The sequence below is a fragment of the Cyprinodon tularosa genome, unplaced genomic scaffold (assembly GCF_016077235.1).
Source record: "Cyprinodon tularosa strain WSP-4 unplaced genomic scaffold, ASM1607723v1 ctg539, whole genome shotgun sequence".
Taxonomy (NCBI): domain Eukaryota; kingdom Metazoa; phylum Chordata; class Actinopteri; order Cyprinodontiformes; family Cyprinodontidae; genus Cyprinodon; species Cyprinodon tularosa.
The window spans coordinates 1,746,717-1,850,000 of NW_024039273.1; the positions used below are offsets into that span (position 1 = coordinate 1,746,717).

The 103,284-nt window shown below is 41.2% G+C and overlaps 3 protein-coding genes across 3 annotated transcripts; all 3 read right to left on the reverse strand.

Moving 5' to 3' along the window:
* Positions 1-3,438: 3,438 nt before the first annotated feature.
* On the reverse strand, positions 3,439-4,756 carry LOC119796199. The gene is made up of 2 exons (XM_038304633.1): positions 4,562-4,756; positions 3,439-4,477 (listed from the first exon to the last, which is right to left on the reverse strand). Exons 1-2 carry the CDS (start codon positions 4,711-4,713, stop codon positions 3,568-3,570), a joined length of 1,062 nt encoding a protein of 353 aa, XP_038160561.1. The 5' UTR covers positions 4,714-4,756; the 3' UTR covers positions 3,439-3,567.
* Positions 4,757-8,375: 3,619 nt separating this feature from the next.
* slc18a2 (solute carrier family 18 member 2) lies at positions 8,376-71,527 on the reverse strand. The gene is made up of 15 exons (XM_038304582.1): positions 71,248-71,527; positions 65,362-65,695; positions 44,800-44,858; positions 44,617-44,700; positions 42,113-42,205; positions 38,153-38,242; positions 37,971-38,014; positions 32,819-32,879; positions 26,504-26,599; positions 25,145-25,223; positions 17,709-17,760; positions 17,537-17,600; positions 17,328-17,447; positions 10,272-10,405; positions 8,376-8,586 (listed from the first exon to the last, which is right to left on the reverse strand). Exons 1-15 carry the CDS (start codon positions 71,378-71,380, stop codon positions 8,479-8,481), a joined length of 1,551 nt encoding a protein of 516 aa, XP_038160510.1. The 5' UTR covers positions 71,381-71,527; the 3' UTR covers positions 8,376-8,478.
* Positions 71,528-78,078: 6,551 nt separating this feature from the next.
* On the reverse strand, positions 78,079-97,927 carry kcnk18 (potassium channel, subfamily K, member 18). The gene is made up of 3 exons (XM_038304584.1): positions 97,645-97,927; positions 97,363-97,506; positions 78,079-80,167 (listed from the first exon to the last, which is right to left on the reverse strand). Exons 1-3 carry the CDS (start codon positions 97,868-97,870, stop codon positions 79,332-79,334), a joined length of 1,206 nt encoding a protein of 401 aa, XP_038160512.1. The 5' UTR covers positions 97,871-97,927; the 3' UTR covers positions 78,079-79,331.
* Between the last annotated feature and the right edge of the window lie 5,357 nt (positions 97,928-103,284).

Below are 103,284 nucleotides of genomic sequence, written 5' to 3' on the forward strand. Positions count from 1 at the left end.
GTAAAATTACGACAGTAAATTACTCTGTGAAAGGACCAAGCTCAGCAACAGGGTTGTTTGGAAAAACCCAGAGTATTTCCTCCTTTTTAGCAGAGATCTGAACAAGGAAGTTTTGGAGATGGAAGAACCTGTTGAGGTGGGAGGCAAGTATTCTGAAGATATCTCCATCTGTAGAGATGTTTTATGTTTGGATAAGCTTTGATATGGATTAGTTTTATTAAAGATACTATAGACTTACACTTCTGGAGGACATAGGGACCCCTTTTTCATCATTCTGCTTCATTCTATCTCTATTCTCCCACTGCAGAATCATTTAGTTTAATCTCTAACGTTCTGCTCTCTCTGCTTTTTCTCATAGTAGCTTCATCTGGTCTGTTCCTGTTTGGCTGTGACTCCATCCTGGAGAGAAATGTCAGCTGTGCTGCTGCCATCAACACCGTTGTTTACAGATGTTGGACATCAGCCTGTTTTTCAGTGTAGTCCTGTTTCTCTGACTGTAACTAACTGGGTGTGCTCTCTTCGTCCTCTGACATGGGAGCTGGCTCGGAGCTCGTCTGCCTGGCTGTGGGTTTCTTAGACGGGGGCCGCCTTTTACAGTTACGGCTTATTTCTGTATCTCTGCTTCTGTCTCCTTGAACCCCAGTCGGCCTCAGCAGATGGCCGCTCACACTGAGCCTGGCTCTGGTGGAGGTTTCTTCCTGTTAAAAGGGAGTTTTTCATCTCCACTGTTGCTACAAGCATGCTTAGGAAAGCATTAGAGTCAATGCAATCAGCTGGTTTTTCTTAGATAGAAAACTTTTAATCAAATTGACTGTATGATCTGGTGAACTATAAAGTGCCTTGAGATGATGTGTTGTGAATTGGCGCCATAGAAATAAAGTGAATTGAAATTAATTGAAAGACATCAGATTTTAATGATTTCAGAGCCAAATATGATTCATGTGGAGTATTTCCATGAATTAGATATGATTGCGGGTACAGGCCACCACCTGGAGTTTAAAACATAACGTCAAACTTTTACATGTTTGGGATTTTAAAATGTAGAGCTTCAGCTTCATGTTTGGGAAACTGCTTTTTTTTTAAATCATTCTACTGATTAGATGAAATAGAACTTTATTGATCTCACAATGGAGAAATTCATTTGTGACATCGACTCTCGTAAACAACAGAAGGTGCACAAAAGAGGAAAGGTGCTTGAAGTATAAATATTGCATCCAGATATATAGAGAGGATGGTAAAAAAAACAAAAATAAAGGAGAGATTTCGAGAGATTTCTTGTATTTCCAGTTTGACCAGCATAATTCTTGTGTGTCCTTCGTGTAATAATGACGACTGAAGGCTATTTTCATTCAGCACTGCTGAAGCCCTTTTCCTACCTTGGATAGTGTTCTTACCGGACAGGAGGTAGGAGCTTTAATTTGACGTATTTGGAGAGTCAGCCTCAGAGTTAATTAGATGTTATATTAGTGAGCCGACTGATCTCACCTGTTGTGAAACCAAAAACTCTCAATATGTAAGAAAGTGGCAGAACCTTTGGGTCGGGGAGGCCATTCTTTCTGAAAAGAAGCCCTGCTGTTCCAACAAAGCTGCACTTTTGGCAGAGGTGCATCTTTAAAAACCAGACAGAGACCAACATAAGCTGAGCCATGGCGGCAAACCAGTTCAGGGTCAATCTACACTGATCAAAATGTATAGTGAAGGATGCTCTTTTTACGGGTGGAGCATCTGAGAACTTCTGGAGATAGTACCTGTCCTTGTTGTAGTTGAAGTCCGAGGTGCAAAGGAACGAAGAGGAACGGAGACGGTACGGTGCCCTGGGGCCCCGGTAATGCAGACTGCCACCCCTGACTGCCGCACGTACTGAGGGTGGTTGATGTCCACTCCAGCGTCCTCCAGCTTCCCCCTCATTAGCTCTGGTCTGATTGTGTTGAAAGCGCTGAAAAAGTCACAGAACATGACTCTCACTGCGCTCCCGCTGGTCTCCAGGTGGGTGAGCGCCTGCTTCAACAGGTAAATGATGGCATCCTCCACTCCGATGTCAAATAAGGAAGCTGCAGCAAACCGAAGCGGGTCCAGGGTGGGGTTCACTACGGTGTGCAGGTGGACTAGGATGAGGCCCTCCATGGTCCTCATCAGGTGGGGGGTCAGGGTGACTGGGCCAGTTCCTTAGCGTGCAGCATTTTGGGAACCTGTACCACACAGGAGGTCTCCCAGAGAGTTGGGACCACCCCCAGGCTGAGGCTCAGGTTGTAGATGTAGCTGAGGACCTCGCAGAAGGTCCACAGTGCCTCAGCAGCCTTGGGGGGATGCCGTTCGGTCCAGAGGCTTTTCTGTTTCAGTTTCTTCAGCTGGTCTCTCACCTGCGTTGTAGTGACTGTGAGGGGGGAGGGAGACATGACAGAGGGTGTGAGTGGGTCGGGGGTTGGTGAGAGTGGCGGTGAGGAAGAGGGTAGATCTCTGGTGGCCTTGGTGTTAGAGACAGTTGAGGAGAGGGCGGGGGCTGGTGTGAGAGGGGTAAAACCGTGCAACCATGGTTACCCCCAGAGCAGTTCCATAAAGGATCCGAGGATTCATTTAGAAATTAACTATGGACTCCTGCGCCATATTTTAATGTGGGCTGTTTGTCCTGTTCCTGGAGGAATGTAGACCACGTCTGAGTTTGAGATGGTTTCCTTTTCAGGATCTCATAATAATTCCACATGATTTCTGCACCTTTTCATAGAACAAAAAAGCAAATTTTCTCTGTGGTTCAAGAAAAAGAAAAAACTTTCCTGTTTTTGTGGATAAGAAAACCGAGGTATTGTGTGAGCATCTGCAAAGTAATTGAAGGCCAGCCTTTAGACGGACAGGCTGATTACAGAGTGCCGGCTCCCACATCTCCCTGTCACGGCAGCTCATTGTGCTGTCTTCCAGCAAGCATTTCAGGCAATCAACGCAAGGATTTCCTGGAGCATACTGAAAAGCTTCCATGTTACTTGACTCATTCTGAGCTGCTGGAATATGAAATTACATGTAAAACAACACATTTCTAAATGTTCAAAGCATTTTAAATGCAGCAAAAGTTAATGGTGCTGAAAATCCAACTGTCACCACATTTGATCTCAGGTGTCTTCATTTCTATTCAGACTTCAGTTAGCGTAGGATTGTATATCCCACAAATAAGAGGGGAGCAAACACCCCCCCGCCAATGACAGTAAGAGCCACAAAGGTTTACAAACAGAATGCACAAAAAGGAAAGAGGAATGAATCAGCCCTCTGTAACAACAAAAATCAGCATATAACTTAAACTCCTGCAGAAGGGCAAGATGTAATTCTATTTTTTTTAAATAATATTTTATTTTTCAATTTTCAGTAGAAATAGACAAAAACAACAGCAATCAACAACAATCAGGTTCAGACATAAAAAAATAATAATAAAATAAATAAATAAATAAATAAAAAAAAATAATAATAATAAACGGTTACAACAGACAAATGAATGGAAGAATAACAAACCTGCCAGTCACAAATAAGCCGAATATACACATTGTCTCAACCAAGTCCCAGGTAAATAGTCTGGTGAGGCTCTCACCTTGTTCTGGTCATATCCAGATGGTTCAGAAATGGATCCCAAATAGCTGAGAACTTTTCAAGTGAATTAGCTCTCGTAAACCGAAGTTTCTCCATTTGTATGACAGAGGTCATATCAGTCAGCCATCTCTGAAAGGAGGGAGGAGAGGTTGATTTCCAGTCCATCAGGATGAGCCTTTTAGCAACAATAGTCCCCAGCATCAGGGATTGTCGCATTGCTGTGGGTATATTTGCTGTGGACTGTGAGCATCCAAGGAGGGCGAGTTCTGCATCTGGTTGCAAGGTTGTTTTATAAGCCCTGGAGAACCAGCCAAATAGCTTGTCCCAGAATCCTGCCAGTTGTGTGCAAAACCAAAAAGCATGAGACAGTGTACCCTCAGCCACTTTACATCTGTCACACATTGGTGAAACCAAGGGGTAAATCTTATGCAACTTAAGTTTAGAATAATGAAGGCGATGAACAACCTTAAACTGAATTAGCTGATGCCTGCTGTTGATGGAGCAGGATGATATCATGGCCAAACTCTTATCCCACACAGCCTTTGACAGCCAAATACCCAACTCCTCCTCCCAAGCCTTTTTTATTTTATCTGTGCAAACTTCAATACAGCCATCAAACAGACGTACAAAAGTAGAGATAAGATGCTTGGAGTCAGAAGGGCTATTCATAACGTCAAAAAATGCATGCTTTTTGGGGAGAGTTTGGAAGTTGGTGATTTTGGAACGAACGTAGTCTCTAATTTGCAGATAACGGAAATATTGTGAGTGGGGCAAATTGTATTTCACTCTTAGTTCATCAAAGGATGCAAAGCGTCCATTTATATAAAGATGCCTTACAGAGGTGAGACCCTTCTCCTTCCACATTTGAAAGGTTTTATCTATTGTCGGAGGTATAAAGGAGTGATTTCCACAGATTGGCGTTTGTGCACATATTGCTGGCAGGCTCAGAACTCCTCTCACCTGATTCAGGATTCTAACAGAATTTTTAATGACAAAAGTTTGACTTTTTATTATACCGGATGACTCTATCTTCGAGAACAGCAAAGCAGGCAGGGAAGACTGAACTACGGTTGCGGCTTCCATTCTCAACCATGAGGGGGACTCAGGAGCCAAACTGTCTGGATACCCCTGCCGCCAAAACATCAGAGTCCTGACGTTGGCAGCCCAGTAATAATGTTTGAATATTGGTAAAACGTTCTGCTTAAATGCAATTAAATGGGATTCTTTATAAATAAGCTTGATTTTATATAAAAAAAAAAGATCTTTACAACCCGCGATCAGGGCGTGCTTTGGTTTCGCACATGACTTATGTATGGAGGCCCAAGTCCTCGACATGGGCAACCCGGGTTCGAATCCAGCCAGTGGTCCTTTGCCGCATGTCTCTCTCCCTCTCTCATACCCCTTTTCCTGCCAGCCTACTGTCCATAAAAATGACCCTCTAGTGCCGTAAAAACTCAAAAAAAAAAAAAAAGAACTCCCTGCCACCTTGACGTGGTGGATTTGTTTGCGTGCCTGAATGATCCTAGGAGCTATGTTTTTCGGTGTGTTATGCCCCCGGTAGGGTCTCACATGGCAAAAAGGTCCTTGGTGACAGGTCAGACTAAGAGCAGGTCAGAAGACCCTTTTGGAGATAGTCAAAGCAAGGACCGTAACGTCGCCCCGGTATGGCGCAGCCGGGCCCCCATCCTTTGCACACACAGTTTCTGGCTATCGGGAAGTGAGACGACCCCCCTAGGGGGGAAGGAGCCTGAGCTTGTTCGGTAGGTTAAGAGGAACCGGCTGGATGTAGTCGGGCTCACCTCAACGCTTTGGTTGGGTCCCATCTCCTGAAGAGAGGCTTGGTGCCCCACTTCTCTGGTGTTGCCCGTGGTGAGAGGTCGCGGTCTGGGGAGGCTTGCTCATTGCCCCTGATCTCAGTCGTCACATGCTGGATTTCCCAACCGTGAATGACAGGGTTGTGCCCCTACGATTTTTGGTTGGGGACCAGTCTCTCACCATTGTCTCGTCCTATGGGCCCAGTTATGCTGCTATAGGCTTAGACTGCTGGAGGACACAGGGACCCCTCTTCATTATTCTGCCTCAGTCTATCTCTATTCTCCCATTCCAAGTTAGATAGAAACTTTTGACAACTGACTGGATTGTCTCTGTAAAATGCTCTAAGATGACATGTGTTGTAAATTGGCACTGTATAAATAAACTGAACTGAATTTTAATGGAGATACTTTGCCCTCAGTTTAAGTTTAGAAATAGTTTAGATAGGCACATCATTTTACTGACCATCTCAATTCAAGTGAAAATCCACTTGTTTCACAAAAATCTGCACCACTCGGAGTTCTGGAAGCTGTCTCAGCTGCAAACTTTGGATAACCTCTCTCCCGGATTCTTTCCCCTCCTCTGGGATCGGACTGAACTTTAAATCAGGTCAGTGACTTTTGCTCCAAGTCGTGATCAGCCTGACATTCCAGTCACGGACCTCTGTTTTCCATCTCTGCAGAGAATCAGGTTATCCGCCTCTGCTGATGCCCAGCCACTCGCACTTCACCCTGAAAATAAAACCTGTTGAAAACCCTCCTTAGTAAATCTGAGTTCTCTTTCTCTGGCTCAGAGCTCCTCTGCTTAGGTAGTTCTTCCTTTTAAAAGGGAGTTTTTCCTCTCTGCTGTCACTGTCTGTGTTTGGTGATATGGATTGCTGCAAGAAAGGTCCCATGCTTATCTAGGAGATGTGGATCCTGCCATTAGCTGCATTTCCATTCAAATCAAACTGCGTACATTTTTATCACAAAATAAATTTTGCCAAATGGAAATCCAACGGAAATCTATTTTTATGATAAGAGCGCTGCAATAAGAACTAGAACCTTGGATGAAATATGGAAATATCTCATCTGTTTACATCCACCGCTGCAATATTGTTTCAAGTAAGATTTTAATTGTATTCATTTAATGGAAATACAGCAATTGTTAAAATTAGCATTTTCAAAATTAGCAGAACATCCATGTTCTTTTGTGCACATTTGTAATGGAAACTGAACCAGTGACTGGATGCTATTATCCAGGATTTATTAGACTGAATCAATCTGTCTGGAGGATCTGATTGAATTATCTCTGTAAAGAGCCTCCAGATCACATGTTTTGAATTAACGATCATAACTTTACTGTAATATTATTCAATGAACAAACATTCTTTCAAACTGTTAATTTACAAAACCTTTATTTATGAAAAAAATGATTAATAGTTTCCGCAAAAATATTATTAAAATCCTATGTCATCATGCTGAACCAGTACAGTGTACAGTCTCATCTAATAATCAGAATTATCATTACACCCCTTTGTGATATGTTTCTCTGAAATCAGGACAGCAGATTATTTTCCTCTCTGACATGTTGGCAAAATTTAAAACAAAAAAAAGGATACATAGAAGTTGTTTTAATAAACAGAACGAAACCATCTTTAAAAATTGAATAGGTTTTCATCAGATTTCTATGTGTTGGGTTTGTTCTTTTGTACCTCCTGGATTATTAAAATAAATGTATACTCTCTTTTTTTGTGGATGTGTGGAGTTGTTTTTGCAGACAGTGTAAGGCCAACTTTTGTTCAATATTCTACATTACGGGGATTTACAAGTACTTATGGGGACCCCTCAACTAGCCTCGTGAGACCATCCTGATCTCGCGAGCTTTCAAGGTTTCACTCGCAGATCAGTCTGGCTACTTTCCGATAAAGAAAATTTGGAGCCGTTCACCAAAAGAACGTCCAATCAGTGTTGGCTTTGAGGCAGGTTGAGGTGTGACGCAACGAGAAGCGCGACATTTCAGTCTAAAGAACATGGCGGCTTCAGCCGATGAAACTGGCGTTAGCGGAATTACAGAGTATTTCTTCACTGAAAGAAGAGCAAAACACTGCTCTGGAGGCTTTTCTCAGAGGAAAAGATGTTTTTGCTCTTCTCCCGACTGGTTTCGGCAAGAGTAGCCTGGCTGTTAGTACGTCATATGCTTCGTTGATCTGATTGGTTTATTTGGCCCGTCTATCACCAACATAGGCCAATCAGATAACCAGTATTTTCGGCCCTTCCCAAAATTACTTCAACGGAAGGTTTCCAGATGGATATGCGGAGCAAATCCATCTGGCGGAGCCAGGGTACCCCTCAACTGCTCCATGAAAAAAACTTTTCTTGGGTTTGGTTTAAGTAAAAGGTGTGAATTTAGTTTAGGTCATAGTAAAGTATAGTAATGTTAGGGTAAAGGTTTATCTTAGGTCATATTGTTTTACTATAAAACATGGTAAAATAACATGTGTATCAGTGGGTTGGGTGAGGGTCAGTCATATTCAATGAAAACAAAAACATGTATTTAAACTGAAGAAATCCAATATTCGTGTCTTACATATCTTTATACTCCTGCTGGCCCCTTGCAGTTTCTCAACAACAGCTAAACCTGCATGGGATTCAGATACATTAAAACATTGGTCTTACCCTTACTGACATACCATACACTATCAGTTATTACAACAGCCTGAACATCAAATTCTGCTAATATTTTCCATACAGTAATGTTGACACATATAAAACTTAAAACATTCATTTAAACAGATTTTGGATTGAAAACAAGCCGACAAAGAAACCCTTCTTTGTTGCCCTCGCCGTTGATCAGTGTTGATCATAACATTTTCTCACTCAATAAGGCTTCTGGCTAAAACCACTTCTTTTTACTAAATGCACATTTGGAGCAACTTTGTTTTCCTCCATTACAACTGTGAAGAGGACACTGAACAGCGACGACCAAATGCAGGACACTGACATGGGAATATCTTGGATGTGTTTTTTCATTATGTTTTGTTTCCCTGTTTCCTTTTTTTTTTGTACAACAAAATATATATTTTCTGAGGGCTTAAACTACATGGCTGTTGTCTGGTTAATCATAATCGTCATTCTCTGGATCCATGTCGTCACCCTGGTAATACGTCCCCTGTGTGGAGTAAGACCTCGTCTTCATTGAGCAGTTTGTGTCCATCAAGATCGCCTGAAAAGACAGAGCAAAACTATGCTTAAAATAATAATAATAACTGCAACTTTCACTGACATATACTCGTTCGTTGGGTTGGCGTGCTTTCTTCGTGTGCCGTAGCGAGCCCATAGAAGAGATGTACATGTTTATAGTTGATGTGGATGTGGTTGTGGTGAACCTTCTACACCATTGGATGTCAGTTCAGGCAAATTTTATAAGTTAACATTTTGGATGAGGCTGGCGGTGTAAGGTTGCGCCAAGTTAGAAAAATTAAAGTAAGTTTGGAGTCGTTTGACCTAGCAGCATGGCTGCGTGTGCGGTCCATGCTTTGGGGTGGAGACGGCATTATTACATCACTTTTGATGCCCTGTTCAATGCGGTGAGTATAAACCAACATACAAAAGTAAAAAATAAAAAAGTAAAAGAAAAAAACAAAGGATATTTAAATTCAGTCATTTTCTTTGTCTTGGTTTAATTACATAAAAATTGTCTGCCATCTCGCTGAATTAATTCATCCTGCTCTGTAGACATTTTTTCTTGATTAATATTTTTCTTGTATTGTTATTTCTAATGGTCATAATGTGTTTACATGCACACAGAATATCTCTCCACCCTCTGGCATTGTACCAATGCCTGTGCAGATATTGTTGTGCGTGAGTTTGCATCAGACTTTTAGGTTTGAGTTTTCGTCAATGAGACGAGACTAAATAAAAATTAGCGGATAAAGAGCCAGAAGAAAAGGTACATAGATCTTTAAATGTTTCTATCCCATTGTTCTCATTTATATCTATTTAAATATGATGCTTTTTTAACAACTTTTGTGAGACACTTTTTTATAAAGTATGCCATTAATTCATAAAAAAAGTTTATTTGAATTCTTGGATCAACTGCATGGCAGAATTCTATACCCAGCTATTGTAGTATCTAGGATAGAGCTGTCAGTCTGGTAAATGATCTGGTTGTTATTCTAAATTGTATAGGTTGACTTTTTTTTGCAACATAACATTGATTAAAACTATACTAGAACCTTTTTAAGTGTTATTCGACTAAACCTATCACATATCGTAATGACTGTGACTAAGACTAACAATAGTTTTCATCCTGAAGTCTAAGACTAAATCTAAGACAGCTTTCAAAAACAACAATGATTGCCAACCTGTCGTCCCCGGCTGATAGTTTCAATATTTTTTTTTTTTATTGAAAGAGTGGCCTTATTATTTTTTCATGTAGGGAGACAGAAAATAGGATAAGTTTTCTGTCCTATTTTCTGTTCTGTTAAGGACCTCAATAAATGGGTGTTTTATTTTATTATTTAGTAATATGTAATTTATTGTATCCTTCCTCTTCCTGAACACACACAGTAACGCTGTCCACTCATCCCCACACTGGGCCATGTCTCCTAATATCAAAATAGCTAAATCTGTGTGATGGCAGGGTTATGCTCTGACGTTGGGTTTAGTTTCACATGAAGTAAAATTCTATTTAAATGTAAACTTTCAAGATAAAATACAAACATTAGGGTGCTTCAAAGATGTATAAAAGACAGATCCGAATGCATATTACATAGATTTCTGATACAAACCAACTCAATCAAAAGGAGATTTCAAAAGACATATAGTTATTTTTTTATCAAACAGATGAAAAGGAATACTTTGCTTTGAGCTCTGTTTGGGTTTAATTAGATGAATTTTAAAACGTACAATTTTCTCCTCCTGTCCAGGTGGACTTCTTAGAAAGAAACAGAGAGGAGCGAAGAAAATGTCCACTACTCCGATGATGGTCATCAGCCAAGGAAAGCCAATGCTCTCAGCTATGGAACCACCAATGGATGGACCTGAAACAGGGAAAGACAGACAAACAGAGCAGCATTGTTTGTATGGCTGATAGGAAACATAATAAATTAACATTAGACAGTCAGCTGATATTTGCTGATCTGCTCCTGAACTCTACTCAGCCAGAAAGGAATTTGATAACATCTTCACTGAATAAAACGGAAAAGATAAAAGGAGCAGTCTGTACATCCCTTCAAAGTCCAGGACAAAAAGTAATTTCAAACTAAACCTAATTTTGACAAAGTTTCATCAAATCAACATCAAACACTAGAATAAAATCATACATCTAAGCTTTCATCCTGCTGTCTCAGTATTTTTTCCCAAAACCTTCATTGACACAGCTCTGCCTGTCATAACATAACGTTTGTCAGGTGTTTTCACCACGGCCCTAAAACAAGATTGTGCTGCAGAACTACAGGCCCATCTCAAAGCTCCAATTTATGAGTACAAATTTTGAATAAGTTCTGATTCAAATGTTAAACACCTTGTTAGCCCAGCAAATGTAAGAACCCTAGCTGTAATAATCCAAAAAAGTAATAAAAATATGAAGCTTTTAATGTGATAAATGTGATACATCAGGGACATTTCCTTAGACTTACAAGCAAGCTCTGGTTACAAGAAACCCTCTCTCCCACCGACTCAGGTGGAAAACTATCAGCCGGTCTCTACTACCATTTCTGTCTAAGGCCATTGAAAGGGTAGTCTTTAAGCAGGTCACAGAATACCTCTTACAATACAATCTCCTTGATACAAACCAATCTAGGTTTATAAAAGACCACTCCACTAAAACGGCTCTTTTGTCTGTGATGTCTGTGACAAAAGCCTTAAAAGTGGACAAGAGCAACAGGGAAGTCCTCAGCTTGACCTATCAATCGCATTCGACACAGCCAACCGTGACATCCTTCTGTCTATACTCTTAAGCATGGACATTACAGGGAGAGCACTCTTCTGGTTTGAATCGTACCTCACTGGTCGATTATTCAAAGTATCCTGGCTTAGTCACCCTTCTGCAGTGCACCATCTCGTCACAGGGGTTCCTCAAGGTTCAGTACTGGCACCTCTTCTCTTTGCTATATACACCACTGGGCCAGATCATTCAGTCACATGGTTTTTCATACCACTGTTATGCTGATGACACCCAGCTTTGTCATTTCGATCTGATGACCACACGGTCTCAACCAGCATCTCAGACAGTCTCTCTGACATATCTAAATAGATAAAAGCCCATCACATCCAACCTTTCCCAGCCAAAGCAACCATACACAACAATACTCACATCTAGACTGGATCACTGTTTCTGACTCCATCAAAGGCAGCAAGAAACTTGGGTGTCATGACTGATGACCAGCTGACCTTTAAAGATCATGTTATCTTTGTTTCTTGATCTTGTCACTTCACATAAGATCGATTCGGTCATATCTAACTCAACATGCTACCCAGCTCCTGGTGCAGTCAATGGTTATCTCTCACCTGACTATTGTAACGCACTCCTGACTGGTCTCCCAGCCTGTATGGTAAAACCATTACAAATGATCCAAAATGCAGCAGCGTATCTGGTCTTCAATCAGCCCTGTCACCCCTCTTTTCATATCAGCGTCACTGGTTACTGTGGGCTGCTAGCATCAAATTCAAGTCCCTGATGCTAGCCTACGAAGTAACTAGGGGTACGGCTCCCATCTACCTGAACCCTCCTCCAAAGTCTTATGTCACAACTCGGTCACTCCGGTCATCAGTGGATTGTGGACAATAGTTTTGGATTTGGAAAACAGTCTGTATTTTAAGACAATCCAGACTGTGCTCATGTCTTGATCCAAGATGGTGGAATGACCTACCAAGCGCTACAAGAACACCAGCGTCCCTCTCTATCTTCAGTTAACCCTTAGCCATACCTCTGTACCCCTCTACTACTCTTTCTGTACTTCTGTCTCTCTCTCTTTGCTGTCACCACTAATTCTGACTTTTTCCTCTAGAGAACTTTTTGTCAGATTGATGATAACTGGAACATTGTGTCTACTTCATAAGTCATTTTAGATAAAAGCATCTAATAATGCATAAACATAATCATACATTTTTCACAGATCTCAAAGAAAGCAAGGTGCCTACAGAAACAAAAAAAAGATCCAACATTCCTGGGTAATGAAGTATTGCTGAGGCAGCAAACGTCATGGTGATGAGAAGACTAGAGGACCTTGACCAATACAACCAGTGAAGGTAAGAGTCACCATAATTATTACACCTAATGCACCTGCATCTACAAACAGCAACAACTCTGATCTGCTTCAAAGAATTTAACAACTACAACGAATGGAGCTGCAAACATACAGAGCAAAACAAACAGGATCAAGGACACATCGACCCCAACAATAACATATAAAATGTGACTATTATAGACAAGATCCGTTTACAAATGTCATCAAGTCGGCAGGTAAAATATCAGTTAAACTATGAGTCATACACAATCAAAAACTTTAATTCTATCAAGGATTATTTGCCATATTTTACGTCGCCTTTAAGCATAATTGCTTTTTAAGAATCCTGATTACAAAGATATTGTTTTTCAATTCAGATGATTAGAATTAACTTATGTAAACATTAAAAAAACATAAGGTGGGTGGAGTATCATTACATAATCATAAATCAATAGATTTTAGGACTTTGGAAAGTATGTCATAAACAGTAGATGATATAATGGAATATCTGATGTTAAAAATTTATACAACAAAAAAAATATTATTCTAAGTTGTGTTTATCAGTCACTAGGTTAAAGACTAGACATTTTTAATGAACAGATGGAAAAAGTTTTTTTTCAAATCATTGTAAACAATATATTTATTTACGATAAATATCCCCATAATACATTATGGACAATCTGTGACTTGGACAGACCTCCAATAATGAAACACCAATAGGATTCAGAACTGGGGGGCCGTTCCTCCCAATCATGCTCCTCCAGGTGTCACTTTCGTTTCCTACATGGTGTTAAAGTCCCCCAGCTGAGCTATAGAATCCCCTGGAGGAGCATATACAATGTGTGGAGGAGAGTCTGACTATTTATAGGATGTCCATCGGTGCACTTACCACCAGGACACCCTTGGTCAGAGGTCAACGGTCGACTTTTTAGTCGTATCTTCTGACCATCTGCCAGATGTCTTGGACACTCGGATGAAGAGAGGGGTAAATCTGTCCACTGGTCACCACCTGCTGGTGAGTTGGACGCATTGGAAGAGGAGGAAGCCAGACAGACTGGGCGGGCTAAAGAAAATAGTGTGAGTTTGACAAAATCTGGTGGACCCTTTGGTGAGGGACAAGTTCAGCTGCTCCACCTCTGGGACACCTTCTCTCAGATTTCAGGGGGATGCCGGAGACATGGAGTCTGAGTGAACCATGTTCTCTGCCTCTATTGTCGATGTGGCAGCCCGTATCTGTGACCGGAAGGTCTGTAGTGCCTGTTGGTGGCAATCTCCAAACTTGGTGGTTGACACCAGCAGTAAGCTGTCTAGGTGAAGAGGGAGTCATATCAAGCCTGGTTGGCTTATAGCAGTGGTTCCCAAAGATTTTCTTCTGGGCCCCCCTTTGGATTACAATAAAATGTCCACCCCCCCTACCCACCCCCCCCCTACCCACCCCCCCCCCCCCCCCCAGAAAAAAAAGAAAATCAACTGGGCACACACATCGTTCAACCAGATATAATAAATCTATACACATATTTTGTTTTCAAACTCCACTGAAGTTTATTTCACACTTCAGGTTGCAACAAAACAAACTACACCATCTTTACAGTGGAACACTTTTGTGTAACTGTATTTTTTTCATAGTTCTATAATGTAGATTAGAAGAGGATTCCTTGTTGTCTGTGTTATTTTAAACATATTTCTTTTTTTATTATTTGTAACAATATTTAACTTTGCTATCATAAATACATTAAAAAAGCCTCTGTGCAAAATGGAGTGAAAACATTGAACAGCTCCCTGAGAGTTTTTTTCTTTGTACTTTAATCCTCCCATCTTTTCAGTGGCTGTAGTGAACCTGCTTTTTGCTGCAGATCTTCTCAAATCTGGGTTGCAGTGTCACAACTGTCCATTATGCTCAGTCAAGCAAGCAGAGTTTTTTTGTTGTTGTTTTTTTTCATTCATCCATACCGCTTCCCGCGCCCCCCCTGCAATGGCATTGCGCCCCCCCTAGGGGGCGCGCCCCACACTTTGGGAACCACTGGCTTATAGGATTGCTATGGCAGCAAGCAGGTATCCTAAGGGCCAAGCATGCTGCTGCCTATGCAGTTGCAGAGGCAAAATCTCTGGCCTGCAAGTTTGGAGAGGCCATGAAGACTATTGGTTGGCCTTAAAGGAATTCTAGAAAATCGTCTGGCGCCTCTGGAGGGGAAACTAACACTGTTTTCAGTGGGAGTGGGGAGCTGTTGAACATGTAAGAGGTAGGGTTCTGCATAAAAATTGCTATAAAAATTAATATTGATTTAAAAAAAACCTATTTATTATTTCAATAATATGAAATATTAAATTGTGTTTTCAATATCGATATACCATCCTACCCCTAGGAGCCGTTATAACAGCGCGCCGTTACTGTTCACAGCGAGGAAGAATTTGCGCATGGCTGAAAGGATTGTTGAAGCGCCTTCATCTCTAAAGTCCGAAGTTTGGGCACATTTTGGTTTTAAAGTCAATCAAAAGAGCCAAGAACTCGATAACACAAATGCATTATGTAAATATTTTAACGGTGTAGTCCGCTATACTGGAAACACCACCAACTTGCGCCCTCACCTACAGAGGCACCATGCTGACTAGGACATCTACATGAGGGTAGTTCTAGAGGCAGGAGAAAGCCAACAATCATTTCATGTGATGTATTTGATTAAATTATCACTGAGTTACTAATTTATAAAGACAAATATTTTTTTCTTACCCTGCTAAAATGTATAGTCAGATGTTTAGGTTTAAAAAATGCTTTTAATGTGTACTTCTATAATGTTAAATTTGTGGGGGTTAGACACATGGCAGATTGTTAACTTATGGTAAATTTAATTTCACAAATACATGTTATACTAAACCTGATTTTTCTTCTTCTTATTTACTTCTATAGGAACGGGCTGAAACTGAGCCTAATGATGTGCCAGTGAAGGACAACACTTGTGTGAATATCAACAAGCAAGACATTTGCATTCACTTGCAAAAAACTACCTGTGTATTCCAGCAACAAGTGTCTCTTCAGAACCTCTATTTTCTACTGCAGGAGATACAGTCACTGCACAGAGAAGTTCGCTTTACCCAGGACATGTTGACCGACTACTGTTTCTAAACAAACATATTATGGAATAGAAGTGCATTTGTAATAATTTTTTTATGTTTGAGGAAGAGTTCTTTGTCAATGTCAGATTGACATTCTGTTCTGTTTTTCCTCAGTACTGATGTTTCAGCCAGCAGTTAAGTTAGTGAGAGCCGGTGTTACTCCTGGTTTCAGTATGTTTAGTCAAAACCAATATAGATGCACTTTTTCTGTTATGTTTAAAACAGTGAAGATAAATTTTGGTTTCTGTAATATGTGAAATCCATTGAACCAAATTCACTTTATTGTTTTGTTTACTATATCAGTGTTGAATAAATTGAACATAAACATAATATTTGGCTGGTTTGTTGATTGAATGGACTTTGAGCATTAAAAGGAGAACGCCATTCTTTTTTTTTTTTTACATTTGGCCCTTGATTTTACGTTATTACATCATGTTCTACTCACTCATATGAGTTTTGTGTCATTTGGAGCTGTTCTGAAGATATTCCAATGTAAAAAAACAGCGTTCCCCTTTAATTTGAAAGTAATAAATTTCTATATTGGAGTCAAATCAAATCAAGGTGAGCCATATCGAGAATCGTATCGAATCGGCTCATCCCAGATGATACCCAGCCCTACTAAGAGGACACGGTGGAAGAATTCTTTGAGGATCTTTTCAATCCAGGTGACACACCTGCTATGATCGAAGAATAGACGGGGTGCTCAGGGCTGGATTCGTACATCACCCAGGTTGGAGTCACCGAGGTGGTAAAAAAATAAACTCCAGGGGGGGGGGGGGGGGTTTGATGACATACCAGGGTCTGGTACAGGGAAATTGGATCTAGTGTCTACTTTTTGCGGATCATATGGTTCTTTTGGCTCCCTCCTGCCAAGACCTACAGTATGCACAAGTATGATTCGCAGCAGAGTGTGAATTCCTATATTCAGAAAACACATACATAAAAACATTTCAAAGCTAAGCTGAATATTTATTATATTCAGCAGTAGTTTTTTTCTCATTTCAAAAAATGTAGTTATGAGTCTGAAATGAAAAAGTAATTGTACAAACGCTTTTTAATATATAAATTAAAACTTTTTGCAGGGATATCTTGAAATTTAAAAATCCATCCATCCATCCATCCATCCATCCATCATCCATCCATCCATCCATCCATCCATCCATCCATCCATCCATCCATCCATCCATCCATCCATCCATCCATCCATCCATCCATCCATCCATCCATCCATCCATCCATCCATCCATCCATCCATCCATCCATCCATCCATCCCTAATTGAATTCTGTTGCTTTTTTGTCTGACATCTTTTGAAAATTAATGCAAAATTTTATGTTACATAACATATTTAACATATTTTCAGCAATTTACAAATTGTGCAATTGCAATTTTATTATTTACTTAGTTAAAAGTAAAAAAAATGCATTTTATTTTCGAGATGAAAAGTCATCTTTATGAATAACTTTTATCCTATTTGCACTGATTTGTCTGCACAAATTAAGGGCAAATACACATAATTTAAATGATTGTTTACTGGTTTTGAATCTTATTTTGCAGAGTAGCTTAAATGGTCTGTAACCCTAAAATGTTTTAATTGTTAAAAGTTTGTATCTTTATTTGTTTACCTAAAGCAAATCCCATGCAGAACGCCACATCAGCAATGGCATACACACTGCCATACACAGACACATGCCTCAGGTCCACCAGGTAACCCATTATAGGCATCATGGAGGAATCCACCATACCTGCAGCACAGAGTGAAAAATCATTATTATTGATCATTTTTAATTGAAATTATTAAAATATGCAAAGTGAGGAGATGTGAGAAACTCACCAATAGCAAAACCCACACCAAAGTTAGGAAGAATTAGACCATAGATGTCTTTGGCAAAGGGAACCTTAAACAGACAGAAGGCAACAGTAGCCATGGTTCAATAAGTTTAGCTTCTGGGAAATTCTACTGAGTTCAGCTCTGGTTTCACGTCAGTTCCTCTTTATATACTTACACATATAACACTGAAGCCAACCACCACCATTCCAATGAGAGCACAAAGCCATCTGAAAAACAAAGAACTGTTACCTTCATGTAAACAAATTTATTACATATAACATGAAAATCTATTTTTTTATTGTTCATAATATTTATTTTAAACATATCCTCAATAAAAAACAAAATATGTGTTTGGTTATTTCAGCTTGAATCAATTTATATGCCATCCTGGTACAAAGGTAAACCCTCCTATCAGCTGCTGGATGTTTCAGTGGTGTCGGGCTGAAACTCATTAACTAGGGGTGTCCCAATACAGATTCTTCATTTCCACTTCGATTTGCCGATACCGATATTTACCCGATTCTATATTAGCACAAATTATACTGACTTATGACTTATTTTATACTGTAGTGACTAAAACTATTGTTAGTTTTAGTCACATTTTAGCCATTACCATATGTGATTGTTTTAGTCTGTTTTAAATAAAACTAAAACATTAAAAGGTTTTAGTCTAGTTTTACTCAGCTTTATGTCACACTTTATTAAACATTTACCACTTAAAATTTGAAATAACAACCAAATTCTTTACCAGACTGGCAGCTCTAGCCTAGATAGATGCTACAATAGCTGGGTATAGAATGTTGCCGTTAAGTTGATCATTGCTCATGGGCAAAAACTTTGAGTTATAGAATTCCAATCACCTTTTTTATGAATTATTGTCCTACTTTATAAAAAAGGAAGTGACACTGAGAACCTAGAGCAAACTTTTTGTCCACTTATGTCCATCATTTGCATCCAACTATTTAGATAGTGGTGGGACACGACTTAAACTTTTAATCAAGTTGATTACAGGGTCTCTAATTAATTAATTGAAATTAATCGCATTTAATCAGAAACCATGTATCAACAAAATTAACCCCCTTTTCAATTCAAACATGTTTTCCCTCAAATTTTGAATAAATAATTATATAAGAACAACAACACATATATATTTTATTTGTTATCATACTATTTAGGTTATTTAACCTTCAGATTGGTTGAAAGTTATAAAATGTTAGCATTTTTGTTAGAAAGTCCTGATATTTAATGCATTTTTACTGCTATAGACTGTTATACAGTTACACTTAAAGTTTGTTGATAAATACACGACAATTTAACTGAGATGATTGATGTTGATGTTATTTCTCAAAATTAACAAAAAATATAAGTGAACTAATCTAAGATGTTTAAAAAGCATCAGCTAGTTTATTAGCTGAAAGGCCTGTAATGACGTCACGTGGTTATGACACTTGTGATGCATGTGGCTATGATCAACAATAAACAACAATCATTCAACCCTTAATCAAACATATTTCAGTTAAACAACCCTGATTAAATTAGTGAAACTCAACTCAACTAAGCCAGATGTAAATCAGGAGGAAAAAAATGGCTGAAAATCATTATCAATAAAATGAAAGAATAGATTTATGTTTTAGAGTCAAAGTTTATCTCACAATGCAAATCCAAGAGGTAATTAATGCATAATTTGGTAAAATAATATTTTATATAATGATTTGATAAAACAGAAACCAACTTCACTAATATCACCAACATGGCAGCGCCTGTAGGCACTGGCTTAAAGGAATAGTACACCCAAAACATGATTAGCCTTCATTTTCTACTCACCCCCATGCTGAACAACACTCTGGAGTACTTTTTTGATATCTCAAATGCATCTGGAGATCTGGAGATCTGCCGGCTTCTGTAGAATCGTGAGCGCGCATGGGGGCGCTATTAGGAAATCCTATGCACTACTGTTTATGCTCTAAAAACATTCTAAATGACTTCGTTTCGAGTAAATTCTGGATGCTACCCACTCAGGACACTTGGATTACATTGGACGAGCAGTATGGAGGAATATTGACACGTTTTTTGTGGACTTTTATGGACCTTTCTGTCTCGGGCACCATAGACCTCCATTATTTGAATGTCAGCAGACAGCAAGAAGCCTCCCAGATCTCCAGATGCATTTGAGATATCAGAAAAGTACTCCAGAGTTTTGTTCAGCATGGGGGTGAGTAGAAAATGAAGGCTAATCATGTTTTGGGTGTACTATTCCTTTAATACAGCTCTCGACAACTCCTAAAAATAAGGCGCTACAAACTAAGCATAGATCCTGCATCTACAGGTGGCAGGGCCTTCTGGAGATCCGGTCAGAAAGGTTTTTTTTCTGGACTCTTAAATACAGCCACTCTTGGCCGATTAAAAAGCTGCACAGTGCTTTGGAAGGATGAGAACAGTGCAGCGGGCTCATGGATAGGGCCATGCCAGAGAGAGGGCCGGAGGAAGATGTGAAAGCCTTGGCTTTCTGGAAGACAGACAGCTCAACATAGAAGTTTATAGGTAACCCACACACACTGACCAATGCCTCTGTTTGACTCATCACTGGAACACAAACTGCGTCATCAGAACCCTCCAGACACAAGCAGAAACCATTCCCACCACCAACAGAGGGAAGATCAGAGAACAGGAACACTTTAGGACATCCCTGAAGAACTGTGGTTATTCCAGATGGGCTTTTATAAAAACCAACAAGAAGAGATCTGCTGAGAAGGAAGAGGAAAGAAGAAGGAACATCGTCATCCCCTATGTTGCTAGAGTCTCTGAAAAATCAGGAGGATTTTCAACCAGCACTGGATTCCTGTGCTCTTCAAACCTGGCAACACCCTGAGACAAAAACTGGCTCACTCCAAAGACAAGACATCCAATAACAAGACCAACAACGTGGTTTACTCCGTTCAGTGTAGTGAAGAGTGCACAGACATTTACATTGCAGAGACCGAGCAACCGCTACACAGGCACATGGCTCAACACAGGACGTCCAATTCCTCAGGACAGCACTCCCAGCCGCCCCCACCTGCCTCACACTTCCATGAGGGAGTTATCAACCCATCAGAACGACCATTAACCCCCTCCCATTGGGATCAGAATCACCTTTTGTCTCCCCTAATTCTTTGTTACACCTATAGTATATTAATCTCAGTGCTCCGCCCCACTAGTTAGATTTGAGGAAACCTCTTGGATGAGAGGAGAAAACTTCACGTCCAGTTGCTTAAACTGCCTAAACTATCTATTTAAGATAAAAAATGGTGACTATTTCTCATGACCTTATATTATTCACTAATAACCTTGTCTAAGAAGAGCCTGGCACTGTTTCTAGTCCAGTGATGAGATCCTCTCTCCAACAAACAAATGATAGAGATAGATGGTATCTTAAATAGGTTCCTCCCACCTTGTGAAATATGGAGGGACTAGTAGCTATTTTAATTTAAGCTCCTTCAGGATAGTGAGCATTTCATAGTGTAACAAAGGCCAAGTTTATCCTCAGCTAAAGCATGCTATTTCAAACTCTTGTATTATTTTGGTCCTCATCAGCATATGTTATACATACCAGCAATAGTTATTTGCTCAATAGTTAACCTTAGATTTCAAATCCAGGTAAATGTGTGTTGGTCTGGGAGTTTTGGTAAGATAAAAAGCTTCACAGTCTCTGATCCAGCCTGTAGTTTTAATCATTCCTTATCTTATGCAAAACCCTCAGAGAGAAAACTCTCCCTTTCAGAGGTGCTGAAGTACAAACATTACAAACAGTACTTAAAACAAAGAAAAAACAATAGCAGCTAGGTTAAAGAGGAATGCTAGCATTTTAAATCAGTGACAATGTTTGTTAAAACCTTAGCTCAATGACCCGCAATAGAAAGCTTGGTTACATTGGAGTGCTGAGGACATGCAAACAAAGACCAGATCTGTAGGTAAAACAAACATTTGTGTTCTTTTCCATAAGTGAGTTAGTCAATCAGAATACAATCTGTTATTGGTCTAAATGGTCTGAAGTTGATGATAAGGGCGGTATTTCCTACAATCTGGAAACTACAGCATGAATCAGTGCACTTAAGGTTCTCCTGTGTTGAAATTGCAGAGCTTCCTGTTAAAGTGTCCAGCTTAAGTATGGCTGCATGAGGTAGAAGGTTTTCACAAGGATTTCCACAAGTGAACAAAGAAAATATGTTTTAAATCCTCTTTTGTGCCTTGTTGAAAGGCCGGGAAAGGTGAGTGATTTTAATGCATAAATTAGTGAAAGATTAAAGAGTTCTGATTGCTACATCTAGATCATCTAAGAGGCAGAACCTAACCCTCCTAATGGCCTAAAATGAAAGCCTGATTGACTTTGCTGTAATAATTTATTTTCTTTTTTGTTTACAGAGGTAAAACAGCCATAAGTATTAAATAATTGGATAATTAATCATTTGAAATTATTTTGGTTGGTCTGTATTCATTTATGTCTGTAATCAGAAAAAAAAATCTGGCAAAGTCTGGCTAAGAATTTACAAGAGTAAAGTAATGTATAAAATCAAAGTGTGTGGGAATTTGTCACCTATGAGGGCAGACAAGACAAATCATGTTTTACAGTAAAAACAGACACATTTGCTCTGTTTGGATGAAGCCTAATAGGCCTGCTAGCCTCTTGGCAGACCTGCTGTGCTGCTATGGACGGCATCAAGTGTCATTATCTTGGTGCTGATGACTTGCTTAACTACTCATTCCATTCACCTGTCTAACTATGGCCGAGTTCTAATCACTGCTCATCTTTTCCAACTGCTCCTGCCTCTATTTAAGGTGCCTTTATTCAGTGTTCAGGGCCAGATTATTCTGGTTTTCTCTAGCCAGTGGTGAGAGTGTATTTAGAGTTCCTTAGTGTTTCTGATCTCCTGATCCTGACCTGTTCTGCCTCTCAACCACTGAGCCTGCCTGTTCCCATCTGCACAGTTTGCCTAAACTGTCTTCGGACTCCTGAACCTCTGAGCCTACCTGTTCCTGTTCTGATCTGTTTGCATGACCTGGCTCCGGATATCCTCTGGTTCTCCAATCTCTGGGGCTGCAGCATCTGGGACATTCTGGGCAGCACCTGCGGCATCTTGTTTGCAGCTCACCGGCTGGATCCTACCTCGTTCTCTGGCTATGGACTGAACTGTTAAACCAGGTTAGTGACTCACGCGTTCGTATCATTCTCCGTTCGTATCATTCTCCGTGGTCACTAACATATGTTTCCTTTTACAGAGTTTCCTGTGATAGCCGCTGCTGCTCCGCTCATCCGTTGTTTTAATAAACGCTTTTTGATTATCCCACTATCTATCTTGCCTCAGATAATGGGTCCTTCTGCTCCGAGTTCTTGACATCAGGAGTAGATTGTGGTCCTAACATTGAGTGGATTCTCTGTTTAATCAAATGCTACCATGTTAAGGCTTTTCTGGTTGTCTTGCCAAATGAAGGATGATGTCACAATGGGTTTTATTCTAGATAATATTTTATTTATGCAGTGATTTTACTTTGTTCAACCATTTGATCAACTTTTACTGTTTTAAATGGGAGACAAAAATGAATGTTAACTTGATTTAAGTCCTGACCCTTGTGAGCAAACATACAAATGATATACATGTACTGTATATCAGCGGTCCCCAACCACCGGGCCGCGGACCGGTACCGGTCCGTGGGTCATTTGGTACCGGGCCGCACAGAAAAAAAAAAAAAGTATTTTTTTATTTTGAAAAATATAATAAATTGCGGTATTCTCTTCCAGTTACATCAGTCGGTGCATCTGTGCCTGTTGACACAGGTTAATTCAGTTCAAGACTCATCCTATCTATGACGTCCTATCTTTGTGAAGCAGGATTTTCTGCTGTTACAGCGACCAAAACAAAGCTACGGAGCAGACTGGACATCAGGAGCACACTTCGTTTGTCATTGTCTCTGATTACGCCACGATGGGACCGGCCTATTGTTTTATTTTTATGTTCTTTGTATTTGATTTTATGCCAGTCGTATCGTTTTACCTTATCGTAGTTACCCCCCTGCCCGGCCGGTAAGCGCGGGGGTGGGGGGGTTTGATTGGGTAAACACGATCAAGTAACAAACGGTCCGCAAACGCCCCCCCCCGGTCCGTGAAAATATTGTCTGTCATGTAGCGGTCCGTGGTGCAAAAAAGGTTGGGGACCGCTGCTCTATATAATAGCCAGACATCTTTTGTTCTTCTATTTCCTCACATTTGTAATAGTTAAACTGGACAATTCCATGCTCATTGCTGGTTTGCCTCACAGCCATAAGAATAAATATTTAAATGGATGTACTTTTATTAAGCTAAGTTTGGACCAAGATTCTGCAAGCTGGGGTTTCTCTGCTACTAGAGGAGGGCTGCAGGCTAACTGGATGCTAAAATATGTTGAGTGTTTTTTATGAATTTTTGACAACCTCTGGGACATCAACAGTTATGGATTTCCTTATCCGATCATGAAATTGGATTGCTGAAATATGAATTTAATACAATTCAATTCAGTGTATTACTATAGCGCCAATTCACAACACATATCATTTTATCACCAGATCATACAGTCAAATTGAAAGTTTTCTATCTAAGGAAAACTAGTTGATTGCATCGACTCATTGACTCGAAGGCAATCCCTCTCACTAAGCATGCTTGTAGCGACAGTGGAGAGGAAAACTCCCTTGTGACAGGAAGAAACCTCCAGTGTAACCAGGCTCAGTGTGAGCGGCCATCTGATGAGGCTGACTGGGGTTCAAGGAGACAGAAGAAGAGATACAAAAGGCAACTGTAAAAGGCGGCCCCGTCCAGGAAACACCCAGCCAGGCAGACGAACTCTCAGCCAGCTCCCATGTCAGAGGATGAAGAGAGCACATCCAGCCAGTCACAGTCAGAGAAACAGAACTACACCGACAACTATCCACTGAAGCATGCCTTGTTCCTGTTTTGGCTCAGTGGAGGGAGCAAGTTTAAAGCTCAGCAGTTTCTCCTGGTACCTTGTCTTGTCTCTGCCTCTCAACTGCTGTGCCTGCCTGTTTTAATAAACGTTTAGTAACTTCCCACTGTCTGTCTTGCCTCAATACTCGGTCTTACATTTTGGGTTTACATGACAGAGCTAAATAGTTATTATTTTAGTTGAGTTTCACTGGCCTTAGTTACGAGTTTTATTTCAAATAAGCTGGAAGTCATTTATTTTGTTAATAATTTCTTGTACTTTGAATGGAAGTCTTGAATTTACTCCATATGGGTGCAGATCTAACTGTTTTACCATGATTTAAGCTCAAACACCCTCCGACCTGTTATCCTAATATGCAGCCACATGGGTGTGTTTTCACAGGTCAACGTTTGACCGGCCATAAGTTATATGAATAGAATCTATATAAGATGAATGCATTCAAATGCACAAAAGTTGCCAAAGAGCAACATTTTCTGAAGGAACCCTATATTTATATTGAAAATATGACACCACGTTATGTCAAAGCTTCAATAACAGCAACCACAGAAACTAATGAAACTCATTTAAAGGAGCGGAAGCAGAAATCACGTCCACAAAGGAAGACTGAAGGAAAATAGATAAGGGCAATTTCCCTCCCTACCTTCCCATCTTGTGTGCCAATGATCCAAAAATGTTGGTTCCAATAAGGTAGGATATGGAAGCTGGTAGGAAAGCGATGCCTGGGCCGCACACGGAGACAAAAAGGAAACAGAGGTGTGGGCAGAAATTCAAAGATAAGGAGATGTTTATCAGAGTCCCACACGGAGCTGCTGTATGCACTGAGCTGTCTGTAATGAAGTCTCCTCTCCATCTGCCACCATGTGACAACCTAATATCCTGTCCCCCTTTCATCCTTTCCTATCGGACCCAGACTTCATATACAGGAGTGCAGAAAAAAAACAAAGAAAGGCTGTAGCTTTGGCAAGCCTCATAAAGAAAATGTCAACAATATCTGATAAATATCTTATAAACAGATTTTTACACCAATATTTAAAACATACAGTATCTGTCAAGGTAGGCATAACCCAGAGCCATACTTTGATGGATTTATATAAAAAATGACTAATGCTCTGAAGACTACAGCAGCTCATTGCTGCAATGGTTAAGGAAACAAAAATTGCCAGGTGTCTTTTCACTGTGGTTCCCAGAAATAAAATATAGGGTTTATTTTGTAGCTTCTAAAACCCTTCTAACTTCAACCAGATGCATCATTTAAGTGAGGAGCTGCAGACATCACAGCTCAGGTAGAAACATATAAAAGAACAACTGAAGATGCATAAATTGCTGTTAGTTCATGAAAACCTGCTGGAGGGAAGCAAGTGCTGATAAAAAGACACCTCATGTTGACATTTTTTAAGCGCAGAGCGAACCTGGACCACAATATGTTCTGGTCGGGTAAAATCCACATTGAGATGCTTAGCCTGTGTGAGCTGCGGCCTGTGGTCTGATAAAACCTAATTCACATCACCCACAGCTCCCTGTAGATCACAGCGAGGTGGAGTTTATGCTGAACCCCCAAACCTATAGGAGTCTAAAATAAATTAAAGACGGATCAAAATGTACTTGACAACTCAAGATTTAAATATTAATCTTGATGTTTGCTCAAAATAATGTGAAAAAAATCCTTGATATCTTTGATGGTTGGTTGCATCTCTCAGATGCAACCAACCATCATCATTATATCAGTAAAACTTTTAGCTGCTGATCAGCTTTCTTTTATTTTCTTTTCTTATGGTGATTTGATGATTTATCTGTGGAACGATAAACCTAATCCCCTTTGATAAATCATTAAAAATAAGGAGCCTTGTTTTTCTAGGGGAACCTGTCATCTGTGTATATACTTTATACCAAGAGAGTAAAATATGGTTGCTTTTATCCAACATGTGTGTTTCTGGGGTGTTTGGCAGGTGGGATGTGCCCTATTGTAGTTTCTGTGTACTGCTTAGAAGCGGTTCTGTACCTAGTTGCCATTTCCTGGCACACATGGTTTCCATCATCCAGATTGGTAGCGTTGGTTCCAACATGGCAATAGCCATATTTCCAAAGCAGATGGCACCTGGGGATGAAGATTACAGATCGCAGTTATGGTTCATTTTTACTCTTCAGCTAACCTGTGGCACAGAGAAACTCATTTAGCTTTCTTTTGTTATTGACTGGACTTCACTATGGTAGATCTTATACATAAAGAAATTAGCTACCATCATACGGAAATTATTCTTCCTTATTTATTTTTTTTTTTATCAAAAAAGTGTTTCATTAAGGCTTTCAAAGCCCAGTACAGGTTATTATCAAGGACAAAAAATACTCATTTGCATTCTATAATTGTCCATCCATCCATTTTCTGTCACACTTTATCCCTGCTGGGGTTGCGAGGGGGGCCTATGTCCAGCTATCTACAGGTGCCAGCCCATCACAAGGCAACACAGAGACAAAATACCCTTCACACACACTCACACCTAAGGAGAATTTAGAGAAGCCAGTTAGCCTACTGTGGGAGGAAGATGGAGTGACCGGGGAGAACAAACTCCATGCAGAAAGACCCCAAGCCGGGAATCAAACCCAGAACCTTCTAGCTGCAAGGCAGTGGTGCTACCCACTGTACATCCCCCTCTATATTTGTCCATTCAAAACAAAACCCTAATGTTCCTGAAGATTTCTGAAGCTTGTTTTAATTACAAAATTTTGTATCAGACCTCCCAATTACTAACATTTTATATACTTTTTTATACATTTATATAGCATATTTAAACAACAAAACATTTCCAAAGTGCTGCATAGACAACAAGGTAAGTATAAAACAATAAATATAAATAATAGTTTAAAACAATAAATAGAATAAAAAATAAATACAAAGCCACAGGAGACCACACAACTTAAACAATGCTAAAATCCAGAGAATAAAAGTGAGTCTTAAGACGAGATTTAAAACTCTACATGGTGGGGGCCATACGTATATCGAGGGGCAGAGCATTCCACAGCTTAGGGCCGATAACGGAGAAGGCTCTGTCCCCTCTGGTTTGTCCTAGGAGTCACAAGCTGGAGCTGGCCCTCAGAGCTCAAAGCGAGGTGTCAGTCCAACAACAATGTTTTAAACGAGGGGGATGTGTTCAAGTTTTTTTGTGCCTGTTAAAAGTCATGCTTCAGCGTTCTGGAATGACTGCTAAAGCTGGAAAGTGATTAAAGTGCATTGCAGTAGTCCAGACGACTTGAAATAAATGCATGCACAACTTGCTCAAAAAGATTAAAAGATAAAAATGGCTTAACTTTGGACAAAAGATGAAAATGATTAAAACATGATTTTAAAACGCCATTGATCTGCTTATCACATTTAAAATCGCTATCTATGATGACACCAAGGCTGGTGACTTTGGAACGCAAATCATTTTGGGGTGATCCCTAAGTTCTTGTGGGCAGGTCCAGAGACCATAACTTCTGTTTTAACCTCATTCAGCTTTAAAAAATTCTGGGCTAACCAAGCTTTGACATCACTTAGACAGTGGAGCAGAGGTGTCAGGGGGCTTTGGTCGTTCTTGGCAATAGGCATGTAAATTTGACAGTCATCAGCATAGAAGTGGTAAGACATGCCATGCTTCTTAAAAATCTCCCCAAGTGGAATATGAAAGAAGTCACTGAAGTTTTCTAACAGTAGCATCAATTGAACCAAAATATCTACTATACCAGAGGTGGCATGGGCTGAACATCATGGGAAAACTAAGACCTGAATGGAACCAAAGAGTTGCAAGGAGTAAATCTGAGTAAACGGTTACCGTATTTTCACGACTATAAGGCGCACTTAAACGTCTTTTTTTTTCCCTCAAAATGTGCGGTGCGCCCTATGGTGCGGTGCGCCCTATGTGTGTTGTAACTGCGACTTTTGAGACCACCTCATTGAGGAGATGATGAAAGAGTGGCTGAATGTAAGGAGACCAGGTGTTTTTTTCCACTCATCACCATCGCTGTTAATCTGTGACTCCATGCGTGCCCATCTCACAGCTGATGTGAAAAACATGGGGAAACAAATTAACCCTGTGCTCGCTGTTATTCAACCGCTCGACATCGGTGTGAACCGGACCCAGCAGGTGCAGCAGAAGCAGCGAGTTTACATGCAAAGTCAATGGTTGACGCGCATATAGGTGCAGCAAAAGGTCCCGCAGCGCGTTTTGGTGAAGCACGTCGGGAGCGTTTAAGCATCTGACGCACCGCCAACGCGCTGCTGCTGCTCAGATGGAAAAATTGAAGTTTTGCTGCTGGACGCGCCGCATCAACCAATCAGAGAAGCTGAACTGGGAGCTGACAGCGAGACAGACACAGCGCTCTGATGACATATGATATTAACGCAAATGGAAAAGGCTGGATGGATGAGGAGATGATGAAAGCGTGGCTGAGGCAGGTGTATGTGAGAAGACTAGGTGGTTTTTTCCACGCATCACCATCGCTGCGTGCCCATCTCACAGCCGATGTGAAAAAAAGGTGAATCAAATGAACGCTGTGTTCGCCGTTATCCCGGGGGTCTGACAAAGGAGCTTCAACCGCTCTACATCGGTTTGAAGCGGCCGTTCAAAGTAAGGCTGCGAGCGGCGTGGGAGCGATGGATGACAGACGGAGACCACAGTTTCAGGATAAGTGGAAGGCAGCGCCGGGCAAGTTACGCCACAGTTTGCGGATGGATTGTAGATGGACTAAAGTGTCTGCTGGCTCTGTTGTTCAAGCTTTCGCAAAAGCCGGCATTATTTCTGAGGAGCCGCGCTGCAAGGAAAGTGACTGACAGCGAAGAAGGGGAAATTGGCATGTCTGATTTAGCGCAGCTGTTTTATTCAGAAACAGAGGATGATGACTTTGATGGGTTTGATTAATACTTTGTAATAAATACATGAATAAAGCACAATCATACTCAGTTTTGCTCCCGCTCTATTTTTCTACCTGAAAACTTAATTCAACAGCAGCCTCCGGGCGGGTCTCCTCCTCTTCAGCGCGGTGGCTGGCAGGTGTTTTTTCATCTAAATAATCTAAATCTTGCAGCTATATTTGCTGTGATCAGTGGGAATAAAGTAGTTTTAATATGTTTTTAAGTGAGAAAGTCCACCTGAAAACTTCATAATTGCAGTCAGTTCATCCAGATTATCTATTTCTGTCGGAGGCGCTCAGACCCCCACATACCAGCGGTGCACCGACAGGAGAAATCCTTTCATCAGCAGCCTCTAGGCTGGGCAGCCTCCGGGTTCACCGCGGTGGATGGCAGGTGTTTTTCATCTAAATAATTTAAACTGCAGGCACCCATAAAAGCGAACATATTCCGTCGGCAGGTTTCAGGATTTTAAGTTAATTTAGGAGTGATCACAGCGCTGTGTCATCTGCGATGTGTCTGTCTCACGGCCAGCTGCCAGGTTTGATTAATACTTTGTAATAAATACATGAATAAAGCAGTCATACTCAGTTTTGCCCCCGCTGTATTTTTAAATACGCAGTAGAGGTATTTAAAGGTAGTAGAGGACATGTACCTGTATATAAAAAACGCGCCCTATAGTCCGGTGCGCCTTATGTGTGTGTTAAATACAGAAATGGGACACATAACTGAGAGTGCGCCTTTTAGTCCGGTACGCCTTATGGTCATGAAAATACGGTAATTTTCCTGATGTAATAAATAGGATATGTACCATGAAAAGCATATGATAATAATAAGAAAACTAAATTTAAAAGAATGAGCTGATAAAACCCAAACAAGAATGATCACAAGCATTTTCAAAAGAGAAGAAAAACCCAAACATCTTCAAAATCTTAGCAGAACTCCCTCCCAAAGGGGAGATAGCAAATTCCTTAAATAGTCGAGAAAAACAAAACAAACAAACCCCGAAAAGGGCAGGAAGAGAGGGTTATGAAGAAGGACAAGAAATTAAACCAAAACATCAGGGTGGGTGCAAGGGCGCCTCAAAAATAGGTCCTAAACTGCAGTTTAGTTTTAGTCTGTGAGGCAGACACCCTGTCTATTTTTAAGGGTAGGCTTAAAACTTCCCTTTTCCATATAGCTTATCGTTAAGCTTCAGGTTATCCTGAGCTATCTCTATCATTATGCTGCTATAGGCTTAGCCTGCTGGAGGACATGGGGACCACAAAGTAAAAAAAAATATATATATTTTTTACCTAATAATCCCTCAATCATCTAAGCAGATGCGTCATCAACTCCCTACCAGACATGGGAGGCTGGCCTTGGGTAATGAGCCATGGTAAAAGCTGCCAATGGTTGTTGATAATGAAGAAACAAAAAGTAGCTTTAATTGAAATGTTTTGATGAAAAAATGGTGCATTTTGCATTTCTTGATTTGTGTTGTTGACTCCTACTTTGTTGTTTGTAAATATAAAGATTTTGAATAATGTATAAATTTGGATACGTAACATTTCCTACATATCCAAAAGGGAAAATAAAAATAAAAGGACATGATAAAATTAAAAAACTCTGGTATCTACCAAGAATGTAAGCAAACTGGATGGATGAAACCTCCTGAAACACAACTGTTAATGTGTCTCCAAACATTTGATAAAGGTAAAAAAGGCACCACACTTTAACAAAACTTACCCTATTGATAGCTGATAAAAAGTTCATAGATATGTTATCAATACATCTGCAAACACTTAATTACTCATCCATTAGTGTTTATTAGGGACTAATTAAATAGAGAACACCAGGACCGCAGAAGGTGGCATTTTTTATTCATATTTTGGGAAATGATTTTGACTTTTTCATTTTACTATTAGGCGTATTTGGAGTTTAATTTCATTATTTTAAGGCCTAACACAATTTAATGGAAGTTACGTTGTCATGGCAACATCAAGTAAGCTAGTGGTAGCCTGCTCGTGGCAGCAGACTAGTAAATTTAAATGGTAAATGGCATGTAGCTACTTATATAGCGCCTTTATTCAAGTCAGGAGACTTGACCAAAGCGCTTTACACTACATTCATTCACCCATTCACACACACACTGATGGTGGCAAGCTACATTGTAGCCACAGCTGCCCTGGGGCTCACTGACAGAAGCGGGGCTGCCGTACACTGGCGCCACTGGGCCCTCTGACCACCATCAGTAGACAATGCAGGTGAAGTGCCTTGCCCAAGGAAACAACGACACTGAAAGTCGGAGTCGGGGCTTGAATCGTCAATCCTTCGATTTCAGGGCAAACTCCTACATCCAACGCCACTGTCGCCCCATAGTCTGATGACAGAATCGGGGAGGATTCACATCAACATTAGGACACCTGTAACCAGCCGGCAACCTGCCTGTAACTTTCTATTTGTACAGTTTAACGTAACCATAGTATTTTAGAGTGTTATTTTGATCTTGTGTAATGGTTGTAGAGAACTGCTCAGTAACGTTTAAATAGTAATATAATATAGTTATTTCCTTGTGGTTTGAGTAAAAGGATTTTGGAGCTAATAGAGGCTTGTCACAGGTTGAAGAACTTTTGGGTGTTTTTGAGTTGTGGAGTCAAACTTCTATAACAATATTGGAGGTGTCAAGAAGAGGACTGTTTTTTCCGTTCAGGAACTATTTGGCAGATTTCCCCCAAAGACGTTTTCATTAAGCTAAGGCCTGGTAAAAGACAAAAAAAAATTACAGAAACAGAATGGTATCAAAAACGTAATACGTTTAGATAACTCCTTTAAGCCAATCATTTTAAACATTTAAGACTGTAGACTGCAGCGACCTTTGCTATCGAATCTTTATCCCACACTAGATGGCCCTGGTGAAGCATCTGATATAGAAGACTTTGGGAAATTAACAATTTTGCATTCAGATCACTGCTTTAGAGATTCATCAAACCCTCATGTTGCCGGCCGTGTCATTGGGGATATAAATTTAGCCTCTGAATTCTATCAATCAACTTCTATGCTATAAAGTCTTTTTATTTAATTGACATGAATCTAAATCGTTCCTTATTAACATCTAGCTGTAGCAATGTGTTGTAAAGGTGTGGGAACCCTGATTTATGAGCACAATAATCATCTGCAAACAGAATGTGTTGAACGCAGAACAAACATTTATGGATAAGTTATAAAGTGTTAACAGCTTAAAGAAAAACATATCTATAAAATATGTTTTGCTATTTCTAAGAGGAGCCTTATAATAATGTGGTACAAAATCATAAAAAGCAGCCTGCTTTAAATGACAGGTAGCATCTCTGCTCTGCAGATTTTGACTAAAAGCTGCTTTAGAAAACTCTTCTGCTCTTTTTCCAACACGAGCAAACAAATATACCTGCTCAGCTGCTACCGTTTTCTTACCAGCTGCCAGCAGAATATACGGATCCTTCATGAGTGTGAGCAGTGGGGTTCCCTTCTGGCTCTATGCGAAAGAAGAAAAACACAGAATAAAGAAAAAGTTTTACATCAACAGCACTCAACAAAGAAGTCATTTTGCTCTACAGGTTCCTTAATTATTACCTAGCTGTGTTGCCGATAAAACCCGAAGAAACTTTCGATATTAATGTAAACACGGCGTTGCAGCGTTTCCATTAAACAGTAAATGCAACTAAAATAATTTGTTATTAACTTTGTTCAATAAACTTCTACAAAATAAAATAACATGCTGCATGATTGTCCTTCTACCACTTCCTTTTATCTGCAGTCATATCTGGTAATTGATTATTTGTCTCAAATGAGTTAATCTTTAAAAATATCGTTACACAAATGCTCTATCTGGATAAAACAATATCCTGGCATGGTATTCATACTAAAGGCATATTTTCACTGTTGTTAATATAAATATGTGAATTGCTTGCACATTAAACAATAATACCTCAGAAAACCTTTAAAGCTACAGTGTGTAACTTTTAGCGACATCTAGCGATCAGACTGCAGACTGCAGCAACATGAACATCTCCCCCCCACCGCTTCTCCCCCCCAACAGTACGGCGAGCGTTACGGGACAAAATGTCTTCCACGACGTCCGCATCACCTAACTTCCCAAGTGATGAGGTTTGTTTACATAGATAATTTTACAGATAGTATTTCATTAGTCTGTGTAGGGTATAGATTTCATGTAGACTTAAGATAATAAATATACCCGTTATTTTTTCTACATCATTGTGACATTTTGGCGATCTCGCAATCGCTAGTTTGTTGGCTCTGCGCTGCCGTAGCGCAAAGATGTCTGCCTCCATGGCTGCGAGACCCGCTCCTATGTAATTATAAATAACGAATTCTAAGGCAACGCAAATATTAAGGTTAAGAGGCTGAGCTCGTAGATGATGATAAAATAACATAGTTATGTATAATATATTACATTTCTGACTGTATATCCCTGTAATTATTACACACTGTAGCTTTAAATTATTGTCATATATTTGCATTGTACTGAATTTATTAGCAAACTTTTTTAACTCGTGTCTCTGATTCTGTTAAAAAAAGCAACATACATGTTTTATGTAATGCTGTCAATTATTTGTCATATAATCTACATGGTATTTAAAAAAAAGTATTTAATGTTTTCCTTTCTAATGATGTTGATACATAAAACAAACACAACCGTATCCACAGCCACTTATTCACACAGGACTGTTAAATGAAAAAAAAATCAAAAACAGGTAGAGAGCTTACTTAAAAGTTGATAAGGAGCATTTATAAGGCAGAAAATGGTTTAAGAAACAAATAGATTGTTCCAGTAAGATGGGCTTTATATTAGTTTTGCTGTTTCTTTGGTTATTCTAGTAACAACTAAAACGCTGTGTCATGATCTGCATCGATTGCTGGCCTTAATTGTTCATGTCATTCACCTGTTATATTCTGCCCAGTTCCTAATCATCTCTCACCCTATCCACCTGCGTTTCTGATTCATATTCAGTTCAGCCTGAGCGATCGGGGCCAGATCATTGTTTTGTGTTTTGTTTTCTGTTTGGTCATTTTTATTTGGTTCCAAGGTTCATGTCCTGGGTCCTGGCGGCCGGTAGAATGAGAGGGTTTTGTGTCTGTCTTGTCTTCTGATCGTGTCCTGATCCTTATCCGCGGGGCCCTCAGGGTTTTGGCTCAAAACATGGAGAAGGTCAGTTTTATTTACGTAAGCCTGGCTCCTAGGAGGAGACCAGTTTAAAGTTTCCTGCAGAAATCCTGATACCACGTCTTGTCTCTGGCCCTCAACCACTGAGCCTGCCTGTTTGCATCTATGCATGCATGTCTGGGCACGCTTCTGGACCCGTCTGACTCTGAACCTGCCTAAATTCTCTGATGATTCCTGGAACCAAGGATCTGTCTGTTTCTCGGCGGATCGGAACCCCTGGTTGGACTACGGACCCCTGGATCTCGGAACTGTTCCTGTCTGATCTGTTTTCCCTTGTTCTCTGGGACTGCAGCTCTGGGGACACTCTGGGCAGTTCAGGGCCGCATGTCGTTGGCAGTGCATCGGCTGATCCTGCCTATAATTGAGAGGATGGACTGAACTGTCAAACCAGGTAAGTGACTCACTCTGATAATCATCTCCTGTTAGATGATCGTGGTCACTTAACTCTTTCTCCCCCCAGAGTGTCAGTGATTGGGCAGTGCCGAATCCACTCCTGCAGTCGCTGCAGGTCCTCAGATCCACAGCAGCTCTGAGATTTTGTTCTGTCTGTTTACGTTTTTCTTCTAATAAATGTTTTGAACTTTCCTACTGACTGTCTCACCTTGAATACTGGGTACATCTGTCCCTTTTATGACACATTGTGAGTTTTCAGAATAACTAAAGTAAGATAAATTGAAGCCAAAAGTAAGATAAATTGAAGCCAATAAAGTTCTCTTGTATAGAGGGAGAGAGAGAGAGAGAGAGAGAGAATTGTTTGTCCAGGTGACAATGGTGAGTTCTGATCAGTGAAGGATGAAGCTGCACAGAGATAAATCTGGGTGTGGTGTTTCATTATAATATCACTGTAATCCAAGATGGGAGGAATACATTTGGAAATGATTTAATGTCTTATCAGAGAATGTATCGATTGAAAAATTCATTTTAAGCAATATTAAGTTTTATTAGTAATGGGTGTTAAAGGAAAGTGATGAATGATAAACTGAAACATTTCCATTTTTTTCAACAGATATAATTGGTGAAGAATAAATAAATGTTATATTTAGTTTGTTTGGGGGTTGGACAAACATATCACCATAAAATATGATTTAGATTTCTTGAGAGGTAATTTATTTGATTGTAGCCAAAATTCAACATGATTGAAGTCATTTTGAAATAAATTCAGTGATACATCAGTAGCGGATTCTGCTGGCTGAAACATGGAGGCTCATTAGTCTTAAGTAATTCCAAGATTTGCATATTTCATTAACAAATGTTAAAGCATAAAAAACATAAAAACGGCAGGTGAAAATAGCTGCTGTGAAATTAACCTGCCCTCAGTGGGCTTAGAACCCCTAAGAGGTTCACCCTCACAGGAAGTGATGTATTTCGGCATGTTATCCAATCAGGACTCTACTTTCTCTCTGGTTAACTCAACAGACGAGGCTCAGACCTCAGCAGAGATTTCTGATAGAGGCTGAGAGGCAGCGTCCTGCTGTTCCATCACGTCCGAGAGCAGAACAAACAGCTGATTAATGCGCAACATGAACGCGAAATTAGGGCTGCACGATATTGGGATTTTGGCCGATATCCGATATGCCGATATTTTAAAACTCATGTAGACCATAACCGATATCGATACCGATGTTAAAGCTGCACAAAAATAAGTAGTCATTGAAAATAGCAGTTTTGTTATCCATTTCTGACACTTTGAAAAATAATATACTCAAATATATTTTCATATGCTGATATCAAATTGATTTTTAAAAACGTGGTGTCGATCTATTTTACTTTCAGTCTCGTGAAATTTCATCGTTCTGTTACAAACTCTCGTGATATTTTGAAAATTCTTGTGAGATTTTGTTAGTAAAATAGATCGATACCGCGTTAATATATCAACATATAAAAATATGGCAAAATTTTGTGGATTTTCGGGGGATTTCGTAGCATAACGATGACATATAGCAATATTTCATTAGTTCCGATAGGGGGCCGATTATATCGTGCATCCCTACGTGAAATTAAGCACATTTTAATGCATATTTACTGCCGTTTAATGACGACATTTATGAAGTTTATATTTCACCAACTATTCTATAAAACTCCTTAGTATTCACTGCAGTGACATTAGATTTACACGTATAGATCACTGTGTCACTGGCAAATGATTGTACATCACGGCGTGAGCAGAAAATAGGAAGATCATTAAAAAGAATGGAAAATAAAGAGGAACCTATGGAGGAGTGCTTTTATCAAAAGTTAGAATAATTTCCTGTAAGAGAAACCCACTGTTGCTGACAGTGAAGGTAAGAATTGAAGCAAAGAAGGGCAGATCGGCTTAGACCAATAGAAATCGTCATGATCTTGGCACTGATGACTGGCTTAATTATTCATTCCATTCACCTGTCTAGCTCTGCCCGGTTTCTAAACACTGCTCATCTCATCCACCTGCTCCTGCTTCCATTTGAAGTGCTTGTATCCAGTCATCTGGGCCAGATTATTCTTGTTCTCCCTCGACAGTGGTGAGTGTTTTTAGTAAAACCTTAGTGTTTCTGATCACCTGATCCTGTTTTGCCTCTCAACCACTGAGCCTGCCTCTTCCCGTCTGATCTGTTTGCCTGATCTTACTTCAAATTCCTGCATGTTCTCCAGGGCTGAAGCATCTGGGACATTCCACCAGCTGGATCCTACCTTGTTCTCTGGCTATGGACTAAACTTATAAAGCAGGTCAGTGACTCTCTTTTTTATTCTTCCTCCTTTAGATTTAAGTGGTCACTAACCTTTGTTTTCCTCTCTTCAGAGGTTCCAGCCGCTGCAGTGCAGACTTTTAAAAAATAAATGCTTTTTCAATAATCCCGCTGTCTGTCTTACCTCAAATAATGGGTGTTCTGAATCGTTACAGAAACCTTATCTAATAACATAATAATCCACAATGGATCATTAACAAGCTTTTGTTAGGGGAAAATAAACAGACACACAGAAAAAACAAAAATGGAAATTAAAGATTAACATTAAAAGACCCAAACAGCTCACGCCTATGGGATGAGGCTGATTTGTTTCAGTAAACATATTGTCATCAAAAGCAGAATAAATATTATTGGTGAATTTTATTAAAGTAGAAGTTTTTGAAAAGTTCTTTCTAAAATCAGAATGAAATAGTGATAAAAAATTAATTTTACTTAAATATTCAAACATTTCATTAAAAATCTATTTCTTTTACAGTTATCAATAATTAATATACAGTAGGTCTATAGAGGAAGGGACCGACTGTCTGGTCAGGCTTACTACGCATATTCATCTCATCTTCTCTCACCAACCATACATGATTTAAATGATTTTATAACTTTCTTTGGCAGTAATCTTAAGCAGTTTAGTTGTGAAAGAATGAGTCTCCAAGACACTGACCTCAGGTTCCACCTTGGTAGGCTGAAGAACAAAGAGCTGCAGAGCTGAAAAATAAATATTACCATAAATATGCAGATATAGTACAGTGCTACTTGAAACCAGGTAACCGGAAACAATTCAAAGGTCAAATAACGTAAAAAATGTTTGGGAGGAAGCTTGTTCTCTATAAATGCCTTGCTCACCTCCATCAAAGACTGCAATGAATGCCAGGATGAGGAAAGGAGCTGTTTTCCCAACAAAATCGTACATCACACTGCCAAATGGGGGTCCGACTGCAAGGGCAACAATGGAGATACCAACAGTTATTGTAGCTGCTGTACTACAGCCAATCCATCAAGGATTAGCTGGAGAAAAAAGAAAAAAAGTAATGTGAGCTTTTCTCTCAATGAAAATTAAACCTGTTTAAACGCTAACATGCTTAATGTTTGGAAATCTAAAATAAAGATCCCCCAGCAGTAATTATATAAATGCAAAAAGTAAGCAACATGTGTGGACATTAATTTGCTCACATTTTCAGATCAATATTGTTAAAGTTGACTCTCAAAAGTCCACATAGTCTTATTTATATATATAAAAAATATATATAAAAAAATAATAAACATCTTTAAAAAAAGTTTATTTGGGAAAGATATAATCAGTTTGCACTAATGAAAATAAGAAATTAAATGCATTAAAATCCTTTATGTTTTATCACCCCTCTGTTGCCGATCTGTGACAGAAATGGGATCCAGGACCTCATTTTTTGGGCTTTGGATTTAAACATTAATCTAGTCTTTTTATTTTTTCCTTTTGTGTTAACATTATGGTATATTTGAGCGTAATCTACAGAAAGACACAACTAAAAAGCGGATAAACATGCTTTGGTTATATTTTGAAAGTGTTCCTAACAGAGCACTTCGCTCTCAATCTGCAGGTTTACTAGTGGTTCCTAGAATTTCTAAAAGTAGAATGGGAGGCAGATCTTTTAGTTATCAGGCTCCTCTCCTGTGGAACCAACTACCAGTTTTAGTCCGTGAGGCAGACACCCTGTCTACTTTTAAGGCTAGGCTTAAAACTTTCCTTTTTGATAAAGCTTATAGTTAGAGTGGCTCAGGTTATCCTGAGCTATCTCTATAGTTATGCTGCTATAGGCTTAGACTGCTGGAGGACATAGGGACCTCTTTTTTATAAGTGTTCATCAATCCATCTCTATTCTCCCACTCTGCAGAATCTGTTAGTTCAATCTCTAACGTTCTGCTCTCTCTGCTTTTTCTCACAGTAGCTTCATCTGATCTGTTCCTGTTTGGCTGTGACTCCATCCTGGAGAGAAATATCAGCTGTGCTGCTGCCATCAACACCTTTTTTTTTTTATAGATGTTTGAGCTCAGCCTATTTTTCAGTGTAGTCCTGTTTTTCTGACTGTGACTAACTGGATGTGCTGTTTTTCTTCCTCTGACATGGGAGCTGGCTCGGAGCTCGTCTGCCTGGCTGTGTGTTTCCTGGAAGGTGCCTCCTGTGGAGCTGGTAGACAATTTCCTTTTGTATGTCAGCTTCTGTCTCCTTGAACCCCAGTCGGCCTCAGCAGATGGCCGCTCACACTGAGTCTGGTTCTGCTGGAGGTTTCTTCCTGTTAAAAGGGAGTTTTTCCTCTCCACTGTCGCTACAAGCATACTTAGTCTGAGGAATTGCTGAAGAATCAACTGGTTGTCCTTAGATAGAAAACTTTGAATCAAATTGACTGGATGATCTGATGAACTGTAAAGTGCCTTGAGATTACATGTGTTGTGAATTGGCACTATATAAATAAACTGCATTGAATTTCATTGACTGCATCCAGTATTTTCATTTCTTTCTATTAATTATGATCACACATTTAAAGGGGGAAATATGAGGTTTTATTGTGGAGGATTGTGGCTTTACTTACCAAATGAACTTGAACTAGTTCATTTATAGGTTTGTGACATTTTTGAAAAAGTGAACTATGAACATGATCTAGTTAATTTTCATCTGTGTGAACTGAACTTTAACCTTGTTCTTTTTAACTATGAACGGAACAACATTGGCTAGCTCTGTAGTCATGGTGTATTATTGAGGCTGTGCAGTTATTTATTTCAGTTGTTTCAGACTGAGGGCAGAATAAGCTAAAATTGTTCATCATGGTTTAATCTCTTTGTATGAAGAAAGTCCAGTAATAAGGTGAGAGCTGAGTTGGAATGTTGCATTTTCTTTCCATTGCCATCAGAGGTTGATGTGTGGCTTTTATGGACAGACATCTGCAGACGGGCTTTCTACACACCTGCCACTCATCTTTTCATCACCTGGAGTATACTATATAAGTAGTCTTTTAAATACTGTATTTGAAGACATGGCTACCAGCTTTAAAACAGTATTGATCGAGCACAATTGTGCCACTTATTGGCTCACATGAATTAAATTCTCTCTAGTAATAACCGCGCTTGAGCATAGGTTATAGTACGCTATCAAAAATGTTCTGATGGGACTTTAGTTATTACAAAGCATGAGTAAATCATGAAAGCACCACATATTATATTTTAATAGATTACATGAAAACGGTATGATACTTTTGCTTGACTTTTAGTTGTCCACCTACAATTTAAGAATGAATTGGCTGGAAAAACAACCAGTCTAGTTGGTTAACCCAATATATTGGTAAGAAACTGACCAAGCTACTGGTCTCAAATAAACCAAATAAAATCAATTCAGTTTATTTACATAGCGTCAATTCACAGCACATGTCCTCTGGAGGCACTTTACAGTTCACTGGATCATACAGTCAAATTGGTTCAAAGGTTTCTTTTTTAAAATTTTTACGGCACTACTGGCTGTTTTTTTCAACAGTTGGCTGACAGGAAAAGGGGTATGAGAGAGGGGGAGAGACATGCGGCAAAGGACCACATGACAGATTCGAACGCGGGTCAGCCAGATCGAAGACTAAGGCCTCCGTACATGGGTCGTGCGCGCTGATCACTGCGCCACCTGACTTGAAGGCAATCCTTCACACCAAGCCTGCTTGTAGTGACAGTGGAGAGAAAAAAACTCCCTTGTAACAGGAAGAAACCTCCAGCAGAACCAGGCTCAGTGTGAGCGGCCATCTGCTGAGGCCTACTGGGGTTCAATTGGTAAAACAAACAACTAATAAACATGGTAACTGATGGTTTACTACTCTGACTGTTTAGCTGTAGTCCAGTGAGCGTCTAATAGGTATGGGTCTAGGGAACAATTACAGTGCTGTGTTCATGTGCAGCATGATAATCCCTCCAAGAAGCAGGGACAGTGGTGTTGGATTAAGGAGTTTGTGTCATGATCTTGGAACTGATGGCTGACCCATTTGCTCACTCCATTCACCTCTCTAATCCACCTGCTCCTGCTACTATTTATACGTCTCAATCCCAGCCATCTTTGCCAGGTTATTGATGCTATTGCTCTTGTTCTAGTGCTCGTTCTTGGGGTACAGTGGGGAGAAGGTTTTTAGCATTTGGTAGTGTTTCTGATTTCCTGATCCTGTTCTGCCTCTCAACCACTGCGCCTGTCTTTTCCTGTCTAAATGTTCAGCCTTTATTAGCCTGGTTGGTAGCATCTCGTTGGTAGTCCACCAGCTGGATTCTATATCATTCTCTGATGATGGAGTAAACTGTTAAACCAGGTTAGTAACTCTCATAGATGATTATCCTTAGTCAGATTTTTTTTGTCTCTTATCTATATTTTTCTCCAACCACAGTTTTCAGTGATGGGCGGTGCCCTATCTGCTGACCGCGCTGATCCAAAGCCTCGTTCCGTTGTATTAATAAACACTTTAAATTATCCCACTGTCTGTCTTGCCCAGAATACTGGGTCTTTCTTTCCTGAGTCATGACATCCTTGCTACCAGAGGGTTGTAAGTTGAAGCCCTGGTCCTGGATTTAATGTTGTTACACTTATCTACCAATTTTTTGGTCAAAGTTACTGATCTGTTTTGGTTTTCCCTTTTACCAAATTAGATTGGTTGTTTGGACACATAACTACCAACCAGGATAATAAATATTATTAATAATATTAAACCAGTTTTCGGTTCGTGTTGATCGATCTGTTTTTAGGGCTCAGTGTAATCATCATGGCTACGGATGTGACTGAAGCTTCTGAAACAAGAACAGATTTCCACATACCTAACACTCCAAGCGCCAGACCTCCCAAGGCGATCCCGATGGCGTGACCTCTCTCCTCATCATCCGTGTACACACTAGCCAGCATCCCCATGCCTACAAACACACAGTGTAGCACAGTCTCCAGTGAACATTGCCAAAACAGGGAGGGTGAAATGGCAATGTGATATGTATTTCACTGGGTCCGGTTCCTGGACCTGCACTGATAAATGTCAATTGGATGGAGAATCTCAGCGCAGCTTTTGTTTTCTCCAGCATCAAGGCAGAGATAGGCGGGCACCGGCCGGCTGTTTTCAACTTAGCTCAAGTTTCAGAGCTTTGGCCTTTTCTCTCCTCAGAAACAATTCATAACATCCTGATACAAGCCAATCAAAAAAAAAAAAAAACTCCTAGATGAACGACCGACCAATGAAATCTTTAACCAAGCAAATATTTAACAAGTTCAAAACTTGTCTGTAGATTTGATTGGGCATCATTTTTGTTTATGATCAAACCTGTACAATGACTCACATTCAGGGAAACCTAAGTCAGTTTCTGGATTGGACAGCCCCTGGAAAAGAGAGCTTCTACTATTTTGTTAGGAAAATTTATCTTCCATTTGCAGGAGATGCTTTCTACCTTCTGTTTAGCATGAGCATTTCTATGCAGGACCAAAACTGACACAAGAAGACAGGCAGAAATAAATTAATTGCCAAAAAGTATGATTAATTTGATACTTTTAAAAATATTTCTTCATTCATTCATTAATTCATCCATTTTATCACTCACTCACTCATCCATTCATTCATTAATTTACTCATTCACTCATTAATTAATCAATTAATTAATGAATTTGCCCACTCACTTACACACTCATCCATTCATTCACTCATTCTCTAATTAAGTAATTAATTAATAACTTAATTAGCTCACTCCAGATTCCAGAGAACACCAGAATAAGTAGAAGAGCTTGGAAAAACACATAACGACACAGTTGGCTGGATGCTGATGAAACAAATGCAGCAATTTGGTGAACATGAAGGTAAATGTTTAACCAAGTCAGTGTCTGAATGATGCCATGATGCTGGGAGTGCGGCTGAGGAGGACAGAGAGGTGGAGGCTGCTCCTGACCAGTCCCATCGCCACAGACTCTACCTGGTCACCCTTATGCAACTTTGAAATAGGACATGAATCCTTCCGTTCATTCATGGAGATCTTTTCCCTATAACTCTTGTGGAAACTTGCACACAAAGAAGAGAGCATTCATCCAGAGGTGTGCAGGTCCACTCTCTCCGTGGGTACAAGATTCAGACACGTCCACCAACAAAGCTGAATAAACTCATCCTCAGCTTGACTTACTGAGCGGTGAGGAGGTGGATCTGGTTAAATTTTAATAATTCTGTAGTAAAATAGTGGGGCCCGTTGTCCTGATCTTTTAATTTTTTTTATGAGTGGTAGGGGTCAGTGGTAGTTTTTTTTTTAACCCTGTAAAGAGTGGCTGCCTTCAGCCATAGTTTAGACTCCAAATCCAACTGTCATGGAGTTTTTGCCTTGCCCTTATCTGCTCTGTTAGTTTTTTTTGCCCTGATTTCCTGGATTTTGCTGGTTTTGTGAACTTGGACTGTGTTACTGACCTTGGCTTGGATTCTCCTTCAGTACATCTTTGGCTCTCGGATCTTCTGGTCTGTCAACCTGGTTCTCATTCAACTTTTGCACTGGATATTCCCTCGCGGACACTATTGCCTCCTCGGCGTCGGCTGGTGGTCTGAGCTTTGGAAGTGGCTACTGCTGCAAGCGGTGGACAATCACCCTCCCGGATTCCTCTCCTTCCTCTGGGATCTGACTGAACTCTAAACCAGGTCAGAGACTTTTTCCTTCTAGTCGTGATCAGCCCGACATTCTAGTCACTTACCTGAGTTTTTCTATCCCTGCAGAGAATCCGGTTATCCGCCCCACTGACGACCAGCCGCTTGCCGTATTGTTTAAATAAAGCCTGTTTGAAAATTGTCCAGACCCATCTGCCTGAATATTGGATCCATGGTTCTGAGGATGTGACACCACCTTCCTCTCCAACTGTCCCTACCTTTTCCAAGGAGCCTGGGGAAATTCTCAGCAGAATCCAACAAAAATGGCGCCCCCTTTAGTTCTAGCTGGGAAACTTGTCTACTATTGTGAAAAAAAAGGAAAAAACTAAGGAAAAGTCCAGCGATGCAGCGATATCTAACCAACCATAGGGGTGAAACGTTGCCCCCCTCATTTTATGAATGATGTAGAAATGCATACAGAAAAAATGATTTAATAAAAAAATGAATGAACAAATAAATAAATCTGCATCTTCAAAGCTTTATACTCACAGTTAGTATCATAACATAAATATGTTTTTTTAATGAAATCTACCGGCTTATAATTTAACTAACACAAGATAATTTAATTTCAAATAATAATATTTTCTAAATTGTCTGCTTTAGTGGTAACGCAATAAAACTGTAGACAAATAGTCATTAATAAATCAAAAGAAAGGACATTACCAGCCACTGATGAACAGGAGGAGCCGACACCTTGAAGCGACCTGGCTAAGAACAGCAAAGTGTAGCTGGACGAGAAGGCGAACACTTCACAATAGAAAAAACACAGAGATATAAAGAAGAAACCATCAGTGTTGAGGCAGGAGGGGTCACTTTCTGATGCTTCAGATTGTTGATTAAACTTACTGATGGTAGACAGGAACATAATGCAGAAGCCAACAAATATTGGTAGTTGGTATCCAATTCTATAGGGCAGAGGAAAGAAAAGACTTATGTTGATGGTGGTAATATACTGTACATCTTTTTTGAAGTTGTGGATATTTATTAACTTCATGGAGACTTAAAATTAAGAAAAGCAGCTAAGAAACCTATTTTAAAAAGCAGAGATTTTGATCTTAGAATGAAGCGACATATGAGAAATCTCTACGAATCTCCTAGATGCTTTATTAGATCTGCACTGAATTTTGTGTGCTTACTGTTGATCCCCTGTTCAACACAATGGCGTTGTAAGTTGATGACATCAATGAAGCCCCACCCACTGAGATCAAAGTAAGTTTGTGCATTGAATTACCCATTGGTCACATTCATCGGCTGCAACAAACTAACTGCTGGAGGCTGCAGCAGCAAACACCAGCAGTGGAAACACTCCCCATGTTTTAAGTGAAAAGAAAAAAAAGAAAAAAGAAAATTCAGAGCAGCTAAAAACTAATTTATGTTTCAAACATCTTCTCAAACTCTTGTCGGTCTCAAGTTCCCCAACCCTCTTTAACAGTTCAATCTCATGTAAATTACCCATTAGCGCTTTCCAAGGAATGACCACTGCAGGCTAACATGTCCCCCATTTAAGCCGGGCATACACTGTGCGAAATCATTGCACTCAGCTGTAGCTCACACTGTATTACGAAACTGCAGGGTTTAAAAGTTCACAGCTCACAATGTTTGTTCTCACACTGTGCAACGCTCTGATGCGATCTACCTGCTCACACTGTACGTCTAAAAACCAGGTGGGACTGAGCTCCGCAGTGAGATGGTGCTACTCAGACTCGTCTGTCCGGAAGCCAAATGAATAGAAGAGGAATATGAAGCTCACTTGAGTGACATGCGCTGCCTTGGCAATTTGTACAATTTTGTGCTGAAAGCCCTAAAAAGAAAAGGTGACAAAGTATTTAAATAAAGACATGCGCAAACGGGGCTACTATGCTAGTGTGTTTTTGTCTGACAGGAAGAAGAAGATGAAGGCGAATCCTTGTTTGCGCACTGAGCGATTTACCCACAACAACCTTACGACGGTCGACTGAATTTCAAACATGTTTGATATTCTCCCAACCTTAGGATTCCTGATCGGGAGGTGGTCATGAGAGGCTGATCACCCCTCATTATCTCCTGTATACTACACAATGCACCATCAGGATGAAAGTCGGGCCGATTGACTAATTCTCGCGTGACTGGGAAATCGGCCCGTAAAGGGAAAGAAATCGTACAGTGTATGCCCGGCTTTATACTACCCCTCTGAAACCGATTCATGCCGAGTTTGGACCAAGCTTAGATCACACACTCTAAGCTTGGCTGGGCACACACTCAAAAATGTTTGAAATTGAGTCAGCTCTCGTGAGGTTTTGGTGGGTATGTCCTGCTGTTGAAGCAGAACTATGAGCTGATTTACCAGAACCTCATGAACTGCACATGTACAAACAAGGGAATTCTTCTTATTCTTCTTCTTCCAGATTGACGAGTCCGCACATTATTATTTTAGATTTCCTGTGTATGGCCCTATGGGATGTAGTGAGAAATGGTACGTGAATTCTGGTAGCCCAACCAAATAGATCTCACAGGGGCTCTAAAACAGACAAATACCTGATAGGTCCCGAGATCTACAGTAGCAGCCATTCAAAATGGACCTTCCCAGACAAACGCCAGCCGAATGACAGCAAAATCCCCTCCAACTTCCAGCCAATGGCCTTCTCATGGGCATGCATATCTTTTTACTCCATCCTTTCACTGAATTACAGGGTCTGACCAGGAGATGATTTTTCTCTTTAGATCTTAATGTCCACAAATCATGACAGAAATAATATTTTAGTACAAAGATTGATGTATAAAAAGGAATTGTCCAGTATCAGCCAAGGACCAGCCAATGACCCATCAAGGAACTCTGGTTATTTGAGCCCATAGATAAGTGTGGATTCGAGGTGCAAGTTGAAACTCTTGCAAGAGAATGTTCACATTTATTTAACATCCTCAGATGGAGAGATAGAGATCTGACAGGTCAAAGCTCAGTGCATACATTTATAGAGCAACTCAAAATACACACTCTCTCCCTTTGAACTGTCCCACCCCTACAAAAACAACTTTCTCACACTTGAACATTTGATTATTCCCAAGAAGAAACACTTCATTCATTAATCAAGGACATACATTTTAGCCAAATATACACTCAGAACAGGTCTTCCATTCACGGCATTAAGTTGGGTGTGTGAACTCATTCTTATCTCTCATGACCCTCCCTTCACCCTTGTCTAGAGTAGGGAGGCGACTGCTTTTTTGTCATTCCCACTCTTAACTCCCTAAATAACTTAACTCCATCATACAGACTGGTACGAGACTTCAAAACAATCACCCTTATTTAGGCAAAGAAAGGGCACACTAAAAATATTTAATCTCACAAATAGGCCAAGAAAAAATATTCTTCTACATGTTTGTATGTTTCCTCATGTGATCATCCCCTTTGATTACCACAATATAAACAAAGGCTCCTTAAAAATGTCTGCTAACTAATAGCTTAATCACAGAAGGTTAGGCATCAATCAACTAAAGGTTATTGATTTTGTGGACAAACACAATTAGCATTTTTTAATTTGTTTAAGCCATTAAAATTGCACGAAATGAGTGAAAAAAATCATTGACATATTCCAAATTTCGAATCATGTTTATTTAATTTATTACAAATCAGAACAGGAAGGATCAGAGGTCCAGGAGTCTGGAGCCTGATGAGGGAAACCGATGAGAACAGGAACTGACTGGTCCAGGGTTCAAGGAGTCCACAGACTTCAGGCAGAGTGGTCAGATAGGAACAGGCAGGCTCAGTGGTAGAGAGGCATATCAGGATGAGGATATCAGGAACACTATAAAAGACTAAAAAAACTATTTCTCCACTGGCCTACGAGAATGAAAACATGAAGAACATCAGCAATAATCTGGCCCCGATGGCCCCGGTGGATTAGATGAGTAGTAATTGGAAACCGGGCAGAGTTAGATAGGTGAATAAAGCGAGCAATTAGGCCAGCACTCAAAGCCATGATTCTGACACATAGTAGTTTCATTGAGTTTCCCTAGTTTAGTCAGTTTTTAACTGAAATATGTTTGCCTTAAATTTCAATAACTTAATTTATTTATTTATATAATTTATATTATTTTTTCAGTCATACTTCTTAATATACATACAAAATTACATAAACTATTTTTGGAGTAGACTATTCAGACTCCTGACTTAAATTGTACCAACTTAGTTATTATCAATGAAGGCCCCCTCAATATTATAATATTATCATTTAATTTGCCTTTGGGATTAATTAAGTGTTTTTAAATTGAATTTGAGTTAAATATTGCAAAAAAAAAAAAAAGAGCGAAATTATTAACATATGGGCTAAGAATCTCTTTGCCAAAAACAAACATTGTAAAGCTCCTTATGGGGAAGCAGAGCAGACACATTACAGTGGTAAGTGCAGCAAAGTGGCATGCTCCATGCTGACCACCATGAGACCAGGTTAATTTACCCATTGATAAAATTTACAAACTTGATTAGCGAAAGTTCTTCTCTGGTCAGAAGCGCGATGCTAAACCTGTTGCTGTGGAAAAAACCTCGCAGCCTCTGGTCTAACTATAAAGGGAGTGGTGACAAATAAATTTCACCAGGGAAATTAAAACTATGAAAATCTTTATTTGATCAATTTTGAAGGGTCAAAAATATCTTAATGTGTACTTCTGGTTATGATGCAAATGTTGCTATGAAAGGATTCTGCCCCATCAGGAATAGTAGTTTAAAGTCATATAAGTAGCTCAGGCGATACTAGATCCCAGCGGCTCAGTGATAGAGGAAGCTGAGACTTCCTCTCTCTGTTTGCGAAAGGTTAAGATTAGCAACCAGCTGGAAAATGGCAAAGAATTAGGAAAAAATGAAAAACTCCTTTTATCCATGCTTTGGTCTGTTCAATGTTAGAACAATGGAAATGAAATGGAAATCGCTGAAAGCACAGAACCCAGTCTTAGAGTCTGGTGACAGAGAGGGACTGAGGACAGCGTAAGCCAACTTGAACTGTGCCATCAGATCAGCGAAGCAGAACCACAGCTGGAAGATCCAGCTGTAGATCAGATAGATGTGGCAAGGCATACAGACACAGACTACAAAACACCTTCCTAAGGCCCCGTCCACACGAAGTCAAACCCTGGCCTAAACGCACACATTTTTCACCAAACCAGCCTCTCATCCACACGAAGCCGGCGTTTCGGGGGTCTGTAAACAATCTTTTTTTTATTCAGCCTTCAGAGTGGGAAGATTATGAAACGCCGTTTTCGCGTTTCCATCTTTAAGCTCTAACCGCATTTTTTTTCTTACACGCATGCGTCATAGCGTCGCCTCTAAACGCAGTATCACAACAACAATGGCGCCGTACTGTGTTGAATGGTTGCTGCTAATGCTACTCACCCTGCTGTCGGGCTTACAACAGAATCTTCTTCTTCTGGAATATCTCCAGGAAGAACAGAGCAATATCAACGACATAGTTCAGCACATCAATTTGACTGAACCACGAAAATGGACCCGCAGGGCAACCATGTATAAATATTACTGCGCATGCCCAACATTTCGTTGCCTGTTTTCGCCTATTTTTGCTTTGGCATCACAGCGCCACTTACAGGCCTGGCATACATTTTGCAGCGTTTTCATGCATTCGTGTGGTCGATCACATTTATTTTACGTCTCCGTCTTTACGACAAACGTTCTGGAAAATATTAGCGTTTCGTGTTCGTTTTGACTTCATGTGGACAGGGCCTAAATGGGCTAAACAAATTCTTTGGAAGGTTTGAGGCACTAAACAGCACTCCAGCAGTGAAAGCTGTACCACATCAGCAAGAGGAGGCCCTCAACCTTGACATAGCGTAAGTGTGGAAAACTCTGAGGAGAGTAAGCCCAAGAAAAGCCCCGGGCCCGATAACATACCTGGGTGGATGTTCAAGGAGTGTGCAGGTCAGCTGGCTGGTGTCCTCACAAACATTTTTTTTTTAGTTTTTTTTTTTTTTAAAGCACTGGTCGCTCGTTTTAATGGACAGTAGGTTGACAGGAAAGGGGGTCTGAAAGAGGGGGAGAGACATGCGGGTAAGGACCACAGGCCAGATGCGAGCCTGGGTTGCTCGCATCGAGGACTACAGCCTCCATACATGGATCGTGTGTGCTAACCACTGCGCCACCAAAGCATGCCCCGAGCATCACAAACATTTTTAACACCTCTCTAGACCAATCGATAGTGCCAGCATGCTTTAAGTCTGCCACCATCATTCCAGTCCCAAAGAAGCCTCAGGTCACCTCATTCAATGATTACCAGCCTGTAGCTCTGACTCTCATCATGATAAAGTGCTTCAAAAGGCTGGTTAAAGAACACATCGTCTCCAGTCAGCCGCCAACATTCGACATATTTCAGTTCGCATACTGATGCAACCGCTCCACTGAGGACGCCATCTCCTCTGTTCTCAACCTGAGCCTGGTACACCGTGCGGATGCTGTTCCTGGACTTCAGTTCAGCTTTCAACACCATTATCCCACAGCATCTGATGGGCAAACTGGAACAGCTGGGATTCAATACACCCCTCTGCTATTGGCTGCTAGACTTCCTCACCAACAGACCTCAGTCAGTCTGGGTTGGACAGAACACCTCTGATGTCATCACCCTAAGCACAGGCTCCATTCAGGGCTGCGTCCTGAACCTTGTGCTATTCACTCTGATGACAAATTACTGTGTCCCCAGGTTCACCACCAATCCCATCGTCGAGTTTGCAGATGGCACCACGGTGGTGGGCCTCATAAGAGACGACAACGACCAGAACTACAGAGAGGAGGTGGAGCAGCAGGTGGACTGGAGGAAAGATAACACCCTGATCCTGAATGTGGAGAAGAAGAAGGAGATAATTGTTTTACTTCAGGGAGAACCGGCCTAACCACGCTCCACTGGTCATCAACAGCTCAGCTGTAGAGGTGGTCATCAGCACTAAATTCCTGGAGGTGCACATCACAGCCTCACACCCTCACCTGGAATGTAAACACCAGCTCTTTAGTCAAAAGGGCACAGAAGAACTTGTACTTCCTGCAGAGGAGGAGGAGAGCCAACCTGCCTTCAGCCATCCTCACGACCTTCTAGAGAAGCACTATAGAGAGCGTTCTGACCAGCTGTCTCACTGTGTGGTGTGGAGGCTGCAGTGCCTCAGACTGGAAGAAGGTGAGAAGAGTTTTGAGAACAGCAGAGAGGATCATCGGGGCTCCTCATCCCTCCATTAACCACCAGTTCAGCGTAGTTCTTCCAGCAGTTCACACTTTCTCTGCTCTCTTTTTCTCTTAGTCTTCCTCTGTCTAATCTACCCGCTTGCCACAGGTTTGCATGATGTTTCTAAAAGTAGCTAGCAATAGCATCCCAGACTGACGAAGCTCAATGGCTAATTTGTATCACATGTAGCCTGGTCCCAGACATTCCCTGGTGGTGCTCTGAGCAGATATTTGTTCCCTGGTGGTGTTCTGAGCATATAGTTGTTCCCTGGTGGTGCTCTGAGCAGATAATTGTTCCCTGGTGGTGTTCTGAGCATATAGTTGTTCCCTGGTGGTGCTCTGAGCAGATAATTGTTCCCTGGTGGTGTTCTGAGCATATAGTTGTTCCCTGGTGGTGCTCTGAGCAGATAATTGTTCCCTGGTGGTGTTCTGAGCATATAGTTGTTCCCTGGTGGTGCTCTGAGCAGATAATTGTTCCCTGGTGGTGTTCTGAGCATATAGTTGTTCCCTGGTGGTGCTCTGAGCAGATAATTGTTCCCTGGTGGTGTTCTGAGCATATAGTTGTTCCCTGGTGGTGCTCTGAGCAGATAATTGTTCCCTGGTGGTGTTCTGAGCATATAGTTGTTCCCTGGTGGTGCTCTGAGCAGATAATTGTTCCCTGGTGGTGTTCTGAGCATATAGTTGTTCCCTGGTGGTGCTCTGAGCAGATAATTGTTCCCTGGTGGTGTTCTGAGCATATAGTTGTTCCCTGGTGGTGCTCTGAGCAGATAATTGTTCCCTGGTGGTGTTCTGAGCATATAGTTGTTCCCTGGTGGTGCTCTGAGCAGATAATTGTTCCCTGGTGGTGTTCTGAGCATATAGTTGTTCCCTGGTGGTGCTCTGAGCAGATAATTGTTCCCTGGTGGTGTTCTGAGCATATAGTTGTTCCCTGGTGGTGCTCTGAGCAGATAATTGTTCCCTGGTGGTGTTCTGAGCATATAGTTGTTCCCTGGTGGTGCTCTGAGCAGATAATTGTTCCCTGGTGGTGTTCTGAGCATATAGTTGTTCCCTGGTGGTGGCCTGAGCAGATCATTGTTAACTGGTGTAGCTTCCAGCAGATTGTTGTTCGCTTGTGGCAGTCTGAGCAGATTGTTGTTCCCTGATAACACTCCCTGCACATTGTTCTCTGGTGGTGCTCTGAACAGATCGTAGTTCCCTGGTGGCACTCCCAACAGATTGTTGTTCCCTGGTGGTGCTCTGAGCAGATCACTGTTCCCTGGTGGTGCTCTGGGTAGATCGTTGTTCGCTGGTGTTGCTCTGGGCAGATCACTGTTACCTGCTGGTGCCTTGGGCAGATCGCTGTTCCCTGGTGGTGCTCTAAGCAGATCCCTGTTCCCTAATGGTGCTCTGAGCAGATCATAATTCCCTGGTGGGACTCCCAGCAGATTGTTGTTCCCTGGTGGGGCTCTAAGCAGATAATTGTTCCCTGGTGGTGTTCTGAGCATATAGTTGTTCCCTGGTGGTGGTCGGAGCGGATTGCAGTGCTGTTCCTTGTGGCACTCTCAGCAGATGGTTGTTACCTGGAGGCGCTCCCTGCTGATTGCTGTTCCCTGGTGGCACTCTCAGCAGATGGTTGTTCCCTTGTGGCACTCTCAGCAGATCGCTGTTCCCTGGTGGCACTCTCAGCAGATCGCTGTTCCCTGGTGGTGCCTTGGGCAGATCGCTGTTCCCTGGTGGTGCTCTAAGCAGATCCCTGTTCCCTAATGGTGCTCTGAGCAGATCATAATTCCCTGGTGGGACTCCCAGCAGATTGTTGTTCCCTGGTGGGGCTCTAAGCAGATCACTGTTTCCTGGTGGTGCTCTGGGCATATCGTTGTTCCCTGGTGGTGGTCGGAGCGGATTGCAGTGCTGTTCCTTGTGGCACTCTCAGCAGATGGTTGTTACCTGGAGGCGCTCCCTGCAGATTGCTGTTCCCTGGTGGCACTCTCAGCAGATTGCTGTTCCCTGGTGGCACTCTCAGCAGATCGCTGTTCCCTGGTGGCACTCTCAGCAGATCGCTGTTCCCTGGTGGCACTCTAAGCAGATCCCTGTTCCCTAATGGTGCTCTGAGCAGATCATAATTCCCTGGTGGGACTCCCAGCAGATTGTTGTTCCCTGGTGGGGCTCTAAGCAGATCACTGTTTCCTGGTGGTGCTCTGGGCATATCGTTGTTCCCTGGTGGTGGTCGGAGCGGATTGCAGTGCTGTTCCTTGTGGCACTCTCAGCAGATGGTTGTTCCCTGGAGGCGCTCCCTGCAGATTGCTGTTCCCTGGTGGCACTCTCAGCAGATCGCTGTTCCCTGGTGGCACTCTCAGCAGATCGCTGTTCCCTGGTGGCACTCTCAGCAGATCGCTGTTCCCTGGTGGCACTCTCAGCAGATCATTGTACCCTGGTGGCACTCCCAGCAGTTTGCTGTTCCCTGGAGTCAGTCCCAGCAGATCGTTGTTCCATAGTGATGCTCCAGGGAGATTGATGTTACCTGGAGGCGCTGCCAGCAGATCATTGTTCCCTGGTGGTGCTCCATGCAGATCGTTGTTCCTTGATGGTGCTCCCAGGATATCGTTGTTCCTTGATGGTGCTCCCAGGATATCGTTGTTCCCTGATGACACTCCCAGGAGATCATTGTTCCCTGATGGGACTCCCAGCAGATTGTTGTTCCCTGATGGCACTCCCAGGAGATCATTGTTCCCTGATGGGACTCCAAGCAGATCTTTTTCCATGGTGGCGCTCCAAGCAGATTGATGTTACCTTGAGGCGCTGCCAGCAGATCGTTGTTCCCTGATGGTACTCCCAGGAGGTCATTGTTCCCTGGTGGCACTCTCAGGAGATTGTTGTTCCCTGATGGTACTCCCAGGAGATCATTGTTCCCTGATGGGACTCCCAGCAGATTGTTGTTCCCCGGTAGCGCTCCCAGCATATCGCTGTTCCCTGGAGGCGCAACCAGCAGATCCATGTTCCATGGTGGTGCTCCCAGCAGATTGTTGTTCCTTGGACGTGCTGGCAGCAGATTGTTGTTCCCTGGAAGAGCTCCAAGGAGATTGTTGTTCCCTGATGGTACTCCCAGGAGATCGTTGTTCCCTCATGGCACTCCTAGCAGATTGTTGTTTCCTGGTGGCGCTCCCAACAGATCGTTGTTTCCTGGTGGCGCTCCCAACAGATCGTTGTTCCCTAACCTTGTCTGTGTGCTCAGCTCTTTCTATCCTCACAAGCTCAGCTAAATGTTGCTGAACAAGTTTAAAATTAGCTTTTGGGTACATTTTTGGATTTTATTTCTTCCAGCTCACTAGAGTAGTTGCAAAACACCCTTTAATTTCTACAAAAGGAATCTTTTAACTATATCCAGAACAAATATTTAATTATTTTATAGTTTATTTTTGATCTAGGGCGCTAGAGGAAAAGGAATATGTATGTTCTATATCAAAGTGATAAATGATGATTACTGAATAATTTAAATAATCAAACTGGAGAAGCTAAAGGCTCAAATATGAAATATAATTGAAACCTCGCTGTTATTAATAGGTTATTTAGGTCTATATCTGAAAACACTGAATATTTCAAACTGCACATGAGCCCATTAATTATTCTATAGAATTTAAAACTACTTTCACCTCTGAGTGAGATCAACACTGCGTTACAATTTTTCATTTTGGTAAAAGTATCAGAAAAATGAACAAAGTATGAATAATTAAGTATTTGTTAAAAAGAAAACTGAAGTTCTTATGCTGAATCCTAACATCTGATTTAATGTTTAGAAACAAGAACAGACAGACGTTATCAACAAGTTCTGGTCTCTAAAATACGTAAAAAATTTAAATAAAATTCAAGAATACAATTCATAAATTTATTAAACTAATCTTTACAGTGATAATTGTGAATAACTACAGATCTATAAATATTCCCAGTTACTCTCAGTGAGCTCAGTAGGAGAAGTGATACACAAATATTATTTTGGTGGGAGCTAAATACAACCTATAAAGAAGTAAATTAACTAGACTATAGCAGTTTCCTAAATGCAAAATAAGGATATAAAAAAAAAAAAAAATGGATCCAATGATGTTGGCCGTCACAGTGGGGTCATGTGACAGGAAGTAAATGCTCTGCTGGACACTTAAGGAGCAGAAAAGCTTCCAAGACAGAAATTGGGCAAAGTTCAAAACCAGGTCCTCACAGTAGGAGCCACTCAACATTTCCCCACTTTCCTTGATGGGCTCTTGGCTAGTCCCCTCGGATTCCTTTTTTAAACATCAATCTTTGTACTAAGAGAAGCTCCTTGTCCTGGTCAGACCCTGTAATTCAATAAAGAGTCAGATTAAAAATATTTGCACGCCCAGGTGAAGGGTCACTCCAGTGGCTGGAAGTTGGCTGCCATTCGGCTGGCGTTTGACTGGGAAGGGCCATTTTGAATGGCTGCTACTGTAAATCTATCCATATAGAAAGCATCACAGTTATGTTTCAGTATTTTTCTGTTAAAAACAATCCGACTAACGGCACAGCCTGTTGGGTTCACAGAATGACTGACTGTAATCTGCCTGGTGGCGTCGTTTGGAACCAAAATGGACGTCATGGGTTGGATCGCAGCCTGAGAACTTTCAGGGTGGAATCGTTTAACTTAAGTAGACATTACATCACTTCTCTTGGTGTTTTGAAATCAGATACACTTTATTATTGAAAACTGAGTGGATGTTTTCAACTGCAAGTCATCTAAATTCTACAGGTTGTTTTTACAATGTACTTAAGAAAGAATATTATTCCAGTAAAAGAAGAACGTAAGAGGGAGGCACAGTAAAAATACTCCTAAAAGTACTCAGGTAAATGTAATTAGTTACTGCTCACCACTGCTAGTATGTAATTAAAGTCTGATGTGTTGTTATACCTGCTTTAAGTTGTGTTTATTTGTTGGTTAGGAAGATGACTTGGAAATTTAACCAGAGGTTCTCCTCATGCCATTAAAATATGGCTATGATCTAGATTCTATCAGCAGTTGTAAAATGTTCTCAGAGTGCTTTTCTAGTTTTATCTGTTTAATGCATTTAAAAATGAAAAGATTCATGTGTACAGATTTAGATATCAGGGAAAATATCTGTTAAATGCTGGGTTCAAAGAGAGGCATGTTTATAATACAGAGTCAGGGTTAAAAAATAAACACTTCCTGTTTGTCTTTGTGTCTCCGTCTTCTTTATCTCTCACTCTGAGCGGCTCTCTAACAAAGCATCCATCTATGCAAAAATCAGACAAATGTGAACAGATCCAAACGTCCGTAATCAGGAATTCTGCTCTATTTGCTCCAGTTGGGTTTGATCTCTGGTCATGAATACATATCCTCAAAACTACATTAAACTGTCATTTTGATCTGATCAAAGACCTTTTAGAGGGAGTCTGTCCTTTATTTGTGTATGAAATTGTTATAGATAAGAACATACATGTAATTATGTTTTGAGCTGCAGAGACACAATCAAACATTTTTTTCCACAGGAAGCCTCTGTTGCTCCCTGATGCTGATCCGCTGTTATTGATGTCATGTTTTTACTCACATATTGGGCTTTTTTTCTCTAAAGAAGTTGCTGCAACATTGCATCTGATACTCGTGGCATTAGAGAAAGGTTCTGGAATAAGCCAAGAATTTATTTTTGATCCTTTTTTTTAGCATTTAGGATAAATTAATTAAAAAGTGAGAGGAGCCTGCCTTTAAAATGTGCATCTGGAACCTGAGGTGAATAAGTGTGACCCTCAATAAACAAACAATACAAACTAATATTTTTAATATATATAACCGGAAGCAGATTTTAGCGGCTATTTATTATTTTTACTGAATAATTTGAACAAATTTCTTTAAAATTTCACATTAAAATAATCAGCAACATATTTTTGATCAGTTTTTGTAATTTAGCCCCAAAAATATTAAAATCCCTTAAAGGAAAATCTATTTATCCTGAGTATTTTTATGTGAAATAATACAACTGAGGTTCTTTAAAAAAACAAAAAAACAAAACAAGTGTCCTGTTTATATATCGAATCCTAAACTGTCTATTTTTCAAAGGTGTTTGTTGCATTAATGTCAGAATCATGGCTCTGAGGGCTGACCTAATTGCTCATTTCATTCACCTGCCTAACTCTGCCCGGTTTCCAATTACTAATCCTCTAATCCACCTGCTCCTGCTTCTTTATACACGGCTCAGTCCCAGCTATCGGGGCCAGATTATTGTTGCTGAGTTTGGGTTGGAAATAATTGCTGATGCCCTAGTTCATGTTCTTGTTCTCGGGGACCAGTGGTGAGAGAGCTTTTTAGTGCTTCGTAGTGTTCTTGTTTTCCTAAACCTGATCTACCTCTTATCTACTGAGCGTACCCTGTTCCTATCTTGGCTGAGTGGAGAGAGTGAGATTTTAGCATACAGTAGTTCTATGTGAGGATAATGAAAACTGCAGAGATAAACATGGATCTTTGATGACTAAAACATGACAAGTCAGGTTTGAGTTTTAGCCAACGAGATGAGACTAAATAATAATTAGCGAGTCGTTGGTCAGACGTTTAAACTGCATCATTGTGCTGTAATCTGCTTAACAGTATCAGCCATGCAGCTGCGTCCTGTTTGATCCTGCTGCCCATCAGCTACGCAGCGCTGCACATGCTGCAGGAGTACTGATGGATCATGGCAGCAGCGGCAGGGTCTATACTGCGTGATGATGTTTGACAAACTCTGCTCTGATCTTCCCTCTGTGCAGAAATGCGTCTTGGCGCGGAGCTCTGAGTCTTTGCTTCACGCTCTACTCTAATGGTTCTCTCTCAGCAGTATGGCACTTCCATTGCTACTTAACAAACTATATGTGGCTGATCGTCCTCTGCCATGTGTAAAAAATCCCTTTGTCTAACTATCTAGATTTTATTTCTTCCAGCTCACAAGAGGTAAATACAATTTCTACCAAAATGAATCCCCAAATTATATCCAAATAAAATATTTCATTGAATTCTTTTTTATTTTTGGATAACAAACCAAATGAAAAGGTACATGGATCTTTGGACATTTCTGTCTCATTGTTATTCTTTCTATCTATTTAAATATGATCTAAATGTTTCTTTGTATTGTCATCAAAACATTTTCTCTGTTTCCTTTAAATATATCAACATTTAAGTTACCATATTCATTCATTTAGGTCTGGATTGCTCTCTCTGTATTTTTATTATATCAAAACCCTGTGAATTTAAATCTACTTTCAACCCTGAGCAGTGGTAACTAAGGGGTAAATTCTCAGAAATAAAGCCAAAATTACCAAAAGAGAAAGAATAATGTTTTTGTTCTTTGCTTTTTTGAAGTAATGAAGATTTTATTGATCTGTGTGCAATGTAGAATTCATTGTAGAACAGGAAGTGTTGGCTTAAAATGCAAACCTTGTATGTTTAAAACCATTCATTTAGTGTACATTTTGTGAACTTGTCTGTCTGCTGTGTATGATGTGTTGATCTAGATCTGCTATTTTATGAAATACGGCATTAATTCATAAAAAAATTTATTTGAATTCTAGAAATTAAAGTTTTCTGCCCAACAGCAATGATGAACTGCGTAGCAGCATTCTATACTAAGGTATTGTAGTATCTATCTAGGCTAGAGCTGTCAGTCTGGTAAAGAATCTGATTGTTATTTTTGCTTTTTTTTGCAACATAAAACTGACTAAAACTAGACTAAAACCTTTTAAAGTTTTAGTCGACTTATAAAACTATCACATATAGTAATGACTAAAATGAGAGTAAAACTAATAATAGTTTTGGTCCTGAAGAGTATAACTAAGTATAAATCTAAGATGGCTGTGAAAAACAACACTGGTGCCACTGAGCTTGCCTGGGGTCAGTTTCACGAAGCACATTTACCGGAAACTAAGTTTTTTAAACCTGAAAACCCAGAAACTGTAACTTTTCTATTTGACAAAGAGAGTTTCCTCAACCTTTGTTTCAGTCGCCATAGTAACATCCTCCCAGAGCTAACCTGGTTAGTAGCAGGTTTTCTTCAGTAAACTCAGAGTATCCTCTGTCTCCTCTCTCTTTACAACCAATCACTCTGTTCCCCCCCCCCCCCCCCCCCCCCGATTTAGTCAGATTTTTGTTGTAGATTTGTGAGTAAAAAAAATACATATTTATCATTCACTAGGTCCGTTAGACACATTAGGTTTTAAAAAACAAACACTGCATGTCCGTTTGATGAGGATCTTATTAAAGAATGATCTTCACTTTTTCACAGAGAATTGAATATTTATAGGGAGAGGATTCTACAATTCAGTTGACAGGATATTATATTACCTGTTTTTAGTTTGTTTTAATATGAGCAACATGTGGATAATTTTTATTTTGTTATATTTACAGTACATGAAGAACTACTGAAATAATTTTCAGATTACACATAAAAAGATTCATTAATTCCATGCGGGAAAAGGAATTACTTTAGGGTTAGGATTCACTGGATGCTAACAACCCAATGAGACTACTTGCACAATCTGAGGCCATCCTATGGGCCTGATAGCCGCTAATAAAGACCTTTTTTGGGATGAAAATATCTGAAGAGGCTGCAAACAGCCACTTAGTATTTACTGTGTAAAAGAAGAAATGAATCAAGATGAGGAGGAACCCATGAGATGATGCACAGGTTCTATACATTAGAACGTTTTTATTCTTCATCCTCACCTGCTGACAGAAGATTTCACCTAAATAGATACATTGATCTACTACTATTTAACAATTAATCCTGTAATATTATCACGGTAACAACAGGCTATGACAAGCCATTTTACTGAATATGTATTCCTGATAACTGAAAAAACATTTTTTCTTTGTCTAAATGAACATTTCAAACAAAATAACATTCTCCACATAGAGAATAAACATTCTGGATGTCTATAAATTAATTACAGTTCTCCATATTCCTAATATTACTGGTCAGCATAGTATTATTTTTACTATGAAAATTTTTTTCTTTTTTAGATATAAATACATTTTCAGTCAAGTTGATAAATGTGAGAACGGCCACTTAAAATGTGTAAACATTTCTAGATATATAAAAATTAATTCTTACTGATTTTTTTTACTGTCTAAAATTCAGTTTCTGCAACAAAAATGTATTTTAGAAAATATATTATTATAGTTCAGTCTAGGAGAGTGATTTTTATCCAGAAGAATCTTGTTTTAGTGATCTACAAATGGAACAACAGAGGAGAGTTCTTTTAATAAATCTAAAAACGGCCTCACTTCATATAAACTTACGCATTAACTCGAGCAGCAATCTTCTCCTTTACCATCTTCCTCTCCTTTGGAGCTGCAGTGCTGTTTCTCTATCTTTTAAACACATTCTCCTTTTTTATTCTATTTCTTTGCATTTCTGCATTAAAATCTCTAGTTCCAATGTGGTGAAATAGGCACTTCCTGTTGCCTTATGTCATGGTGAGTTGTCGAATCGGTGCTTTACTGATAATGGCTTTTCACTTGTTACGCATGTGTTAAACACTGAGTGGTTCTACTTGGAGTTGATTGAATTAATTCACAGCAGCTGTTGTGAAACCGAAAACTCAAGAGTTCCCGACTTTAGGCTAGATCATTATAGAGTTGTGGATTTGAATCTGAGTTTGTTACACATGCTTCATGACTTCCCTGTTCCCGTCTGAACTTTCTGCCTAAACTGTCTGTGGATTCCTGGAACCCTGGACCAGCCTGTTCCTGTTTTCATTGGTGTCCCTCATTGGGCTTTGGACTCCGGGACCTCTGATCCTTCCTGTTCTGATTTATTTCCCTGACCAGGCTCAGACACGTGCTTGTCCTCTGGGACTGCTTGTCCTCTGGGCTAGCCCTCCGGCTGGACCCTCCCACGTTCTATAGAGGTGGACTGAAATGCCAAACCAGGTAAGTGACTCTCATGGATAATCATTCTCCATCAGATAATCATGGTCACTTACCTGTGTTATTCTCCACCAAAGTATCCAGTGATAGGCGTTGCGCAGCCGCTGCAGATCCGCAGTTCCGCTTATGATTATTTGAATAAACGCCTTGTTTATTAAAATAATTTTCCCACTGTCTGTCACTCCTGAATTCTTGGTCCAATGTTCCATCTTTCTGACAATAAGAGGCTCTAAAAAAATGTAATTTCTCTGGAATGATGAATTTAGACAGAAGATAGATGCACATTAGGGCTGAACGGTTTTACTAAAACGAAAATTGCGATTAGTTTAAACCAATATTGCGATTTTATTTTCATTTGCATTAACCAAAATCATGTAAATGTTTCGCTGATGTCATCGGCATTAATGTTTCCCGTTAAGGTCAGACTTTTATTGCACGATAAAGAAAATATCGCCGTTAATTTATTCTCAGAAGTGGATTGGGAGCTGGGTCTGCCAGCAAGTAACTCACGATGTAACCAAGCTTGTGTGTTCCTTTATATGCAACTGGTGAAACATTCTTTCCATGGTTATAATGTTCAGTCTTACAGCTGCAACCTCCAGAACATAATGTTCGCTAAGCAGGAACAGACTACCAACATAAACAACCCTGTTTAACGCAAATCTAGGATGGAATGGGGATGTTTTCCCCATCTTGACATTAGCCAGCAGCCCTTTCTGCTACTGCAGCCTCACAGGACATTACAATGACTGCCTGAGTGACTGGTGGAAAAAGGAGAGCTTGGATTTACTAATACAAAGCTACTGACTGTAAACAGTTCATCAGGACCTATTATGTAGGCCTACAGTTCAGAATTAACCCTATAATGCCAAATGTATCATATTTGATACATACGGTTTCTGAAATGTTTTGCGTCTGACACCTTTTGCATAATTTAATGGTAAAAACTTTGCTCAAAATCCTATTGTACACAATCAGATATACCTGATAACAGAGGGCAGAAGACTACACAAAAAATAATCTTGACTTATCGCATAGTGATAAATTATTAATATAAAAACTGTATTTCTGTTTTTTCTTTTTACATACTTTGTTAAAAGGCCAAATAAGGACTTCAAACCAAAAAAAAAAAGTTATTTTCTGTTTTGTTTTATTCTTGGATCGGGCTTTAAAGGGTTAATATTTATGTGAATAAACACACTGTTAAACACAAATAAATGTCATTGAATATTATTTATTTTCATCACCAGTTATCATAGTAGAAAAGCTTTCTCAAGCAGTTTTTGATGCATTTTGGTAACAGGAGATGAGTCCCTGGTCTAATGCGCCACCTGGCTTGAGAAACCTGTACAAAGATTTATTTTTACTTATTATTTAGGCAGCACACACATATCATACTTATTTTATTTTCTTCTTTTATTTTATTTGTGCTTATAATCTTATTTTTCTCTCTTCTGTAAACGATTGCACTCCAAAGAAAAACATTTCCTGTAAGGGATTAATAAAGTTACTCCGATTCTGATGCATGAAGCCTTTGGGCAAAATTGAAATGAGCCATTTTAATCTAGATTAATCTAGATTAATTCCGAGATTATAGTGAGACTAATCTAGAATAAAAAATGTTTCTATGCCCAGGGTTACAGTTTTTTCATCACCTGGAAAGCTTGCTTGTGCAGAGTTTTGTTGCAGGACTTTTAACCTTTTTGTCAAGAAGTGATCAATTCTACTTGCATGCATGAACTTGCAGGTTAGATTTCTCTCTTCCCGTCTGTGTGGCTGCAAACCCACTTCAAGAATATTACCACCAAAAGGCTGGAGGGATAAATCTAAATACTTATGTAATATGACCAAAAATGGTTACTTTTGCGATTTGAAAATGGCGCCTTGTTAAATTGTGATTATATTGCTAAAGCAATTAATTTCCCAGCTCTACACATCAATTTACAGCAATCAGTCCCAGAATCTCAATTTTTGGACTTTCTTTTTTAATTTAATACTCAGTTCTAAAAGAAATCCATCGATTTGTACAAATGTGTGTAGAAAGTCACAGTTTAATTCAGATTTAACAATAAGAATTCAGATTTAGTTTCAAAGTCAAACTGCGCTGAACACTTTTAAAGGAAATGCTGTTTGAAAAGATAATTTTTAGGAGTTTAAAAAATAAAATCATGTTTTTAGAAATGCATTGTTTTTTCATAATAGTTTTAAAACTTGAGATTCTCCAAATTTTGCTTTGATCATATTTAGAGAGGATGTTTATTATCTTTATGTGTAAAATGTGTTTATTTCTGAGGTACAAAAATAGCTTTTAAATATTAACGGTTTGGCAGCTGTTCATAAAAATAGCTTTTATTGATTAAAAAAAAAAGTTAAAAAAACAATCCATTGGACTTTGTTTCCAAGTTGAAAATGTTTCTCTTCCCATCCAGGAAGCTTTTGTAATTCAAAATGTCAGAAATAGCGTTGAGTTCCAGGCTCTTATACAGTAGCCCAACAAAGCCTTTAGAAAACATGCAAAGTGAAATATTCATTGAAGCTTTTATTGATGCTCACATTTCTCTCATAAAGCAAGTTTAAGTGTCTAAAATTCCACATATTCATTTATGCATCAAAGCCAAACAGTTTGGAAATCTCCATCAAAAATCAAGGTTCAATCTGTTCATAAAAAACAACTTCCCATCAAAAACTGAATTTCGATTGTAAATCTGAATATGCAAAATGAGATGGAAATAAATCCTGCATTTATTTTTTCAGATCCAAAGTTATTTGTTTTAAACTGTAGATCAGTGCATGTCCCCATACTGGTCTTCCTAAATCTATCACTGCTGCTTTAGCAGGAACTGGGAACTAGCTTAATGTACATTTGTTTGTGGTGTGGAGCCATGACCTGCTGCACGCTATGCTAATCTAGCATCTTAACTAGCAGCGTGTGAAAAATACACTGTAAACCAGAATAAATTACAGAACTCAAGAACAGGGGAACAGAACACCTAGCTTATTCAGGCAGGCCAACAATTCCCTTAACAACCCCCCTTTCAGAGACATAGACAGGTATGGGGTATTGTAGGCTAACAAAGAAACCAAACGGCCCCCATTCCAAAGGGATGGACCCGTTCGTCTGTTTCAATTTGCATGTTTTTTAAATAAAAACAAGGCTTTTTTTTTTTGGTCCGCTCTATAAAGCCTGTAACTCAACACTATTTCTGACATTTTGAATTGAAAAAGCTTCCCGCATGGAAAGAGAAACGTCTTCAAACTTGGAAACAAAGACCAGTGGATAGTTTTTTTGTTGTTTTTTTTGGAATTATTTAGTTATAGTTATTTTTAATTATGAGAAAATCCTTCTTTATGAGGTCATAGTTCTCCATTCTGATTTCAGTTTATTTCAAATAGTTCATGTCAACTGATATTTTATTTACTTCTACAGCTTTTCAGAAGTAAAGATCTGCAGTACTTCATTATTAAAGTTAATTAAGTTTTGCTTCAATAAAACACAACTAGTTTAAAAACTCAACACATTTGAGACATTTTAAGACTTTAAAGCACTCAGCCTAAATGACTTCTGGCAACATTCGGGTTTACTGTGTATTTATTGCAAAGTTGAGTGTTTCCTGCTGCTCATGTGGCCGGATGCAGGGCATCTACCAGGCTCTGATTGGCTCCACACCTACCATCTACATACAGCCGTAAAGCTTCACCATCTGCACCACATCAATCTGTGTTCAGTTACTCTAGTCTGTCTTGAAGGACCCGGATGTGCTGCCAAAGCTACCGGAACTTTACAGTAGAATTTGAAGTGAACTTTTCAACTGAATTTTCAATCCACTGAAATACAGATTCATAGGAAATCCTTTTAGTATCAAATGACTGAAATAGTTTGGATTGAGTTTGACGGTACTATAAACAGTCCAAACCTACTCAGGGTCGACTCAGATTTCAGCTTTCAAAAACCTACAATGCAGCAATTGAGTTGATCCTTTCCCGCTATCATCGCAACCCCCACCCCTTTACAGGGGGACAGAAGAACTCGCCTGTTCAGCCAGGCCAACGATTCCCTTTAACGACCCCGCTTTCAGAGACATAGACAGGTAACAAAGAAGCCAGACGACCCCCAATCAAAAAGGGTGGACCCTTTCATCTGTTTCTATTTGCATGTTTTTAAGCCAAAACAAGGCTTTGTTGGGCTACTGTATAAAACATTGAACTCAACGTTATTCCTGACATTTTGAATTGAAAAAGCTTCCTGAATGGGAAGCTAAACATCTTCTAACTTGGAAACAAAGTCCAGTGGATGTTTTTTTTACTTTTTAGGAAAGTCCAAACCTACCTGTTGGTCAGCGGGCCGATGAAGGGGTTGGTCAGCAGCTGCACGGTGGCCTTGGAAGCAAACAGCATTCCCACTTTGACATTTTCATTGAGCAGCCTGCTGGTAGACTGAGGGCAGTCAGTGGAGTTCAGCCGAGGCTGCAAGGCAGCAGGGGTGGAGGGCAGGTCAGCAGGGCCAACGGTGGAGTTGGAGCCCGACAGCCTGACGGCGTTGTCATACAAAGACACGATGGTGTGGAAAGACCCAGTGGGAGCCTGAGGAGACACGCTGCTGTTCCGTATCTCTGCATCCGACGTCACATCCAGGCTGTACAGGTAGCTGGGGATGATGGGAACTGGTGGAAAAACCCAAAGGGAGGGATTCACATCTCTCTTTCTTTAAATACAGTGGGGCCAAAAAGTATTTAGTCAGCCACTGATTGTGAAAGTTCTCCTACTTAGAATAATGAGAGAGGTCTGTAATTCATCATAGGTGCACTTCAGCTATGAGAGACAAAATGAGGAAAAAAAATCACATTGTAGGATTTTTAAAGAATTTTAAAGAATATTTTGGAAATGATGGTGGATTTTGGAAATGATGGTGGAAAACAAGTATCTAGTCAATAACAAAAGTTCCACTCAATACTTTGTAACGTAACCTTTGTTGGCAATGATAGAGGGCAAACGTTTCCTGTAAAGGCAGATTTGTACTCAGAAACCAGGCCGTCTGCATGGGTATCGCAGTCAATTAACTATGCGTATTTCCTGCTTTGTTTGTATGACCGCCATTGTGGAAAACGACTCGTGAAGATGGACCAGCTAGAAGAGCGAGGTGAGCGAGAACGCTGGGACCCTTTTTCCACCTGGATCCCCGCTCTTTTTGGCCCTCATGTCCCTCCATTGTCGCACAAACTTTCCCCCTCACCGCCTCAGCTGTATCTAGACCCACAGCTAGTTCCTGATTGACCTTCTTGCGTTGTGGCGTGGAATAAAATAGCGCAGATTACGCTTCAATATTGCGCATAAATCAAAAATATCTGCAACAAGCTCACTGCGACACACTGTTGCAGGAGGATAACCAGACCTTTAGTCTTCACCAGGTTTGCACTGACTCTAGCTGGTATTTTGGCCCATTCCTCCATGCAGATCTCCTCTAGAGCAGTGATGTTTCAGAGCTGTTGCTAGGCAACACAACTTTTCAAAGCGGTCTGGAGACTGGCTAGGCCACTCCAGGACCTTGAAATGCTTTTTACGGAGCCAGACCTCCGTCATTACTCTAAAAAGGAGAACTTGCACAATCAGTGGCAACCCAGTCTCATGGGAAAATGTACCCCCACTACGTTGGTCCACACTGCAAAACGTAGTGGAGGTACATTAATGGCCATTTTTTTGTGGTACTGTTACGTTTCTTCTGCCTATATGTTTTCTATTGTTTTACGTCCTAGTCACGTGACTTTCAAGATTCCAGCTGGGAGAAGAAAAAATATATATAGATGGCCGACATTCGCTCATTTTTTTGTGGAAAGATTAATAACTTGAGTTTGTTTTTGCATTAAAATGAGTTTTGATTACATTTCTAGTGAAAAATGTATAGTTTGTTGCCAGAATATTTACTCAGGGAATGTACATATTCACTTGCTTGTTCGTTTCTTGCAAAGATTTTTCAAGATAATGTGAAACTGAAACGTTTTGGTATAAACATGGCTGAGATTTCTCTAACTTTTAGTGGGAAAATCAATAATTTCAATCAGTTTCTGCATTTAGATGGGTTTTGATTACATTTATAGCGAGAAGTGTAGGGTTTATTTACATTATATTTACTTAGTGAACATACATAATCACCCGCTTGCTAGTTTTTGCTATGGTTTTTCGGATCTCGTCAGGATTATGTGAAATTGCAACGTTTTGGCTGCTACCCATCGCCTAGCATTTAGCTGCCGCCCCGATTCAACATTGAATTCTTTGTGATTTAACTCCATCTGACGGATCAAACCCTCGCCACTGCGTGCGTTGCGTCTGAGGTTGATTTTCAGATCAATGCATTACGTCGTGGCATACGGGAGAAACTAATTAAACTAGTTAAAAAAAGGATCATGGGTTAAGATCGGATGTGTTTTATTTGGAAATCTACCGGATCCTTTGTGCAATTAACTTCCTGTTTGGTGCGATCTCATTGATGGGTTTTGACCAGATTTTGACCAAAGAGGAACTAAAAAAAAACCAAAACAATTTAAATACACAACCAGCATATCTGGAATCAGTGACAGAGAGCGACTGGGACCAGAAGTTTATTCATTTCTCCCCATTGATTTCCATTCAAAATGTTTTCGGCCCCACCGGTCTCTAGGGAAGGGGCGTGCATACCGCCACCTACTGTTCATGAGTGTGTAGCAACATTGTTTTACATCTATTAAATTCTGTTTGTTAATTTTGTATTCTGAAGATAAATATATAATGCTTTCCTTAATCTATAAATATCTTTTATATTTCCTTTATTTCCCAATAATCCTTTAAGACTCCATTCTTGGCCTGTCCTCTTTTCAATTTCTTCCTTTCAGGTTCATATGTTTTGCAGTTCATCAATACATCTGCATTTTCTATCTCTCCACATCCTTCACATTTATCATTATTTTTCCTCTCTATTAAGTATAAATTGTCATTTAAATAAGTATGACCTACTCTTAATCTGATCATTATTATTTCTTCCCTTCGGTTTCTCTCATTAATATTTCTATTTAATACTGACTTTTGTATTTTATATAACCTTCTTCCTTTTTTATCTTCATTCCACCTTTTTTGCCATTTTTCAATTTCTTTCCTCTTAATAAATGATTTTCCTTCCCCTTTCCCTAAAGGAATTGTAATTGTTATTGCCTCCTCTAAAGCCCTTTTTGCTAATTCCTTTCCTTTTACCCCTTCATGTGCTGGAACCCAACAAAACCAAATATCAATGCCACTCCTGTATAATCTAAATAAACTGTGCTGAATTTCTAATACTAAATCTTTCCTATTATTTCCTTCTCCCTGAATACTTTCTAAAACTGCTTTGGAATCCGTGCATACCACCAACCTGTCTGCCCTGACCTCCTCAACCCATTGGAAACTCTAACTGCCACCATCTCTGCTGTGAAAACAGATAGTTGATCTGAAATTCTTTTAGAAATTTGTATTTTGAACTCTGGTACATATATTCCTATTCCCACACACCCTTTTTAGAACCATCAGAATATATTTTAAGGTAATTATAATATGAGTTTGCTTGTTGGAATCATTAACTGCTTTAAAAAAATATTATTATTATTACTATGCTTTTCAAAGAATTTAAAAGGGTGTGTTCAATGTTGAATCGGGGCGGCAGCTAAATGCTAGGCGATGGGTAGCAGCCAAAACGTTGCAATTTCACATAATCCTGACGAGATCCGAAAAACCATAGCAAAAACTAGCAAGCAGGTGATTATGTATGTTCACTAAGTAAATATAATGTAAATAAACCCTACACTTCTCGCTATAAATGTAATCAAAGCCCATTTAAATGCAGACACTGATTGAAATAATTGATTTTCCCACTAAAAGTTAGAGAAATCTCAGCCATGTTTATACCAAAATGTTACAGTTTCACATTATCTTGAAAAATCTTTGCAAGAAGCGAACAAGCAAGTGAATATGTACATTCCCTGAGTAAATATTCTGCCAACAAACTATAAATTTCTCACTAGAAATGTAATCAAAACTCATTTTAATGCAAAAACAAACTCAAGTTATTAATCTTTCCACAAAAAAATGAGCGAATGTCGGCCATCTATATATATTTTTTCTTCTCCCAGCTGGAATCTTGAAAGTCACGTGACTAGGACGTAAAACAATAGAAAGCGTATAGGCGAAAGAAATGTAACAGTGCCACAAAAAAATGGCCATTAATGTTCCTCCACTACGTTTTGCAGTGTGGACCAACGTAGTGGAGGTACATTTTCCCATGAGACTGGGTTGTCAGTGGCTGACTAAATACTTTTTGGCCCCAGTTTGACATTAAACTCAACATATTCCAATAAAGTTGTCTTTTGTTGCACTTCCAGTATTTTAAAAACTCCTGCAGCTTTGCTATTAAAGAGCAAACTGGATTTCAGGAGGATGAAAGGTTGCAGACGTGAAGATGAAGGAACGGTGAAAAGTCTCTGCAAATTTAGAGCTCAAAGACGAAAGGAAACCATTTTAAAGTTTTAAGGCAAATGTTGTTTATCCGACTGAAAATCATGGATTAAGAACCAAATGGCCCAAGGCTTACCGGATCATTTCATCTCAATTTAGAGAGGAAGGAGCCGATATTGGGGCTGACAGAGAGCAGCAGTGAACTCTAATCTGACAGATAATGAAGGAACAGAGATACAGAAAAACAGAACATTTCCCCCAAATCACAGAAATACAGACTGACAAATAAAAACAAATTTAAGTCTATAGTTTTACATTAGTAATGATCCTTTTATTTATCATATTCAATTGTTGATTATTCAATAGGACTTTTAATTGTGTTTAATTGGCATAGAGCTTGGAATCCAGAGGTTCTGAGTTTGAAACCCACTCCCACAGACTGCCACTCTGGGTCCCTGAGCAAGACCCTTAACCCCACACTGCTCCCTGGGTGCTGCACAATGGCAGCCCACACTAGAAAAAAATCAAAATCTAGATAAGTCATTTTTTCTTAAAATAAGTGCATTTGTTCTTCGATTGAGGAGATAAAAGAGACATTTTGCCAATGGAGCAAGACAATTTACATTTAAAATAAGAAAACACAATTGCATTGTCTTATTTCAAGTGCATATTATCTAATCAACCTAATTTTAAGCCTAAAAACACACCTTCCATTGGGAAACCAGCCCACTGCTCCAAAAGAGGATGGGTTAAATGCAGAGTGAATTTCATTGCTCTGTAGGTGTGACAGTGTAATGACAATAAAAACCTGGAAAAATAAATATTTAATTGATTATTTAACTGTTTTCTATTTGAATCATATATTACAAACATAAATAAATGAATCTGACATAGGTTTATTTTATGATCTATTTTTATCCTCCATAAACCTCAGGAATCAAACAAAAGATTGCAAAATCCATCTTGCGACCCCCCCAGGGTGTTCAGACCCCCACTTTTAGAACCCTCCGATGTAGATGTTGATAAATAGATGCTCTGAATGCAGCCAAATGAAAAGCTCCTGATTAATAAAAATCACCAAGTGGGGCAGATATTTTGTTCATACACACTGAAAAAAAATCAAAATCTAGATCAGTCATTTTTTCTTAAATAAGTGCATTTATTCTTGAAATTAGGAGGTAAAAGAGACATTTTGCCAATGGAACAAGAAACTTTAGGTTTAAAATGAGAAAACACAACTGCATTGTCTTATTTCAAGTGCATATTATCTAATTATCTTATTTGAAGAGTAAAAATTCTCATTAAATTGGCAAACTGTCTCATTTATTTACTCAAATTAAGGGTAAATAATATTAATCTAAGACATTTTTACTTATTTGTGAATGGTTTTTCCAGTGTACCAAAAAAGGACAATAAAGGACAATTTTCTGTCGGTTCTCCCTTAAATGGAGTCTTTGTAATGTGCAGATCATTCATCAACTTCTAAAATTATTTAAAACAGATTTAAACACAGAATCCCAAACCGGTAAATAAAAAAAAAATGAACAGGAAAAAAAAAGTTATCTGAAAAAAGCTGGAAAGAATTCTCCAATCCTGACTGTAAATGAAAGAATATAAAGAATAAAAGCATCTCTGTGATGCTGATGCGGAAAAAGTGGCTCCAGATTTAGATTAAATTAAAAATAATGAAGGAAAGAAGAATATAATTAAAGGAAGGAGATGGAGAAGTGGAGGGAGGTGCAGGGTGGGGGTGCACACCTACCGACCACTGTCAGCAGCATGTTGTCCAGGAGCAAAGCCACGAAAACTATGAAGAGAATGAGTTTCCTGGACTGGCGCTCCTCTCGGAGCCATTTGATGAAGCTGAGCTGCCGGAGCGCGTCTAACCCCCCCATGGTGATCAGGTCCCAGCGGAGCAGCAACAGGTAGATGGAGGAGAAGCGCAGTCAGAGCCTCAGGAAGTCCGCTCCTACCTCAGGGAGCAGCAGCAGCGCAGATGGCAGGAGGAGATCAAGGCTTTTTACCGACCCGGGCGGCTGCTGACGTCACGAGCCTTAATGTTGACAGACCTGTTTGCCAACAAGCCGAGCAGAGATGCTGCATCACAGCACAATAGCCCAGTTTGCACAGCAGCCCTGCCCTGGAAGCAGAAGGAAGATCATCATGGAGCATCTGCTCTGAGGCCAGATGTTTGCAGGTGTTTAAAAACATCAAAAATAAGCTGGAGAAGAAGAAAAAACCTGAAAGTAGCCGAGAACGTAGGGGGCCCACTGAATTGAGAAGGCAACACATAAAACAGACCCATTCTACAGATAGAGAAATGTTAATAGAATAGACATCCATTATCTGTTCTAGATTTGTCCCTCTCTTCTTGTCCATTTTCTTGTTTTCCTCTCTATGTTTTGTATTCAACCTATATACCGCCTCCCTCTAGTGATTCAGAATCCCCCCCCCCCCCCCAATTGACATTTATGCACTATTTTTGCACGCCACGTATCACTTTACTTGGATTTATTCACTTTAATTGGACTTTTCACTTTATTTGGATTTAGTTTTTACATATACATAGATATACGTACAGATATATATATAGAAGAGCTATATGTGTATATATATTTTATCTCTTTTTATTCTTATTTTTTATCTTTATTATATTGTATAGTTGGATGTGTGTATATATCATGTAAAACTGTAACTAGAGCGTGTAACAAAAGTAATTTCCCTCTGGAATTATTAAAGTATTCTGATTCTGATTCTGATACTCAGCTGACTTTTCATTCTGTCTCTAAAGGAATGAAAGATTTTTTTCCAAGCACTAAGCTCACTTAGCTGATTGCTCCTTCCTGTGTTTCCAAAAAGGCCAAAGTAAATAACCCAGTCCTTCTTTTCACTGTAGACAAGCCATGATCTGCTTCTCTGTTCTCCATTTTTCATTTGGATGAAATAATAGCTGCATGAATCATGACAGCAGACAAGATAGAGGAGAGCAGGAGGCGGGGTTACCAATCTACTGGCTCTGGAGAGCAGAGTTCGCTGCTTTTAGATGTTGTCTACAAAGTCTCCAGTAGCAGAAAAAAGTCGCTGGATTTTGGGATAGGCGCTTTTTTGAAATCAAAGTGCTAGAGGGGTCTGAAAAGTCGCTAAATATAGTGACTAAAGCGCTAAGTCGGCAACACTGCTCTTCACATTGTTTGTTTTCAAATGGTTTGCTGCTGTCTGTTTGGACCTTTCTGAACATGTGCAGCAAATGGACTGATCCAATATGGTGGACACTGAAGGAGGGGGCTGAGACACACTTATTATAAGCGCTCTGATGGCATTTTAGAGAAAGGAGTTTTTATCAAAAGCATAATTAATATGAACAAATAAGGAATAGTTGTATTAACCATACATGTAAACAGAGTGGCCTGCATGAAGAGTTTTACAGTAACTGTAAGAATGCGATGACAGGAAGATAAAAAAAACTGTCTGTTTAGAAAACAGGAAATTAAAATAATATCACAAAAAAAAAAACACTTTAAATTAAAATGCTGCTATGTTAGCTTTGGGTTGAACAGTATGGAAGTTTGTGAATGGAATAAGACTCTATTTTGAAAAATAAGTTTAAAACAATAAAAACAAAGCATCTCCGCTAAATCAATGAAGTGCATACATTAATTTTTTTCTGTTTGTAGGACAGAAACTCCCTCCGTGGCAGATTGTCTTGTTTAACTGCTCAAATTGAGGGCAAACACATTTATTTTATGCGATTTTGATTTTACACTTCAAAAACGATTTAGAAATAAATAAAAATGTCTTAGATTGGGTATATTTACCCTTAATTTGGGTATGTAACTAAAATGATTGGCCAATGGAATTAGTCTTCTTTTTCTTAAAAGAAGATTAGATAAAATGCACTTAAAATTTGGATTTCTTATTTTAAATGGTAATATTCTTGTTCCAATTCAACAACAAATACACTTATTTTGAGAAGAAAATTACATATTTAGATGTTTTCTTTTTGCAGTGAACCCCCCCATTCATATTTATATCCAATCGTATCTGCTCTGAACTGGTTCAACAATCTTGAACTAAAATTATTTAAATGCAATCTGTTAATATTTATACCAAAAGTTAGTTACTAGTTATTAAAAAAAATATTTATTTACATTGAATGCTTTGCAGCCATATACATTCATAAAGCAAATTATTTCTTCTAATGAGGTGAATTAAAAAAAGACAACCTAAAGCAGGTGTTAAACATTACTGTGCTTTTTTTCTTGGTCTTGATCTTCTAACCTAATGTTATTCTTTTGATGCGGCTTAAAGGTTTTCATTCATAGAAATGTGTATGAAAGTTCACATTAAGGTAGCTAATAGTTTATTTATTCATTAATGGATTTTCCATATTTTACCTGAACAGTAACTACAAACAAATCCCTCCTTCCCTGATCTGCAGGATTGATGTATTTTAAGTCAAACTTGGAGTAAAAACTGTAGAGTTTTTATAGTAGAAGCTGAAACGGATGATCCTGCTTCACATTTCCTTAGAGTTCTCTGTCCTCTTCATCAGGGATGGACAACAGCGTCATCTGGTGCTGCTACTATGAAATAACAGAAAGAGCACAAATTCCACAAGAAAATTAAAAACAAACAACTTTGACATAATCGGCAGGCGAATCTGGTCTTCAGGGATTTATTTAAAAAATAATGTATTAGACAGCTGACCCCTCAGTCTAACAAACTGAGGTCTATTTGTCAGGTAGTCTTTGATCCAGGTGATTGTGAGAGACTATTTCTTATAAAAAGGTTTAATTACAGCAACCTTAAAAGCCTTTGGTATAAATCCCTGTAACAGAGATAGATTAATGACATCTAAAATGGAGGAGGAGATCAAAGGGAATACCTCCTTAAATAACCTGGTTGGAACTGGATCTAACATACAAGTTGAAGGCTTAGATGAAGACAATAATTTTGCTAACTCTGAAAGTTCAACTGGATCAAAGCAGTCTAAACCTGATTCAGATTCTATGGCTACTTCAGATGCTGCCCCACCTTCCAGAGACAAACCAATCATAGTTAGATGTGTGCTAATGATCTTATTCTTTTTATAGAATCAATCTTATTTATAAAGAATCCCATAAAATCATTACTGCTAAGAGCAGGTGGGATGGATGATTAAACACAGCTATAACTGAGTGAGTTTGGCAACTGTATTAAAAAGCTACTGTATCTAGGATTATTCTTTTTTTCCTCTATTAATGAGGAGAAATATGCAGCTCTTGCTTTACGAAGGGTCGTCTTGTAAAGCAGTAAACAATTTTTCCAAAATCGGTAGGATTCCCATAGGCATGAGGAGCGCCATTTTCTTTCCATTTTCTTAGAATTTTGCTTCATAGTGTGCAGGTCTGCATTAAACCAAGGAGCCAGCTTTCTATTTTTAAAGTTTTAGTCCATGAGGCAGACACCCCTTCTACTTTTAAGGCTAGGCCCAAAACTTTCCTTTTTCAAAAAGCTTATAGTTAGAGTGGCTCAGGTTATCCTGAGCTATCTCTATAGTTATGCTGCTATAGCCGTAGACTGCTGGAGGACATAGGGACCCCTATTTCATCATTCCTGTTCTTTCTATCTTCTCCCACTCTGCAGTATTTGTTTGTTCAATCTCTAAAGTTCTGCTCACTTTGCTTGTTCTCATAGTAGCTTCATCTGGTCTGTTCCTGTTTGGCTGTGACTCCATCCTGGAGAGAAATATCAGCTGTGCTGCTGCCATCAACACCTTTGTTTTTAGATGTTGGACATCAGCCTGTTTTTCAGTGTAGTCCTGGTTTCTGAATGTGACTAACTGGATGTGTTCTCTGCATCCTCTGACATGGTAACAGGCGGGAGTGGATTTTCACTCCTGTCCCGTCCCACTCCCACAGAAAAAAATTGTGTCCCATTCTGATCCCGGGCCAGAGTAGAAATCTAAATCCTGTCCCATCTCACTCATGGTGAAATTACTCCCACTCCCATCCCGCATGACTCCCGCTCCTGCACTACTCCCATTCTTGTTTTTGAGCGCGGGGGAAAAACTCAGAGCGGAAGCACTGTTGGATTTTGGGTCGTTTAGTTTTTTTCTCGCATTATAGTGTAGGCTTCAAGGAAAAAAACAAAAAAATGGCGGCGCCAGTACTGGATTTTTTTCTTTCTTTCTTTATTTTATTTTTTGGCATCGATCCTAGTTTTTTTTAGTTACTATTGGTTTGCTCCCGCTCCCGTGTGATCCCGTTAATCTTTAATCCTGTACCGTCGATACTAATACTGACTCCCATCCCACGGGAATCTCACGGGAATCCCTTGACCAGTGGGATTCCCGAAAAAATGTCAGTCTCTACTTGGAGGTCATCTGCCAGGCTGTGTGTTTCCTGAACAGGGCCGCCTTTTACAGTTTCCTTTGTATCTCTGCTTCTTTTTATATGTCTGCTTCTGTCTCCTTGAACCCAGTCGGCCGCCCACACTAGACGCTCACCCCGAGCCTGGTTCTGCTGGAGGTTTCATCCTGTGCAAAGGGAGTTTTTCCTCTCCACTGTCACTACAAGCATGCTTTGTGTGAAGGATCGCTGAGGAGTCAATGAGTAAATGAAATCAGCTGCTTTTTCTTGATAGAAAACTTTGAACTAATCTGACTATATGATCTGGTTGAATTGTCTCTAAAAAGTGCCCTAAAATGAGCTGTGTTGTGAAAAGTAGCCAGGCCCCGCTGAAGGGAGGACTCTGAAAAGGTTAGTGGCTTTTGTTGGTTTCATGTATTTTGTCATTGAATTCAATTTATAGTTATTCCTTTCTAGATTGTTACAAACTGATCTGACTGAATGTTGTGCCTGACTTCTCTCTGTAAATTGCCTTGAGGTGACTTTTGGTGAATAGAATTATTTTGAAAAAAACCTCATCAAAAGACATATTGTTTAACTAGAGTTGGTCCCTAACTGTGGCAGACCTTATATCTCTGCTGCATTTGGAAAGTTGAATTTCCTCCAGTACTTAAGCTTAGCAGGGAAGGCTCATAGCAAGGGAAAGGCTTCCATAGGAGACATCACCTCCAGTCCAGTTCTTTAAGTTCTGAAACTCAAAGAAATGTGTTGCAAACGGCCTGTTTTTCAGCAGTTTGGTTATGGAATGTCAACCATCATAACTTAGCCTTGTTCATTCTAGAGATATGGACCTTGAGCCTGGGTCTCCATATTGGTTTCTTCTTCTAATGTGAACCTGCAGGCAGCTTCATGGAAAGAGAAACAAATCCTGTGTGCTGTGGTGGGTTTTACTGTTCTCGGCTCCATGGGGGGGACAGACACATCTGTTGGAGGTGTCCTGTGGAACAAGTTCAGCTTAGAGGGGGTGACAGACAGTGGCACCACCAGGGGGTGGTCAGGGGTGACCACAACCACCCTTTGCAATGCCCTGCCCACTCCACTTTATGCACAGCCAGCGATATAACATTAAAAATCACACAATAAACCAAGATATGCGTAGGTGTTTATTTAAGTCTTTATGATTTCTTCAGGCAGGTTTACCATAATAGTATATTTAAACTTTGAAAGCATGGCTTAAGCCAGGCGTACACTGTGCGATTTTCAGTCGTTGCACGCAGCTACTGCTCACACTGTAAGACTAAACCGCAGGGTTTAGCTCACAGCTCATGATTTATGTTCTGCCCGACGCTCTGATGCAATTCACCTGCTCACACTGCACCACTAAAAAGCACGTCGGACTCAGCTCCGCAGTGAGATGGAGCTGCTCTGACTGGTCTATCCAGAAGCCAAACAAATCTTAAGGGTAATATGAAGCTCACTATAGTGTAACGCACTGGCTTGGCAAATTGTGCAATTTTGTGCTAAAAGCCCTGAAAGAAAAGGCGACAACGTATTTGGAGAAAGACATGGCTGAGCAAACGTGGCTACTACGGTCTGTCAATTTTACAGAAAGAACTACATTTCACTCATTGCACCCCTGCCACGCTGCTGTGTTTACACTGAACGATTTGCCCACGACGGTCGGGAGTAAATCAAACAAGTTCGATTTTCTCCCAAACCTCATGATTCCTGATCGGGAGGTGGTCGTTAGAGGCGAATCACCACTCGTAACCCCCTGTACACTACACGATGCACGATCAGGCTGAAAGTCAGCCCGATCGAAGATTCTAGCACGACTGGAATATCGCCCCAAAAATCGCACAGTGTTACGCCCGGCTTTACAGTTTCAGTGTGCCACCCCAAGATTTTTAGTGGCCCCATCTGGCCCCCCCTATTAAACATTTCTGCAGGCGCCACTGGTTGAAGTGCAGAGCAGAGAGGTCTCAAAACCGTTTGCGAGGAAAATGGCATCCTCTTCTCCAGTGAACATGTTAAGAAGAAACATGGCCATTGGTCCTCAATGTCCAAAACTTTATCATGGTTTATGTCTCAACACTGCCAAGTTACTATGAAATGCTACATTAAAAATAACCATAAAAATAAAATAAAGTTATATAAAATAAAGTTATATCCCTATAGAATACAGCTGCTAGTGGCTAGTCTCACTGTTCTCAAGGTTGGTGGATGTTGTTGTGGACTCAAATGCAAAGTAGAACACACAGGGATGATTGCTTGCAAAATTTATTGAGGTAAAAATACAGAATCCATAGTCCAGAACCAATTGACAAGAAACTCAACCAAAAACCTAGGAGACACTAGGCAGGAATAAACCTAAAAAATGACGAGGGATCAGCAATGTGTAACTAAACCGAGGGGTAAATATGGGAGACAAAGAATGTAGGGACGGATTAGCTAATAAGGAGCAGGTGTGGACAGAAGTAACTAGAAGGAGCTAAGGGGAAAGGAAATGACACAGGGGGCAGCAAATAATAACCAGGGATAAACATCCATTTCCATTTTCTCCCGCTTGGTCCATGTCAGGATTGGAGTGGGGCTGGTGCCTATCTCCAGCAGTCTATGGGCGAGAGGCGGGGTACACCTTGGTCAGGTTGCCAGTCTGTCGCAGGGCAACACAGAGACACACAAATACATACAACCATGCAAACACATTCACAGATAAGGACAATTTAGACACGCCAATTAACAAGTTTTTGGACTGTGGGAGGGCGCCCACGCATGCACAAGGAGAACATGCAAAAGACCCCGGGCCGGGAAACGGACCAAGAACCTTCTTGCTGTAAGGCAATACTGCTACCCAGTGTAAATAATACCAACAATGTTGAAAAAAGAGCTAACCAGGAAGGGCAAAACTAAGAATACAATAATTATCTAAATGTATACAGCAACACAGAAAAAAAACAAAGCAAACCTAGGAACCCAAAAAATCAAAACTTAAACAGAAACAAAAGATCCAGAATGTAAGGTCTTAAGAACTGTAAAGTCCTTGGTTATTTAACTGTCCCTACATAAAGGAATGTTCATTTTCTTCTCCAACTATTAGTCTGACATAGAAGTGAATTAAAGTAGAATCCAGCATTCACCACATTTAAGACTCTGAGGAACAACAAAACAAAGGTCTAGCCCAAGAAAAAGTCTGTTTTAGATTCATGTTGAGCATGGTATACTTATATATATGGTATATATATATGTTACCTGGTATATTTAATTTCACATAACAAATACAATCACCAAAAAGCAAATAATTCACAACCAGTTCCATGTAGTTGGAAAACTGTGTAAACATATTATTCTGGATACTGTGCAGTAATTTTTTTCGGATCAGTTATGCATGTAATTCTCACACTATCTAAATGCATAAATACAAATGTTTTTGATATCAGAGTAAAGTGAAAGGCACGTGCACATTTTCCCTCAATTTCATGTCTAAAAAAGGTAGAATACATTAAGAGATTCAAAACTAAGAAACACAAACTTTTTTTGGAGCTTCAGTATTTAAACGGCTAATCAACTGGACGAAGTTGCGATAACAGGAAACAATTCTAATCTGGCCCAACTTAAAGGCCATGGTCATAATGGCCATGCCACCAAGAATGAAAAGTGAGACAAGCAAGAAGTATTTGGGGTGTTTAGGTATGATATCCCCAAACCCAATGGTGGTGACTGTGATAAAGCAAAGGTAGAAGGGGTCAAAACCTTTTATTTCAGTTTCCCACATTGGCAAAACCAAACCCCCAAAGCAAATGTACGCAAAAACAATGAAAAGGATCAGTATGAACGGAACATCAAACTCCTCCATTACCTCCCCTAACCCTGTGAAATCCCATATTTGAAATCCTCTGGGAGGTGGTGGCAGCTGGTCTAGTTCAGGGCAGGAAAGGGACTTGTGCAGTGGATCACTTCTAAATAAATTGTCCCTCTTCAGGATCTTTTCAAAGATTTCGCTATTTTTTTGGAGACGGATAGACTTGTGTCGCACATCTGCTTGAGTGTTCAGAACCTGCTGGATATCTAGAGGTTGACCTATCATAACATTACTGTGGAGAACAGAGGTGCCGTCGTCCAGAATCCAGCGGTCTGACCGCCGTCCTCTCCTGGGAGTTTTCCATGGTTTCCAGTTGCGGGAGCGAAGGGACTTGCAGAGGGTGTAGATTTTTGCGTAGCCTTTACTCATCACCAAAGCCAGAAAGTCACCCATATCGAGAATGACCAGAAGCAAGAGAGGGATGCCAAACATAGCATATATGATGCACAGGATTTTACCCAGCAAGGTAACTGGATAGATTTCCCCATATCCTACAGTGACAAAGAGACAAATGATTCATTATTATCATGGTGGACAAAGCAATATTAAGTTCTCATAAGAAACTGTAAAATCTACAATCATTCTCAATGAATTACATCATGTGTTCAAACAAGGCTCATTTCAATTCCTTATATTTTGTAAAAGGTGATCTTTTTGGTACATTTCTTTATCTTACTTACATGCAATTGCTATCAGACTTCCATCTGAATGGTTTAGGAAATCAAAGCCACATGCAAGCACAACACAACACGCTGTTTACGTAAGAAAAGATGAATATGAACTGGAAGTACAGTAGTAGCCATTAAAAATGTCCCCACTTAATGGGCCCTTGACTGGTCCCCTACAATTCCTTTTTAAATGTCAATATTGTACTAAAATATTATTTCTGTCATGATTTGTGCACATTAGGATCTAAAGAGAAGCCCCATCTCCTGGTCAGACGCTGTAATTTAGGGAAATATGCACGCCCAGGAGAAAGAGGGCGTCACTCCTGTGGCTGGAAGTTGGAGGGCATTCTACAAGTTGCAGGGAACTGGGCAGCCATTCCGCTGGCATTTGACTTGGAAGGGCCATTTTAAATGGCTGCTTTCTGGATTTCTTTTTTAGATTATGTCTCTAACAGTGGACATGCACCCTCCATGATTTCTAAGTAGGAGAACTTGCAAAATAGCAGCGTGTTCAAATATTTACTTTCCTCACTGTAGCTTTTGTAGGTATTAAAGTAGAAGTCTGGTCACATTGAGGAGACAAACTTCTGAAAGTACTTTAAATATGCAATTATTACATACTGTTGTACATAATTGTTCTAATTAAGAGTAATTTTCATTTGAATGTGCTTTACTGGAGGCATCCATGTTTGTCAAAGAACACTACTGCCACCTACTGGTTTGTGACGTCACGGTGCGGTATCGGCTGTTGATCAAGTCCCAGTGCTGTATCTGGTGTTTGTCACAACGCGCTATTATCCAAGTCATCTTGAAAACATTCTTCTTCCAAATGTTGGCTACATATTACGGGTTTTTTCTCTGGCCAGAAGTTCGGTGGTAAATCCTCCCTCTTCAAGTTGGCGATCCAACGACCAACCCGTCCGTGGAGGATTAGGAATCAGAAAGGTGAAATAACTCATTTTTTTTCCACTTTTACTCGATGTATTCCAGCATCCAGCTGCCATGCACGTGGGCATTGTCAGTTTCACTATAGCTCTGGTGAATTTCAATGGTGAAGTCCTCTGGAAGTCTTCAATAATTGTTGTTGATTGCAGATGTGTCTAGTAGTTCCCATTGATTTTGCTTGTAAAGCGGGGAGAATGGCGCTAGGCTTACCGTACTGTGACGTCACTGCTGGAAGATGGCAGGAGGGAGGGGTTACTATATTTGGACAAAAATGGCCGCTCCCAGACTCTGTTTATTTTTTTATTGATTAAAACTAAATTCATTAAATCACTGTGAACGTATTAGTTTTAGGTATAAATAATGATCCATTGATTATTCCTTGCTGACCGGAGTTTTCCTGTAAACATTAATAACGATTCTTTTATTTTGATAAGGAGGAGAATAAAATGTATGGAAGTAAATCTGTGTCGCTGGGATTTGAATTAAAAATGCCACTGAAATTTAAATGTTGTATATTTGTACTTACTGTTTCAATGTTAAAATATATTCAGAACACATTTTTGACCAAAAAAAAAAATTCATCGTCATTTTTTCTACACAGCTGAAATTTAATTTGTTATTTTCTATTCAAGCTAAAAATTCACGTTACTATTTCAAAGTGATTACATTTTCAATACTTATTTTTCAGTTTAATTTTTCAATGTTAAAAAAATCTGCATATAAAAAAATTCAACCTTTCAAAATTCAAACTCAATATTTTCAGCCTCCTGAGATTCAACTGGCTCTATTTCACCGTCTTAAATTCGGCGTCTAAATTCAGTGTAAAAAGGGAAGGGTTACTTCAGGTCACAGACATTAGCAATGGATTGTGGCGTCCAACACCCAGCCAATCCTGTTACATTTTCTTAGTCACGTGACGTGACGCATGCTGCTCTCATACTGAAGGAAAACCAGCATGACGGAGCCGGTCATGCAAGCTAACGCTAACTCAACTACAGAAAAATAAACGTAATAAACTTACCATTGAGTGCAGAACTCAACTGTGTAGAAATAATGACGATCATTTTTTTTTAGGCCAAAAATGTGTTCCGAATATATTTTAACACTGAAACAGTAAGTACAAACATACAACATTTAAATTTCAGTAGCATTTTTAATTCAAATCCTAGCGACACAGATTTACTTCCATAAAAATGCTGAATTATCTTCCTGAGCTCAGTGTCTTTTGGTGAATTTCCTGCAGAGGTGACGGCTGCCATCTCCTTCCTCACAGAACAGACCGATTCATATCTTCAATCAAAAAGGAAATGGGCTCATTTTCTTCAGTAGGTGTTCATAATCATTTCAATAAACACAGACAGAAACACTTCATCTCCTTTCATGCATATCCTTGGCCAACACAGGATTGATCATTTAATCCTAATTCAATTCAGTTCATCAGTATGTTTCATTGTTTGAGTCTAGTTAAGGAACAATGATGGTTCCTCATTTTAGTCTCTTTCTTTTAGTTTTAAATCTGTTTGTGTCATCATCCACGGGTGTTCCTTTTTTGGTTTTCTCTTTATTTTTTTTATTTATTATAGCAGTCCTGGTTTTTGATCTTTCGCTGGTTTATGCTGTTGTTCATTTTCTCTGCTCCTAGAGTACAGTGTATGCTAAATCATCTGAACTGCTGGATTACTGATTACTTAGCTTATTAGCAGCGGCTCTAGATTTATAAAAAACAACCCTGTCTGTTGTGACACCAAAAAGTCCTCTTATTATTTCTTTTACACACCCATATGTGCGTTAACTGTGACAAACACACACATGGCCTGGTTTCTGAGCATATATCTGCCTTCAGTAATACGCATTAATTAGAGTGTCCTCTGTCTCCACTCTCCTTACAACCAATCGAGCTGTTTTATTTATGGATTTAGTCAGATTTTTGTTGTTGTTTTGTGCATAAAACAACAACAAAGTCCTTCAATAGGTCAACTACACACATTAGCTTTAAAAAACAACCCATTGCATGTCAGTTTTGGGGAGGATATTAAAGAGTGATCAGGATTTTTTCACAGAGAATTAAATATTTATAGGGAGAGGATTTAACATCCCTCTGTCTATCCGTCTATCTTTCTAAAAAGAAAAGGCGACAAGGTATTTGGAAAAAAGACATGGCTGAGCAAACGTGGCTACTACGGTCTGTCAATTTTACAGACAGAACTGCATTTCATTCATTCCACCCCTACCACGCTGCTTTGTTTACAGAAGAATCCTTGTTTGCGCACTGAGGGATTTGCCCATGATTCCTGATCGGGAGGTGGTCGTGAGGTGATCGAAAGATTCTCGCAAGACTGGAAAATCGATCCGAAAATCGCACCGTGTACGCACGCTAAAGGGGACAGGCAGCTATAAAGGGTCCAGAGTCACCACAGTAAAGACATTGTGTTGCACAAGGAAAAAAACGAATGTGTTTTTCTTTTATTTACATTTTCTTTTTTGTGCTTTTGATGTTTGGAGGGGAAAATATGATTTTTTTGATTTGCTCTGCACGTTTGGATTGTTTTGTTTTTTGTTTTTCCGATGTGACAATCCAAGCCCACTGGACTGAAGTTTGTTGTCTGGGGAGGCATAGCACAATTAATATGGTGTCAACAGAGGCTGAATGAAGCCAAGTTTCTTTCTAGTTACAGTTAAGCCCAATTTTCCCTGGTTGCTCTTTGTTGCCCCCTGGTGCCTTTTTCCTTTCCCATTAGCTCTCTTCTAGATTCTTCCATCCACTCCTGCCTCCTCATCTGCTGATTAGAACAGTCTTTGTTCAGTCTCCATTTATACTCCTCCTCTTCAGTTACTGTTTGCTGGTTTCTCATTGTTTCTTTGCTCCCCATGTGTGTTTTCCTCCTAGACCTCTCAAGAGGCATCCATTACCATCTCTGGCAGTGCCTCTTCCTGGGTCCCAAGCTGTGCCTCCGCTACATTGATCGCAACCTGTGCTGCCTCATTGAGAGTCCAAGCTGCATTACCCCTCCGCCATCTCCTGACCCACGGTCAGCAGTCCCCAAGGCTCCTGTGCTGCAGAGACCCTGGCTTCCAAGGTTCTTGCTGCAGAGAAACCGGGCTCCAAGGTTCCTGCTGCAGAGACGCCAGGCTCCAAGGCTCCTGCTGCAGAGACGCCAGGCTCCAAGGTTCCTGCTGCAGAGACGCCAGGCTCCAAGGTTCCTGCTGCAGAGACGCTGGCCTCAAGGGTTCCTGCTGCAGAGACGCCGGCCTCCAAGTTTCCTGCTGCAGAGACGCTGGCCTCAAGGGTTCCTGCTGCAGAGACACCAGCTTACAAGGTTCCTGCTGCAGAGACGCCGGACTCAAAGTTTCCTGCTGCAGAGATGCTGGCCTCAAGGGTTCCTGCTGCAGAGACACCAGCTTACAAGGTTCCTGCTGCAGAGACGCCGGACTCAAAGTTTCCTGCTGCAGAGACGCTGGCCTCAAGGGTTCCTGCTGCAGAGACACCAGCTTACAAGGTTCCTGCTGCAGAGACGCCAGCTTACAAGGTTCCTGCTGCAGAGACGCCAGGCTCCAAGGTTCCTGCTGCAGAGACACCAGCCTCCAAGGTTCCTGCTGCAGAGACACCAGCCTCCAAGGTTCCTGCTGCAGAGACACCAGCCTCCAAGGTTCCTGCTGCAGAGACGCCAGGCTCCAAGGTTCCTGCTGCAGAGACGCCAGGCTCCAAGGTTCCTGCTGTAGAGACGCCGGCCTCAAGGGTTCCTGCTGTAGAGACGCTGGCCTCAAGGGTTCCTGCTGCAGAGACACCAGCTTACAAGGTTCCTGCTGCAGAGACACCAGCTTACAAGGTTCCTGCTGCAGAGACACCAGCTTACAAGGTTCCTGCTGCAGAGACGCCGGACTCAAAGTTTCCTGCTGCAGAGATGCCAGGTTCCAAGGTTCCTGCTGCAGTGACATCAGCCTCCAAGGTTCCTGCTGCACAGATGCCAGGCTCCAAGGTTCCTGTCGCAGAGGCGCCGGCCTCCAAGTTTCCTGCTGCAGAGACGCCAGGTTCCAAGGTTCCTGCTGCACAGATGCCAGGCTCCAAGGTTCCTGCTGCAGTGACATCAGCCTCCAAGGTTCCTGCTGCACAGATGCCAGGCTCCAAGGTTCCTGTCGCAGAGGCGCCGGCCTCCAAGTTTCCTGCTGCAGAGACGCCAGGTTCCAAGGTTCCTGCTGCAGAGACGCCAGCCTCCAAGGTTCCTGCTGCAGAGACACCGGACTCAAAGGTTCCTGCTGCAGAGACGCTGGCCTCCAGGGTTCCTGCTGCAGAGACACCAGCCTCCAAGGTTCCTGCTGCAGAGACACCGGACTCAAAGGTTCCTGCTGCAGAGACACCGGACTCAAAGGTTCCTGCTGCAGAGACACTGGCCTCCAGGGTTCCTGCTGCAGAGACACCAGCCTCCAAGGTTCCTGCTGCAGAGACACCGGACTCAAAGGTTCCTGCTGCAGAGACGCCAGGCTCCAAGGTTCCTGCTGCAGAGACGCCGGGCTCCAAGGTTCCTGCTGCAGAGACACCAGGCTCCAAGGTTCCTGCTGCAGAGACGCCAGGCTCCAAGGTTCCTGCTGCAGAGACACCAGGCTCCAAGGTTCCTGCTGCAGAGACGCCAGGCTCCAAGGTTCCTGCTGCAGAGACGCCAGGCTCCAAGGTTCCTGCTGCAGAGACACTGGCCTCCAGGGTTCCTGCTGCAGAGACACCAGCCTCCAAGGTTCCTGCTGCAGAGACACCGGACTCAAAGGTTCCTGCTGCAGAGACGCCAGGTTCCAAGGTTCCTGCTGCAGAGACACCAGCCTCCAAGGTTCCTGCTGCAGAGACGCTGGCCTCCAGGGTTCCTGCTGCAGAGACACCAGCCTCCAAGGTTCCTGCTGCAGAGACACCGGACTCAAAGGTTCCTGCTGCAGAGACGCCAGGTTCCAAGGTTCCTGCTGCAGAGACACCAGCCTCCAAGGTTCCTGCTGCAGAGACGCCAGGTTCCAAGGTTCCTGCTGCAGAGACACTGGCCTCCAGGGTTCCTGCTGCAGAGACGCTGGCCTCCAAGGTTCCTGCTGCAGAGACACCAGCCTCCAAGGTTCCTGCTGCAGAGACGCCAGGCTCCAAGGTTCCTGCTGCAGAGACGCCAGGCTCCAAGGTTCCTGCTGCAGAGACGCCGGGCTCCAAGGTTCCTGCTGCAGAGACGCCGGGCTCCAAGGTTCCTGCTGCAGAGACACCAGGCTCCAAGGTTCCTGCTGCAGAGACGCCGGCCTCCAAGTTTCCTGCTGCAGAGACGCCAGGCTCCAAGGTTCCTGCTGCAGAGACGCCGGCCTCCAAGTTTCCTGCTGCAGAGACGCAGGCCTCCAAGGTTCCTGCTGCAGAGACACCAGCTTACAAGGTTCCTGCTGCAGAGACGCCAGGCTCCAAGTTTCCTGCTGCAGAGACACCAGCTTACAAGGTTCCTGCTGCAGAGACGCCGGGCTCCAAGGTTCCTGCTGCAGAGAAACCGGGCTCCAAGTTTCCTGCTGCAGAGACGCCGGGCTCCAAGGTTCCTGCTGCAGAGACGCCGGCCTCCAAGGTTCCTGCTGCAGAGACGCCAGGCTCCAAGGTTCCTGCTGTAGAGACGCCGGCCTCCAAGTTTCCTGCTGCAGAGACACCAGCTTACAAGGTTCCTGCTGCAGAGACGCCGGACTCAAAGTTTCCTGCTGCAGAGATGCCAGGTTCCAAGGTTCCTGCTGCAGTGACATCAGCCTCCAAGGTTCCTGCTGCAGAGGCGCCGGCCTCCAAGGTTCCTGCTGCAGAGACGCCAGGCTCCAAGGTTCCTGCTGCAGAGACGCAGGCGTCCAAGGTTCCTGCTGCAGAGACGCCAGGCTCCAAGGTTCCTGCTGCAGAGACGCCAGGCTCCAAGGTTCCTGCTGCAGAGACGCAGGCGTCCAAGGTTCCTGCTGCAGAGACGCCAGGCTCCAAGGTTCCTGCTGCAGAGACGCAGGCGTCCAAGGTTCCTGCTGCAGAGACGCCAGGCTCCAAGGTTCCTGCTGCAGAGACGCCAGGCTCCAAGGTTCCTGCTGCAGAGACGCCAGGCTCCAAGGTTCCTGCTGCAGAGACGCCAGGCTCCAAGGTTCCTGCTGCAGAGACGCAGGCCTCCAAGGTTCCTGCTGCAGAGACGCCAGGCTCCAAGGCTCCTGCTGCAGAGACGCCAGGCTCCAAGGTTCCTGCTGCAGAGACGCCAGGCTCCAAGGTTCCTGCTGCAGAGACGCTGGCCTCAAGGGTTCCTGCTGCAGAGACGCCGGCCTCCAAGTTTCCTGCTGCAGAGACGCTGGCCTCAAGGGTTCCTGCTGCAGAGACGCCAGGCTCCAAGGTTCCTGCTGCAGAGACACCAGCCTCCAAGGTTCCTGCTGCAGAGACACCAGCCTCCAAGGTTCCTGCTGCAGAGACACCAGCCTCCAAGGTTCCTGCTGCAGAGACGCCAGGCTCCAAGGTTCCTGCTGCAGAGACGCCGGACTCAAAGTTTCCTGCTGCAGAGATGCCAGGTTCCAAGGTTCCTGCTGCAGTGACATCAGCCTCCAAGGTTCCTGCTGCACAGATGCCAGGCTCCAAGGTTCCTGTCGCAGAGGCGCCGGCCTCCAAGTTTCCTGCTGCAGAGACGCCAGGTTCCGAGGTTCCTGCTGCACAGATGCCAGGCTCCAAGGTTCCTGCTGCAGAGGCGCCGGCCTCCAAGTTTCCTGCTGCAGAGACGCCAGGTTCCAAGGTTCCTGCTGCAGAGACGCCAGCCTCCAAGGTTCCTGCTGCAGAGACACCGGACTCAAAGGTTCCTGCTGCAGAGACGCCAGCCTCCAAGGTTCCTGCTGCAGAGACACCGGACTCAAAGGTTCCTGCTGCAGAGACACCAGCCTCCAAGGTTCCTGCTGCAGAGACACCGGACTCAAAGGTTCCTGCTGCAGAGACGCCAGGCTCCAAGGTTCCTGCTGCAGAGACACCGGGCTCCAAGGTTCCTGCTGCAGAGACACCAGGCTCCAAGGTTCCTGCTGCAGAGACGTCAGGCTCCAAGGTTCCTGCTGCAGAGACACCAGGCTCCAAGGTTCCTGCTGCAGAGACGCCAGGCTCCAAGGTTCCTGCTGCAGAGACACTGGCCTCCAGGGTTCCTGCTGCAGAGACACCAGCCTCCAAGGTTCCTGCTGCAGAGACACCGGACTCAAAGGTTCCTGCTGCAGAGACGCCAGGTTCCAAGGTTCCTGCTGCAGAGACTCCAGCCTCCAAGGTTCCTGCTGCAGAGACGCTGGCCTCCAGGGTTCCTGCTGCAGAGACACCAGCCTCCAAGGTTCCTGCTGCAGAGACACCGGACTCAAAGGTTCCTGCTGCAGAGACGCCAGGTTCCAAGGTTCCTGCTGCAGAGACACCAGCCTCCAAGGTTCCTGCTGCAGAGACGCCAGGTTCCAAGGTTCCTGCTGCAGAGACACTGGCCTCCAGGGTTCCTGCTGCAGAGACACCAGCCTCCAAGGTTCCTGCTGCAGAGACGCCAGCCTCCAAGGTTCCTGCTGCAGAGACGCCAGGCTCCAAGGTTCCTGCTGCAGAGACGCCGGGCTCCAAGGTTCCTGCTGCAGAGACGCCGGGCTCCAAGGTTCCTGCTGCAGAGACGCCGGGCTCCAAGGTTCCTGCTGCAGAGACGCCAGGCTCCAAGTTTCCTGCTGCAGAGACACCAGCTTACAAGGTTCCTGCTGCAGAGACGCCGGGCTCCAAGGTTCCTGCTGCAGAGACACCAGCCTCCAAGGTTCCTGCTGCAGAGACGCCAGGTTCCAAGGTTCCTGCTGCAGAGACACTGGCCTCCAGGGTTCCTGCTGCAGAGACACCAGCCTCCAAGGTTCCTGCTGCAGAGACGCCAGGTTCCAAGGTTCCTGCTGCAGAGACGCCAGCCTCCAAGGTTCCTGCTGCAGAGACACCGGACTCAAAGGTTCCTGCTGCAGAGACGCCAGCCTCCAAGGTTCCTGCTGCAGAGACACCGGACTCAAAGGTTCCTGCTGCAGAGACACCAGCCTCCAAGGTTCCTGCTGCAGAGACACCGGACTCAAAGGTTCCTGCTGCAGAGACGCCAGGCTCCAAGGTTCCTGCTGCAGAGACACCGGGCTCCAAGGTTCCTGCTGCAGAGACACCAGGCTCCAAGGTTCCTGCTGCAGAGACGTCAGGCTCCAAGGTTCCTGCTGCAGAGACACCAGGCTCCAAGGTTCCTGCTGCAGAGACGCCAGGCTCCAAGGTTCCTGCTGCAGAGACACTGGCCTCCAGGGTTCCTGCTGCAGAGACACCAGCCTCCAAGGTTCCTGCTGCAGAGACACCGGACTCAAAGGTTCCTGCTGCAGAGACGCCAGGTTCCAAGGTTCCTGCTGCAGAGACTCCAGCCTCCAAGGTTCCTGCTGCAGAGACGCTGGCCTCCAGGGTTCCTGCTGCAGAGACACCAGCCTCCAAGGTTCCTGCTGCAGAGACACCGGACTCAAAGGTTCCTGCTGCAGAGACGCCAGGTTCCAAGGTTCCTGCTGCAGAGACACCAGCCTCCAAGGTTCCTGCTGCAGAGACGCCAGGTTCCAAGGTTCCTGCTGCAGAGACACTGGCCTCCAGGGTTCCTGCTGCAGAGACACCAGCCTCCAAGGTTCCTGCTGCAGAGACGCCAGCCTCCAAGGTTCCTGCTGCAGAGACGCCAGGCTCCAAGGTTCCTGCTGCAGAGACGCCGGGCTCCAAGGTTCCTGCTGCAGAGACGCCGGGCTCCAAGGTTCCTGCTGCAGAGATGCCGGGCTCCAAGGTTCCTGCTGCAGAGACGCCAGGCTCCAAGTTTCCTGCTGCAGAGACACCAGCTTACAAGGTTCCTGCTGCAGAGACGCCGGGCTCCAAGGTTCCTGCTGCAGAGACACCAGCCTCCAAGGTTCCTGCTGCAGAGACGCCAGGTTCCAAGGTTCCTGCTGCAGAGACACTGGCCTCCAGGGTTCCTGCTGCAGAGACACCAGCCTCCAAGGTTCCTGCTGCAGAGACGCCAGGCTCCAAGGTTCCTGCTGCAGAGACGCCGGGCTCCAAGGTTCCTGCTGCAGAGACGCCGGGCTCCAAGGTTCCTGCTGCGGAGACACCAGGCTCCAAGGTTCCTGCTGCAGAGACGCCGGCCTCCAAGTTTCCTGCTGCAGAGACGCCAGGCTCCAAGGTTCCTGCTGCAGAGACGCCGGCCTCCAAGTTTCCTGCTGCAGAGACGCAGGCCTCCAAGGTTCCTGCTGCAGAGACACCAGCTTACAAGGTTCCTGCTGCAGAGACGCCAGGCTCCAAGTTTCCTGCTGCAGAGACACCAGCTTACAAGGTTCCTGCTGCAGAGACGCCGGGCTCCAAGGTTCCTGCTGCAGAGAAACCGGGCTCCAAGTTTCCTGCTGCAGAGACGCCGGGCTCCAAGGTTCCTGCTGCAGAGACGCCGGCCTCCAAGGTTCCTGCTGCAGAGACGCCGGCCTCCAAGTTTCATGCTGCAAAGACACCAGCTTACAAGGTTCCTGCTGTAGAGACGCCGGCCTCCAAGGTTCCTGCTGCAGAGACACCAGCTTACAAGGTTCCTGCTGCAGAGACGCCGGGCTCCAAGGTTCCTGCTGCAGAGAAACCGGGCTCCAAGTTTCCTGCTGCAGAGACGCCGGGCTCCAAGGTTCCTGCTGCAGAGACGCCGGCCTCCAAGGTTCCTGCTGCAGAGACGCCGGCCTCCAAGTTTCATGCTGCAAAGACACCAGCTTACAAGGTTCCTGCTGTAGAGACGCCGGCCTCCAAGGTTCCTGCTGCAGAGACACCAGCTTACAAGGTTCCTGCTGCAGAGACGCCGGACTCAAAGTTTCCTGCTGCAGAGATGCCAGGTTCCAAGGTTCCTGCTGCAGTGACATCAGCCTCCAAGGTTCCTGCTGCAGAGGCGCCGGCCTCCAAGGTTCCTGCTGCAGAGACACTGGCCTCCAGGGTTCCTGCTGCAGAGACACCAGCCTCCAAGGTTCCTGCTGCAGAGACGCCAGGCTCCAAGGTTCCTGCTGCAGAGACGCAGGCCTCCAAGGTTCCTGCTGCAGAGACGCCAGGCTCCAAGGTTCCTGCTGCAGAGACGCAGGCCTCCAAGGTTCCTGCTGCAGAGACGCCAGGCTCCAAGGTTCCTGCTGCAGAGACGCCAGGCTCCAAGGTTCCTGCTGCAGAGACGCCAGGCTCCAAGGTTCCTGCTGCAGAGACGCCAGGCTCCAAGGTTCCTACTGCAGAGACGCCATCCTCACGGCCATCTTCCAGAGGTCCTCTTTGTATCTGGCTTCACAGACCCTGCCACAGTGTTGCGCATCTTTGGTGGTTGTTTTTTGGATTTTTTTGGACTCTGGTTCTTGCTTTGTTCTTACCCTCCTACCTGGGCCCCCATCCACCAACCTTGGGTTGGTTGTTTTGTGTTTTTTGGACTTCAGGTTTTGTGTTTGGACTCTCAGAGCGCCTGGTATAATGATAGCCTTTGTGATAGAAGATTTGTTCCAATGCTGTTGGTTAATGTATTTACCTAAAGTGTGCAGGGCAGATGTCGGTTGTCATGATCTTCCAATCTGAACTTTTTGGTTCTGTAAGTTTTCATTTTGGGTTCTCAGTTGTGTTTTATTTTGTTATTCTGTTTTGTCAAGAATTGTATAATTTTTGCTATTATTTATTGTTTGGTCTAGTTTTAGTTATTCCTTCTCTTATGCACTAGCTTGGTTAGCAGTTATTAGTTTTATTGTCCTATACCCTTATTCATGTTCCTTTCTTTCTACAGTTAAGCCCTGTTTTCCCTGGTTGCTCTTTGTCGCCCCCTGGTGCCCTTTTCCTTTCCCCTTCGCTCTCTTCTAGATTCTTCCATCCACACCTGTTTCCTCGTCTGCTGATTAGCGATGTCTTGTTCAGTCTCCCATTTATTCTCCTGCTCTTTGGGTACTGTTTGCCAGTTTCTCGTTGTTTCTTTGCTCCCCATGTACGTTTTCATGGATTTTTTTGGTTTTCTGTATTTTGTTTTTTGGCTTTGCTTTTGTTGCCTTTGAACCTGCATTAAATCTTCAAGAATCCACCTCAGCATGTAGTGAGGGACGCTAACGCCAAAGGCTGTGTTTGGCTTTTGAAATGTAGAAAAAAAACTTGGTTTCCTTTGAACAAGTCCCTCTCTAGAATCCCTGACTTCCATGTTTTATGATAAATTGTATCTGGCCCTTCCTCTGCAATTTAGTATCTGAAATCTGTAAATATTAAGGGCTAGATTCATACCCCCTACCCCTACATGTAAAGAAGAGTTGTGACTTCACCACCCTCACAGAAATGCACATGATTTAGGGGTTGCCCTGAAAAGCATTGATAAGGGGAGTATTGGGATTGATTCTTAACCACATATCACATCAAACAGGTTGAATACGGGACCAAAAATGAGGTGGTGCACTGTACACAAACTCTGAGGTACAATTATTATTTTATTAGGGATATTCCTTCATTTTCTGTTTGAACAAGGTTTTATAAATCTAATTCTATTTTACTTTCTTGCTGTATGCAATTTTCTGATTTTGGGTACACTCTAAGCATGGATCCTACAAAATGTTATATAAATGTGACCCTAGAACTGCTCCCATGATGCAAATACATTTTTACCATTTTAACAAGAGGACAAATGTCTTGGTGGAAGATCCTGCATGACCTACCGGAATAAAAGCTTATCTGAACACTGAAACTTTGTGCCTGAAACAATTTTCTTCAGAAAAAGAGAAGAGGTTAGTTACTGTGGAAAGGAATAAATCTGTTAGACCAGATTGGTGGTCTAACAGATGGTCTGGATAAACATGGAGACTGTCAGTTATATCGTCTAAAGAAAGAAAATCAGAGAGAGAATGAAAAGTTTATGGTTGCTAAAATTGCATACCATGTAAGAGTGAAGAGTAGAAGAAGAAATAAAGGTGAGGAAAGGTTTTCTTTAAGTTTTGAAACAATATTAGTTACAGCAAAATATGAAGTTGTGAAGCTGTGAAGTAAGAGGATTGGGGAGTTATCCTTTCAGAATGATCCTTTCTGTAGTAAGTCTTTCTATATTACCTGGGAAATAATGAACCTGTTTCTTTTCTGGGATCTACTTCAGCTTCCTTTTATTGAGATCTGTTTCCAAATATTATTGAAGGAAAAGTCTGGTCAGCAAGGATTAAACAATGGTTCACTATTTATACGTAAAACTAATACGTTTGCGGTGATTTAATAACTGTAGTGTAAATCAGTAAATAAATAAAATCAATAATTTTTGCCACGATCACTGAGTCTGGGAGCGGCCATTTTTGCCCAGATATAGTAACCCCTCCCTCCTGCCATCTTCCAGCAGTGACGTCACGGTGCGGTAAGCCTAGCGCCATTCTCCCCGCTTTACAAGCAGAATCAATGGGAACTACTAGACACATCTGCAATCAACAACAATTATTGAAGATTTCCAGAGGACTTCACCATTGAAATTCACCAGAGCTATAGTGAAACTGACAATGCCCACATGCATGGCAGCTGGATGCTGGAATACATCGGGGAAAAGTGGAAAATAGTTAGTTATTTCACCTTTCTGATTCCTGATCCTCCACGGACGGGTTCGTAGTTGGATCGCCAACTTGAAGAGGGAGGATTTGCCTTCGAACTTCTGACCAGAGAAAAAACACGTAATGTGTAGCCAACATTTGGAAGAAGAATGTTTTCAAGATGACTTGGATAATAGCGCGTTGTGACAAACACCAGAGACAGCACTGGGACTTGATCAACAGCCGATACCGCACCGTGACGTCACAAACCAGTAGGTGGCAGTAGTGTTCTTTGACAAACATGGATGCCTCCAGTAAAGCACATTCAAATGAAAATTACTCTTAATTGGAACAATTATGTACAACAGTATGTAATAATTCCATATTTAAAGTACTTTCAGAAGTTTGTCTCCTCAATGTGACCAGACTTCTACTTTAATACCTACAAAAGCTACAGTGAGGAAAGTAAGTATTTGAAAATGCTGCTATTTTGCCAGTTCTCCTACTTAGAAATCATGGAGGGTGCATGTCCACTGTTAGAGACATAATCTAAAAAAGAAATCCAGAAAGCAGCCATTTAAAATGGCCCTTCCCAGTCAAACGCCAGCGGAATGGCTGCCCAGTTCCCTGCAACTTGGAGAATTCCCTCCAACTTCCAGCCACAGGAGTGACGCCAATATAGCCAACATTTTGAAGAAGAATGTTTTCAAGATGACTTGGATAATAGCGCGTTGTGACAAACACCAGATACAGCACTGGGACTTGATCAACAGCCGATACCGCACCGTGACGTCACAAACCAGTAGGTGGCAGTAATGTTCTTTGACAAACATGGATGCCTCCAGTAAAGAACATTCACATGAAAATTACTCTGAATTAAAAACACTGATCATTTATTGAAAGGTATTGAATAATTTCAGATTTAAAGTACTTTCAGAAGTTTGTATTCCGAATGTGACCAGAACCTTTCCTTTAAAATAGCCCCTGGTAGATGTGACCTCCAGGAAACCAAATAGAAACATTTATTTACAGAAATTTCTTTCATTCAGTGTCTAAACCAGGCGAAACGGATGATGTTACTGAGAAAAGCCTCGAGGTAACTGATTTCCTTCAGCTAGAAGCAGTTTCCCAAAACGAAAGCTTTACGTTGAAACACATCAATCCACTTAACCCTCATTAAACAAGACGACACAGGGAGCGGCTGCTAATGGTACCGTTTCATTTTCCTCTTAATCCAACAGCATCTTTAACTCAATTTCATATGATTCTCCAGAGACTGATTGATTGGTTTACCTATTATTGTTTGATGGGTTTTGTTTCTACAAAAACAACAAAAAACAACAACAACAACAATAAAAAAAAAAACCTTTAATGAGCTCTTTGTGGATTGTGAAAAGCGTCCTCACTGAAAGTGCCTCGTCTTCTGAGTGATCTGGACTTCCTGTTGCTGTTAGGCAATTAGCTGACAGCATTTTAGTACTCATAATACATCGGAAACAAGGAGACACCAGGGCTGTTTATGCTTGTTCCTTACATGCATAGTCATGTAGGGTAAAGTACAGAAAGAGGAGATGCTTTTTACTGATGTCAATTATTCTGCTTAGTTCCCAAAGGTCAGTAAAGCTGGGGGAGAAGATGAAAGGCTCTGATCAGAAGTCATTTGAGGTTTCTTGAGGGATGGAGTACTTGCAGTTTTGCTGTACATGATGAGATGTGGTTAAAGCATTTATTGAGTAAATGCAAGCTGGGAAGATGTTCTGCTTCTGAAGGAGATGAGGGATGAAATAAGAATGAATAAGAGGAGCCTTAAGACACTAACATCCAATAAATGTTGTAAGCACTACAAGACAGACAAAAACATATATACACATAATCCTTTAAACTTCTATGTCAGAATCCAGATATTTTATGATGATTATTAGGTTGATTCTATGTTAATGAACATATAGAGAAAACGTGTTTGCTAGTCTTGATGCTTTCAAACTGAAACAGAATAACTGGAACTCTCTTTGACCACATCCTGCATTAAAGCTCAGCTGTTTCTCATCTTACATCTTTCTGACACATTAAGATCCATGAAAGTCTTCTGAACATAAGGTCACGTTTCGAAGAGTTCGTTGATTCATGGACTTTGATGATTTAGTCTAAAGAGTTTCATTGAATATGAGGAATGTGAGCTTTTAAAAATTCTAGGGCTGCAACAATTATTTTGAAAATCGATTGATGAGTTGATTATTCTTTCCTTTGATTAATAGACAGATGGGAAAAGGTTTGTTTTTTTCAGAATTGAACCAGATGAAATTAAACTTTTCCACTTGAGGAGTTCTGGATAGAGCAGATTGACAGACAGAAAACATTTTTTTTAAACTTTAAATGCAAAATGTTTATATTATCTTTAACAATCTTGGTGTAATTGCTGCTATAACTGGGTCGCTCTGTCAGCTAAAGCCATGTTTTAGTGATTAATTGATTATTAAATTAGTTGATTAGTTAATCTGATTAATTGTTTAAACAAATCCTTCCTAATAATCTACACATCCTGTCTTTGGTTACCTTAAGTTGCTTCTGATGAAGCTCAGAGGAACATGATTCTGTAAAAAGTGAATAACCCTTAAAGATAAAGTACTGGACCCCAACTGGAAACTGTTTCACAAATCTCCATCTGACAAGATTTAAACATATTTTTGCTTTTCAGTCTGTTTTTTTCCTTAAAACGTAAGGTCATTTAGAAGAGAAGGTGTCTAAACTGCAAAAACTGTAATCTGAGTAAAAGTTTCTTGAAATAAGTGTATTTTCCCTTTATTAAAAGTAAGACAGCTCGCCAGTAGAATAGAATTATCTACCTTTAAAATAAGAACAAGCACCTCTATGATCTTATTTGCACTACATAATATCTATTGAACTTACTTTAGGTGTGAATAATACCCAATAAATTGGCAGATTCTCCTATTTACCTTCTGAAATTAAAGGATGATTCAGTGATTTTTAGATATTCTTTTTTTATTTGTTGATCAATCTTTGCAGTTTGAACTCTTGCACAACAAAAACTGATCCAAAAGTAAGCAAAAATAATTATCTCTGAATAAGAGAAGTTGCCTTTAAATAAAAGGAATGAGATAGAAATAAAGGGAGAATGACTAGGTTTTAAGATAAAATCATTGATTTTTCTCATTTTAAAGTAAAGTCTTCTTCCTTTTTCAAAAAGTGTCTACCGGCTCAAAATAAAGGAAAAACATTTATTTAAATAAAAAAACTGACTGAAGTTCACTTTAGGATCAATAAAATAATGATTAATAAAACATTCTAGGGAATCACATTTTCACAAAATGGAAATTACTTGAAGAGAATTAATATTGTTTGTACTTATTAATCAAAACTCAAATCTTTAAAAATCATTATTCCAGCAAATTAGGAAAAATGTCTTAATTGGATTAATGGTTCCTTGACTTCGATGCTCTGATGGTTAACACCACCATGTGGGATTGGGAATGATCTCCTCCAAAGAAGGAGTCCTGCTTTAGTTAACAGAATTTTCCATCATTTTCAGATCAACTCACCAACTGTTGTAAAGACAGTGCAGCAGAACAACATGGAAGCATAGAAATCCCATCTGCTGGGGCTCTGGAACCATATGGAATTGAACTCCTTCATTTGGTTCTTTATATCTTCCACTGTGTCATTAATTGTGTAGGAGCTGTTTTCTGAAATCGAGAATAAAAAAAAAAACAACTTAACAGAATTAATCTAAATAAAATAAAAAATAGCTAGATAGATTTTCTTGTTATATATTCTAATAGAGCTATTTTAATGAGATGCTGCTTTATCATAGAAACACCTACTGATATTTACGTGGACGGTCTGAACAATCCTCTCCAGGAATGCATGGTACTCCTGATCGGTGCTGGATTCGCTCCCTCCTTCCACCTGCATGAAGATGAGCGCGCCCAGCACGGTGTACCCCAACAAGGTGCAGAACAGCGTCAGGTGAGGAAAGAGCCTCCAGAAGCGCGCATAGAGCTTCTTAGACTCTGGCACCTGTTCTGTCTCGGTCATCTTGCCGGTCATGGTGCAGGATGCTGTCTGAGCCTCCAGCTCTGGAAGGAGGGAAAAAAACAACCCCGCAGCGCAGCTTTAGACGTGCACGCTGCGTGAGCGCGCAAATTTCAACGCAAACAGCTGCGGAACTTAAAATCCTCCTTCTCACATATAAAGCCTTAAATGGCCAAGCTCCATCTGATATCAGAGATCTGATTGTTCCTTATGTTCCTTATGTTCCTAACAGAGCACTTCGCTCTCAATCTGCAGGTTTACTAGTGGTTCCTAGAATTTCTAAAGTACAATGGCAGGCAGATCTTTTAGTTATCAGGCTCCTCTCCTGTGGAACCAACTACCAGTTTTAGTCCGTGAGGCAGACACCCTGTCTACTTTTAAGGCTAGGCTTAAAACTTTCCTTTTTGATAAAGCTCATAGTTAGAGTGGCTCAGGTTATCCTGAGCTACCTCTATAGTTATGCTGCTATAGGCTTAGACTGCTGGAGGACATAGGAACCCCTTTTAAACGTAATTCCCTTGCCCCCTTGCTTTGAGTATTCGTGGTTTTCAGTATTTTGGGATTTTTGTGGATTTATGTTTTTGATTTTTGCTTCTGTTGAACTTTTGGTTAATTAAAGCTTCAGGTAACCACCTCAAGCTTTGGTCTGCATTTAGGTCCTGTCAAACCTCCACCCTAACCTTGACAGACAAACTTTGAATCAATTTGACTGTATTATCTGGTGAACTGTAAAGTGCCTTGAGATGACATGTGTTGTGAATTGGCGCTATATAAATAAACTGAAATGAATTGATCATTTAGATGACTTCATTCTGCCATTAATTTCTGCTTCATCAGCCACCCTGCCTATTAATGGTAGATGTATCAGCATCTTTTTATAAAAAATATAAATCTAAAAAGAGTATAATTAGAAAGTTCAACATTTTCTGTTGCTCACGGTAGAAACTCACATAGCTTACAGTAATAAATGTAATAATATACATTTTTCAAGCCTTTTCTCAGGCCAGCTGATAGGCCTGGGATAACACACACACACACACACCTCTACACAAACCCCCCTGGTAAAACTATTTTATGTTGGGCGGGGTCTAAAGGCCCCTTATTTAAAGAAAAAAATATTACAAATAACATATATAACATACATGTGTGAATGGTTTGTCCTGTTTGTCTCTGTGTAGCGCCATGATGGACTGGCAACCTGTCCAGGATGTGTCCCTCCTCTCACCCCTAGACATCTGGAGATAGGCACCAGCACCCCTCGCGACTCCACTTGAGATAAGCGTGACACAAAATGGGTGGATGGATGGATGACTTGACTTTGTGATAATTACATTGATGTATGCTGCATTACAGAAACCTGGCTGCAGCAAGAGGATCATGTGAGCATAAATGAGGCCACTCCTTCTAGTTATTTCAATTTTCACATACCCATAAGTTCTGGGGCGAGGAGGAAAAGTAGCCACAATCTTTCAGTCTGACTTATTGATTACTCCAAAGGCAGTTATTAGTTACAACTCTTTTGAACATTTAACCCTTAGTTTCCCTCATCCAAATTGCAAATCAAGAAAACCTCTTCTTTTTGTAACTTTGTATCTTCCACCAGGTCCTTACTCAGAATTTTTAGATGAGTTCCTCTCTGATTTAGTATCAAATACTGACAGGGTCATCATAGTGGGAGATTTTAAAATCCATGCTGACATTGAAGGCGAAAGCTTAAGAGCAGCCTTTAATGCTATCTTAGACGCTATTGGCTTTGTTCAAAATGTGAATAGTCACACACATTCTCATCTTCATACTTTAGATCTTGTGCTGACATATGGCATAGAATGTGAAGAAATAACAGTATTACCTCACAACCCTGTCCTCTCCGACCACTTTTTTTAAACCTTCAGGATTACTTTATCAGAGTTCTCCTTCCCCAAAAGAAGGTTTCACTTTAGCAGATAATTATCAGATAGTGCAGATAAACATTTTAAAGAATCTTTTTCACTTTCTCTCTCCTCTGTGTCACTGAGCAGTGCTGCAGAGGGCAAAAGCTTGGATTACTCCCCTTCACAGGTTGATGATTTTGTTGAAGGGGTTGCTAGTTCTCTGCGTACTGCCTTAGACAAGGCAGCCCCTTTGAAAATGAAAACTGTTAAAAAAAGAAAACTGGCTCCTTGGTTTAATGCAGAGCTGCGTATTTTGAAGCAAAATGCTAGGAAACAGAAGAGAAAATATCGCTCCACAGGCCTACTGGAATCCTACCTAGTCTGGAAAAATTGTTTACTGCTGTATAAGAGGACCCTTTATGAAGCAAGAGCAGCATATTTTCCTCATTAATAGAGGAGAATAAGAATAATCCTAGATTTCTATTTAATACAGTTGCCAAACTCACCCAGAGCCATAGCTTAGATGAACCGTCCATTCCACCTGCTCTTAGAAGTAATGATTTTATTGAATTCTTTATAAATAAGATTGATCTTATTAAAAATAAGATCATTAGCACTCCTCTAACTATGATTGGTTTATCTCTGGAAGGTGAGGCAGCATCTGAGGTAGCCATAGAATCTGAACCAGGTTTAGACTGCTTTGATCCAGTTGAACTTTCAAAGTTAGCAAAACTATTGTCGTCTTCTAAGCCTTCTCCTTGTATGTTAGATCCAGTTCCAACCAGGTTATTTAAGGAGGTATTCCCTTTAATCTCCTCCTCCATTTTAGATATGATTAATCTCTGCTTAAGAAACCGTCTCTTGACCCAGATGACTTGGTCAATAATAGACCGATATCCAATCTTCCTTTCTTATTTAAAATTTTTGAGAAAGTAGTTGCCAAACAAGTGATCGATCACTTACACCATATTGAACTTATTAAAGAGTTTCAGTCTGGCTTTAGATCTCATCATAGCACTGAAACAGCTCTGGTGAAGGTTGCTAATAATATTCTCCTGGCCTCAGATAATAGACTTGTATCTGTGCTCGTCCTGTTAGATCCCAGTGCTGCATTTGATACAGTTGATTATATTATTCTTTTAGAAACACTTGAATATTTTGCTGGAATTAAAGGAATAGCATTAGACTGGTTTAAATCTTATCTTTCTGATCAATTTCAGTTTGTTCACGTAAATGACAAATCTTCCTCATGCTCAAAGGTTACCTGTGGAGTACCACAGGGATCAGTGCTAGGACCAATTCTCTTTACTACGGTATATATATGCTCCCAATCGGTAGAATTATTAGACAGCGTGGGACTCACAGTTATGCTGATGATACCCAGCTATATCTGTCTATAAATCCAGATGAAGATAAGCCATTACATAGATTACAGGGATGTCTCCAAGACATAAAAACCTAGATGACTCTTAGCTTTCTCCTTCTGAATGCAGACAAAACAGACGTTATAGTCTTTGGACCAGAGTCTTTGAAAAATAAGCTGGTTAGCCAGTCACTTCATTTGGATGGGATTAAACTGATTTCAGATAATAAAGTAAAAAATCTTGGTGTTGTTTTTGAAGAGGTTTCTAGAGGTTTCCTTCTTTCATCTGCGGAATATTGCAGAAATTAGAAATCTCCCGTCCATAAGTGATGCTGAGAAACTAGTCCATGCAATTTTTACTTCAAGGCTGGACTATTGCAATCTAGCTTCATCTGGTCTGTTCCTATTTGGCTGTGACTCCATCCTGGAGAGAAATATCAGCTGTGCTGCTGCCATCAATATCCTTGTTTTTAGACTTTGGACATCAGCCTCTTTTCCAGTGTAGTCTTGTGTCTCTTACAATGACTGGCTGGATGTGCTCTCTTCATCCTCTGACATGGGAGCTGGCTAGGAGTGTTTCCTGGATGGTGCCACCTTTTACAGTTGCTTTTTGTATCTCTGCTTCTGTCTCCTTGAACCCCAGTCGGCCTTGGCAGATGGCCGCTCACACAGAGCCTGGTTCTAATGGAGGTTTCTTCCTGTTCAAAGGGAGTTTTTCCTCTCCACTGTCACTACAAGCAAGCTTATTGTGAGGGATTACATTCGAGTCAATGAGTCGATGCAATCAACTGGTTTTCCTTAGATAGAAAACTTTGAATCAGTTTGACTGTATGATCTGGTTTAACTGTAAAGTGCCTTGAGATGACATGTGTTGTGAACTGGCGCTATATAAATAAACTGAATTGAATATAAAATGACACACTGAGAGAGTTGAAGGTGGAGAGTGGAGAAGATTAACTGTGAGGGATGGCATCATGTACCCCTGCATTCAAGACTGTCAGAGAGGAGCAGTGGAACAGCTTCTACTGACAGATATGTTGATACAGTATGTTGAAAGAGCTGTGCAAATGTACTGGCATCATTAAAACCCGCACAACACCAAGCCAACAATTAGGTTCACCCTATTGAACATTCTGGGGATTTTAGAGCTTCACTTGAAGCCCCACTGGCATGAGCATTTGGATGCTATGACACAGACATTGCAACTACATTCTGTATAACTCGACTGGGTTTATTTCACATTACCTGATGCTCAGTAGACACCTGAGACTCCCAGTCGACCTGATCTTTGAGTTCCCAACCAAAAATTATTCCTGTGGGTACAGGGATTATGTACAAACTCTCCTCAACTGTTTGTCACAGGCTTACGTCCAGGCCAACCAGAAGTTGTGGCATGCTAAGGAGCAGCAGAAGGTGTATTATGACAAAAGAGCAAAGAGTCAAGTCCTCAGTCCAGGGGATAAGGTCCTCATCAAAGTTTAGTGAGTCAGAAACTGGGAAACAAGTGGGACTCGTCCATGCATTGTGGTGAAAAAGCAACCAGGCATCCCAGTATATGATGTGCAGCCAGACTATGGAGTGTTCACTGCATTCTCCTTACAAAATGTATGTTTCAGCAAGTTGAGCAGAATGGAGGAGCAGTGGGAGAGGAAGCTGAGCTGGTTTTGGAATGGAGCGATGCAGTCCCTCAGTTGAATAAAGCTGGGGACTGGATGATGAAGGAAAATGTGGAGGCAATACAAACTGAGAGAACAAGCAGGCACAAGGAACACACTAGCACAGAGGACTGTGTCCTGGAGGATACAGAGGAAAATGTAGATAGGGCACTACCTGTCACAACAAATATAGAGGATGAACATGTGGACATAGGGAACATGGATGTAGATCCACGATGAATGAGTGGTGAAGTAGAGACAAATGGGGCTGTAGCTGGGGATGACATATCTCAGGGTCCCAAGTCCTCAAGGAGGACCGCAACAAGGAATCAACATCTCCAAAAGAAGCTGTGCTGTGGGTCACAGGTTACAAAGTCTGAGAGTGACTAGGACAAGATAAGAAGAGGATAGAGATTGTGGCAGAAGGTTAAGGCCAAACGAGCAGCAGGCCATTGGCAGTAGAAATACTGCTAATACAATTGAGGTTTTATTCATGTGGTAGGTGGGTGGTCCTTGTTGTACATAAGTTACCTGCTTAAA

Excerpts from the sequence above, each read along its gene's own strand:
- LOC119796199 (XM_038304633.1), bottom strand. The coding sequence starts at position 4,713 with ATGTTTTGGCGGCAGGGGTATCCAGACAGTTTGGCTCCTGAGTCCCCC. Across the intron at positions 4,478-4,561 it reads ATAAAAAGTCAAACTTTTGT|AAATCACTCCTTTATACCTC; the intron begins CATTAAAAATTC and ends GCCAATCTGTGG.
- slc18a2 (XM_038304582.1), bottom strand. The coding sequence starts at position 71,380 with ATGGGGGGGTTAGACGCGCTCCGGCAGCTCAGCTTCATCAAATGGCTC. Across the intron at positions 42,206-44,616 it reads CTCCTGTTCATCAGTGGCTG|GCATGGGGATGCTGGCTAGT; the intron begins GTAATGTCCTTT and ends GTGTGTTTGTAG. Across the intron at positions 17,448-17,536 it reads TGGTGTGGGTTTTGCTATTG|GTATGGTGGATTCCTCCATG; the intron begins GTGAGTTTCTCA and ends TCTGTGCTGCAG.
- kcnk18 (XM_038304584.1), bottom strand. The coding sequence starts at position 97,870 with ATGACCGGCAAGATGACCGAGACAGAACAGGTGCCAGAGTCTAAGAAG. Across the intron at positions 97,507-97,644 it reads GACCGTCCACGTAAATATCA|AAAACAGCTCCTACACAATT; the intron begins GTAGGTGTTTCT and ends TCTCGATTTCAG. Across the intron at positions 80,168-97,362 it reads CACTGTCTTTACAACAGTTG|GATATGGGGAAATCTATCCA; the intron begins GTGAGTTGATCT and ends TTGTCACTGTAG.